Source organism: Phocoena phocoena, chromosome 16, assembly GCF_963924675.1.
Source record: "Phocoena phocoena chromosome 16, mPhoPho1.1, whole genome shotgun sequence".
Taxonomy (NCBI): Eukaryota; Metazoa; Chordata; class Mammalia; order Artiodactyla; family Phocoenidae; genus Phocoena; species Phocoena phocoena.
Window position 1 is genome coordinate 34,614,884 of NC_089234.1, and position 128,956 is coordinate 34,743,839.

The 128,956-nt window shown below is 38.0% G+C and overlaps 1 protein-coding gene across 1 annotated transcript; it reads right to left on the minus strand.

Annotated features, from left to right (window-relative positions):
* Positions 1-10,914: 10,914 nt before the first annotated feature.
* Positions 10,915-71,815, minus strand: TNKS2 (tankyrase 2). The gene is made up of 27 exons (XM_065893814.1): positions 71,331-71,815; positions 58,707-58,931; positions 56,201-56,296; positions 54,054-54,090; positions 53,800-53,875; positions 53,328-53,422; positions 51,269-51,335; positions 48,532-48,718; positions 47,335-47,456; positions 44,683-44,774; positions 44,517-44,595; positions 41,389-41,560; positions 39,034-39,113; positions 34,969-35,114; positions 33,787-33,952; positions 32,809-33,028; positions 29,742-29,851; positions 28,849-29,037; positions 26,489-26,741; positions 25,401-25,483; positions 24,200-24,320; positions 21,122-21,219; positions 20,198-20,272; positions 17,265-17,370; positions 15,021-15,207; positions 11,822-11,978; positions 10,915-10,977 (listed from the first exon to the last, which is right to left on the minus strand). The coding sequence occupies exons 1-27, from the start codon at positions 71,527-71,529 to the stop codon at positions 10,915-10,917; spliced, it is 3,501 nt and encodes a 1,166-aa protein (XP_065749886.1). The 5' UTR covers positions 71,530-71,815.
* Between the last annotated feature and the right edge of the window lie 57,141 nt (positions 71,816-128,956).

The following is a 128,956-nucleotide window of genomic DNA, read 5'->3' on the forward strand; positions in this document are numbered from 1 at the left end:
GCCTACATGAAAGACTCCTGTCTCCCCAGGGCTGATTTACTGCTCGGAGCACAGCACCACTTAGGAGGGCTGCGAAACACAGGCAAAAGGGAATCGGAAAAGACTTACCAGCCTTGGCTTTGGGGAAGTTTCTTTAACTCTGGAGCTCCAGTTCCCTTCATGTGGGATTATCTGGTTTATGATGCAGGCATTTAATACATGGTAATTATGATTACTGATCCAACTGATAGTGAATTGAGAACTGTGATTATTGATATTATTATTACCAGCAGTGAATTTAAAAAATGATAGCTATGATTATTGGTGTTACTGCTGGTAGCGGATTTGATAAACAACTTTTTACTGTTGCTGCTGGTAATGCCAGTACTAACCATTTCTCCATATAATGGTGAGTAGACTTTAAAAGGACAGAGTGAAGATCATATAAGCCCACTCACTCACTTAACAATTGTTTATCGAGCACCACCTATGTGCCAGACACTGTTCCAGGCACTGGGGCTACATCAGTGGAATCCACCCTTGTGAAGTTTACCTTTTAGTGTGGAGAGACCAAGAATAAATATGTTAATTATATGAATTTAGAACTTTTTAGTTTAATAGGGAAAAACAGAGCAGGGTAGGGAGGACTGGGAGTGAGTTAAGGGAGATGGGGAGTATGCAATGGCATTTAAAATAAGGTAGTTTTGGGGCTTCCCTGGTGGCGCAGTGGTTGACAGTCCGCCTGCCAATGAGGGGGACACGGGTTCGTGCCCCGGTCCGGGAAGATCCCACATGCCGCGGAGCGGCTGGGCCCGTGAGCCGTTGCCACTGAGCCTGCGCGTCCGGAGCCTGTGCTCCGCAACGGGACAGCCCACAACAGTGAGAGGCCCGCGTACCGCAAAAAAATAAAAAAAAAATAAAAAAAAAAATAAGGTAGTTCTGGAGAACCTTCCTGAGAAGGTGATACCTGAACAACCAGGAAGGAAGGTGGGGAACGAATTACAGAGAATGCTGGGGAAGAGCATTCTAGCTGCAGAAACAGCCCCTGCAAAGGCCCTGAGGGTGCAGGCATGCCCATGCTAAGAAGGCTGGAGTGGCCAGGGGTCGAGTGAGAAATGGCATCACAGGGGTGCAGTGGCAGATCGAGTAGGGTCAACCTGGGTATTTTAAGCTTTTTACTCTAAGTGAAATGGGGAGTCACTACAGGGTTTTGTGACATAGTTGACTTATGCTTCAAAAGGATCACTCTGGCCCCTGAGTTGAAAGTAGACTAAGGGACCTGGGCGTGGGGTTGGGGAGGGGTCGGTAGTGGACAAGGGTGAAAGCAGGAAGGCCAGGTGAGCTGATGTAGGCTGTGAGGGAAAGAGGACGCTGACTTTCAAGGTTTTTGTCTTGAACAACTGGACGGATGGAGAGGTCTTTCACTACGAAGAGGAAGACTGAAGGCACAGCAGCATTGGGGGATTTCTTTTTTTTAAAAAATTAATTTTTATTGGAATATAGTTGCTTTACAATGTTGTGTTTCTGCTGTACAGCAAAAGTGAATCAGCTATACGTATACATATATCCCCTCTCTTTTGGATTTCCTTCCCATTTAGGTCACCACAGAGCACTGAGTAGAGTTCCCTGTGCTATACAGTAGGTTCTCATTAGTTACGTATTTATACATCGTAGTGTATATATGTCAATCCCAATCTCCCAAATCATCCCACCCCCCAACCCCCCTTGGGGGATTTCTCAGTTCAGTTTTGGCCACACTTTTCCAGACTTACAGCTTAAAAAAACCTCTTAGATATTACCTAACTCAAATCTCATCTTTAGACAAATATTTTTAAATGAGTGCACAAAGTACAAAATTCTAAGTATAACAGATACAAAACAGAAAGTTGGCTTTCATTCCACCCCTATGTCTCCTGCCACCTGGATCTCTTCCTCAGCATAAGTTATGCCTGTGTGTTCGTATTTCCTCTCTATATTTTACAATGGTAACTGACTCTACACACAGTTCTGAACCTTGCTTTTGTCTTTTCCACTCAATAATCTATCTCGATCAGTACATGAACGACTGGCTCATTCTCTTCATGGTTCCAGACTTTCTGCTGTATAAATACGCTGTAATTTATTTAACCAGTCCCCTATTGATGGAGAGACGTGCTGCTTATAACTCTGTCTTTCCAAATAATGCTGTAATGTATTTCCTTACCACAGGTCCTCTTCCTCAGAGGGTATCCCCATTTAAAATTTGGACAAGTACTGCTCGGTTTTCCTTCTAGAGGCTGTTTCTCGATGAAGCAAGAGAGGTATTTTCCTCCACCAGTGGGACTGTACTTCTGTGCCCGCTGGTAACTACCTGCCGCCCCCAGTCCTGAGTGCTCCTCTCTGCTATCTAGAGCCTCCGAGACAGCCCAGAGGCCCTACTTCCCCCACAATCTCCCACCATTCCTCAACTAAAGGGTTAACACCAGGCAGAAGAGGCGGTCTTCAGTCTCTTCTGACTGGTCAGTGCCTGGGTGTTAAATATTCTGAATATCACTCCATCTTTTCTTTACTAGGAGGAGAAGCGGGAAATGGCACCACGGTACATAGTTAAGCTGCATTTCTCCTCTTTAAATGCCATTTAAAAAAATTTCCTTCTCTGTATACTGCTCATTTTCTATTGGGTTGTTGGTGTTTTGATTCCTGATTCTGAAGAGCTTTTAATGTTAAAAAAATAAATCCTTCGTTTACGTGCTGCAAATATTCCTTACAGTTTGCCATTTTTAACTTTGCAGACAAAATTTTTGTGAAGTTGGATTTATCAATCTCTGTTCAAAGTTTCTGGGTTTTGTTATAATCAGAAAGGTCTTTGCTATACCAATATTGGTAACATTGTTCTGTTTTTCTTCTTGTAATTTTGTAGTTTCACTTTCTATCATTACATACTTGACTCAACTGAAGTATTCTGATGTATGAAACAAGGGTCCAACTTTATTTTGTCCTGATGGCTCCTCAGTTGTTGCAAGACCATTATCTTCCCCACAGTTTCATAATATCCTACCTTTCCTACCGTAGATCTGAGACCATTTCTGGACTCCCTATTCCATTCCAGTAATTAGCTTATGTGCCAGTATTACTGTTTAATAGTTTAAAAATTTTTTTAATATGTGATATGGCTAGTAGCCCTTCAGTACTTTTTTCTCAGAAACGTTTTATAAGAATCCTTGTACATCTATTTTTCCACAGTAGCTTTAGAATCAGTTTGCATAGGTTCCCACCCCTTCCCTCAAAAGGGTTGGTATTTTTTGTTTAAATTAATTCTTATTGGAGTAGAGTTGATTTACAAAGTTGTGTTAGTTTCTGCAGTACAGCAAAGTGACTCAGTTATACATATACATATATCCACTCCTTTTTAGATTCTATTGCCATATAGGTCATTACAGAGCACTGAGTAGAGTTCCCTGTGCTGTACAGTAGGTTCTTATTAGTTACCTATTTTATGTACAGTAGTGTGTATATGTCAATCCCGTATGTTACTAGGTCATGGCAAATTTATATACTTAAGGAGAACCAAAATCATTATAATACTGAACTTTTCTATCCAAGAATAGCATATAGTATCCTATTTGTGCCAGTCTTATTTTGTTTCTACGTGACATTATTTTCATTGCTTTTATTGCTTCCTCTTTATACACCCAGAAGTAGGCTCTTACATTTTACTGGTAATGTCAAATTGTTTTCCAAAGCACTTAGACCCACAGCAATGTGTAAGAGATCCACATCCTCTAATAGTTTGCATTGTCTCAAGTTTTTTACTTTTGTCAATTCCAGCAGGTGTAAAATGGTATTACCATGTTACCTAATTTGAATTTCCCTGATTACCAATACGGCTGAGCATTTTTTGGAATGCTTAGTGGTCACTGGGGTCTCCCATTTTGAGAAATGCCTGTTTATTTTTTTACTCATTTTCCCCCTTAGTTTAATATATCCTGGGTATGAATCCTTTGCCCTTTAAATGTGTTGCGAATATTTTCTCCCACTTTGTGACCTGCCTCTTTACTTTCTTTACAAAGGTCGTTTGATGAACAGATGTTCTTAATTTTAATACAAATTTATCAATCTTTTCTTTTAGGGTTAAGTGTTCTTTGAAGCTCAGTTAAAAGCTCTTTCTTATCCCCAAATCAGAAAGTCTTCTTCTGTATTTTCTTAATATTTAAAATATTTTGATTTTCAAAAAAAATTTTTTTGATTTTCATATTAAGTCCCATATAAAATCCATCTGGAAGTGATTTTTGTGTATGCATCAGATATACAAATTTTTCCCATATGCATAACCAGTTGTTTCCTGACAATTTACTGAACAGCTCCTTCTTCCCACATGATCTGCAGTGCTACCTCTGGTGTATATAAAAATCCCATTTATACTCTGTTCAGTTGGTCAGATGAATCCATCCCTGCACCAATATTACTACTTAGTTACTGGCGCCTTAATGCTATTCTTGACGTCTGGTCCTCTCGTTGACGCCCCCGCCCCCACCATTCCAGGAATGTCCAGCCTGTTCTTACCCCTTTACAGATAATTTCTGACTTGTTTAGGATTCTTTCATACCTTTTGGGAGAAAAAAAGTACATGAGTCACCTCTGATCCCCACTTTTGCTGGAGTGTTCTTTTACCTTTTTTCATCTTTACAGTTCTATTTCTACTCTTTTAGTGATTATTCTTAAATTTTTAATATGCATACTTAAACTCTGAAGCTCATCAACACTTTTAAAGTTTCTCCTATCTCCCACATTATTGTCAAGTAGTACTTTAAATTCCACCTTGTTTTTATTTATTTATTTTTTTTAACATCTTTATTGGGGTATAATTGCTTTACAATGGTGTGTAAGTTTCTGCTTTATAACAAAGTGAATCAGCTATACATATACTCCACCTTGTTTTAAAAATCTCATATCTATTTATTACTCCGACGGTATTTTTATAGACAACGCTTATTTTATTATAGTTTAGTTTAAACAGATAAAATACTCCTGCTAGGGACTTCCCTGGTGGTGCAGTGGTTAAGAATCCAACTGCCAATGCAGGGGACACGGTTCGAGCCCTGGTCCGAGAAGATCCCACATGCCATGGAGCAACTAAGCCCATGCACCACAACTAATGAGCCTCTGCTCTAGAGCCCGTGAGCCACAACTACTGAAGCCTGCGCACCTAGAGCCCGTGCTCCGCAACAAGAGAAGCCACCACAATGAGAAGCCTGTGCACCACAACAAAGAGTAGCCCCTGCTCGCCGCAACTAGAGAAAGCCCGCGCACAGCAACGAAGACGCAATGCAGCCAAAAATAAATATAAAAAAATAGTCCTGCTATAAAATTCAAAAGGAATAAAAGACTATACAGTGAAAAGTCTCTTCAACACCTCTGTACCCTGGCACCTAGGTGTCCTCCCAATAGTTTGTGTGTATCCCGGAGGTGTCTTACGCATAAAGAAGCAAATGTATATTGTACTTTTTCCTGTTTTATACAAATAGAGTACCAAATCATACATAGTCATCAACCTCTTACTTTTTTCATTTATTGTATCTTGAAGATGATTCCTTATGAGTTAGTACTTATTCTTTTTTTTACACGAGTATAATTTCAGTCTGTTTACCAACATGTTTACCAATTCTTTTGTTCGCCACGCTTCTTGCAGTCCACTCCTTCCTTCTGGATTCAACTGTCTTCTTTCTGGAATAAATCCTATGAGTTCTTTCAGGAAAATCTGAAAATGTGTTTTTCATCCTCTCTTTTGAATGTTAATTTGTCTCTGTATAGATTTCAAGGCTAACATCCTTTTTTCTTTTTTTTTTAACATCAATTCTTTTCAACACTTACAACTTATTTTATTGTCTTCTGGCCTATACTGCTGCCATTGAAAAGCCTGCTACCAGCATAGTCATTCCTTTGCAGGTAACTTTTCTTCTTAGTCCCTTTTAGATTTTTCTCTTTTCTTTTGTAGTTGTACTATATGTCTAGAAACAGACTTGTTTTTATTCACTCTCCTAGATATTTGTTACACTTTCTTAACTTGAGGATCCATACCTCCTTTAAAATTCTGGAAAAATCTTCAAATATCTTCCTTCCCCTATTCTTTATGTTGGATCTTCTCATTCTATTCTCCATGTTTCTTAGCCTTTTCCTATTTCCCATCCCTTCCTCTGCTATAACCAGGGTATCTTCCTGATTTATCTTCTAGTTCACCAATTCTCTCCTCATATATGCCCAATCTGTGGTTTAATCTGTCTACGGGGCTCTTAATTTCATTAACTATACATTTTTTTAGTTCCCCAAAAGAGTTAGCTTCTCAAATCTACTTTGCCTTTTTCAGCGTCATCTTTTCTAATGGTTTTTATGCTTTCCTCCCCTAGCCAATCATTTTAAATATTCTTATTCCATAGTTATCATCCTACATTAAGTTTGTGAGGGTGCTAAAGCTCTAAGGTTGTGTCTACTGACATGCTCACAGTGGATTGTTTTGGACGTTTGATCATGAGTTCATTTGAGTGGAGTTTGTTTCTTCTGTACTGTAGGAATATGATGCAGGCTTGGGTTATGGGTATGTCTTCCTTCCCCAACCAGGTTGCCATAATGTCTATGTGCTTTTGTCAGTCTTTTTCAAACTGAGATCCTCAGCCTCCTAGGGACATACATACCTCATATTTGAGCTTATTAAGGTTTCATTGGAACAAAGGGAGCAGTCCAGTGGCAAATAAATTTTGCTGTTTTAAAATTCTATGTTCTATATCTCCATGACAAGTGAGAAAACACAACCACTCGTCCTGGGGATTCAGGGAAATAATAATATAATTACAATAACCAGTTTTTGCCAAGTACAGCACTTAGTGGCACATACAGAAGATCATTTAGTTCCCTCAACAAACCTATGAGATAAGTATTGTAAGGCTTATAAAGGTTATGTAATATCTTCAAGGCTGTAAAACTGGTGTGGGATAAGGTAAAATTCAAATCCAGATCCATCTAGAGCCCAATCACTTAATCACTATTCACTCAACAAAAATTTACTGAGGAATTACTATGTGTCAGCCTGTGCTAAGTGATGGGTCTAGTGGTAAAAAAAAAACAGATATCTTTCTTCTACCTTTCAAATTATCTGTGAGGGACTACTGTTTCTGTTTTCCTCTTAATTTCCAATTTGTTGCAGACCAATATTTTAGTTAAAGAAATTTAAGAGGACTTCCCTGCCAGGCCGGTGGTTAAAACTCCATGCTCCCAATGCAGGAGGCATGGGTTTGATCCCTGGTTGGGGAACTAAGATCCCACGTGCTGCACGGCACGGCCTTAAAAAAAAAAAGAAAAGAGAAATTTAAAACACTGCATCAATGTCAAACTGCTATAAAAGTTTCCTCTCAATTTTTGTTTTCATCTCTCCACGGGCTGGTAACAAATAGGCTGCAGACCAGCCCCATCTGCAGGCCACTTGTGCGTAGCACCGCTCCACAGTGTATTGGCAGGCCATCTGAGGGGCTTTGTGCAGATTTTTGTGATGATGATGACAACTGTGGGTGAATAACAAAGTGGAGAAGACACTTCTGACAATGGTGGCTTGTATATGGAGAGCAAGAACCTTCTAAGAAGGTATCATTAAGTATTTTATGTCAGTCTTCCTCAGCTAGTAAGCATGAAAAGGAGGAGGCGATAGAGATTCAGCAGATAGCGAAAAGGCCACATTACAGTCTAACTCTACACAAATCAGGCAGTTCTCCTGGTGAAGAATGTATATGACAACTTGCTTCCTCTGTTACTCTAGTCCTCTAATAGGACAGGACAGTAGGTAAAGGGCCAGTCAGGAATACTAATCACAAAAGCTTAGGGAAATTTATTTGCAAGTTTTCTTTCCTCATTACCCTGCAAACAACTGGATCACATCATACAATGGCATGCATGCTTAGGAACTAGCAAGCGAACACTTTAATATTATACCAAATCAAGCAGTAAGATAAAGCTGCTGAAAAATACTTCAAAGCCAGATGACTTACGGATTATTTGCACCATCATTCTCCTATTATGGAAAGCAGGGACCTGATCACACACACAGACACTTAGCATATTGAAACCTAAAATACATGTATCTTACTATACTTTCTTTTAAGAATACTAAATACTACTAACTTTAAGATTTGTAAAGTTATAAAGAAATTTTCTATGACATAGAATACAAAAATATATTCTTATTCCTCTTTATAAGTTAAGATAGATTTCCCAGGGGAATTCCCTGGCGGTCCAGCAGTCAGGACTCCAAGCTCTCATTGCCGAGGACCTGGGTTTGATCCCTGGTCGGGGAACTAAAACCCTGCAAACTGTGTGGTGTGGCCAAAAAAAAAAAAAAAAGATAGATTTCCCAGGAAACAGCTTTAAGGTTTGCCAAAACTTGTGTAGGACAGACTAAATGTCTAAAAGTGTCTGACAGCTACTTTCATCTTAAAGCATCTGAGCAGGTATGGTCACGACATTCAGTATTTCAAATTTTAAACTGCAGTCTTTATCACTATTAGACTCAGAACTACATTATTTTCCTGAAATTGTGGTTTATTGTAATCTTAATCCATTTTCTCAAAGACCATTCAACAACACATTTATGCTATTCCAGTAATTACCATGCTACCCAGAAAAACAAGTGAACAGTTTATTAAGAATTAAATGAGGGTATGGAATGTGATACAAGTAAGACACTCAAGATGGATATAATAGTACTACTCACACAAAAATTTAAATCTCTTAAAAAAATATCACAAGACAAAAGAAAAAGCAATTCCATCATCATAAAGTAAGGTATTTCATGCAAAAACTTCAAAGAAATCCCCAATCACCCCCAACCCCCCCCAAGCTCCTAACAAAAAACTATCTGAAATAGTGCCATGCTAACATATTAACCACAATATAATCATTCATAGAAAAGCAACACACTAATTAAGCAATGGATTAGATGAAACAACACAGGCTGCAATATCATAAACTCATAGACCATGATGATTTTACATGATAAGCAATTCCAGAGTCACTCATAGGGTGAGCAATATGGGCTAAATGTTGAGAGATAAGGTATGTAAATATAAACTCCATTAACTCATCTCATTATCTTCTAATTATAAAACCTAGAAGCTTCCAGAACCTGAAAAATTACATAAAATTTGGCATACTCCATTTGTGTTCCAAGAATGAAGTTAGGATATCTGCCATTATTAGAGAGCTGTATAAAGCACTTCATGGTCAGGAATTGACCTCTTAAATGATCACAATTTACATCATAGAAACACAACTCCAGATATGCAATACATTTACTGTGATTAACTCTTACTCAAGACAAGAAACATGATTTTCTAGCACTTTATGTACAAGTTACTGCAAAAGCCCAGTTAATTTAGAGACCGAATAAAATGTAAAACAAATGTGAACTGGTACAGAGTGAAGGGGAACAGCCTCAATAACAAAGATTTAATGGTTAACAATCTTGCGTTGACTTCTGAGAGAACTACAGTCAACAAACAGACTGCCAAGCTGTAACTCATGTCTCTGTACCAAGATGCTTTAGCATATTTCATGGAAAATATAGTTTTATGTTAAAAAATAGGAATGGCATTTTATGGGATAGCATTCCCCTCCACAGCTGCCCAACAAGCCTGGTCACCAGGTGGTGCATAAACAAAGCGTTATTTCCAAGTGGGTGTACCATGTCATGATGAGGCAACCCAGGAGCGGAAGCACCATTTCACGGCACCTGCCTATTCAGGAGGCCAGGAGAGAACTGGGACACCTACATTTCATGGTTTTGGGTTGAGCTTACCTATGGTGTACAGACTGGCTATAAGTAAAACAGTAAGGCCAAAGAAAAAGAACAGGAGAAAAATAACTTCGGAGAAAAAACTACCCACTCCCATCTGCTACATTTTTCCTTTTAGATTTAAGCTAATTAGAACAGGCTGGAAAAATTTCAGGATTACCCTTCCCACATCTGAAAATTCAACTTCCTATTTACATTCCATGAAAAGAACACTATAATTGTTCAGTGGCAGGATTTAGCCTCTCTAAAAAATAGAAGCTCTTGCTCTAATTTTCACAAAATGACATGAGAAAATTTTCCAATGTGAAACCCAGAGTTTGAGGCTAGTAAAGAAGTGTCTTTAATAATCAGGACCATCATAGTTAGAGCTCTTTGGAATGTGTGTTATACGTACAAAGTTATCACAAATTAAACTCCCAGAGTATTTATGAAACAAGCTCTTAAATGGGAAAGACTTCTAATGAGACATAAATGCTTCCATCAGCAAATTAAATCTGATGAATCAATCCTTCCCAAGTGACAAGGTCTCTGCTAACGACTCAACATAGCCTCTGGAATCAAAGGTAAAAGATCATTCAATCATGATGATGCAAGATGAAGTACAGATGAGCAGTACATATGAAAAAAACCTGTAAACCGCTGCAGTTCTAAAACAGTAGATTTATATTACAAAGCAATGTAAATAAATATGGGGCTAATACAAAAGCTCTTATTTACAGTTTTACAAATGAAACTGTATTCAGTGTAAATGCTGTGTTTTAAAGAACACAGTACTATATTAGTAAAATGAGTTCTGTTGAGGGGAATTACAGTTTCTGTTAGAATCAATGTATAACGTATAAAAGATTCAAGTTAACTCTGTTTATAATTTAGTACAGACAAACCCAGTTTAACCTGGAATGGCATCTGTTAAAGTGCTGAAAAACAGGAAATATTTAGAAAACACTGTACATTATTAAAGCTTTATCAAGTCAGAATGTTAAAATCCTTTCACATTTTTAACCTTTTGCCACAGGCTTGTGGACAAGATGATTTTTCTCAGCAAAGGAGTAAAACTTACGAGGCCACCAGCTGCTTAGATGATTTTAGGTTCAGTGTTGCTAGTTTCCTAAAACAACTATTTATCCATCAACCATACCTTCAGGCCTTACAATCTGGTAAGTAATTAAATATTCAGGATAAGCCTAGAAGAGAAAGATTAATTCAAATATTGGTAAACAAATTTTTTGAAAGGAGACTTATTATAAGGATTCCTAGGGAAGAGGTTCTAAATTAGTGCTGTGGATCAGAATCATCAAAGGGGATTTTCCCAAAACAGCCTTACCTTGACTCCAATCCCTTAGACTCTCAATCAGCAGGTCTAGGATGAGTATTAAGCATGTGTTTGTTTTTAATAACTGAGGTGATCCTGATATGTATCCCCAGTACACAACGCTCTAGAGATGCTTTTGACTGGATCTATGTCACTAAGAGCAAGAGGGAATTATACATTTCTTTGCTACAGAGAGGTTAACTATTAAATATAGGAGTCTAATTATATTTTACAGAAGCTAAAAAAAAAGTATGGTTGACAAAATCTGAATAAGGTCTGTAGGTTAGATATATTACATTAATGATATTTTCCTGATTTTGACAATTTTAAGGGACTGTCCTTGTTTTTAGGAAATACACACTGAAGAATTTAAGGGTAAAGAAAGATGCCTATTACCTACTTCCAAGCAGCTCAGAAAAAAAAAAAAGTATACACACATACAGTAGGGAGAGCATGATAAAGGAGAAAGAGAGAATGCTAAAATGTTAACATTTGGAAGATCTGGGTAAAGGTTATAAGGGAATTCTCTTTATTATTTTTGCAATTTTTCTTTAAGCCTGAAATAATTTCCAAATATGAGTTAAAAAGAAATCCAAAAAAAAAAAAAAAGAAATCCAGCTCTTAAGGCAATATGCCTTGTCAATTTAAAAGATTAGTAAGAGGTTAAAGTATGGCTCTAAAGCATTTTTGAAGATGAGCAAATAAAACTGAATTACCTGTTCTCCTCTGTAAATTACATATTCAGCTAATGCTAGTCCATTTACACTGGGTCGACCAGTGACTGAGTGATGTCCTGGAGGAGAATGTGCCATTTTCATTGCACTGAACTGCAGGAAAGACTTTCCCAAGGTTACCCGGCAAAAGAGCAGCTGCCTGTAACACGTGAAAAGGAAAAGATCTCCCTGAAGACAAGTCGTACATGACAATTTTATTTATGTACACTACATAAGCTTTTTAATGCATTTATACATGAACACTTATGGTTGTTTCTATCATTTTACCCTTTAAAGAACTTTGTAAGAATGTCTTCTACTACTCTCACTAATGAAAGAATTTGTCACTTTAATTAATCCTTATTTTAACTATAAAATGATATCTTATAGCGATTGTAATAATCTTAAAGTGATATAGACTCTGCCATCCTGTTTGTATCCCAGCAAAAGCACAAATCATAGCCCAAGTGGGAAGGAGGAGGAGGTTTTAAGGGGCTTCCATGAAGTGCCTTACAAAGTTGAACATTTACCCAGGTAAGTCCTGTGGATTCCACTTTCAAAATGTATTGAAATCCATTCTCTTCTCTTAACTCTACTGTCACTATTGAGTCCAAATCACCAAAATTTTCACCTGGACTGTAACAATGGCCTTTGAATTTTCACCTGGACTGTAACAATGGCCTTTGAACTAGTCTTTCTGTTTCTACTGTAATTCTTTTTTTTTTTGCGGTACGCGGGCCTCTCACTGCTGTGGCCTCTCCTGTTGCGGAGCACAGGCTCCGGATGCGCAGGCCCAGCGGCCACGGCTCACGGGCCCAGCCGCTCCGTGGCACGTGGGATCTTCCCGGACCGGGGCACGAACCCGTGTCTCCTGCATCGGCAGGCGGACCGTCAACCACTGCACCACCAGGGAAGTCCTCTACTCTAATTCTTGTCTAAATTATTTTCCATCCAAGCAACCAGTGATTTAGGGGAAAAAAACAACAAACAACAGAAACCATAAATCAGATTGCATCGCTTTTCTGCTTAAAACCTTTTAGAGGCTACTAACTGTGCCTAGAAGAAAATCCAAATTCCTTTTAATGGCTCTAAATTCTTGAATTTTACTCTGGTTCACTATGCCCAGGAGCATTAGTTTTTCTTCCCACAGGCCAAACTTTCTTGCCCTATGGCCATCAGACATACTGTTTCCTCTATCATCTAGAATGATATTATTCTACCACTCTTCTACTGGCTAATATTCATTTTTCAAGTTTCAGCTGAAATGTCACATCTCCAAATAGGTCTTCCCTCACCAGAAGTTTTAAGTATTACTTTCCCACTCCCCACAGGCATGATTGGCCTTCCTTAGATCCAATGAACTTTTTATTACTTCATTGTTTCTCTCTCTAATTTCCTTTTTTCTACATAGGAGAAGAGGAGATTTGATGGACTAATTGATGATTCTGTCTCCAAAGAAGACGGGCTATGTACTTTTTATTCTAAATATGCCCTATGGAAACCTTCTTAGAGCGGGGGTTACTCTTCGTTGCGGTGCGCAGGCCTCTCATTAAGGTGGCTTCTCTTATGGAGCACAGGCTCTAGGTGCATGGGCTTCGGTAGTTGTGGCTTGTGGGCTCTAGAGAGCAGGCTCAGTAGTTGTGGTGCACGGGCTTAGATGCTCCGTGGCATGTGGGATCTTCCCGGACCAGGGCTCAAACCCGTGTCCTTTGCATTGGCAGGCGGATTCTTAACCACTGTGCCACCAGGGAAGCCCTTCTTAGCGTTTCTAATAGATTTTCTATTATAGTCACAATCAGTCCCATGATAATCCAGCATACAGAAATCTTAAGTTAATAAATAAACTTATTTCCAGACATACAAGCATACTACTCCAAAGACAGCTGAGAAGAGGTACTCGAACAATGCTTACTACTAATATTAATAATCAGAACTATTTAGCCTCCAGATAATATATGACAAGTAAAAGTAGCAATGTTCAATTTACAGAATCTCAAGAAATTACAAGTCTCCTAACCATTCCAACTTATGATCTAAAATAGAAATGGGTGGGAGGTCATACCCAAGAGGACTGACTGTAGATACCTATGTGAGTCTAAATTTAGGGGGCAAACAACAAGAACAAAACATAAACAGTCTTTGTTTCCCTTCAGGACTACAGTCCTTTACCCTCGGTAACCTTTCAATGTCAGCTGGGAAGGTTTTAAAAATCCCATGCACAGACCAGACCCCAGACCAATTATGTGAAAATCTCTTGAGGGTGGGACACAGGCATTAGTTTTTAAAGCCCCTTAGGTAACTCCAATGTGCTGCCAAAGCTGAGAACTACTGCTCTAGGGTTTCTACATCAGTGATCAGAAGCTTCAGCATCAGCTAGGAACTTGGTAGAAACTGGCAGAAATTCAAGTTCTAGGGCTCCACCTACTAAATCAACAACTCAGGACGCGTGGCACCGGAATCTTTGTTTTTACTATAGCTGTCTAGGTGATTCTGAGCTTGCTCATGTTTGATAGTTACTGTTTTAGGTCTTCATAAGCAGTGTCCTAACTATAGAATAAACCTCAGTAATTAATCTTACTTGATTTTTCAAATGGTGAAAGATAATTTATTTACCTATAAGGATTTTATCAATTACCCAAGTCATTTGAATGATTTTAACAACTGAGTTAGACCAGGGTAACTGAAAGTAGGAAAAAAGTACAAAGTAGTTCTTTGATAATGTGCTTTCTAAAGGGGCTGATGTATTTTATTGTAACTTTTTGAGTAGTAACATCACAGATTGAGGATTAAGATCACTATCACACTGGAAGAGAGGCTCCCTCACACACTGTCATGAAATGATTAGGTGTTAACAAGTAATGCCATTTTAGCCTTTGAATACTAGATTTTAAAACAGTCCACAATAAAATCTCCTTCATGCCCAGTGATATCTTCTATTCCATATTCTAAAAGCACCATATGCTCTAATGATTGAATGAGTTGAAGAGGTCAAGTGTGTAGAACTGTGCTTGGTCCATACAGATCATTTAATAAATATTAACCATTACTAGAACTGGTGAAAGGACCAAAAGCAACCTGAAATATGACTAGCTTGGATTCCTAAAGTTGTCCGAGATAATGTTGTGCCCCCCAAATTTCTCAAATTTGAAACCAGTTCTTATCTGATTCTTATCAAAATAAAGAAGAACGAGTGATCTCTTACCTGTGGCAAATGTAACAAGATCTGTCTTTGTGTACTGGACACCCAGTACCTCCTCCGATTCCATACACATACTGATTGCTTTTGGAAGAGTTTTCAGCAAAATAGATCCCAGCTCCAAACATGCCACCTATGTAGGCATGCCTTTCGTCAAAGCCTTTATGAATAATTGCATTCACAAAGGGAGACCCTAAAATACATATAAATACATAACATTTTAAAATTATCTTAGAAGAAAAAGAACAAAGACTAAAGCCTCTTAGAAGTTAAATTCTTAAACATATATACACCACCACCACAATAAAGCAAATTCAAAACACAAGGGTTAACAAGTTAACTGTCAGCTAGCTCACCACTTTAGAATAAATAGTTATTTTTGAAGAATTGCTAATATGAATGAATGTTTCTAACAGGGTGGTGGTTCAGATGCCAAAGTAAGTACACATACAGATTCAACTAGAAAAACAAACAGATCACCTGAAATATCAATGCTAGAGTTATCAAATTCCAGGCCCCAAATTCATACATATCCAGAACCAAGAGTCTCATAATTCACCTCTTATGGCAAGGCTGAATGCAATTAGGTCATGCAATGATGCCCACATCTGTGTACTTTTTCTAGATATCAAAAGTGGCCAAAGTGATCTTTTCATGTTCATTTTCTTCTTTACACCTCTTCTCTCCTATCCTTCCACTTCTCTGCCTTTTATCACTTGCTAGTACCAGATTTCAACTGTAAATGTGGTGTGTTCCTTCATTCCCTACATATTGACTTCTTTCTCCTCCTTCCTTGCACGTGTGCCAAGAAGGAGCTTAGCCAAAGGAGAGGAGGTACTAAGCATGGGTACCAGGCCAGGGAGTGGAGTGAGGCTGGGGGTTGGGAAAAGCCAGTATAACACAACTAACTGATCCATCAAGATCAGTGTCCCTGTTCACAAAGGGACAGGAAAATACACTGAATTCCACTTTACAGAAATACTGAAGAATACAATAACTTATTTGAATTTGGAAAACCCAAAACCATTTCTATTATAAAACAGAAAAAATTATTCATTACAACCATCAAGTCAATACATAAATAAATATGCTCTGTGCCAAGAAATTATCATGATGATTTTTAGGGTTTTGGAATGAGAAGTACCATTTAGATATTATATACCAATTCAGTCTGCTATAGCCATTCTTCCAGGGGACTGTGAAATTTAAATGTTGTGTTTTATAGAACTTTACCAGTCTCTAAAAATTTTCTGCAATCAAAGCCAACTGAAGGAACAGACTGGACCAATCATGGATAATGTGCTTGAAGACTTGATAAACACTACATTAATATCTATATTAATCTTTGCTATAAACACGAAACACCAATCATCAACACCTACTAACTTGCAACATAAACAGGAAATTTCAAGAATGACAAGTAATGGTGCTTGCAATTCAACAAAAGTTCTCATTGAACTCCATAGGTTCAATGACAGTGGCTCTTTTCGCTGAAGTTAAATGTGGCCTTGACACTTAGAATCAGTCAGAACAGGATGCATATATTCTTCCGAGGCAATTTTCAGATCTTATTTTAATTTTAATTCACCCAACCAGTTAAAAGTAAAACACCATTTTTCAGAGTAATCATCACACAAAATCAACTATATTAAAATAAAAGGGAAAATATGAATAGTCAACATTCTCATTTCTATACTTTTTCTGTTATAGTAATCCTATTTATACATGACCCACTGTAAAACATACAAACTCAAAAGACGTTAAAAATACAGGGACTTCCCTGGTGGCGCAGTGGTTAAGAATCCGCCTGCAAATGCAAGGACACGGGTTGGATCCCTGGTCTGGAAGATCCCACATGCCACAGAGCAAAAAAGCCCGTGCACCACAACTACTGAGCCTGTGCTCTAGAGCCTGCGAGCCACAACTACTGAGCCCATGCGCCACAACTATTGAAGCTCACATGCCTAGAGCCTGTGCTTCTCAACAAGAGAAGCCACTGCAGTGAGAAGCCCGCGCACTGCAACGAAGAGTAGACCCTGCTCGCCGCAACTGGAGAAAAGCCCATGCACAGCAACGTAGACCCAACACAGCCAAAAAAAAAAATCACAAAAAAATATAAATTTAAAGATTTACAGAAATACTATTTATTTTTTAAAAATAACATGAGGAATATACAGATTCATTATTATTTCAAACCTGACAAAAAATGCGGAGGAGGATGGTGGTAGGGTTGGGGGAGAGGAATCTTACCATGAAATAGCATTCTTTCATTTGCATGGTTGTGGTTTTCTTCAGAAACTTCTTTCCTCCTGTGAGTATATCTTTCCCATAGTTTCTTGTTACAAACTTTCTGAATCTTTAAAAAGAAACCAGAAAAATAAAATCTCTAGATCATAATAATTAATCTTATCCAAAAATGGGCCACATAGGGCCAGAAGAGAGGCAAAACTTTTCTCTGAAATATAAATTATGTGTTATTTTTAGTCAGCTAAAAAACTTTAACCCAACCATAAAAATGGAAATATAGGTACATTTTGGAAATCAAAAAACTACAAAGGGGAAAAAAGCTACATGTAAAGGTCAAGAGTACTGTTAATTGATTAAAATACTTCCATTCTCATTACTTTAGAATTATTACTAAAACATCTCCAAATCAGACATGCTGAGTTCTGTATGGAAGTATAAGAAAGAGAATACTATCCTTTCCCCCCTGCTTTATCTGGCTCAAAGTACCATCTTTATCTGTTTTTAATTAAAAATATTTGAAATACACAAGTCAGAATGGTCATCATCAGAAAATCTACAAACAATAAATGCTGGAGAGGGTGTGGAGAAAAGGGAACCCTTTTGCACTGCTGGTGGGAATGTGAATTGGTACAGCCACTATGGAGAACAGTATGGAGGTTCCTTAAAAAACTAAAAATAGAACTACCATATGACCCAGCAATCCCAGTACTGGGCATATACCCTGAGAAAACCATAATTCAAAAAGAGTCATGTACCAAAATGTTCACTGCAGCTCTATTTACAATAGCCCAGAGATGGAAACAACCTAAGTGTCCATCATCGGATGAATGGATAAAGAAGATGTGACACATATATACAATGGAATATTACTCAGCCATAAAAAGAAACGCAATTGAGTTATTTGTAGTGAGGTGGATTGACCTGGAGTCTGTCATACAGAGTGAAGCAAGTCAGAAAGAGAAAGACAAATACCATATGCTAACACATATATATGGAATTAAAAAAAAAAGGTTATGAAGAACCTAGGGGCAGGACAGGAATAAAGATGCAGACGTAGAGAATGGACTGAGGACACGGGGAGGGGGAAGGGTAAGCTGGGACGAAGTGAGAGAGTGGCATGGACATATATACACTACCAAATGTAAAACAGATAGCTAGTGGGAAGCAGCTGCGTAGCACAGCAAGATCAGCTCAGGGCTTTGTGACCACCTAGAGGGGTGGGATAGGGAGGGTGGGAGGGAGACGCAAGAGGGAGGGGATATGGGGATATACGTATATGTATAGCTGATTCACTTTGTTATAAAGCAAAAACTAACACACCATTGTAAAGCAATTATACTCCAATAAAGATGTTAAAAAAAATTGAAATAGCCACACCAAACACACACACACACACACACACAAACACATACACCTACCTAGTACTCCCTCTATCCCTCCCTACCCCTCCAATTCCTAAAATTTGTCTGGAGAAGAGTTAAAGATGGATACTGGTTTCATTAGGAGTACTGTCAAAATTTACAATCCTAGTTCTGTTTCTTAGCTGTATTTAAGGGTGCTACAGCCCCCTGCTGGTCCTAGAACACATCTGGGAGCTGGTGGTTTTAGTCTTGGTTCAAATTAACTCAAAATACCATCACAGACATAATCAAGGCACACAACTGGCATAAACAGAGCTCATTAATGTTTAAAAATAAAAGGGAACAAAGTTTTATCAATGAAAAAACTTTTATTAGATATTACATTAAAATACCTTTATAGAGGAAGAAAACAGCATACCTCCCAAATTCAGTAACTTTGGAAATCAAACACATATTCTCTTCCCTGCCTGCACCCTTAACAAACCTCTACACATTCTGTTACTGCTTGCACACAAAAGGGACTTGACTGAAATTTGCCTGTAGTAGGAATAATTATTTGTCTTATTAAAAATTACTATATATATATCCATGAATAGAAATCTCAAGATGTCACTCAGGTCATACTATGATATGAACTAATAAAATACAGCTCCCAGAAGAATAACCGTTTCACCTGAATAATGTGTGCTTGTTTTATATCATCTTATTTCTAAATAGTATGAACAGAGCAATCTCAACGAATAATTTTAGTATTCACTAATTCTAAAATATGACATCTATTAGTATACTCATAATAGTATATTATTGTGAAACAGTAATACAACACAGCTGAAAGATTTGATACTGTTCACCTTTGAGTTTAAAATTTAGGTATTAGAAAGATACTTGCCACAGTTTAATTATAACTCTAACTCTTATAATGATTAAGAATATATCAATGTAGTTAATAGAAAATCACTATGCATCTCAAGTAGAGTATGCAGTTTGGTTGCTATATAGCTTAAACAACAACAACACAAACTAGCAAAGCTGAAAAAGGTCCTGAGAAGAAGAAATGATATCAATAACAGTCAGGACTCTCTTTAAAACACTTTTTTTAAAGACTATTTTTGGAAAGATGGAAGGTATAGAAGGAGTACTATTAAAATTACCAAAAATTGGTGTATGTGGGGACTCACAGAAACCTGGAGTAGTCACAGTTAGGACAAACAAACCATGGTGCAATTATAAAGATGGGAGTCCTTCCATGAGTCACAAAAAAATTCAACTTTGTTACAACAGAGTACCTTAATAGTAGTTTACATATTTAAAGTCCTAAACCTGCAGGATTTACCTTTACCCCAAGATAAAGCATAATCCCTAAACTTAAATATGTTCAACAGAGGCTGAACTAGTGTTTAGTACAGAGATTTGAGGATCTTAACCTTCCAAGGACATATTCTTTCCCAAAATATCCCCATATGCCCTGTGAAAGACTTATTGGGCTGGACAGATTACATTCTTGTGAAAGTTAATCATGGCTTCAGGCTTTGAAAACTATGGTCTCAGCAAACTTTATTTCCACTAACTTATTACCTTGAGAATATTGTATCTGTTGAAGATTCCACCTGCATGACCTCCATCTCTGTGCTCTCGGACTGTACTCTGCATCTGACAGAAAAATATTCCAAATATACGTGCATTAGCTTTTGTGTTTTTTTTTGATTTAGGGAACATGGTTCTTGACTCATAGGATTCTATTTTTGAGGATACAAAATGGGTTTTTAACATTTTTGTTGTTTAAGGAATGAATTCTATAAGTTCACACATACTATTTTTGAGGGATAGCAGATAGCTAATACAATCAATCTAAAAATACATATAGGTGAAAATTATATAATGCAAACTACAGGAAGAAAAAGAAACAAGCAGATGCATAGGTGAGCTAAACATACAAAGCCAACCACTTCACATACCAAAAAAAACCCCAATGATTTGTTCCCATTTGTTTTGCTCTAATAAAGCACAATTTGTATTTCATTGAGAGTTGGAGTTTCCTGAGCTTTAGAACTAAGTCTCACTCAACTTTGTATCTCTGTGCTCAGCTCACACATTTAGGGTATGATGTTCTTCAAAGTGCAAGGCCGTATTCTAAGATTTTGGTGGATCCAAGAGTTTTATGGAAAGAAAGCTAGAAAAAAATTTCCTAGATAAGTAGCATTCACATGTTCTGGGTCTTGTCTAAGATACTGGGCTTTGCAATTGCCTTCATGAAGGAGCAAAGTATTAGCAACCTCTTCTTCAACAGAATTCTGTGTATTAATTGTAGTGCTAAACCAAGTTATTAGAATTAAGGTTTACTGAGATAGTGTACTTCAAATGCTGATTTCAGAAGTTTTCCAGGTGGTAAAGAGTTAGGGACATTAAAAAACCCTGCTACATACATGTTCAAGTAGATCTGGAAACTTCTGGGAAATTTAGCCTACTGAACCAACATTTATTTAAGGTATATGAACATACCTCTTCCTCCACAGACTGAAACTCTTTATCATCAGGAGACAGATCTATGAGAATTGTTCCACTTCCAGAGGTGTTCAGAGTTAAGTATGGGTTAAGACCTATCAAATAAAATTTAAAGGTAAAAAAAAATTTGCCAAAAAAAAACCCCCAATAAACATCAACCCAAAACAACCACCTAATTTATCTGATGCTTACTACCAATTTTAAAAAACTTTTTATTTTAGGATAATTTAGATTTACAGGAAGGCTGAGAGCACTGAGAGTTCCTGTGTGCTCTCACTCCACTTCCTAATGTTACCATCAGGAACATTAATGTTTCCTTAATGTTACCATTTTACACAATCATAGTACACCTGTCAAAAATTAAGTAAAGTTCAGATTTTATTCGGATTTCACCAGTTTTCCCCACTAATGTCCTTTTACTTTACCAGGATCCAAACCAGAATATCACACTGCATTTAGATGACTGTTTTTTTTAATCTTACAAGTCACAAGGGTTTTGTTCAGAAAATCTTTCTATTCTTTATTTACTATTTGTCACATGTTTTCTTCTTCAAATTATTTCCTTTATTAACTAGGCAGCCCTTTCAGCATTTGGTCCCTTTATTTGTGAAACTGAGGAAGAAACTTGCGTGGCCTTAGGTAATTTTAAATCATCCAAAAATGAGAAGTCATAAAGTCTACTAACGATGGAATGCTTATTCTAACCCATGATAGATTCTTTAATTCAGCAATGAATTTGTCATATTTTCTGAATGTCAACAGTCAAGATAATCATATATATTTTTGTATCTTTACTCTCACAAAAGCTTTTTAAATGGAATCTTAAAACAGAATTTTCTAATTTCTTTGTTACAACTGTAACACAACTCTCCTTTAATCTCTACAAGATCTCCAGAGCTCCACTGTTTTCTGAGTTAGGGCTCAGATCCTTTACTGTTGGGTTAATGCATGATGGTTTGCCTCTGGAGACTAAGAGCACTGTTCTGGTCTGAGTAACAGCACTACCACCAACATGCCAAACTCTGATAAAGATGTATAGATATGGCTGAATTACAATGTCTACAGGAAGTATGGAAACTATACAGAGAAGGTATTTTATAGAAAAAAATACTTAATAAAGTCTGTGACAAACACTTGACTAGGCCATCTTCTAATGGCCTCAAGAAGACATTTATCAGTGCTGAAAGATGAGAACAAGTAATCTATTTAAAAAAAAAAAAAAATTTATTTATTTATTTTTGGCTGCATTGGGTCTTTGTTGCTGCGCGTAGGCTTTTGCTAGTTACAGCGAGCGGGGGTTGCTCTTTGTTGCGGTGTGTGGGCTTCTCACTGTGGTGGCTTCTCTTGTTGTGGAGCATGGACTCTAGATGCGTGGGCTTCAGCAGTTGCTGCGCATGGGCTCAGTAGTTGTGGCTCGCGGGCTCTAGAGTACAGGCTCGGCAGTTGTGGTGCAAGGGCTTAGCTGCTCCACGGCATGTGGGATCTTCCCGGACCAGGGCTCAAACCTGTGTCCCCTGTATTGGCAGGAGGATTATTAACCACTGCACCACCAGGTAAGTCCCAGAAAAAGTAATCTACTGACTTGATGCACTGAATGATAGCTAAGGCTGTTAAGTCAGCGAGATGAGAGAGTGTCAGAAGCTTGCCACTGGTTCCATGTTGCAAATTGGGTATAATATAGGTATAGAATCTTGGCTTCAAATGAAAATGAGGAAGGTGGTAACTTTATGTAGGAAAGTGACCCTGATGTGCTAGATCAGACAGAGTCATTCTGTGTCATGATGTTTCTCCTCCATGTAGGAATGAATGTTCCTACTAAATTGTAGCTGGATGCTATCAGAATAACCAGAGGCAGCATGGAGGTACGTACCTGACACTTGAAGGCGGTGGTGTATCTGTTTCCATCATTGTTTCCTGAGCCTTTCAACAATCTTAACTTCTATCCTACCAGATCCAGTGTTTTCTAGTAGAGTCATGATGCCAGTCCACAACTGAGGGTTCTAGCTCCTCTTCATACTAACATTCCAGGGAGCCATGAATCTTCCCTCTTCTTTATCTCATAAAATTTTGTCTTCTATACTAGAAATATCCAAGACTATCTCGCATTTTAAATATTTTGCCCCAGTTCCTATCAGGCAAGTAAAGTGCATCTACCTTTAATCAATTCTATTCCAGAATTCCAGTTTAAAACATTCTTTAGCTTGAATCACCTGATTTTCAAAGCTCTCTTTTTTCTTCTTCAAGAGATGGACCTATCCTGGCTAGCATACATCCTTCCCTAAAAATGCTCTCATTTTTGCTAATGGGGGTTTGTCTTTAACCACAGTTGTACAGCCAGGTCTTCAATTACAGGATGTTTCTGACCCTGGGGTACATCACTCCCTCAGTTTAACAATGAACTTAAAATGTGGTTCGGACACCTAAAATAATTCATCTTTTATACTCAAGACCTGATATACAGGAAGTGTGAATATCTACTGAACAAATGCAATTTGCATTTTCCTAACACATCAACATTCAAGAGAAATAAAATATTATTCAACTTTGTTTTGCTAAGTTTCTTTAGTTGCAACATTACTATTCCCCAATATTTTTTTTGTTTTTCTTTTGTTCCCCAATATTTTTACTGCAAGTATTTAGAATTTAACTACAACAAAAGAGATTCACAACATTATTTTATGGGCAGGCCTGAACACCTAGTCATTACCTATTATATTACCATAAGATATTAGATATCCAAGTTTCAGATCTTTTAGAACCATACAATTTTTGAGCTACAATAACTTCAGAAATAAGTGAATGGAAATAACGGGAAAAACTTCAGAGATAAAGCAACACCCACATTTCTCAATGGCCCAGACACTTCACTTAGGTTCACAGAGTTAAAGGCAGCAGCTCAGGAAGCTTAACAGTGGCAGATTTAAGATTTGATCCCAGGTTTCTGGAATCCTACTCAGTACGCTTCTTATTAAGTAGACTCTCTGTTACAGATTTTAAAATTATCATTTACTAAGTTGAGGGCTGCCTTTGTGCAAGCTGTTAAACTGATGATAGCAATGACTTAAAATGAAATACCTTGTTGCCCAGAGATAAGTCTCTCAACTCCTTTAATTAGTTTGTGTCTATGTCCATAAGCATTGATTCCAATCTCCTTCAGCTCCTTGTGCCCCATCTCAACTAATACATCCAAAGTGATCTTACAAAAGAGAATGAAACTGTTTAGAAGACTTGTTTGGAAGACAGTCATATATTGGTGTTCTCACAATGTATTAGATTTATCCATTTATTTCAAATTATTCTAAACAGATTAGAAATGAAAGCATACCAGCTGTTAAACTGAAACTGAAAAGTTGCAGATAATTAAATAGAAAGTTGAGTCATGAACTACCAAAAATATCATTATTTTCATTTAATGTAAGAACCTGAGCAGAACTAAACTGTAAAACAAAAATGCATTTTCAAATTAGCCACATTTAGGCACACTATTTTACCATCACTCTGCAGCCAACCTATTTACACAACGTCTTAATGTAATGTTCCTACAGACTCTGGACTATGCTAACTGATAACTTGAGCATCATTGTTCAAACTAAGCCTTTTACCTCAAATATATTATTCCCATTTTGTGAAACTGAAGACATTCTTTAAAATCCTGTATTTTTTTTTACAAATCTTCCATGAAGCTTTCCCTGAACAGTCCAGCTTGTAGTAACCCTTTTTTTCTTATAATTTCTATGCCAAAAACTTGACTCTTTATATGTTCTTGGTATAGCTCACTAACTAGATCGGCAGTTCCTTAGGGGTGCAAGTCTATAATAATTATATTTTCTGGACTCAAAAAATCAGTGACTGTATTCTGACAGAACACTTTAAATTAGGACTGTTCTAGAAACGCCCAGATATATAGTTTGTGTGTCTATGTGTCTCCCCATAGTGGCTAGCAAAGTGTCAGGCTTAGAGTGGGTAGTGACTGACACAACAGAATTGAACAAACTGAGCTCAAGGATAACTTACTTTTAAGAAATGAACACGCTAAACTTACTCAAGAAAGCTATTTTACTGCTACTACATAAGAAACAATTTTTATGTGCTAATAAACTAAATGGATATTCCAAGAACAAACCAAATTAGAAGACTGACTGATTTCCAGTCTCTTAAAAAAACACCCTTTTCACTCCTCAATAGGCTGAATGGTTCAGGGCATTTCAAGTATGTTCTATTTTTCCCTTGAGGTTCCCCCAAACACCAAACCAAGCAAAACAACTCATGTACTTACCTGTTCTCTCTCAAATATATCCATTAGGTGTTCAAGTCCAAGGTTCCTTACAAACTGAGTTATGCTAAAATCTACTCCTGGAACTAGAAAATAAAAAAAATCACAGTACACAAAATTTCATATCAGAATAACGTGTATCAACGTTATAACAGCAAAGTTTTGTGACATTATTACATGCATGAAGAATGTAAAGATGAAGCAAAATATTAATAGCCGTTTGGGATATAATATTAAACTTAACATCAAAAATTGCAAGGAGAAAGCTATAAAATTTCAACATTATTAGAAGAGAAGAGTTAACCAATGGGGAACTCTCATGTTACAAAGATATCTTTTATCTTTCCTTTTTAAGAAATTTTATTTTTAATTGTATCTTTAAAATACGTTTCCATACAGCTTAAACTAATAAAATGTTATATGTCAATTATATCTCAATTAAAAAAGCAAAGTCTCCCTATCTTTGAAGAGGTAAGCTATTTTACAAAAAAAGTTTATGAAAATAAGTTCCAGTGTTGCATAGGGTGAGATCAATTTTGACAGGTAAAAGGTAAAGAGACTGTAGGTATGTGTCTTTTTTTCTTTTCTTTTTTTTTTTTGGCTGTGCCACATGGCTTGTGGGATCTTAGGTACCCAACCAGGGACTGAACCTAGGCCCACAGCAGTGAGAGCGCTGAGTCCTACCCACTGGACCGCCAGGGAATTCCATTTCTTTTCTTTTTAAAAAATGATATTCAAAATTAGGTATTTTGATGTGGGGTTAAAAGTATTTCATAATTCTGTAATAGTACACTGGAAGAGATAAATAAAGGCATAAGTACTCAACCAAAAGGACTTCTATACCTTTCAAAAAGTATGTTTACATCTAAAGAGTAGGTTAGCAGCAGAACGCTCATCAAGTCTCATCGCAGAGGGAGAAAGTTTCATTAGGAATTCTAATACTAATGTAAAGAAAACAATAAAAGGCTAAAACTTTTAGGCTATGTTAATCTGATACTAACAGTTGTATCTAAGGTTAAAAAAATGGCTTTTTAGTAATCCAAATGACGATATGTGGCTACAAGACCAGTTATTTTGGCTGAATGTCTCACCTTCCTTTTTCTCCAAACTGGAAGCACCCTCTGTTCCACTTGAACTAACTACTGAAGACAGTTCAGAAAAACTGCCGGATAAGTTGTCAAGACTGCTGGCTGCAGAAAGGCTTGATGGGCTGGATGGACCTGAAGACAGAGCATCTGCAGTGGCTCCTGGGCTTCTCACGCCATTGAGCACTTGAGATTTATAACATGAAGGCAGAGCAGAAGGGGGCATGGCTGCTGTCAGGAGAGCACTGACATCATCTGCCTAGGGTATATGTCAGAGAGATGAAATCTGCAATAAGCAAGTTTTAAAATTCTATACTATACCCAATAGAATGCATTAAAAAATATGAAAAAAACCCAGCAGATTTGCACTAGAATTGCTTATTATATAAAAATTATTTAAAAAAGTGAACCAAATAAGTAATATTCAGCTAAATAAGTGATATTTAGCTATTAAACATAAAACATTAATACACAACACATCTTCTGAGACATACAAAATAAAACTGTTAAATGTGGCAAAGCAAGAAAAAAATCCTAAGATATCATGATTGAAAAGCACTGAATTTTAGAAATATAAAATTTAAAAAGATTTAAAACCTTTTAAAGGCATTCTGAAGACGTAATTCAACCTACATAGAACTTTAGCAAACAGAATGAGGTTTTTTAGTTTTTTTTTTTAAATATCCAGTAATATATTTGTTCCTCAAAATTGAACATTTGGAAGGGTAGGAAAAAAGATAATCATTTTAATCAAATCTGCTAGAATGGAAAAAAAATCCCAACTTTACTGGTATATTAATTTGTTTAATAAGTAACAAATAACTATTCTTTAACAACGCTCAATTAAGACACTAAGTAATTAACATTCAGCAAGAAGTAAACAGTACTTGTTTTCATGGCTTTTCATTTATACTGCCTTTTCAATCCTCACCTTTTTCTTCCCCTGAATCTGAGGACTCCCATGACACTCATAGTTGGTATCTAACACTTAAAAGTAACATTAGCACAATTTTTTGGGTGCTTTTTATGTACTTGATACCACGCCGAGGACTTTAAATACATCACCTCATTTAATTCTCATATTAACCAGATATATTTTACCTGCATTTGGAGATTAGGTAACTGAGGCTTTGAGGTTAGGCAACTTGCAACACTGTACAACTGTAAGTGGTACAGCTGGAATTCTAAGGCAGGTCTGTTTGACTCTAAAACCCATGCATGTTTAGTGCACCCTGTTTCAATGTCACTTAATTATATCTCGTGGACTAACATGTGCAGACTGAATTAGAAAAGGTCACTTCTAAGGTAGTTTGGAACTGGAAGGATATTTCCCTTAAGAAATAATGTTGCAAATATGGTTGGGTTGTCAGCCTGCTGAGAAAATTCAATTCAACCCCCAATGCAGCTGAACTAAATCAGCTTCTCAATGTAACTTGCAACAGTGGAATCTCAGTAGAAAGCAGTGCGCAGAAGAGACTCCCCCTCCTCTCCACCTCAAGAAGAATTTCTTCCCCATTTCCCTCCACTGCTCTGGGTCAATGTCTTCAGTGGCAGAGGCAAGAGAAGCACTTGCATCACAGTGGCCAAAGCAGAGGTTGGAGGCCACAGTGGAGACACCAACAGGAGTTTCCTTGGGAGAGGAAAGAAAAAAAGACTTCCCATGGAGAACTGGAGGAACAAACTTGTTTCATGAACAGTTTTGGTGGGGTAAGCAATAAAATCTTTGGGATGAGGCAGTGCTGGGAGGGAAGAAAATCTCTATAAAGGCAGGCTTTGCGGCTGCACCCGGAAGGCCATGTTCCCAGCTGGGGAAGTTCATAAAGACCCGTGGGCCTGTAGCATCTTGTGCCCTATGCACTGTAACAGCATCCACTGAGGGCCTTGCCTGCTTGTTTCCTAACTAACGTAAGCAGCTATACCTTATACTTCTTTTTCCCATTTCTAAAAGTACTCAGCTTACAGTAACTGATAATTCTATTATTTACTCATTATGTTTTAATACCAAAGAGGTCTAAAATTTAAATTGGGCTAAAAGCCAGATTTTGCCACATTCACCATAAAGACATTTTATATATACCAAATGAATTTTTTTTTTTTTTTTTTTTTTTTTTTGCGGTACGCGGGCCTCTCACTGTTGCGGCCTCTCCCGTAGCGGAGCACAGGCTCCGGACGCGCAGGCTCAGCGGCCATGGCCCATGGGCCCAGCCGCTCCGCGGCACGTGGGATCCTCCCGGACCGGGGCACGAACCCGTGTCCCCTCCATCGGCAGGCAGACTCTCAACCACTGCGCCACCAGGGAAGCCCCCCCAAATGAATTTTTAAAAGTCAGGAAAGCACTGAGATTTTTCAAAGAGCCCATCACTTACTGAAACTAAATCTAAAGGTGTTTGTCCTTCCTGATTTTTAAGAGTTGGATCAGCTCCATGGGCCAACAATAAAGCACAAAGCTGTGTTCGTCCCTTTTGGGCTGCTTCGTGCAAAGGTGTGAAAGCCCATTTGTCCGTAGCATTGACACATGCATTATACTTTATTAGTAAAGCTGCTACATCTACATGCTGTAAAAGAAAATACTCCTGTTACAGTCGGAAATATTATTTTATTGTACTTTAGTTCTTAAAAAGAAACCAGCTATATACCTATTTTTCCAGTTTCAAACTTACTCTAGAATGAAAAACTGTGTTTTCCCCCCATCATCATAATTTATGGGTAGCTGATTAAAAATTACAGTAGTAGACATTTACCTAACTTGAGAAAATATCTAGAAAATCATTAAGAATTCTACACAGGAACTAAATTAACAGGACTTTAACAGTTTCTAATTTATTTAAGTGTTATAACTGCTAAACATCAATTTATAAACCAGCAGCTTTCCTTAATTAATCAACTGAAGATGGTCAATACTGATTGTTAACATTCAAGGCTATTATAAGTCAGGAACAACGCATCTCATCTCTACAGATTCGTATGAATCCCAATGGAGTTTCTGGGCACCAACAAATAAACAAAATCACCAACATCTCACTGAAAATAAGATATATGTGCTAAGGAAGGCAATACAACAGAAGACAAAACGTGCTGCACGTCACATGGCAAGCTACAGTAGATTCGGAATTGAAACTTGGAAGTTATTTAACCTCTTTCGTTCTCATATTTACTTCTCTGTAAAATGAGAAGGTCAACTAAATTCCTTTTGAATTGTAATACTGATTTTCACTTTAAAAATTTCAGACATTTTTAAAGGTAACATGAAAGAACTTACCCCATAAGATGCTGCATTGTGTAAAGGAATAAGTCCTCCTTTGTCTTGAGCATTCACATCAGCTCCATGTTGTAGCAGATACTCTGCAACTTCTAAGTTATTATAACCAGCTAATTTAGAAAAAAAGTAAAATTACTTGTTAATATAAAAAATAGCTACATATATGTATATATACAAAGGATAGGATTTTTAAAATAAGAGATTTTTATAGAAATCTGAAATTCTCCAACGGAGTCTATTAAAGATTTATCTTATGAAAAAAAAAATTGCCCACCGGCCTCAAGTTGGAAGCTTTCAGTAATGATACCCATTTGTTCTGGAGACTCTAAAGTTCTATTGACTGTTATACTTAAATCTTTCCTTTTAAAACCTTCTTACCAAAGTCCCTGCCTTCATAGTTGTTGTATACACAACTTCCTGAACTCAGGTACATGGTCTCAAGGCTGCAAGCAAAAGACATCCAATCATATAAAAGCCAAGTTAGGAACACAAGTGGCTAGCAGAGCAGAAGACAACACACCAGTGTGGGTCTCAGGGCCCCATTTCCCCGTAAGGCCACAAGGACATGCTTTTTGCTAGAGAGAACGTAAGGGTGCATATCTCTACAAGCAGCAGAATCCATTGCTGCTAAAGCCATGAAGTAATAAAACCTAGTATTTTATAAATGTACCGTAACCTCCCAGCTGTCATTTTGGGAACTGTCAGCTATCTTAGTGAATGCATGCTCACGGTAAAGTATGTATATTTTATTTGACACATAATCAATAGTTTGAAAGCAAATCTGGAACTTAATTTTGTGAACATAAAATCAGGTATCACTTGAAACTTTAAAATAGTTCAAAGTATTTAACTCATTCATTTTTACTGTAGTTTTCAGCCTTTTGCTGAAAGATCTAAAGCAAAAAAAAAAAAAATTTAGTAAGATCAAGTAAAGAAAAATGAAACTACAAAACTACCATAAGCTAAATACTACACCAAATCCAAAAGTCCTTCCAGATCTCAAGGTATAATACCGCCTAAGTAAGAAACATTTTGTGTATACAATGTATTTGCCACTTACAAAGAACACAAACTTAAATAGTAATATTAAATGTTCTAGGTAAGCTACCATAAAGATACAAAGCTGATATATGCAATTATGCACAGCACAATTCAAATCAGAGGTCAGGCCACATTTTGTCTTCCATGGACTAGAAACTCCTGATTGCCAGTGGAAGAAGAAAAGCTTTACCTCGCTTTGTTAGCATTTGTGGCTTATCACTTTTAGTGCACTTTTAATGCTCTAAAAGACACATAGATGGAGTAATTCTTTTCCTTTGCCAGTGGGGTTCCAACTTACATGGGGTCATAATTTAAAGGTAAAACCCACATACACTAAAATTATCTCTTAAGGGACTTCCCTGGCAGTACAGTGGTTGCAAGGGGCCCGGGTTCAACACACCTGGTTGGGGAACTAAGATCCTACATGCTGCACAAGACGTGTCCAAAAAACACAATAAAACCCGCCCCAAAACAATAAAAACCTAGGAACATAGTTGCTCACACTGTGAGACTGAAAGGAACTGAGAGAAGAGTAAACTTACACCTCCTGCATTACACAAAGCGGCAGAAACACCTGCATTCTTTTTCTCTTTTCAAACCACGTGTATTTAGATAAAACCTGTATGAGTCAAATGTGCCTATGATGCAACTCCACTAAAGTATTAGTTGTAGCTCAGTGATTTTAATGGCCCATTCCCTAGCATCTTTTTTTTTTAAAGGAATATGCATTTGTAACTTTACTGTTTTTATTTTTTTATTTATTAAAAAAATTTTTTTTTGCTGTACACGGGCCTCTCACTGTTGTGGCCTCTCCCGTTGTGGAGCACAGGCTCCAGATGCGCAGGCTCAGCGGCCATGGCTCACAGGCCCAGCTGCTCCGCAGCATGTGGGATCTTCCCGGACCAGGGCACGAACCCGTGTCCCCTGCATCGGCAGGTGGACTCTCAACCACTGTGCCACCAGGGAAGCCCTATTGTTTTTATTAAAAAAATTTTTTTTGGCCAAGTGGCATGCAGGGTCTTAGTTCCCTGACCAGGGATTGAACCCATGCCTCCTGCAGTGGAAGCATGGAGTCCTAACCACTGGACCGCCAGGGAAGTGCCCCTAGCCATCTTCAATGCAGCTCAAAAAGCTGTGCTGAAATCACAATGCTGCATTACATGCAGTGAAGACAAAGATACACAGCGCCAATTTTATGAGTGAAAACTTAGAACAAATGTTTTGTACTCAACTGTATTCCCCAAATATCCTGTGTTGAAGCCCTAACCACTAGTACCGTAGAATGTGACTGTATTTGGAGATAAGGCCTTTTAAGAGATAATTAAGTTAAAACAAGGCCGTTAGGGTCAGCCCTAATTTAATGTGACTGTTGTCCTTATAAGAGGAGGCGATTAGGACATAGACACACCAGTGATGCACATACACAGAGAAAAGGCCATGTGAAGCCCCAGAGAGAAGGTGGCCATCTGCAAGCCAAGGAGCGAGGCCTCAGAAGAAACCAATCCTGCCAACATTTCCAGAACTGAGAAAAAACATTTCTGTTGTTTAAGCCACCTAGTCTGTGGTAATTTGTTAAGGCAGGCCTTACAAACTAATATAACAAGTAACAAGAAGTTTATGTAACTTCTGGAAGTCTTTAAAGATTTTTTCTGCTTATACTTAACAGCTATCATCAGAAGAATGGAAAGATTTAGCGTTCCATGAGGACGGCCAGCTCAGCAGGCCTATTTTTAAAGTTTCTGTAGCCAAAACACACTCACCAAAGATGATTCAAACAATATGATGACCTGGAATAAAGGTTCCAAAGCACATGGTGACTGGCAGAGCCTCTTTCGATTGTTCTTAATGAATGTAACATGCTAGTGCTAAAGTGAACATGGCCCTGTACAAATACACTAGAGTATAATTGCTGTATTAGAAGATACTTGATTTGAATCTTTCAAATTTACTTACAGGAAATATTTTACTCAGGTAAAACGAATCTTAGATGTCACCAGCCTCAATCTGTGACACTTCATTCACTTACCTGCTAAATGTAAAGGTGTTGAATGTCGGCCTTGGGTATCACGGCAATTCACATTATCTGGTGAAGACAACTTCTTTACTCTGGCTAAACAACCCTTCTTGGCAGCATCCAACAAAGCTGCATCTCCCCTAAGTAGATCTTGAATATCTGTATCTCCATCTTTAACAAGATCCAAGGGAGTATTTCCATCTCTATTTTTCTTTGTAGGGTCTGCACCATGCTGGGCATGTGAAAAACAGAAAAGGAGGAATTACCTTAAGTTTGCCCTTGGTCAATGAGAAAATATTCAATGTAACGATACCAAAGAAAACTTTTTTTTAAAAACATCTTTATTGGAGTATAATTGCTTTACAATGGTGTGTTAGTTTCTGCTTTATAACAAAGTAAATCAGCTGTACATATATCCCCATATCTCCTCCCTCTTGCATTTCCCTCCCTCCCACCCTCCCTATCCCACCCCTCTAGGTGGTCACAAAGCACTGAGCTAAAGAAAACTATTTTATACAGAGACTATACCTTAAAGGTTAACATGACTTACTAATGCTTAATTCAATAAATAAAAAATTACAATAAAAAATACAGAGGCACTTAAATATTACTGGACTTTAACAATGCAATAATATAGTCAAAATTTTAAACTACATTCAAAACAAGGTAGTATTTCACTAAAAATTACCTTTCACATATGCTATTTTTAGTTTTCACAAACATATTTCAATGTTCGTATAAATTTAACTATACTCTTGTTTTTACTGTAAAATATCTACACTGGTACCAGTATAGATAAACAAGTACTATCAATTTCATTAGTACTAGATAAACCTGGCTTATACTGTTCATGACATTTATTCTGAAATCTAGGTACAGAATTAGATTTTTGCTTCCTACCCCCTAACTAGTTTAAGTTTATATTAGAATTATTAGAAATATCATAAACATTCTACATAATATACCCTATCCATAAGTACTTAAATATACCTGGAGCAGAAGTTTGCAAATTTCATATTTTCCTTTTGCTGCAGCTTCATGTAAAGGTGTAAATTTCCATAAGTCTGCTACATTAACTACTGCTCCATGCTTAACAAGAAGTTCTGCAACTTCATAATGTCCATAAGAACATGCATTGTGCAAAGGTACAAGGCCTCTGAAAAGTTAAATAAGCAACACAACACAAAGATATATTTAATTTAAATAATTACATACAGCTGATAAATTTCTTGACCTGCATAAGAAATTTTACTGATTTAAATTTATAGAACCTAAATTTATTGAAAGCAGAAATGGAATTACTTTGGGGCGGGGGGGTGGGCAGAGAGGACATTTTAAAAATATTTAAAATTGCAGAGAACACAACAAACATCTATTTTGCAACATCTAGAATTAAGAATATTCTATTCTATTCTATAGCCATGCAGCACAGCTTATGGGATTTTAGTTCCCCGACCAGGGGTCAAACCTGGGGCCACGGCAGTGAGAGCACTGAGTCCTAACCACTCAACTGCCAGGGAATTCCCAAGAATTATATACATATACTTCTTTTTTTCTTCTCTTTTTTTATTTTACATCTTTATTGGAGTATAATTGCTTTACAATGGTGTGTTAGTTTCTGCTTTATAACAAAGTGAATCAGTTATACATATACATATATCCCCATATCTCTTCCCTCTTGTGTCTCCTTCCCTCCCACCCTCCCTATCCCACCCCTCTAGGTGGTCACAAAGCACGGAGCTGATCTCCCTGTGCTATGTGGCTGCTTCCCACCAGCTATCAGTTTTACATTTGGTAGTGTATATATGTCCATGCCACTCTCTCACTTTGTCCCAAGAATTACATATTTTTAAAGAAAAATAATTTTAAGATAAACTGGAAGAATTCAAGTATCCTCAATGCAAACTGAAAAATTTACCACATTGAAAATCAGCATCACACTATGGCTGTGGTCTCCTTGGCCATTACAAAAGGCATTATGCAACTAAGCCTTTATATAAATGCTACTCATCATAAAATCTTAACTGAAATTAAGAAGCTTTATTTAAGCCAGTTAGGAAGCAGACTTCTCTGAAAATAAAAGAACTACCATCTATCATAAAACTGTTTTCAGATTTTCCTAAAAAGGTCAGATAAAGGAACAGAGAGGCCATGGCAATTGTTGGTACTTGCCCTTTATCTTTAGCGTGCACGTCAGCTCCGTGTTGCAGCAGATATTCCACCACAGACACCCGATTATAGCCAGCTGCAAAATGGAGTGGCGTAGACTGACGCCCTTCAATGTCTCTGCAGTTGACACTCTGAACAGTACACAATTTCTATAGGACGCAACACAGTATACACATGATGTTATATATTTCGACTTCTTTTCATTCATTTAGTAGAAATTTCAAATGTCTGATTTATTTTCTTGTATCATCTTATCAGTATTCTCATACACATGATGCTACATATTCTGACTTGTTTTCATTCATTTAGTAGAAATTTCAAATGTCTGATTTATTTTCTTGTTTCATCATATCAGTATTTTCAGAAACTCTTTGCTATTTATTCTTATTTCATCTTGTCATTTACTGAGAATCCCTCTGGTTCTCTTATCTAAAATCATCTACCTTTGCTAAAGCTAGTAGGTAAATTTTATTACTACCATTACTGCTATATACATAAAGGTAACGCAAGTACCTGAAAGCAATCATAGCTTTCATTTTGTGAAAAATGTATGTAGAGATACACTGGATCATAGAAGCACGATGGCATCACCTGGGAACTTGTTAAAAACTCAGATTCTCAGACTCCCACCTACTGAATCAGAATCTGCACTCTGACACGATCTCTAGGTGATCTGTAAGCACATTAACGTTTGAGAAGTACTGTTCTAGAACAGTCGTTCTTAAATTTTCATGTGCAGTGGGTGCAACCTCCAGATTTCCTAATCCAGTATGTCTGAGATGGGGCCTGAGAAGTTGCATTTCTAACAAGCTCCCAGGTGATGCTGATGCTGGCAGTTGAGGAATTACACTTAGAGAATTATACTATACTATATGGAATGAATTAACTAATAGAATGCTATTGGTTAGGTACCATCCTTGGGAGAATTAAAAAAAAGTCACTCAAAGAATTTTTTGTGTGTTTTGTTGGTTCAGATGAGGAAGTCTAGCTGAGAAAGGCTGTCAGAGTAACACTCAAAATACTCAACAGTATTTTGCATGAAAAGTATGAACATTTGGGGAAGGAAAGCAACATAGATAATAAATCATGGTGTTCAAAAAAAGTCAAGAGTATTTTAGTAAAGAGTATTAGTAAAAACCCTTCCCTCCCCCGCTTTTTAAAACTACCTTATCCTAAAAGCAGGGATAATTTTAAGCCTAATAAACCAAAGGAGCCAGCTATCAGTGGATTTATCTCAACAGGTTTAGTAACAGGTCTGATAAAGCTCTTCAGTGCTTCCCAAACAAGATGTCCCACCACTGAGAAACAGTGTTTCATGGGTCTGAAGCCAGGCTCTAGGAATGAGTATTTTTAACACGTGTCAAGTGCTGCTAGGTTTGGTAGTTATCACTGGCCACTCTAACTCCCTAGCTCTCAAGTTTAATTTTGTCCACTCAGACAAGTTTTCTAATAGTAAGCTGTCCAAAAAGTATCTAGCCTGATAGCTCACCAGTAAACAAACACAACCAAGCACATAATTAAGTGTTCATTGGGTAATATGTCCCAGTGATTCATACCAAGCCACCTGTCTAGAGATATACAAGGAATAGAAAGGTTGTTGGAGATAAATTTCCTCTAAGTGACTTTATTATTTTTTTAATTAATTAATTAAATTTATTTATTTGGCTGTGTTGGGTTTTCATTGCTGCGCGTGGGCCTTCTCTAGCTGTGGTGAGCAGGGGCTACTCTTCATTGTGGTGCACGGATTTCTTACTGCGGTGGATTCTCTTGCTGCAGAGCATGGGCTCTCGGCACGTGGGCTTCAGTAGTTGGGGTACACAGGCTTCGCTGCTCCACGGCATGTGAGATCTTCCCGGACCAGGGCTCGTGTGTCCCCTGCGTTGGCAGGTGGATTCTTAACCACTGCGCCAGCAGGGAAGTCCCTCCTCTAAGTGACTTTAAAAGCAGAGGTAAGGGAAGACAGCCTAATGACTATCACAGGGATAGAGAAAGGTCTTCCTCAATTCAATGGCATTCTGTTATTCTCTAAGTCCAATTCCTGCCCCCAATCTCATCCTCTCTTCATCTATTTCTTCCTCTAGGCTTCTTCTAGCTCTGTGAGAACAAAGCCTGGTCTTTAATATTAGATGGACTGAATGTAGTTTTATGCTCTTTAACATATGTAAGTAGATGAGCATTACAATTTTTTATCACTACCTCCACCCCACGCACAAAAAAATCAGCTAGTTGACTCTAACTCCACCTGCCCAACTTATCACTCCTCCAGGAAAAAACTCAGCTCACTACCCTTAACTCAAGTGATTTGTTTTTCCACAAGTCATTAGTCAGTAAGAGAAACAAAATCCCCCGTTCAATATCATGTTAACCTTCTAATTAAGGGCATGAGAACGTAACTATGAAACAAGTCAAACAATAAAATTGCATAATAGCATTTTTCTTTCAAAAAATGAAATTATTAAAAAAAAAAACCCTTAAATTATTTGGAGATGACTGTACTACCTACACACATAAAGCAATACGAAAAGATCACATGGACTTTTAAATCAACTTCCAGAAATCTCTTTATTTAAAAGGACAGTGAATAAATGTCCTCAGAGCTCAAGTTCTGATGAGGCCAACATTCACATTTTGTTCTCAGGAAATGTAAAACTGACTTTGTGGGGTGGTTCTGTTCAGGATTAACACCATATAGAAATATAGTGAAATTGGTTGAAATAGAGACTTCTGCCATGAATCAAATCAATAATTTTAGCTTTTTATAAAATTTCTTATTACCTATCAATGCCCCCTCAAATAGGACCTAGCACTGTTTTGAAAGTCTGTGGGGGAGGTGTTGGTGGGGAGGGAGGGCACAACCGGGCTCCCCCCCGCCCCCCGCCCCAGCTTTGGAAATTAAATTTAACATTATTGCATGACTAAAGAATTATCTGGGCTTCCCTGGTGGTGCAGTGATTAAGAATTTGCCTGTCAATGCAGGGGACACGGGTTCGATCCCTGGTCTGGGAAGATCCCACATGCCACGGAGCAACTAAGCCCGTGCGCCACAACTACTGAGCCTGCGCTCTAGAGCCCACGAGCTACAACTACTGAGCCCGCGTGCCACAACTACTGAAGCCCGAGCGCCTAGAGCCCGTGTTCTGCAACGAGAAGCCAACACGCAATGAGAAGCCCGCACACCGCAACAAAGAGTAGCCCCCGCTCGCTGCAACTAGAGAAAGCCTGCGTGCAGCAATGAAGACCCAATGCAGCCAAAAATAAAATAAAAGATTGTTAAAAAAAAATTATTTAATCATGAAACATGCCGAGTTAATTTATATTAGCTGACCTGAAAAGCAGTCTTGCTCTTTCAAAATTTTAATGTTCTGAGTTATTTAGCTGGATATACAGTTTCTGTAGGTAACAGAAATATCTGGTATAGGCATTGAGACGTTACATATGATTCTACAGTAAAAGCAAAATTTGAGAAAAGGTTATTCTAGGGAAGACTGTTATAGGAGATGGGGGCCATAGACGGGCTCAAGTTGGCTCTTCTGAGAAAGAAAAAAAATATTTCAGTCCAGATAAATTGAAGATTATTAGGAGACAGTGTCTCTGAAAGGTGGTGACACTATATTATTACTGTATTTAAACACTGGGTCCTCACAGAGGTAGAGGGGGCAAAGAAATGAAGAAACCAGAAAAAACATATAGACAGAGGGATACATTTAGTTTTCTTCCTTTCCTGTTTTATGTGTCATATGTAAATAATAATGGACAATAATTTCATATACCTTATTCTTTTAAAGGGACAAATGAATAGGTTCTTTAAACAAAATGCATTCCCATAAACATGCAGCCACAAATTTAAATTTGTGACTATGATGCATTTATTGAGATGCATGTGAAACTAAAAAGTTTCTTTCATTACCCAATGATCCTTATTTGCAGAGCAGAACTAGATTAGCATTATTTACCTTTTAAAACAATGCACATATAAATAACTAGATTTTTCATTCTTACAGTATAGATTCATTAAACACTGTCAAAATAAAAACACAAAGTTAACAAAACTATAAGATTATGTCTTACTTTTACAGTTTCTACATCTCCAGCCTTTGCAGCCTCCAGCAATTGTCTGTCTGCCTCTGAATTACCTAATGGGATACCCTCTAAAAAGAAAGAGAAGTAAAGAGTGATTAACTCCCATTTGGAAGGTGGGACCAAGTTTTAAGGAAGGCATCTTATCTGAGAGTAAAGTTCTTTTTATAGTTTGGTGATAATTATGTAGGGAATCTCCATGGTAGTAGGCAAAAAGCAGTAAAAACTTTTGAAACATTACATATGTCAAATGTATGTAGATGTGAATAATAATTATAAAATGAGATTTAAGCAATATAAAGGAACATAATGTAATGAAAGATGGCTTGCTCTATAACCAAGTCAGTTGACTGGGGGTAAAGTATTAAATTAGGAGAGCAGGGCTTCCCTGGTGGCGCAGTGGTTGAGAGTCCGCCTGCTGATGCAGGGGACACGGGTTCGTGCCCTGGTCCGGGAAGATCCCACATGCCACAGAGCGGCTGGGCCTGTGAGCCATGGCCGCTGAGGTTGCGCGTCCGGAGCCTGTGCTCCGCAACGGGAGAGGCCACAACAGTGAGACGCCCACGTACCGCAAAAAAAAAAAAAAAAAAAAAAAAAAATTAGAGGAGAGCAACAGCTAGATATCTAACCATGGTTCTGCCATCGACTAGCTACCTGAATTGGAGCAAGTCACTTGAACTTTCTGGGCCTCTGATTTTTCCAGTTCTAAAAAGAGAGAAGTTGGACTAGAAACATCTGAAGTTATGTTCAGGTCTGAAACTCTATGATTTATAGCTCATTTAAAATCTCATAGGAAAGGAAGAAAACATGTACCTTGTTCTCAGAGCAAATAAACTTCAGATGGATTAAAGATGCTAAGTATAAAAAAATTAAACCTTAAAAATACTAAAAGAAAATACAGGTGAATATTTTTTGTCTTGGAGCAGAAAAGCATCTTAAAGCAGTATATCAAAGGCAGAAACAAAACTAATTTGGAAAAATATCTGTCAGGCAATAACACAGCATTAAACAAAATCATAGGCAAAGAACAAAATGGGAAAAATACTGCAACATAAATCTAAGAAATGCAAATTAAAATAATGAAATACTGGGTTTTTTTTTTCATCCATTAGTGGGCAAAGAGCAAATGGGGAGTTACACTGTCAATATTTCTATAATTTGCATTTTAAAAAGAGTCTATTACTTCTGTAATTCACATACACGCACACAGACACACATTCACTCAAGGAAATGATTAAGAATCATAATACCTGGGGCTGACAAGGAAAACAGGTCCTGTCACATACTACTGGTAGGAATGTAAAATTGTACATAACAGTTTTTCTAGAAATGATTTAACAATTATGTTAACCTTGACTTGGAAATTCCACTTTGATAACCGACTCTAAGAAACTGGTTGGAAAGGTAAGTAATAGCACTTAGTATAAAATAGGAAGACTGTAAATGTCCATCACTAGGTAACTAAATAGGACTAATGTTATTACCCCCAAAACTGACACTGAAACAAATGCATGGTATACGGGGAAGTAAAGGCAATTTTGAGAGCAGTCTTGTAGTTAGTTCACAATTTTAGAAGTTCACAGGAGATCTTATTAATCTGCCTTCATCTATTCAAGCAGTGTTTTTCTCAAAATGTAGTTTCCAGACCATAGGCATAAGGATCATCAAAGGTGACTACAAAAGGTATAAAAGGCTTGATCTGTTACATTTCTTCTCATTTGAGCTTTGAGATGTCAAAGACACTCCATTAAATTCTAGTAAAATACAGAGATATAGGCAAAGACACTAAAATTTATGGGACCAGATTTCTAGGCTGAAATGTTTAACCTATGCCAAATGTGTAGATATCTGATCTAAATTTATTTGATTTTAAAATGTAATAAGTATCAGTCCATTCAACAGTTACATGTAAGTCAAATAGTTGGTTACCTTGTACAAATTCTATATGCTTTATATGAAGGATCTAAACAAGAGTGAAGAGGCAGGGCCAGTCTTTAGAGTACCATTTATCACTATGGTTGCTCTCCTGAGAGACTTCATCTACCCTTTTCAGTTTTCCTTTCTTTAAAAAGAAATAGCAACTGTTGTGTCTCAATTTTAAAACCTTTCTAGATAAAAACTTAAGAGACAGCTATATACTCACAGAAGCTGGGCAGCAAATGCTACTGGAACAAACTCATAAAAGAATTACAACATTTGAGCATTGAGTACAATTGAGTTGATTAAGAATAAATAACAGCCAACAATTCTGAAAAATTTTCTTTTTACTACCAACTCCTACATGATATGTGAAAAAAACTTAAAGGTTAATTTAAACAATAATAATTTCATGGAAGTATTCAATACCTTGAAGAAGTTGCTGCACGTTTTCATTTCCCATCTGTAAGGCAGTAAAGCCCTGAAGGGATATAATGTTAGGATCACACCCATAGCTTAGGAGTAGGCGACAGGTTTGTAGATGACCACAATGCGCAGCTCTGTGCAGAGAAGTCTGACCGAGATTATCCAGAGCATTAACCTTAACAATCAGAAAAAGGTGAAATTAGCCTGCGGTACAAAATTTAAAATGATCTACTCATGTATCCAGCACTTGTTACTAATTTTAAAATCTCAATTAATTTCTTATGAAGCCCATTATCCAGTGCCAAAGAAAGTATTTTTGCTCAAACCTAGAGTATAAATTCACCAATTCATGAAGGTCCAATTTTTGATTAAAAATATTGAATAAAAGTTGTTTAGCAATGAAGTACTCAATAGATTCACCACATTTAGAGTGAGACACTGCCTAAGAAAGTCTAATGCATGTACTTTTATGGATCTCTGAGGTGCAGAAACGTTGAGAGACTAACCCCAAGATAACAGTCGGTAACAAAGCCAGACACTAAATTAGCATTAAAATACTTATTTCTATTGCCTTAATCTTCTATCTTATTTATCATGTAAAATATAATCTGTATGGATAAGGACACTATGGTATATTCACACAATGGAATACTTCTCAGCAATAAAAAGAACAAACTATTGATACGTGGTTCAATCTCCAAAACATTATCCTAAGTGGAAAAAGTCTTACATAAAAGAGTATATATTGTACGATCCCATGAAGGCCCAGAACAGGCAAGTCTAACCTATGTTAGAAAAATTCAAAATGATTGTTGCCTCTAGGCATGGAGACTGCCTTGGATGGGACATTGCCTCTGCCATGAGATAATGTTCTCTATCTTCAAGAGTTTTGGTTACACAGGTGTATGCATTAGGCAAAATTCAGTAAATGTACATTTAAGATTCGTACATTTCATTGCATGTAAATTTCACATCCAAACAAAGACTGTAAACAAATATTGATCTCTAGCTGATGCCTATTAAAAGAATTTAGGGAGAAGTGTGTAGTAACTTGCGAATTACTTTGAAGTGTGTCAAAAAATAAGATATTGATGGATAGAGAGAGAAATTGATGGATATGTAAGAAAACAATATGGTGAAATGCTAACGGTAGAATTTAGGTGGTAAGTATATAGTTATACTCTGTAAAATTCTTTCAGCTTGGTTGTATTTTTGAAATTTTTCATAATTAAAAAAAAAATCACCTGTAAGACTCCTCCTATCTCATCCCCACCCCCCGGCCCAGGAAAATAATTCTTCAAAACCTAACTGAGAAATCAAATTCCTCAGTAATCAATCATGTGACCACTAGTGTTTTGAGACACTGTCCAATTCATATTCATGGAATCGGAGAAGACCTGAACAGGATTACATAGTAAGACTTTCGCAATGAATCTAAAAGTATCCTATAAAGAGCTAGTCTCCATGCTTACAGAATCAGAAAAATCAACTTAAAATGCCCAGATCAATTAATCTGTTTATTCATGTACCAAAATTCACTGCGATGTGAACTATATATCCACTTGAAAACTTTATTTGGGTGCCACTCTGTGTTAGGGTTATTAGGGTGACGAACTCGTCCTGGTTTGCCTGGGACTTTTCCGGTTTTAGCACTAAAAGTCCTGTGTTAAATCCCTTAGTCTTGGGACAAACCTGGATGGTTGGTCACCCTAGACAAGATTGTTTCACTGAGCTTCACAACTCAAATTTAATATGCAACCAGATATTCCTCAAGTAACGCACCACATGTAAAAAAAAGTGCAATCAACGAAAAGTTATAGGACAGACAGACAAATGAGATATGCCAAGCAGTCAAGCAGAAATAAACTTTATTTTTTCAATAATTTACAATAGGAAAGATTGAGATTATACATTATCAAGAATTCCCCCAAATAAAAGAGAAATTAGGACACTGAGAGTCAACATAAAAAGAAACTGTAGAATTCTAAGTGGTTCCTTGAGTGGAAACACAAGGAAGGACAGATTAGAAAATCATTCTGCAAAGTTTATTTAGAGAAGAGCCTCAGGGGTCCCCAAGGGGTAAAGGGATCTCTATTTCTTTCTTCTCCCTTCATCACAGCAGCTCAATTCTATTATATAATGAATTTCTACCACAGATTTTGTTTGAAGAAAGCAACAATCAATGGCTATAAACTGAAAACTGTTGAATTAGGTGACTGTTATCTCTTCCAATCTGAGATGCTATGTGTATTGTTTACTGAGTAATTTTTTTTAAGTTCCTGGGTAAGAAATAATGACTTTTAGCCTTGATGAAAACCTGATTATTCCATGAATAAAATGCTTTGTTTTCTTTAAATCCACTTGACTTTTTTTTGAGGTATAGTTGACATATATTATATAAGCTTCAGGTGTCCAACACAGTGAAATCACCTTGACTTTTAAACTTAAGTATACCATTTCTACAAATAGGAAACCAATATTCTCCTAATAAAAATTATAACTCTTATAAAAATGTTCATTTGGGATATTCCCTAAAACCATCTTACACGCCACATTTTAGAATACATTTCTCTATTGAATGATCTGGAATGAATGACTTTTGTGATTGATTTTAAAAAAATGCTTTGTGTACAAATGCCAACTACAGAATTTCGCAATATGAGGAGCTACGTTTTTAGTCAAGTTACTTAATTTATTTCCTTCTGTTCCATGATCTCTGGCTTAGTTATGAAATAAGAGAGGGTAAGAGAGACTGTGGTTGGGGTAAATAACAGGAGTTATCATGGTAACCAAGCAACAGAAGATAACAGAAGAGAATCCCAGAAAAGATGATAGGTCAGAATAAATATATCTGGCTGGGGATATTCTTGAGTGTATTGTTAGAAAAAGAAGGATAACTTGACCAGTGGGGTGTGGTTAAAAGGAAGGGAGAAGGAAAGATATATAGGAATAATGTTTCTTGAGTAAATCCACAGACTTTCTAGCAGAAAGATATAGAAAAAGTATCTGCAAAACTAATCTGAGGGAAAAATACCTATGAAAGAGTAAATAGCTTGGGAAGTCAGGCATTTCACCTGCTAAATAGAAAACAACTCACTGGATTACCAAAGATTACCAAAAATGAAGTATACCTTTGCTTCATGTTTCACCACTACTTCGACAACATCGTTATGAGCTTTCTCAGATGCAACGTGTAGAGGAGTCAAGAATCTTAAAAAGAAAAAGTCAGCCGGACAATGAATGTATTTTCCAAAAATAAAAGTGTCAATAATTTTTAATTATCAAAAGCATACTTACTCTTTAGTCTTTTCATTGATGTTTGCTCCTTTTCTTAGCAACAGTTCACATATTTGCTTTCTTTTGGGATATGGAGATGCGGCAGCACAATGCTAGATAATTTAAATTGCAGCATTAATCAAGGACTATACATAACTGATTTTTAAGAACTTTCGTGTTTCCCATCAAGAACATTAAGAAGTTATTTCATGTCTTTGTTTCATTTTTGACTTAACTTTGCTCTTCAAAGACTTTCTTTTGGATAGAATGTGCAATGATCACCAAATTCTGACAGGGCCTGAAACCCCTATTTAGCAAGTGATATGTTATTAAATATTTTGATTAAGCTTCATAGTTGTCCTATGTCTCTGAAAAAGCTACTACTGCTGTAATGAAAAACTTAAATTGTGACCAACAGTCCTTTCAAAACTGTTCCCAAAAAGCATGGTGTTTATGTTATTTTTAAAGGTTAATAGAACACCCCAAAGGTTGGGATTTCTTTACATGAAGAAATAACACAGCACTTGTCAGCTCTGGATTCTGCTTAGAAAAACATTGATGGAATAGCCAACAAACTGGGTGGTATTTGTATCTTCCTCAATGAGTTGCTCCAGCAGGATAAGGACTTTGAATTACTTGTTTGGTAAAATCAGTGGTAGAAAATTATATACTCTGAGTTGGAGGCTGCAGGATCTATGTCTATGATGTATCAAGGAGAAAAGGAGATAGGAGATAGGGATTTGCCAGTCATAAACCCAATAAGTATCTCATGGTCATGTCCCAGATCTTCCATCTCTCCACCATCCAGGATTATACCCATACACAACAGGTGTTCAATAAATGTCAGAATGAGTGAACGACTAAATTAATGCATGAAAGTTAAGTTAAAACTGAAACCTGAGATTTCATGGAATAAAAGTTCTGGTAACTGTCAAGCTAACTTGCTCACACATCTAAACACAGTACATATGAAATGTGTCTGATTTTAACCTATTGTTAATTATAAAGCTTATCTGATCTTCATGACTTTGCTTCAGATTCATTCTCTGATGTTGTTGCTGTCACCAAAATCATTCCTTTGCCCTCAATAAAATCATTTCTAATTGGTGAACACAGCTCTTTTGGTATGTTTTGAATAATCATCCCAGGACATCTATCAGGATGGCACAAAGAATGGAAAATAGTTTATAACCAAGAATTCTTGAGTTCATCCATTTCAAATTGCACCCTTACTCTTCTGCCCCAACCTGTTACAGACAGGGCCTGTAATCTCTGGAAACCTGGAAGACAATGCCTCTGCAACACAACTATCTACCAACAGTTAATTCCCTGTATTTTAAGGTTAATAAAAAAAATGAGTCGTTTAATGGTAGAATACTCAGAGGAAAACAACACATAGAATTAACTTTTCAGACTGGAAGATTTTCCAAGTCAGTTTTTCCAAGTTTCCCTGTACCATCTTGATACTGTTATGATTTAAATTTTGCAGTGGTATTTCTTATTAGTCTGCAACTTTGCTATTTTTTTTTAACATGGTTTTTTTTTTAAAGTAGCAAAAAGTTCTACAATGTTTTATAGATAGGTTTCTACGTAAAACTTCAGAGTTTATATCATGGCATAAGGAAGAAAATTAACCATAAAAGATATTAGGTAAGTAAGGCTATTACAAGTTAAATCTTCCCCTAAAGACATTAATTAGTGTCATCTTCCCTCACCGAAAGCACATTCTGCAACTCATACAGCTTTGTTCCTTTAAATTTCTACTTCTAAGGCAGCCTTTGATCACAACATTCCCTTTCCTATCTTGCACCACTTACCTCTACTAGCTTCCGTTCTTTTCTTACTGCTTTTCCATAGACTGCCCAATTCTCATCTACTTTGTTATAGCACCACAGAGCTGACATTACCTCTATCAGGGAAGCTGCCTCTACTCACACAGATACTTTACTCACACAGTATAAAGGGGATATACACAGACTTTAGATCTAATTCTGAAAAAATTACAATACCAAAAGGAAAATCAAGTGGTTTTTATCTTTTTTTTTTTTGGCTTTTATCTTGATGGCAAGATTATTTTCTTTTTCAGTGGGTTCCAAATTTTCAATCACAAACATTTATGCTCTTTATAATTAAAAAAAAGCAAATGATATATACGATTTATGATAATAGAAAAGTCACATATAATACATGCCAGTATGTGAATAAAATAGAAAAGTCACATATAATACATGCCAGTATGTGAATAAAATAGAAAAGTCACATATAATACATGCCAGTATGTGAATACAATAGAAAAGTCACATATAATACATGCCAGTATGTGAATAAAATAGAAAAGTCACATATAATACATGCCAGTATGTGAATACAATAGAAAAGTCACATATAATACATGCCAGTATGTGAATACAATTTTTGTCTGGACGGATGTGCAAATGAACAACAGTACTGCATTTTGAGCAGATGTGGTTGTCTATTTTTCTGTATTGTTTGAAATTTTTTCTTTATATACCTACAGGCATTAATTCTTAAAAAGCACATATTTTTAAAACAATACTATTATTAAAAGTAGGACATTATGTTAGTCATCCTGCATCACCAAAAGAAGATATTATGATTAACTTAGCATGTTTTTGGTTATTTCATTTTAAAAACTTAAATCTGAAACATTACCAATGCTGTTTCATGTGTTTGAGGATGCTTAAAATTCACCATTTCCAGAGAGAGATGTTTTTTGATTCGTGTAACATCAGCTTCCCGTGCAGCCTGAAGCAACGAGTGACCTTTAAATTCATCTAGATGAAGAAAAAGCATTTAAATCTGCATGAGAATTATCAAATTTATGGGACTTGCCAGACGTAGTATTTTTCTTGAACTTATTTTCAAAATTATCTACCAAGTAGCCAGAATGAAGCTCTAAAGATAGTCTCCAAATATAACCCTTGGAAAGGGAGACAGTGGTATGCCAGCTCCCCTCAGTTATGACCCAATTCATTCCCATGTGTATACAACATGGTCTATTCAAGGTCTATTTTGGTCTGATATAAGGATTATTGCTATATATTCCCAGACCAGAGAGTTCTGAGAATTTTCCAAAGCACAGAACTTTTCTCAGTGAAGAAATAAAATAAAAGGTGATCATAGTCCCCATATTAACATTACAGCAGCAGCAGATGGTTCTGCTCACACATCAGAGAATTGGGGACTAGACTAGTGGGATATTTCTAAGAGCCACCTACTGATCAACAAATGAAAGAGGGCATTTTCTCAAGATTCCTAGCTATTATTCATCAGACTTGTGAAACCATCATTATATTTTACTATTCCAGAATAATACAAGCTTAACACAAGTTTCCTATTTATGTATAGTAATACTATATCTGAAATATGTGGCTATTTCTCACCACTGCATCTATTTCAGTTATAGACAGAAAAGCACAGAATTGCCCAGATACCAAAGAATATTAGATGGTAAGATCTGGGGACTATGTTTACAAGAGAGCAATCCTACAAATAACACTTCAAAACTTCACAGCAGCTAATAAGAAAGTCACATCAAAGACAGGAATAAAACTCAAATTCTTTCTTTCCAAAAGCATACCATCTATAAGAGTAACACACACAAAAAGCATTTAACTTGACTTGAAAAAAGCAAATACAAATATACTTTCTTTTCATAGCATCTTAAGAGCAAAATGAGTAGAAAACATTCAAATGATTAAATATTTTAGTGTGAACAATAATAGATACCCATGGCTAAGGAAAATACCTTATTATTCAAAAATTTCCAAAAAACAAACAAGAAAGAAAAACTGTTAGTTTACTGATATAACAGCTTAGCTGAATGAACATTCATCATTTTATACTTACATGCTAATCTTTCTTTTAACTGTGGTGTGGGAGCCAAGTCTATAGCACTTTTATTGTGACAATTCAGCAGTGTTGGATCTGCGCCGTAACTTAGGAGAAGAGAACACACTTCAACTCTGTTCTTGGAAGCTGCCTCATGAAGAGGAGTGAACTGCCACAAGTCCATTGCATTTACGCAGGCACCATGCTGGGGGTGGGGTAGGGTGGGTAAAGCATATACTTAGCGCTCAATTTTTAAGAGAATTTAGAATTATCAGTGGTGTGTAATTTAACAGCATGCAAGCTTAAAAAGGTTATGTTCCCAAAGGTCACTTTTCAAACCAATTACTTCAGAAAGAGTAATTTTTTTCCCCACAGAAAAACAGTCAGTGGTTGCCAGGCCTACCCACAAGTGCCTATTTAACTTTTATTGTTAAAAATAGTTAAAAATGAAGCTTTACATTTAACCTGCATCCTTTTCAAGAACTATTTTTTCCTTTCCTGAGATATAATGTACATATGGTAAAATGCACAGTTCTTAAGTATACAGTTTGATGAGTTTTGACAAATGTATATATCTGTGAGACCATCACCCAATTCAAGAAAGAGGATGCTTTCATCACCCCAGAATGTTCCCTCATGCTCCTTTTATAGACAATTCCTGCCCCCATTCTGACTGTTAGCACTATATATTAGAATTACCTGTTCCTGAATTTCATAAAAGTAGAATAGCACAGTATGTACTTTTGTGCCTAGCTTCTTTCACACAATGTTTCTGAGATTCATTCATTTTGTTGTATCAAGTTTATTTTTATTGGGGACTTCCCTGGTGGCACAGCAGTTAAGAATCCACCTGCTGGGGCTTCCCTGGTGGTGCAGTGGTTAAGAATCCGCCTGCCAATGCAGGGGACACGGGTTCGAGCCCTGGTCCGGGAAGATCCCACATGCTGCGGAGCAACTGAGCCCGTGTGCCGCAACTACTGAGCCTGTGCTCTAGAGCCCATGAGCCACAACTACTGAGCCCATGTGCCACAACTACTGAAGCCCGCGCACCTAGAGCCCATGCTCCGTAACAAGAAAAGCCTCCGCAATGAGCAGCCCGCACACCACAATGAAGAGTAGCCCCCGCTGGCCACAACTGGAGAAAGCCCCGCGCAGTAACGAAGACCCAGCCAAAAATAAATAAAAGTAAAAAAAAAAAAAGTTTGTTTTTATTGCTGAGTAGCATTCCACTGTGTAGATATACCACAATTCACTTATCCATCATCCTGTTGATGGGCATTTGGACTGTTTCTAGTTTTTGACTATTATGAATAAGTTGTTATGAACATTCACAACAACTATGAATGTTGGATACATGCTGTGATTTCTCTTGGATAAATCCCTTGGGGTGGAATTGTTGGGTCCTGTGGAATATGTATGTTTACTTTTAGTAGAACTGCCAAACAGTTTTCTAAAGTGGTTGTATTATTTTTGTATTGCCATCAGCAACGTTTTGAGTTCCAGGGCTCCACATCCTTGCTAATATTTGGTATTGTTAGTCTTTTTAATTTTAGACATTTCCAAGTATTGGATTTGAATAAACCACAGAGGTCATTCTAGCTCAACCTCTCATCAAACACAAAATCCCTTCCATAGCATTTCTGCAGAAGGCAAACCAGCTACTTACTCTTTTAATACTTTCAATGATGGGAAACTAATTCTCAACGAACACAGTGTTTTATAACTATTAGATAACTCCTGACTCTCCTGAGCTTGACTGCTCTGGTAACTGCACCCTCACCTCACTTAGCGTCCTCTCTATATATGACCTCCTCCCACTCTTATTTAGTGAACACTAGGTCTTAGGAAAACACCATTCAGTTGCCTGTAAGTCCCAATGCAATCTATCTCATATTTCACTCTCATCCACAATTAACATTCCAAATATTCTGTTAAATTCAAGATTCAGTTTTACAATAAGCAAAAGCATTACTGTTAAATGTGTAATATTATAGTCACCTTATACATTTTAAAAGGCTTATGGGCTACTCAGAGTATCTAATCATTATAGTAAAGTTATTTCTGTGGGAAAATATATTCGGTGGTAGCACATGCCCAAAAGGAAGCCGAGAGGCATTGGAAACAAATGCTCTCTTTCCCTTCTCGTGACAGCTGCTGACACAATGAGGAAGAGTTTCAAGGGCAGAATGAAAGCGGAGTGGGAGAAGCGTGAAGAATGTCAAATACATATGTAGAGACTGGGGGACAAAAAGAAATGGGTGTGGGTAACATCCTTGAATCCACTCTCAAAGAGAATATAGAGCTTCTATTCTCATCCAACAGGGAGCAAAACAAGAAGTTTCTTGCCAGTCCCTGGAACCTGCTTGTTAAACAACAGCTGCCCAGCATAACAGAGGAAGTGAAGCTTACCAAGTAAGCCTGTTCCAACCCAAAGTACAACTGGGCAGGTCTTGAAAATCTAACTGGTGGTTTTAATAACATATGGTCCACTAAAAATTACTTCTGATATTTTCAAGAGTTTTGAAACTTCAAAACTTTATTCTGATATTCACAAAATGGGACAGGTACTTTATATAAAAAATCTTACTGTATCTCAAAAATCTCAAAGCAGTCAGACGCTGATCTATCGATCATCCACATTTTGTAATGATTGTAAATACTCTTTCTATATCCACCAAGCACTAAAAACACAAAGAAGACATATATACTACATATTTCAAGTAATATTTTATAAGAAAAGTATACAAGAACTAACCTTGACCAGAAGTTCAGTTACTTCATAATGACCATAGGAACAGGCATTGTGCAGGGGCACCAGGTCACTACAATAGGAGAAGGGGGAAAACCCTGTGTTATTACAGATTCCCTAGGCTTTAATTTAATTTTAATTAAATTTACGCAAATTTAACTAGCAAATAGCTTATGTGACCTTCTAACGAAAGTGTATAAAACTTAATAATATGTATTTGAACCCTAAGTCCTAACAATTCTAATGCCCAAGTCTCTTTCAAATCTACCCCCCCACCCCTGCCCCCACTGTTACTGCCATCCCCTTAGTTTGGGCCTTGTTTATTTCTCCCTGTACCACTGAAATGGGCCCCACTTCAATTTATCCTCCAAGCTATAGTCAGAGTTTTCTAAAAGGTAAATCTGATATGGTTAGTCCTCATTTTCATGTCCTTCACTGCTACTTCCTTGCTTTCAAATGATGGCTCCAACTGTTTAGCCTGGCATACAATGATCTGACTCTCTAGCCTTACCCTTCGATAACAGTATGCTAAACCATTTAAAGTTCCCTGAACTCCATAGTATCCCCTGGGTGCAATGGGATAGATTTCCCTTCCTTCTGATTTCTACACATCTTTTCCAAACTCAGAGCTCAAACACTGGCTCTTCTTTGAAACTTTTTTTTTTAAAGATTCTGTAAGGTAAATTGCTATATTCCGTAATATAAAACCCAATTCCTTCATGACGGCAATGGAGGAAGAACTTTCTGTACAGGAAGGTACAGCAGAACCTTAAAATCCTGAATTATATCTCTAAGTTGCTCCTCCTTGGGAATCACTCACTAATCACCACAGACATCATCATGATGGCCGCTGCTGAGGGATGGCCGCTGAGTGATGGCTACCCATGGCTTAGTCTTTGGTTCTATCAGTCCTCTCTGTAGAGGCTCATGGCTTTCCTCACCATTTTGATTATGATTTCTTACTTACCTGAGCACCAATTTCATTCCCAACTATCTACTAGCTACCTCCACCCGAGTTCCCATCATCATCTCATAAAACCAAGACTTCTAAAAGTGAATGCAAGGTTTCTCCCCTCCAGGATAATTAATGTTCTCTACTGGATTTCAGTATGTGTATCATTGGGTCTCACTCATTCAGCTTCAGAATATGAAATGGAATAATCTCTACTATTCTCCCTCATCACATCCAGATATTTGACAAACCTTAACCATTCTTACACTGTAATATCTCTTGCATCTGTGCCTTCTTTTTATTTCCATTTCCTCTGCCACTACTATTGCAGACCTTAATACGCCTGAACCCCTACAATGCTCACTCTCCTAACTGCTCTTTTTGCCTCTAGTCTCCTTCTTCAATCTACCCTACACATTGCTGCCAGAGTGTGTTTCCTAAAACTCCTCTTTGCATAAAACTCCTCTTTTAGAAGAATCATTCCCCTTGCTTAAGATCCTTCAACAGCTATTGTGGCTCACAGAATCAAGCTTGAATTCCTTAGGCTAGAATATCAAGTTCTTTAAAAGCTGGTTCTTACCTACTTCTCCAACCCTAACCTTTACTTCTCCCCTATATTAATCATAGGCTTCAGCCACGTTGGTCTAGTCATTGTTTCTTAAGATATGCTGCAGTATCTGTTTTAGCACCTTCTCTCACATCAATTCTCTTGCACGGAGTGATGTTTCCTAAACTCTCTGCTTTCTTGAATTAAGTCCAGGTCAAGTATCATCTCCTCCTGAAGGATTTCTCAACCACTACAGCCAGCACTAAGCATTCCCTCCTGGGAACTCCTGTAAGTGCTATCCCTTTCTGTTTATCACCTCACACTTAGTAGAGAACTTATACTGTTAGGTATCTTTTCATGCCTCCTAGAGTACAGTGTAAGACCTATGGGTGGTGGCCTTAAGGTTTTATAATTCCCTGTGCTCTCAGAGCAATCTGCATATTATAAAAGCTCAATAAATGTTTTATGTTGTTTAGTAAAAAATATGATTTTTACAAGATTACAGAGATTATCACAAGTACAGTAACATTTAAGAAATCCTCATTTTTGTTTAAATGCTTATTTACCCTTTATCTTTAGCATGGACATCAGCTCCATGTTGCAACAACAGCTGTACAATCTTTACTCTGTTGTAACCTGCTGCCAAATGCAATGGAGTTGACTGAAATGTTAAACAACAAATTAATAAAATTCAATAGCTAAGAAATATGCATGAAAAGGTAAAAATCCAAATATAAAACCAGAAATTCAGAAAAACCTTTATAACTTAATTGTCTAAATAATAGTAATAGTATTAATCTGGTTTTACAAAATCCAACATATATACTGAAGGCACAGTATAATAGTTTATAAGTTCACTATTGCAAATAGGAAGCTACCTAAATGTTCATTAACAAAGTTTTACTAAGGTTAAGAATTAATCCAAATTATTGCTTAAAAGAAAATATCAGCATTTCTGTCAAATGTTTTAAGTTAAGAGATAAACACAATTTCATGTTACCAGGAGATGCACACAAACTTAGTTGCAAAAGGAAGTACCTTTCTGCCATCACTTGCATGGCAGTTGACATTTAATGGTGTAAGCAGAGCCATCATTTTTTCCTCATTGCCACTCCTAGCACACAAAAAAATGTATTAGCAATTTTTATTCTTTATCAGATCCTATCTGGAGACATGTATGTGACCATTAAAAAAAATTCATTTTTTAGAGAGTTTGTTTATTGTAAAAAAAATAAAATTAAAAATTAAATGGTGAAATATTTATGATACATATTTATAACACTAGTACACACCTGGCACTCTCCAAGAGTTCATCTTTCTTATATTCACCTGTGAATTAGGGAAAAAAAAAAAAAGCAGAAATTAAAACAAAAGTAATTACAGAAGTAATGTCAGTTTTATGCATAAAGATGCTCAGTGAACTATATTTAAAGTAGAAAAAATTGGAAATAAATGTCCAGTAAATGGAAAATAGTTAATCAACAGAATACTGAGCAGTTTAAAAATATTTCTATGAAGACAGACAGAACACCTCTGTTATGAAAGTGAAAAAAAGATTCACTGTTATATAATGAAACATTACCGCAACTATATGAAAACAATATGCACAGAAAGAGGAAAGCCGAGAAGGAAATAAATCAAAATTTTAACAAAGTTTGTCTTAGGGGGTAGGTTATGGGTAACCTTTTCCATTTCGTTTTTACTCCTCAAATTTCATAAAACCAATGTTATTTGTTTAACAGACAAAATGCATTCACAACTTCATTCAAAATCAGAACAAAACAAAATCCAATATAAAAATATAACAATATCACAGAAATTACAAAAGATACTCTATAGCATCACCAACGGAACATAATCATTAACATTTTTATGAATCCAGAAGATTTTTCTACACTAAAATTGTTTTATTACAATGCTGCTTTAAATATATACAAATAGGGCTTCCCTGGTAGCACAGTGCTTAAGAATCTGCCTGCCAATGCAGGGGACACGGGTTCGAGCCCTGGTCTGGGAAGATCCCACATGCCACGGAGCAACTAAGCCCATGCGTCACAACTACTGAGCTTGCTCTCTAGAGCCTGCGAGCCACAACTACTGAAGCCCGCAGGCCTAGAGCCCATGCTCCGCTACAAGAGAAGCCACCGCAATGAGAAGCCCACATACAGCAACGAAGAGTAGCCACTGCTAGCTGTAACCAAAGAAAAGCCCACGCGCAGCAATGAAGACCCAACACAGCCAAAAATGAATAAATAAATTAAAAAATATATATATATACACACACAAAAACAGGACTAAATAAACTTCTTATGCCTACAGCCTTTATATTTACAAATGAATACAAGCAAAAACTTTAAAATCGATACAATTTAAATTAACATAATAAAGTGTTTATTTATCTGCTTAAATGAAATCCTAACTGGTGTCCATAATATGAATTGTATATTGATTGCTGTGCAAGGCTTCTTTTGAGCCCCAAGATTTTTAACAAAGGTACAAGTAGGGAATAGCATGGAATAGGGAAGGAGGAAATGAACACTGAATTGTTGGTTACAATAGATTACTTTTCTAGAACTCTTTTAGGGGACTAGTCTAAATTTGCTCAGTAATACCAGGAGCAGTATCACAAAGCCCAAGCACAAAAGCTCACAGCAGAGCCCCTCAAGCTCCTGACTATTAGACATAATTCTAATGGTGATCACACAGTAGATAAGAACACAAAAAATAATATGGCAGAGAGTTGCTTCAGAGGAAATACTCTGGTAAGGGAGAAAATATGTGAAGTAGATACTACCACTCAAAAAAGCCTGACAGTCTAAAATAAACCTAAACCTAGGGACCACAGCCTTATATATCTGAATATGTTCCAAGCACATGAATATGTTCTAGTAGAACACAATAATTCTCACTCTTCATGGTACTGAAATTGATGTGCCCAGAATCCTGTTTAGAAAAGCAAGAGAATGATTACTAACACACAATTATCTACCACCCCTGCCCCCAATAAGGCAGGAATCATAAATTTAAAAGCTAATTAAAAAAAAAAACACAGAAAATTTTACCTTCCTTGGACAAGAATCAAATGTCAACTGTTCAGATGCAAAAAAGAATAGCAACTGAGGGCTTCCCTGGTGGCGCAGTGGTTGAGAGTCTGCCTGCCGATGCAGGGGACACGGGTTCGTGCCCCAGTCCGGGAAGATCCCACATACCGCGGAGTGGCTGGGCCCGTGAGCCATGGCCGCTGAGCCTGCACTCCACAACGGGAGAGGCCACAACAGTGAGAGGCCCGCGTACCGCAAAAAAAAAAAAAAAAGAGAATAGCAACTGAACTGATGCTATTTAAAAAATCTCATTGAGGTCATTAACTGACTGTCTACCTAGCAAGTTCATTCTTTATATTCTTCCCAGAATACCCAAAGAGAGTATGTAGTAGACTTACCAGTCAGCACTGCTTTGGCAGACGGGTCTGCTAAATCCAATGCTGTCCTTCCATCTGTATTTCGAATGGTTGGCTCAGCTCCATGCTGTAAGAGCACTGCAAAACAGCAACACTACCTTTCAAAATGGTAATTGTGACAATTTGATTTTAATAAATCATTTTCTCAAAAATTCTGGTCCAGGGGCTTCCCTGGTGGCGCAGTGGTCGAGAGTCTGCCTGCCGATGCAGGGGACATGGGTTCGTGCCCCCGTCTGGGAAGATCCCACATGCCATGGAGTGGCTGGGCCCATGAGCCATGGCCGCTGAGCCTGCGCATCCGGAGCCTGTGCTCCGCAACGGGAGAGGCCACAACAGTGAGAGGCCCACGTTCCGCAAAAAAAAAAAAAAAAAAAAAAAAAAGGAAAATTTCTGGTCCAGAAGTCTCAAAGTAATTTAAAGACTTTATATCCTGATAGTATGGTAAATGTTATAAAGATAAGAATATATAAAATATTCCATTATTTAATGTATTAGACACATTTAACTTATCTCCCCTAAGCTCAATGTCAGATTTTCCTTTGCTAAACAAGTGACTAAGGACAGATAAAGAACTAAAAGGCAAGTTTACTTGAAAGCTTGTTTTCTCACACCAAATGAACACTGTCTAGCAAGATTACTCTATAATAGCAAAAAAGAAATTTCTAAAGCTGTGAATAGCCCAGGAATAGGGATCTGAGGCATTAAAAAAAAAAAAAGAAAGAAAGAAAAAGAAAAAAGCACTCTGTAGAGTTAACAAACCCCCAATCAAAACTGCTACATTACAACCCAAAAAGCATAAAAAGACTTGTGCTATACTCTGTACATATTGCTATTTGGTTATATAAAGATATTTCATCACACTGTATAAATAAGGAGCTGGGGAAAGACAGGCAAATACATGCAAAAAGGGAAGCTCAGCTCCTGTTCCTTTATAGGGTTAATGTTCATTCCACTGTACTCCTATCTCTAACAGTGATGTCCAACAGAAACAAAATGTGAGCCACATATGTAATTTAAACTTTTCTAGCAGCCAGATTATAAAAATAAACAGGTTAATTTTAACATATTTTATTTAATCCAATATACCCCAAATATTGTCATTTCAATATTTACATTTATATTGTAAGCAATATAAAATTGAGATATTTTGCATTCCTTTTCTTCGTACTAATCTTTGAAATCTGGTATGTATTTTCCCCTTACAGTACATCTCAATTTGAACTAGCCACATTACAAGTCTTCAACTACCATACTGGACAGTGCAGATCTATAACTATATTTGGAAAACCCTACATTATTAAAGCTAATTATTTATATGCCTGAAACTCAGGTACCAGAAAAGGATTCTGAGCAGAGGGCAGATAACACAAAGGACAAAAACAACCAAAAAAAGAGAACACACAGGAAAGGAGAACTGGACAGAGGTTACTAGGTAATCCTTTTCTTATCTTTATAAATTACCTAACCTAATTTAAACTAAGCTCATGACTTCAGTATAAAGTGATTTGGGTTGGTGGGGGGCTGGGAGAGAGAGAAAGAACAATTTAAGTCTAGCATAGAGCCCCTAGACTTTTCCTAGTGCACAGAACTGGTTTTCTATCTGTCTCAAGGATTTGAAGTGTCCCTGTTTTGCATCAGGAAATAGAGGTAAGGTAGCAGTCCAAAATCTCTGACTCTGTTAAGCTCAGAAAAGTCAATACCGGGTTAATGACAATTCTCAAATAAGCAGCCTTCTCACATATAATTTTCTGTCAGTGACCAAACTGTTAAGCAAATCCTATTTCATTCATTAAAGTATTCCTAAATGACTGACAGTTTTTCCTTCAAATGCTTCTTGACTTATCCTGCCATTTCTACTCTCCTACAACCACCCTAGTTCATGCCTTCATCATTTCTCATCTGCATTATTCTATAGCTTCCTAGCTAGTCTACCTGATGCCATCCTTTCTACTCAGCCCTCTACCACATCACTCTTTCTAAAATATACTGCTCTCACCACACTGTCCCCTCCTTAAAAGTTATCAACGATTCCAAACTATCTACGTAACAATATCAAGCTCCTTACCCTGGAATCCAAAGCTCCTTATAAAGAAGTCACAACCTACCTTTTTGACCTTTCTCCCCAGTACTTCCTGGGAAGACTCAGGAAGGAGTGACTCAACTCCAGCCCAGTCACTGCACTCATTATCCTCTACCACTCTGTTCACTTCCACCACGCCTTCATCTGGTTCTTTGTGTGTGTTATTCCCAAGAGAATCCATATTTCTAGAGAAGAGAAATTCTGTACTACTCTATTCTCTAAAATACTTAAGCTCGGTACCACATACAAAAAGACACTCAGTAAACAGTGGTTGGATTAATCACGAAATGTTCTTAAATACTTAAATTCAGCCTGGCAGAATTTGATCACATTAACAAATGAATTCAATTAAGATCAAGAACAGTTACAAACTATTTCAGAAAAATTCTGGAATGTAAACAGTCTTACCAATGCAAACATCAATCTTTCCTTTAATTGCAGCTTCATGGAGAGGAGTATAATTCCAATTATCACGAGCATTTGGGTCTGCACCATGTCGCAAGAGGAGATTGACTACTTCAGCATGACCAAAAGAGCATGCGTTATGAAGAGGAATAAGCCCCCCATCATCACGTGCTTGGACATTTGCACCATTCTGAAGCAAATATTCAACTACATCTTTCCGTCCAAAACCTAGAAGAAAACAAATGGTCCACATTTAAGTTCTCCAAAGAAAATATATCAAATTAGAATAAATAAGTACAAGCCATGCTAAAATGTTTTTGGATGCAAAACAGTAACAGATTCATGAAATATATCATTAACTAATCTTAATTAGAAAGTCAAAGGGTCTCTCCAATACATTAGGTAGTACTACTACTAACTTCAGAGGAAGGTTATGAAATTAGTGACTGAAAGCCCAAAGTTCAAACATTTCCCACTCTACAATAGCATTCCTAATTGCAAATGATGAGTTCTGCATATTTTGTGTGCAGACATTTTCAGGTATTCAAAGTATATACTAACCAACTCTTGCTAGAATCCCTTTCCCACATGTATCTCATGAAATGTTTCTATTGAACTGGGGGACTATGAGACAGCAACAAAAATGTTTGTATTTGTCTATGTAGTGAAGATCGAGAGAGGTGATACTAGGCAGAAGCGTGATATGAGGTGTCTTCAAAGGAGCCCTTACTTTGCCACTTGCACAACACAAGCAACTTCTGCCTAGGCAGGAGGCCTTCTTTAGAAACCCATGTCCCACAGTTCTGCTGCAATTGCCCCCGTAAGGAAAAACACCAAAAGACAACTCATTTATACTGGTTAATAGATTTAGTACCGATGAGTTTCAATCTTTTACCATTCCCACGTAACAACACCTGAAATCTTTTTACACTTACTAGTAAAAAGAAAAGGATTTCAGGCATATGTTAAAGTAGTTGGGGAGACATACCTGTGTATTGGGAGAGAGACAAAAGACCTTTACATTCATCTGAAATTTTATCAGAATATTCTTAAAACCACCAAGCCTGAATATAGTCCTTCTAAGAAGACCAGAGTGGAGTTGAATGAGAAAGCAACAACATACAATGTTTCCAAGGTGTATGTCTGAGGCTGGCCTGGCTGCAACTGAGGGAAGAGTTACATGACTGAAGAGATTAACTGTCTTGTTTTGTTTTGTTTTGTCTAAACATTCTAAGCTCTATGTCACAGAGGTGGGCGTCTTTGATACTCCCTATTCTCGATCTTTGATTCTCCCTACTCTCAAAGAGTTTACAATTGAGGATGTGGAGAAACAGTAATCTCAATATACTATAACTGTCATAAAAGAGGTATATAGAAAATGCTACTAGAACTCAAAGAAGAGAATACCTAATTGGGGGAAAGCAGAGAACAGGAAGGACTATCCCAAAGGAGAGTCCAGTGATGCCATGTGAGCTGAAGGCTTACAGAAAAATGAAGGGATCATTAGGAAAATGAGAGGAGAGAAGTGAGGTGAGGAGAAAAGAGACAGGGAGTGGGAAAAAACTAAGCAAGGACAGAGCACTGCAGTTGAAGCAGAAGAAATAAAATGTACACAGGCATTGAAGTGTGAAAGAGCGAATCATTCATAGTAGCCAGGACATAGAAAGCCCAAGTAGGCAGAAGCCAGATGAGGAAGAACCTTACAAGCCACACTAAGGTAGTATATGGATTTTGTCCTATAGACTAGTGTTTTTCAAGCTGCTTTCAGGCAATAGATTTAATGTAATTTTTTTTTGCCTTAAAAAAATTGAGATATAATTGACATATAAGGTTATATTAGTTAACCTTAGTTATATTAGTTATATTAGGTGCACAACATAATGACTTGATACCTGTATATAGTGCAAAATGGACACCACAATAGTCTAGCTAACATTTATCACTATGCATAGTTAAAAATTTTTTCTTGTGATGAGAACTTTTAAGATCTATTCTCTTAGCAACTTTCAAATATATAATACAGTATTATTAACTACAATCATCATGCTGTACATTTCATCCCCAGGACTTAATTTCACGTAACATAATGCCCTCAAAGTCCATTCATGTTGTTGCAAATGGAAGATTTCATTCTTTTTTTTTTTTTTACAGCTGAATTATATTCCATTGTGTATATACACCTCAGTTTCTTTATCCATTCATCCCTTGATAGACACTTAAGTTTTTTCCCATGTCTTGGCTATTGTAAATAATGCTGCAGTGGCTCTATTTACAATAGCCAAGACATGGAAGCAACCTAAATGTCCATGGACAGATGAATGGATAAGACAAATATCATATGATATCGCTTATAGGTGGAATCTAAAATACGATACAAATGAACCTATTTATAAAACAGAAATAAACTCACAGACATAGAAAACAAGCTTATGGTTACCAAAGGGGAAATGGGGTGTGTGTGTGTGTGCGTGTGTGTGCGTGTGTGTGTGTGTGTGAGACAAATTAGGAGTTTGTGATTAGCAGATACAAACTACTACATATAAAACATAAGTAACAAGGTCCTACTGTATAGCACAGAGAACTTTATTCAATATGTTGTAATAATGGAAAAGAATATGAAAGAGAATATATATACATATATACACACACACATATATAATACCGAATCACTTTGCAGTAACCAGAAACTAACACATTATAAATTAACTATACTTCAATTTAAAAAAAAAAGAAAGAAAAATAATGCTGCAGTGAACATGGGGGCGCACAAGCTTTTTTGAGTTAGCATTTTCTAATGAAATCCTATATAAAATTCCAATACATGTCTCGTTCACTGCAAAAATACCCAATGCCTGGTACATAGCTGGCACTCACATAAAGTTGCAAATTAACTGAATTCAATTTAAAACAATACTATTCAGGTTGAATCTGCTGCCTTCTCCTTCACAAAGACCCAAAGGAAATTACCCCCCTATTCCAGAGGCATCTTGTAGAAACAGTATGAAAAATACTGCTACATAACACATCAATGGTCACTGAAGGACAAGCAAATACTTACTAATATATTGTATATTTTAAACCCCTGTTTTGCATCTTCCTTAAAAAAAAAAAACAAAAAACTAATAACGTGCTAGAAATCAACTCCTATTAGCACACATTTTATTGACTGCAAGTACCAAAATTTAACAAGTTCCTTTCTCATGAATAGTTAGGTTGTGTCTAATCTCTTGCTACTGCACACAATGTTGCCAGGAGTAACTAAAGACAGAAGAGAAAACTGACAGTATCTGGCAACTTCTTTAATTTGGGGAAAAGAGATGACTATCAGATATCTGAGACACAAAGTAAAACAGGATATTTTGTGAGATAAGATTATTTGTTTTTGGAAATGCTTAGCTTGAGGAACAAATGCCTAGTAAGTAGAAGGTTCTGTGGATTTTGATCTAAGGAAATTAGTATGAGCTAGCAACTGACATTTTGAAGTCCTGACCATAAAGATGGTGTTTGAAGCCATGCAAGAAAATGAATGAAGTTGACTAGAGAGCACTACTAGTTTTCTGTTTTGTTGAAAGAAGTGTATTTTCTATCAAGGATCAATCCCTTCTACACTGTAGCCCTTGCTCACCTTCTCAAGGTCTTCCCACTCACATCAGTCTCTCCCTCTCCACCAGATCATTCCTGGAAGTATGTAAACATGTTCTATATCTTCCATCTTATTAAAAACATTCTCCCTGAATTTACTTTTCCATTTCTCTGCTCCCCTGCATATTCAAACCTCTAAGGATTGTCACCAGTTCTCTCATTTACTCTTCTCCCAAATCCAGTCTGGCTTCTTCCTTACAACTGCTTTCATCAAGGCCACTTACAATCTCCATGTTGCCAAACCCAAAAGACACAGGTCTGTCCTCATCTGACTAGACCTCTCAGCAACATTCGACAACTGACTACTTCCTCCCTTGTGAAACATCTCTCCGAGTTTCCATGACATTACACACTCCTGGGTTTTCCTTGTTTCATCTGTTCATTTAACAAATGATCAGGCAATATCAACCATGTAATGGACACTTTTCTGGGTGCCTGGGACATACTAGTGTACAAAACAGCCCAAATCTCTGCCTTTGAGGAACTTCTACGGAGGTGGGGCAGATGAACAACAAATGCACAAAATGAGTACGTTAGAAGGTAATTAGAGGGAGACTTCCCTGGTGGTCCAGTGGTTAAGACGTTATGCTCTCAATGCAGGGGGCCCAGGTTCGACCCCTGGTCAGGGAACTAGATCCCACATACATGCTGCAACTAAGAGCCCGCATGCTGCAACCAAAGATACCGTGTGCTGCAATGAAGATCTGGCGTAGCCAAATACATAAATATTTTTTAAAAAAGGTAATCAGAGAAAGAGTAGAATAAGAAGTAATCAGGGTGTGTGTATGGAGTGGGTCATAAAATGGAACAGGGAGGTCATCATGGGCCTTACTGAGATGGTGATATTTGATGAAAGACCTAAAGAGAGAGTGTTAGCCCTACTGACCAAATGTTAGAAGGTCAGAGTAAATGGAGCCAAGTGAGAAAGGGGTAGCATAGCAGGAGATGAGGTTAGAAGTAACGAGGACCAGCTAGAGAGGCTTGAGGACCACTGTAAGAACTTTGGCTTTTTTACTCTGAGGAAAAAGGGAGTGTCACTGCAGGGTTTTGAGCTGGTAAATTACATGATATGACTTATATTTGAAAAGAACCCTCTGGCTGTTGTGTTGAGACTAGATTTAAGGGGGTTTAGGATAGAAGTAGATGAGAGATTATGGTGGTTTGGACCATACTGGGGTGGAACTTGTGAGAATATTAAGTAACAGATTCTGGGTACTCTGAAGGTAGAGCCTGCACAATTTGCTCACATATTGGATGTGGGGTGAGGGTAAGAGTGAGGAGGTTAAGAGAGGTTGGGGCCGAGAGAGGAGTCATGGATGACTCCAAGGTTTTTGGACTAAGAAATGGAGTGGTGGAGTTGGCATCAACTCAGATGGGGAAGGCTACAGCCAAAATAGGTTCATGGCAAAAGATGAGGAATTCAGGTTTTGGACATGTCCTACTTCCCTGGGGGCTTCTTGCTTATTCCACCCCATTTTTAATGCCAGGATTCCTCAAGACTCAGTTCTCTACCCTCTTTTCCCCTCTTAGATGATCTCATCTTCTCCTATGGCTTTAAGCACCACATAGATACACAACCCGCAAATTTAAATCTCCAGTCTAGACTTTTCACCTGAATTCCAGGCTGTTTACTGGACATATCTCCACCTGGGTATTTCAAAGGCATCTCAGACTCAAGATGTTCCCTAACTTCTCTTCATTCCACCGAAACTGCCCCAGCCCACTGTCTCCAGCCTGAACTACTGCAAAAGTCTCCTTAATTGGGCCTCTCATTTCTACTCTGTCCACAGAGATCTTTTAAAGACAATCATCATACCATACCCCTGTTTAAAATAATTCACTGGCTTCCCACTGCTGCTTAGAATAAAATTCAATCACACGCCCATGGCCTACAAGGTCTGCTGCATGAACTGGCCGTTACTGCCTTCTCAAACTTCATTTCATACCACTCTTCCCTTTCTGAGCTGTGATCCAGCTTTCTTTCAGTTCATCAAGTATGCCAACCTTACTTCAGTGGTACATGCTGCCTGTCTGCTTGGACTCCTCCCTTGCTCTTTGCATCCCTCCTTTCTACTCACTGTCTAACCTGTTTAAATGTCTCCACCTTAGAAGGCATCCCTGAGCATTCTATTTACAGCAGACCATTTGGCACACCCACACATTCAATTCAGTTGGTTTTCCCCTCTCCTTCACTAGAACGCAAACTTCAGGAAAAAAACACAGGAGTTTTTGTCTTTGTTGTTCACAGCAGTATCTTCTGGCACTTATTAAAACTTGTAATTACTGTTTAGTACTTATCTCCTGGACTCTCAAGTTCCATAAAAGGGGATCAATGTCTATCTTAGTTCATCATTACTTCCCCAGTGTCCTTCACACTGCATGGCACATAACAATTTGTTGATATTTGCTGAATTAGTATTATCACGGTACGAGAAAAGGAGACTGAGAAATAAAACTAAGACAAAATGGCGGGCTTCCATGGTGGCGCAGTGGTTGAGAATCTGCCTGCCAATGCAGGGGACATGGGTTCGAGCCCTGGTGCGGGAAGATCCCACATGCTGCAGAGCAACTAGGCCCATGAGCCACAACTACTGAGCCTGCGCGTCTGGAGCCTGTGCCCCGCAACAAGAGAGGCCGCGACAGTGAAAGGCCCGCGCATCGTGATGAAGAGTGGCCCCCGCTTGCCGCAACTAGAGAAAGCCCTCGCACAGAAACGAAGACCCAACACAGCCAAAAATAAATAAATAAAAAAGCAGTTTCTTTAAAAAAAAAAAGAAAGAAAGAAAGAAAGAAAATGGCAAAGCAGAAGCCACGAGGGAAAATTTCAAGGAGGGAAAGGCCAAATCTGCTGCCACTATGCTCTGACCTGAATCTTCCTTACCACAGCCTGGGTACTGTTGACCACACTGTCCTCCCAAGTGAGCCACCCACAGCTGCCCCAGTCAATGGCTCTGCTATCCCAGCCACGCAGCACCCACCTGGAAGAAAAGCTTTTAAAAAAGACTTAGGTTGGAGAGTAAGAGAAAAGGAATCAAAATAAAGAAAAATTAGTAAAGGTACCTCTTTCTTTGGAAAGTTACTTGATGTGCCCAAGCACTTTGAGAAGGATCACTATTTCTTCGGTGGTGATCAACACATGTGCAGTAGTCAAAATGGTGACTCACAGAGTAACTTCCCAAAAAAGGAGTGTGAGGTGGGCATAGAAATAGTTGTAGTAGAACATCTAGCTGTTACAACAGATAGTGTCAATTAGGAAGATATCTGTTCCAAAGGATCAGTGATCAAGCTGAAGAAAGGTCAAGTGTAGCCTTTTGTTAAAATACCATTGAGAAGAGAAGATGGCTGCCTCAAACCAGAGCTGAAGAGAGAGAATCGATACTGATGTGTCTGACTAAACACTGAAATTGAAGTTTTAGCTAGGGAGGAGACAGGGGAAGAAAGGGTTAGGTGATTTTATCTACATAGTTACCAACAGTCCAAGACACAGATGACTTCTACTTCAATAACTGTATCAACATGATTTCCTAGCCATTAAGAGGTCTGACACCCATCTGGAGACTGACTGACCAGCATGTTTTCCAAGTCACAGTGTAAGGACTATTTATGTGTGCAGAGGTCATGCTGCTATCCTGAGACAGTAGATAAGAGTCTGAGATTTGAATGTTTGAAGCCACTTCTTGACATGAAAGGAATTATTTAGTGGGGGTCAGCAGGTAGCTAGCTCAAATTTTAAAATCTTCTACTTTTGGAAGTTTGGTGAAACCTTAGCTTTAAATGGCTTCCCAAACTCTGAGGGTTAATTCCTGATAAAATCCCCATTCTTACAGTGTCAAGAATAGTTCAAAGCACTTCTGTTAAGTACTCATTTCTTGAAGAAAAAATAGTTTTGCAAGGTATATTCTGTTCATGCTCTCACTGGCCAGGTAAAACATGACTAGGCATATCCTCAGAGTCAATGCCAATCTTCATATCCTAAGGATCTCTTTATAAAGGAATCAGAAGCCTACAGTTAGCAGTCATGGCTGCTCAGGATACACTGTGGTTTATTTTATAACTATGGAATAGCACTCCTCTTCAAACATGAAAATCCTAATGAAATCATACACTGAGTTTGAATCCACTATAAAGCACTGACAATGAAACAAAACAGGCTTATTTGGAAAGTAAATCTGCTGATCAATAAACTGTGTTACTTAATGGCAGGCATTGTCCTCTGTTCATTTCTGTTTACTGGACAAGGCTAGTATCTGGTATATAGGAGGACTTGACAAACATTTGTTTGGTGCATAGCTAATACTTTGTTGGAACAGTAAGCAAACGACCTCCACAGAAAACATGAAGTTAATGATTTGTGATGACTAAGAAAAGTAGTCTATTCAATTTCTCTTTTGTCAAGTTTCCTTACAATCTAGATGCCATCAGTTTCAGCAGTCCCAGGAACTGTCTTGCCAACCATGACTATTGTTAACAGTATCATATTCTGCTGCTCTACTGGAAACATGCTTTCAGCTGCATGGCTTCCAGAAAGCTGTGAAGCACTGGAAGTCACTACAGAGAAACCAACTTAGACTCTTAGGAAGTTTCATTGAGAGCCACGACCTCCCCCTTTTTACAGTCCAAAGGTGGAATGGGCCATTGATGATGCAGCTGGTCCAATATGAAATGACAGTGATGTCTTGCCAACCTAAAGGTAGGCTGGTGTCATGTAGGGCTTTGTCAGAAGGAAACATTCAGAAACAGAAAATGTCAACCAATGCCATGAAACAGAGAAGGCTCCTGTGGCCTAGGAGATGGGAATGTATAATCAAGCAGCCTTCAGCTTGACTTACACAGCCAGGACTCTTGTCAGATTTTTTTTAAGGAATATCACTTTATACTTCTCATTTACTATTAACTTTAGTTTACTAAGATCTAGAAAAAGTACTTCCCATGTATATTTCTTGAGAATGAGGAACACAAGGGACAAGGTTTTGCCTAGCTCAACTTGGGACAAATAATCTGGTCAGAGTGGAAGAAACTTGGAAAAGGATGCCATGGCCTCTGGGGTGATGAAATTCTGACAACCTGTATGCGGAAATGCTGCAACAAGTACTCCAGACTGGTTGTTACTGAAGTCAACTGCCTACCTCTAAATCCATCAAGAGCTGAGGAAAAAGGTATAACTCAAGTCTTGATAATATACTGGGAGATCTGATAAGTCAAAAAAATTCTGAATTCTTAAATAGACTGGTTTTTATTTGATACTGGAGTTTTCTACTGATGCAGAACTTAATTATTCCCCACAGCAAAAACCAATCCTGGAAACAAAAGTCTATAATTCTAGCCCTAGGTAAGAAATGTGGGTACATTTTGTGCATGTATTGTGCATAATTATGACGGTGACCTACAGCCAAAAGAAGGAAATGCTTTTGAAACATTACTGGAGGTCTTCAATAGCACCATTTTGGGAAAGGATATCAGTGGCAATCACAAAAGCTATTATATCTTTGGTAGCTGAGTTGTTAAAATCTACAATTGGAGGAATCATTCCACTTTCTTATACCAGTCAGAACCTGACTTACTGGTCCAATTGCCTACCCTATACAGAAATTCTTTCTACAGCATCTCTGAAAGATGCCAATCCAACCACTGTTTGGAGACTTCCAGCCAATCCCACAGTTGAACAGATTGTTAGAGGCAGTCTGACTCCTTGTAACCTTTCACCTACTAGCCCCTAGTTTTGACTGCCAAGGCCAGAGGAGTCATATCCTCTCACTTTTCTACTTGACTATCTTACACATATGTGTAGATAGAAACATTGTTTAACCTTAGCCTTCTTTCATCTCTAGAATAAGTAACTCTAGTTTTCATATCAGTTGCTTGTATAATAAGTTCCAGTTGCTCTAGTTCAATTTCCCTCTTCCAGGGGAAGAAAACAAAAAAACAAACAAACAAAAAACCCCTCTTATACGCAATTCACTTAATTGAATATAATAAAGTTAAGTCTGACTAGTTCAATGTATATGGCTGAGTAGCATACTACAAATACAGAACAGTAACAACACGCTACAAATACAAAACAAAAGTTACCTTGTTTAACTAGAACCCTAACAATGCAAGTAAACCTGTCATTCTCTAGCTACACACATATGTATCACCTCCTTTCCACCATCTCTGTACCTGAATTCCTTGAACCTAATAAATTATTTTACATATTTTCCTACTGAATGATACCTCTCTGCACACTCCAAAGAATGTTTAAGATTCTCAAGCCAGGGAATTCTATTCCTCACAGCCCAGTCCCCCGAGTTCTAAGATTCTTGAGAATACTGTGTATTTCTTTCTTTGGCTATGATGGACAACAAGATGACTTTCTCCCAAAGATTCTGTCCCTCTTCATTTTTCAGAAATGAGCTCAGAGAAGCAATCTCCTTTACTGAGATTTGCTGTTTTCTAGGGGATTATACTGTCAAGAATTTCAGATGCAATTGCTTTTAGCAAAATTAGAGCTGTAGCCTTCCTACCACCAACCTGCCTCTACAAGTTTCATTCACATCCTCTGTGTGTGTGTGTGGGGGGGTGTAGGTAGGGGGCTGGTGGCAGAGTGATTGAAGAGGGAACAATTTTTCTCGTTAAGAAGTGACTTCTTAAAGCATGCTTATCTAAGAAATGTAATCTAGACCAATAATAGGAGAAAAGTTCCTATTTACGTTGATTACTTTTTTCATTTGATAGAAGAACTCCTTTAGGACTGGCAATTGATTATTCCTTTAATCGAACTAAATATTTTAGATGAAAAGACAGACCAAATTTTTTCTAATCTGTTCTATCGTGATTCACTTTATTTTTCGTTCCTGTTCCTTGGAAATCCAAACAAAAGACAAAATCATGTCTACCCTACCCCCCAATAAAACCTCCAAGCTTTGATCAGCTTAAAAAAAAATTTTCCCTCCCATAGCTTACCCTATAATGTACAAACACAAGAAACTGCTTGGTCAGGCAGTTACATAGTCCCACCTACACTGAGCTTCCAATAACCTGCTTACATGCATATTAACATAACGAATAACTCACCACCTACGAAGAGTTCATAAAATATATTCTCCATATATTAAGAAAAATGCAGCTGGATGCACTTACTTAAAAATTAAGAAAACAGGTTCTCTCTCATTAATCTAATAATAATTTAGATTGAATTTACCGAGCTAATTAAAAAAAGTTTCTAATACACCTGAGTTTAAATGCAGGGCTTTAAAGATCTGATTTAATGTAGACTATTAGTAATTTTTATTTTATTAGTTTCATTTATACCTTGACTTCTTAAGCTTATAACCTGTACCTGAGAATTTGGATAAATTGTGAGAGGTAAGTTGGTTCCTAAAATAAGTTTTCCATTTCAGTCTAAACAAACCACATGAAATCTATGTAAAAAGTACTTTGCAATGTTGGGACAGAACTCAGGGTGGGATGGTTGGGAGGAATAAGGTCAATAAGAAGCTAATCCATAATCTTAAGCCTCTAAATATTACTATTTTCAGATATGAACTCATTAATACAACAAATTCTTGAAAGGTAGCAACTAAGATCTTCTTTGGTTATTTTTATCCCACAGATCAAGTGAACAGAATATAAGTAACACTACCCCTTGGATTACATATCGTTGGTTATGACGGTTTGCCAAATCAGTTATTTAAATGCTTACTACACGGACAAGCAGGACAATCCAAATTAGCTGAGGACAGGCAGCACTGATCATCAAAATTTTAGGCAAAATGGCCAAACAGAAGATTAGACTTTGGTATTCTTCATCTTTCCCTTTCTGCTGCCCACAGGCTGTTTACAGTTCTCCCACCGACGGTCCCCCAAACCTTCTCCCTTAAAAAGCTCCTCAATGGAAACCCAACAAATTTGTAATTGATGGAGAAAGCATACCTCCCAGGAGTATTTACATTTTCAAACAGGTACAGGTTAAAACAAACAAATCTCCCATTGGTAGAAGTGTAAAAGCAATGCCTGTGAACAAGGAAATCTTTCTTATGCTCCTCTGCTCATCATTCCTACTCCAAAAAAACCAGAGTGCTTTAAAACATACCCTTCTGCTTTTTCAAAAAATCATTTTAAACAATCATGTAACGCATCAAGTGAAAAACCAGCATTATCGGAAGTATGAGACTCTATTCCCGCTTTCAACTGTGCATGGCTCACTTGAGGATAGAGGTAATCACGATCCTTCCTCAAAGTGAAAAGTATAAATGCTTCATAGAAATAAGATGTAAATTTTAAAAAAACGTAATTCAAACGATCTAAATCTCAGAATGAGGCGAGATTAGTCCCAATTTAAATTGTAGATCCAAGCTAGAGTACCTGCACCATCTTTCCTCGCATTCTACTACTTTCCACCCCAACTTGTACGTGTCTGGCAGAGATTACCCGCCCGCACACAACCTAAGTCAGGTATCAATTCTCCCAAACTTGACTCTTTCCAGCTCTAGTCTCCAGAAACTTGCTAATGACGGCTACCCAGGTAAACCTATTAACGCTAATGTGTCAATGATCAATTAAGCTGCTGCTCTTAAATCACATCCCTGCATTTTACAAAAGCATTAAGAACGTAACCCAAAGGCTTTTTAAGAGTTACAGTGGAACGTGCAAGAACGATAGATTTTGGAGGTAATTGGCCTTTAAATCACAAGGTCTACTACGTCCCTACTCTTTCTAGTATGTAGAGGCCTTTTAGGGTAGTAAGACCGGAAGTTGGTACAGGTATTGTCGACACAAAACAAAGCAGAAAGCCCAAACAAACAAACGAACAAAAAAACCCACAGCTTCCAGTGAGTGCGGCACACTCGCCCCCTAGTCCCCACTCGACGACATCGAGATGACCAGGACCGGAGCCCCGGGGGGGAGGGCGGGGGCAGAGGTGCACTGTGTCTGGTTTCGGGCCTGCGAGCCGGGGTGCGCAGGTGGAGTCTGGGGGCGAGGCGAGGCGGCGCTGGCCCCGGTTACCTGCGGCGAAGTGGAGCGGGGTGGACTTCCTCCCCGCCGTGTCGCGGCTGTTCACCTTCTCTGGCGTCACCAGCCTCTTGACTCGCTCCACGTCCCCGTTGCGGCACGCCTCGAACAGCTCCCGGGCGGCCGGTTCCACGCCCTCGGCCGCCGCGCCCGCGCAGGCCGCGCCCCCGCCAGCACAGCGGCGGCCCGACATGATCCTGGCCGCCGCCGCCGCCAGCAGCAGCGCCAGCAACGGCAGCAGGAGCCCCGGCCCCGCGAGCAGGAGGGCGAGGCCCCCCTCAGGAGACGCGCTCAGGGCCCGGGCCGCTCGGATCCCTGCTGTCACCGGGCTTGGCGCAGTTCCATGGCCGCGCCGCCGCGCGCCTCTCGCTTGGCCTCGCGACTCCGGCTGCCCCGCGGCGGCAGCGGAGGCACCGCGAACGCGCCGTTCGACCTCCGAAGCGACGCGGAGGCGGAAGCTGGCAAGGCCCCTCCTGCCAGCTCCTCTGAGCCCTGGGAGCGCACGTGACGTCGCGCTGCGCGTGCGCACTGGTCGTAGACGGCCGGGCAGGTTTCGGCGAGCTGGGCGGCGCGGAGGGGTTTGTGGGAAATGTGAGGCGAGAGCCTCCGGCTTTGGGAGGAGAGGGGGCTTCGTCCCACCGCCATCTTTGTGGTGGGTTTTGCTGAAGTCGAGCGCCTCTGCTTATCGTCTTTTTTAAAGAATGGATTTCGTGATCTGAATTTCATTATTAAACTGAAAAGAACTCTTGAAAGTTTTCCCCCGATCTTGCATATTATTTTGGACTTCTTTTGTGGAAAATTTCCATTTTTTCAGCTTCCACAATCCCTTTTTCCTGGGGGTTTCTTTTCTGTTTCGCTTGTTTGTACACCCCCTCCCCCATCCCCACTGTCTCTTCCCTTCCCCCCGCAACTGCTAATTTGCTGTTTCTTGTGGGCCACTTCTCGGAAATGAATGAGTTGCTTGATGGGAAGTTTGGATGAGCTGCCCCAAGGTCATTTGAAGAAAATTAGGAAAGCAATGAAAGTTTGTTCCAATTTTAAATTAATAATTGAGAGGCATGGCTTAGATTAATTACTGTTTCCGTAGTTATTAGTTTAGGACTAAATGAGTGACCACTCGTAACTCCATATTATGCTGCTTTGGCTGAGGTGTGGATATACTGGTGACAAAGTTCAATGAGTTGCGATTTATTTATTTTTTTGCTATGAAACAAGAAAAGCACATAATTCTCACGCTTAAGGTAGTGATCAGCTGGGTTTCTTTAAATAAAGATTTTTTTGGTGTGGACCATTTTTAAAGTCTTTTATTGAACTTGTTACAATATTGCTTCTGTTTTATGTTTTGGGGGTTTTTTGGCCAGAAGGCATGTGGGATCTTAGCTCCCCAACCTGGGATCGAACCCACACCCCCTGCATTGGAAGGTGAAGTCTTTTTTTTTTAATTAATTAATTTATTTATGTATTTATTTTTGGCTGAGTTGGGTCTTTGTTGTTGTGCCCGGGCTTTCTCTAGTTGCAGAGAGCGGGAGCTACTCTTCATTGCAGTGTGCAGCCTTCTCCTTGCGGAGCATGAGCTTCAGGCGCCTGGGCTTCAGTAGTTGTGCTTGTGGACTCTAGAGTGCAGGCTCAGTAGTCGTGGCACACGGTCTTAGTTGCTCCACGGCACGTGGGATCTTCTCGGATCAGGGCTCGAACCCGTGTCGCCTGCATTGGCAGGCGGATTCTTAACCACTGCGCCACCAGGGAAGCCCTGGAAGGTGAAGTCTTAACCACTGGACTGCAAGGGAAGTCACTCTAGACAGTCTAATCATCTGTGAATGTGAATGTTGGAAAAAGTTTCTCCTTTTCCCACCCTAGGCCTTAGGCCTTACTGGGTTGGCTAAGACCGCTAATGTAATATTGAGTAAAAGTATTAATATTGGATATGCTTGCCTTGTTCTAGTTTTTAAAAGGACATCTAACATTTTACTGTTAAGAATGATGTTTGGGGGATTTCCCTGGTAGCCCAGTGGTAAGAATCCGCCTTCCAATGCAGGGGACGCTGGTTTGATTCCTGGTTGAGGAACTAAGATTCCACATGCCGTTGGGCAACTAAGCCCACGCACCACAACTACTGAGTTCTCGCGCCTCAACGAAAGAGCCTGTGTGCCGCAAACTACAGAGCCCACGCGCCCTGGAGTCTGCGCGCTGCAACTAGAGAGAGAAAACCCACATGCCACAACTAGAGAGAAGCCTGCGTGCTGCAACAAAAGATCCTGCACACCTCAACGAAGAACCCACGTGCTGCAACTAAGACCTGATGCAGCCAAATAATAATAAAAAAAAGCCACCACTAAAAAAAAAAAAAAAATTCTTTTCACCTAGAAGAGAACATAGGCAAGACATTCTCTGACATAAACCGTAGCAATATTTTCTTAGTCTCCCAAGGCAAAGGAAATAAAAGCAAAAATAAACAAATGGAATCTAATCAAAGTTATAAGCTTTTGCATAGCAAAGGAAACAATAAACAAAATGAAAAGACAACCCACAGACGGGGAGAAAGTATTTGTGAATGATACGACTGAAAAGGGCTTAATTTCCAAAATATACAAACAGCTCAGACAATTCAATATCAAAAAAACAACCCAATCAAAAAATGGGCAGAACTAAATAGACATTTCTCCAAAGAAGACATACAGATGGCCAACAGGCACATGAAAAGATGCTCAACTTTGCTAATTATTAGAAAAATGCAAATCAAAACTACAATGAGGTGTCATCTCACATCGGTCAGAATGGCCATCATCAAAAAGTCTATAAATAATAAATGTTGGAGAGGATGTGGAGAAAAGGGAACCCTCCCACACTGTTGGTGGGAATAGAAATTGGTGGAGCTACTGTGGAAAATAGTACGGAGGTTCCTCTGATAATAGAGTTACAATGTGATCCTGCAGTCCCACTTCTGGGCATATATCTGGAAAAGATGAAAACTCTAATTTGAAAAGATACATGCACCTCAATATTCATAGCAGCACTATTTACAACAGCCAAGACATGGAAGCAACCTACGTATCCCTCTACAGATGAATGGATAAAGAGGATGTGGCATATATATATATATATATATATACACACACACACACACACACAAAATGGAATATTACTTAGCCATAAAAAGACTGAAATTTTGCCATTTGCAGCAACATGGATGGACCTAGAGATTATCATACTAAGTGAAGTAAGCCAGATAAAGACAAATATTATATGATATCACTTATATATATGGAATCTAAAAAATGAACTTATTTACAAAACAGAAACAGACTCACAGACATAGAAAACAAAATTATGGTTACCAAAAGGGAAAGGAGAGGGGGTGACAAATAAGGAGTTTGTGATTAGCAGATACAAACTACTATGTATAAAACAGATAAACAAAAAGGATTTACTGTAATACAAGGAACTATATTCAATATCTTGTAATAACCTATAATGGAAGAGTTATAGATATCTGAATCACTGCTGTACACCCGAAACTAATATTGTAAATCAACTATACTTCGATTAAAAAAAAAAGAATGATGTTTTCTAAGATGTTGTTTTCCATAGTGTTTTGGTAGTTACACTTTTTTCAGGTGAAAGAGGTTTCCTTCTGTTTGCACTTTGCTAATGATTGTTGTCATGAATGGATGTTGAATCTTTATAAAATGCTTCCTTTTCTGTTAAATTTTTATCATAATTGGATGTTGAATTTTATCAAATGATTTTTTCCTACACCTATTGAGGTATATTTTCTTCTTTTATCCGTCCATGTAGTTAATCTTATTTATGGATTTTCTAATGTCAAACCAATCAATAATTTAAAATTTTCCCACAAAGTAAACATCAAGTCCAGAGAGTTGTTTAGGCAAATTCTACTGAACTTTCACAGAATAATTCCAGTCTTGTTCAAACTCTTTCCAGATACTAGAGGAAGACAAAATACTCACTAACTCATTCTATGACACTGTTATAACCTTGAAACCAAAGCAGGTAAGGACAAGAAAGGAAAATTACAGACCACTTTCAATCATGAACATAGATGTAAAACTTCTAAATAGACAATAAGCTAACAGAATCCAAAAAGGTGATGTAGAACCAGCTGGTGCTTGAAAAAAAAAATACTCAAAACAAATACAACACACAAAAAATAACTCCAGAGGTGTTTATATGTATAACTAAAGCAACTGTGGGACTGAATCTGACAGTCATTTTCTTAATTGGAAACAAGATACTTTCCCTTACCTATCTTTATTTTTCCCTTCATTAGAAGGGAAGTGATGGACTTCCCTGGTGGCGCAGTGGTTAAGAATCTGCCTGCCAGTGCAGGGAACACGGGTTCGATCCCTGGTCTGGGAAGATCCCACATGCCACAGAGCAACTAAGCCCGTGTGCCATGACTACTGAGCCTCCGCTCTAGAGCCCGCAAGCCACAACTACTGAGCCCACATGCCACAACTACTGAAGCCTGTGCGCCTAGAGCCCGTGCTCCACAACAAGAGAAGCCACCACAACCAGAAGCCCACGCACCACAACGAAGAGTAGCCCCCGCTCACCGCAACTAGAAAAAGCCCTCATGCAGCAGCAAAGACCCAATGCAGCCAAAAATAAATAAATAAATAAATAAATAAGTTAATTAAAAAAAGGGAAGTGAACAGCTTGGACGTAGAGATAGTGAGTTAAAACAGAAATAAGGAGCTGCAGAAAAAGACTATACCAGGTTGAATTGTGTCCCCCCCAAATTCATATCCACCCAGAATCTCAGAAAGTGACCATGTGAGGATGGAGGCGGAGATTGGTTTGATGCATACACAAGCCAAGGAATGCCAGGGATTGCAGGCAACCATCAGAAGCTAGAAAAGGCAAGAAAGGATCTTACCCTAGAGAGCCTTCAGAGACAGCACAGCCCTGCTAATTCCTTAATTTCAGACAGCTAGCCTCCAGAATTGTGAGAGAATAAATTTCTATTATTACAAGACACCCAGTTTGAGGTACTTTGTTATCATAGTCCTAGGGAACTAATAACAGATTATGATGCTATAAAGTGGGGTGCTGCTGTGACAAATACCTAAAAATATGGAAGTGGCTTTGGAATTGGATAGTGGGTAGAGGCTGGAAGAATTTTTAAGTGCATAATAGAAAAAAGCCTAGATTGCCTTGAAGAGATGGTTGGTAGAAAAAGAAATTAAACATAATTCTGGTGAGGGTCTAGAAGGAAGAGAAAACTGTAGAGAAAGCTTCTGTATCTGAGGGCATACAAATATCACTAACAGAATGTTACCAGAAATATGAATGATAAAATGCTTCTGATGAGGTGCCAGATAGAAATGAGGAACATATTAATGAACACTATAGGAAAGGTAATCCTTGTTATAAAGCAGCAGCAAACTTGGCTGAATTATGTTCTACTATTGGGTAAAAATAGAATTTATAAGAGATGAATTTGGATAGATTTCCAAGCAACAGGTGGAAGGTGCAGACTGGTTTCTCCTTGTCACTTACAGTAAAATAAGAGAAGAGATCAATTGAGAAATAAACGGTTAAGGAAAACGGAACCTGCAAATGATGAATTGGAAAATTCTTAGCCTACCCAGATAGCATACTCTGGAAACAGGGCCAAGGGTGTGAGTGGACAACTCTTTGCTATAGAGATCAGGTGTGTGTCATTTATGGCTCCAATTAACCATCTCAGCAGCAGCCAGCAATAGACAAGTTTACCCAGGAACGCTTGCGTCTGATGGTGTGGTTTCTCTTGACATCCACAGAAGATTGACAAGGTTTTGGAGAATTTTACACCAACAGAAACACTGCCAGCCCGGATGGAAGGGGACAGAGACAGGATGAAATGAATACCCTTGAGGGCAGAGCCATGAAGGCAGAGGCCAGAGAGGGTGGGGCTTCCACCTAGGAGGGCTGAGAGGATGGAGCATCAAGCCACACAGGATTACTCTTAAGCCTTGAAGCCTAATAGAATTTGTCTTTCTGGGTGGTGAACTGTTTTAGAAAGGTAATCTCTTTACTCCTTTTTTTTTCTTTTTCCAGTTTAGGAATGGCAATGTCTATCCCATGGCTGTCCTGTATTTTGGAAGCAGACAGTTTGTTTTCTAGTTTCACAGGTCTGTGGACAGAGAAGAATTTTGCCCCATGATGAACCATACCCAGAGTTTCACCCATACCTTATTTAGATGATTTAGATGACAAGATTTGGAATTTTTTTTAAGTTGACAATACTTTGGAATTAGATTTAATGCTGCAATGGGTTAAGACTTCAGGGGACTTTGGGATGGGGTGAATGTATTTTGCACATGGGATGGATGCGAGTTTTGGGGGAGGCGGATGGCAGACTGTACTGAGTTGATAGTGTCCCCTCTAAAATCATGTCCAGTTTGAACCTCAGAATGTGACCTTATTTGGAAATAGGGTCTTTTCTAATGTAATTAAGTTGAGGTCGTATTGGATTAGGATGGGATCTAAATACAATCACTGGAGTCCTTACAAGAAAAGCCAAAGACACACAGACACAGAAACATATGGAAAAAGGTAATTTGAGGATTACTGGCAACCACTAGTAGCTAGAGGAGGCAAGAAGTATCCTCCATAGAGTGTTTCAGAGAAAGCATGGCCCTGCCAACACCTTGATTTCAGACTTTCAGCTTGCAAATTTTGAGGGAATAAATTTCTGTTATTATAGGCCACTCAGTTTGCAGCACTCAGTTCAGCAGCTGTAGGAAATGAATACACAGGGCCACTGACACTTGTGAGAAATGCTTGTCAAATATAAGTGCTCAAAGAACTGAAAGCTCACAAGAGCATGGCAAAGTGGGCAAATGGACTAAATGTACAACTTGTGAGGGAATGAAAAGGGTTACCAACTGACCTCTGCTCAAGGGTTATGTTGTAGGAGCTTGGGAAGGAGACAGAAACAGCAAAATGATTTAGTGGAAAAGCTTTGCCTTGGTGTTTAACTTGCTGCCTAATGGAAACAGATTATATGCCTATTTACTATTCATCTTTCATAGCCCTTTGCATTTCCCTAGATAAATAGTGAAAGTATTTTGGCTGTTCAGTTTCTATGGTACTTTCAGCTATTTTATGTTCATGACAGAAAATTTGGCATGTTTTGTTATGACTAAAGCTGACAGAAATGCATTCTCATTTTTAAAAAAAAATTTGTTTTTTCTTTTCACAAAATGTTTGTTGTTGAAAGTTTGAAAAATAGAGGTCAGCAAAAGGAAAAATATGCTAACAAAAGTCAACACACACACACACACACACACACACATTAACGTTCGTGTCACAGCTTGCGTTCTTTGGGAAGCTGACTCTGAGATGGAGACTAGTGTGCAGGATGTTTATTAAGGAATGGTCTTGGGATCAATACTTGTGGAAGGGAGGAGAAGGAAGCAGGATTGGGTAGAGGGAGAAGTTGAACTGAGATACAGTTCCAATCAACTAACCTGATGACAAACTCTGGATCTCAGATGGTCCTTAAAATTGTCCCAAATTTGGGCATGAGGAACAGACACTTACACCTCCTACGTTGATCAGTCATTGAATAGGAACTACCCTTCTAGGGAGGTATGATCTTGGGCCAGTCTTATTTAGGCAAAGTAATCCCCAAAGAGGGCTGAGAACAGAGGGCTGTCTTCCTGAAGTACTTCCAGTGGCTGGGGGAATGAGTCCACCCATTTCTGGGTGGCACATTGCAGCATCTACCACATATAGGTATAGAAAACTGAGTTAATCATATTCTGTAATTCATGGCTGCTATGGACTGAATGTTCGTGTCCCCCCTAAATTCACAGGTTGAAACCCTAATCTCCAGTCTGTTGGATTTTTGGATGTGGGGGCCTTTGGGAGGTAATTAGTTCTTGAGAGTGGGGTCCTCATAATGGGATTAGTGCCCTTAGAAGAGACATAAGAGACATGATCTCTCTCTCTACCACGTGAGGATACGGCAGCAGGTTCTCCAGAACTGTGAGAAATAAAAGTTTGCTGTTAAAGCCACACCTTCTATGGTGTTATAGTAGTCCAAGCTAAGATGATGGCACTTTATCATCATCTGTTTTGGCAGCAATCTCTTTTATTTTATTTTTTTCCCTTTCAACTGATCCCTAGATCCATTCTTCTACCCTGATACGTTTGGTGTATATTCCTTGATTATGAACTATTATTGAAAAATATATAATACTGTTTTGTGTATTTATGTGTTTTTCATTTATATCAGTGGCACTAAGCTGTAGTTCTTTTCAGTTTTCCATCAGTTACATTGATGATACTATGCTATTGCCGTCTATAGTTGTGCTCCTTGCTGTTTTTCCCAATATTATCTTCTTCAGATTTATATATCTTACTGTATGTTTATCTAGTACATTGCTTCCAGATGCTTCATTTTACCTCCCCATCTTTTTTAGTGATGAAAACCCAAGGTAATTCCAACTCTCACTACCATAAGCAATTTTGGTACATATTTCCTTCAGGTAAAAAAGTTTTAAAAAAAGGTATTTATGGGTTAAGGTGGATTCATATATCAATTAAAATAAAGCTAACTGCTGTAATAGATAAGCCTTAAAATCTCAGTGGCTTTACATAATGGAAATTTCTCACACATATGAAGTCCAGCTGGTGGTGGGGCATGCTCCATAGAATCATTCAGCGCCTAGACTGGTGGAGGCTCTGCCATCTTTTGCCGTGGTTCTATATGTTGATAGCCAACCAACATATGCAGAAAGAAAGAGAGAGAGTAGAGGACTGCATGGGAGATTTTTATAGGCCAAGACTGGAAATGGCATATATCACTCTACTCACGTTCCACAGGCTTAAAGTCGCACAGTTGCTCCTAACCAAAAGGGAGGCTGGAAAATATGGTGTAGTTGAGGGTCCAGGAGAAAAAGGAATTAGGTCTGTTGAGTGGGTGGCCAGTCTCTGCCATAGTTCACTCTTCTGGCAACCGATATCTGCTTCATGCTTCTTCCCACATAGTTTACACCACATCTTAAGAGAGACTACCCAAACTCTCCTTCAGTCACTGCATGCAACTCAAGTTCCAGAATTTCCTGGTGATACGCAATTCTTTCCATCATAGGTGGTCAAGGCACCTATGAACTAAAGAGATAAGTTATTTGTACCTCTTCTCATCCCTACTCCCACACATCCAATATATTAATGGGACAGGGCTAGAATAGCTACAATTAAAAATTCTTATTTGGAAAAGGAAACGATGGGAGACAGCAGTCAGGGGTTCATAATAATTATGAAATCCTCTGGGACTTGCATTGTGAATACCTCCTACCCTTGGATGTGGGGTAATTTTTGATTAGATACTGATCCTGTTCCTGTTGAGGAGTTCCCTTGTCCACTGTTTCTCATGGTCCTTGAGTTAACCCTCCTGGATATTCTTCCTTGTCCATTTTCCTTCCTGGCCACAGCTGAAGAGGTAGTTGGGGAGTAAACCCTTCTTGGGGACAGCAGAGTTTTCTTAGTCTGCTTGCAGCTATGCAGATTTGAAGACCTGAATTTTGAAGACCAGGAGAGTCAATGCTTCTTTAGTAGACTCTGTTTTTGACTCTGTTTTTGGTTTTGGCCAGATAATTCCTTCAAAAACTTATTAGGTTTCTGATCAGTTTGCATCTAGTCAATTCCTGGTGCCTGTAACCACAGTTAAATTCTTTCACAAACACAATCCTCAATCCTAATTTAATTTTTGCTTCCTTGATGCCACGCTTCTTTCTCTTACTATAATGATAGCTACATTAAGTCCATAAGGCTTGAGAAGGAGGGCCAACCTCTTAATTTATTCTTTGCTACCTGGCTAAGTCTTAATGCTCCTTGATTGCACAAGAGTTTTTCTCAATGCTATTTCCTTCTGTTTAGCTTTTGTGACCCTCCTAGGCCTCACGTTCTGGATTCTCTTTATTCCCTTTCATTTCTGCTTGAAATTAGCTAATTCTTACCTGAGATTATCTTGTTTTCTAATATCTTGCTAAATACAATCAGTAACAACCATAACACACAGTTAACTTTTTGTTTTCACAATGTCTTCCTCTAAGCTATGGACCTGGTAAATACCTGGTCTGTCTTTCAAGTTATCTCTGATAACAGTTTACCATATATTTTGCCATTGCATATATGGGTCTCTATATCCATTTCCAACACTACCCCACAAATCATAATATTTTCCTCACTGCCTATCCACCATTAAGCCAATGCCACACAATTTAGATTTTCTTTTACAACATTCAACTTCAAGGTTCTAATTTCTGTATTAATTAAGGTAATACAAAACTACCAAAATTTTGGTGGCTTAATACAACAGAAATTTATTTCTTATACCATAAAGTCTATGTGATTGGGCTGTGGGGAGGGAAGGTTTTTTTCCACATGGTCATTCAGGGATCCAGGGTAACAGAAGTTCTGACTTTCCAATGAATTTCTTCTAAGGTTGCCCTAGCTAGTTCTGTGCCATGAGCCTAAAATACACATACATAAATATATCTCATTAGTATTACATGTTAAATGAAAATATTTTGGATATATTAGGTTAAATAACATGTATTATTAAAATTAATTCCCTCTGTTTCTTTTAACTTTTTAAATGTGGTTACTAGAAAATTTAAAACAACAAAGACTTACCACTTTATATCCATCAGAATGACAAAAATAGGAAGTCAGATGTGGGGATGATATGGAGAAACCAGAACCCTCTTGCACTGTTGATAACATATGGGACTTGTTCAGTTTTTACTGGGGCACAGTCATGCCCACTCATTTACATCTTGTCCATGGTTGCTTTTGTGCTATAACAGCAGAATTGAGTAGTTGCAACAGACATTCTGGTTCCCAAAGCCTAAAATATTGAGTATCTGGATTTTCACAGGAAAGGCTTGCTGACCACTGGCCTAGTTGATTAAAACCTGTTGTTGTCGACATTACAAATGTCTTCTGCAAATGCAATCCCTGGCTGTTTAACTTTCTCTATGGTTTTCTTTGTTGAAAAAAAAATCCTTTAATTTAACGTAGTCAGATCCTTTAATTTTTACCTTAAGATTTGTGCTTTTTGGTCTTTTTAAACAAGTTTTTCCATTCTCAAAGATCATAGAGATATACTCCTTCATTCTCTTAGCATTTCACACTTAGGCCTTTGATCCATATCAAATTTACCTTTTTAAAAGTTGACGTGGGGGTTTCCCTGGTGGCACAGTGGTTAAGAGTCCGCCTGCCAATGCAGGAGACATGGGTTCGAGCTCTGGTCCGGGAAGATCCCACATGCCACGAAGCAACTAAACCCGTCCACCACAACTACTGAGCCTGTGCTCTAGAGCCCACGAGCCACAGCTACTGAGCCCGCAGGCCACAACTAATGAAGCCCGCACGTCCTGGAGCCTGCGTGCTGCAACAAGAGAAGCCACCACAATGAGAAGCCCACGCGCCTAGAGCCCATGCTCCACAACAAGAGAAGCCACCGCAATGAGAAGTCTGTGCACCGCAATGAAGAGTAGCCCCCACTCGTTGCAACTAGAGAAAGCCTGCACGCAGCAACGAAGACCCAATGCAGCCAAACCCCCCCCCCAAAATGATGTGAAATTATTATAAAAATTAGTAGGATAAACTATTTTCCTTACAGCATCCATTAAATAATCCATTTTCCCCATTGTATTATGGTATTACCTAGAATTCCTATTTCATTCTATAATCTTGTGCAAGTTCTATGTTTCAGTTGCCTCATCTGTAAAATGATGATAATAACATTACTTACCCCATGACGTGACTGGGCAGATTAATTGTGTTATTACAACTAAAGTACTTAGGATAGTACCTGAGATAAAAAGTCTACAGTAAGTATTGGCGATTGCTATTTGTATTACCTCTTTCTGTGATATGTGTATTGTGTGTGTGTGTGTGTGTGTTTCATGGCAGGTGGCAGATATGCAAGAGAAGACAAGCCACGAAACACATGTAAAGCCTCTGCTCATGTCACATTCACTCACATTCCATTGACCAAAGTAAGTTCTATGGCCAAGCCCCAAAACAGTGGGGTAAGGATATCTGTCCATAGTGAAACTATGGCAGGGGCCAAAAAGAAAGGAAGAATTGTGACAATATTGTCTTCCACATTATTATTGTTGCTGTTCTTATTATTTAAAAAATTCCCATATATCCGTGTTCTGTTTTTGAATTTCAATTCTGTTTCAATGGTCTATTTGCCTGTTCCTGCAATAGAAGCATATGTTTTTATTATTATAACTCTGTAATATACTTTCATATCTTGTAGGTTAGGTTTCCTCCTCTTTGCTCTTCTTCTATAAAATTGACTTTTCTATTTGTGGAATTTATTTTTCTACATAAATATTAGAAAAAGTTTGAGTACCTCAAAAATTCTGGAATTCTAATTAGAATTGCTTTTATTGATTAATTGGGGGAAAGACTGACATATTTCCAATGTGAATTAAGATGAGAGACTACCTTATACTCATTAGATCATTAGATAATATTAGGAGAGGGTGGGGAAACTGGGAAACCATTTATGGTTGAATGATATAGTGCTGCCATTCTGGAGAGCAGTCTCTCAACGTTTAATAAAATTTATGTGTACATGCTATGATGTAGCAATTCCTCTCAAGAGTTTTTACCTGATGCACAAGTAGACATGCACAGGATGCTCACTGCAGTTGCTTATGGTAGTCAAGAGTTGGAGACAACTTACATGTCCTTAATAAAGGAATGGATAAGGAAAATATATAAGCATATGCTTGAATATGATGCAATGATCAGAAGAAATGAACTGGATTTTCATACAGCAACATAAATAAGACCTCATAAACAAGATTGTACAAAAATTGAAAAAGAATGCAATTGATAGAATAGTTTCATGTATGTAAATTAAGAAATACACAAAATAATACCACATATTTTCAAGGACAAATACATGTATTGAAAGGTAGATTGGAAGGACATACATTATATAATACATAAGAAAGAGACCTTATGATGGGATGTAGGAAGAACATGGAATTGGAGACTGGGGACAGAAATAAAGGAAAAAGATAATAAATACTACATTTTTAAAAATGTTAATGGGTCTTAACTTGAATGGATAATGATAGCTTGCCTGCCATGAAATTAATATTATCAATTCAATTCTATACATCTGAGGTAAAAAAGAAGGCTCTGCTAATAGTTTACTAAGGTATAACACTTTTTGAAAGGATTCTATTTTTATTTTGTAAATATTTTAGTTTACCTATACCAATATGAAATAAATGAAATAAAATTAACATTTTGCTTCCATCTTTTAAAATTGCAAATTACTTTATTAGGTTAGCGCAGCATATGTTTACTTAATAAGAGCATTCCTATTCCTATGAAAACCTTACCACATTCTCTTTTTGCTTCAATCTTGAACAAAATTTATTTTCAATGTCCTTTATTAATTGCATGTTTGTTTTTATTGTGTATATTTATTTTTCTCATTTGTTTCTTGACCAAATAGTCAAATGGCAAGTTCTCTTAATTAATTTAAATCCACATTTTGTCAAAAGGCGCACTAATTACTATACAGTTAGTATTTAGAGATCATAATATACCTGATTAAAAAAGAGAGAGAGAAATTCTCTTATTCAGCATTCTAACTTCCTTAAGCAAAATCAATAGCTTCACTGAAGGGGAAGCTCTAAAACTCTGTGGTTGCAACTTCTACTTTTAGCATGATGGAGTAACTTATGTCAGAAAAATGCATCCTTTCAGAATAACTAGAGAGAAGTTGGATAAAACAACAACAAAAACAAATAAAATCTCTTTATGGGTATTGGAAAGCTGATAAACAACTTAGAACTTGAGAGGTCAAGATTCTGGAGGGGAGAAAACCACGGAGAGCTGAACTAATATTCTGCAGGCGTTTTTCCAAAGGGTATTTCACAATTCTGGGCTCAAGGAATGTGGCTGAACATGCAATAAAAGTCTTGGGCAAAGGACAGCTGCTGGAAGGCAGAAAAACTATCAGAGCATCTGGTAATCCTGTGGGTCTAAAGCAACATAAATTAGAGCCTGGAGGGGTAGAAAAATGAACTCAACTGGTCAGGTTTTTTTTTTTTAAAAGCATTTTGCTGAATTCTGAAGCTGTATAATATAGGAGGCAGAAAGTTTCTGAAAAGCAGAGTGGGGTTTCTGGCTGTCCCAGGCTACTTAGAAGTCAAGTATTAGAGTTCAAGACAAGCCATGGGAGAAAGGCCCTGGGGAACTAGTCAGGCTTTTAGTTGGAACTTTGCAGGCTATGCTCTAGGGTGGGAGTGATGAAGAGGTAGAAAAAGCTTTAGTAAAACTGCAGCATAACCTCGAGTTAGCTCAGTCTGTGACTGGATTAAGGTGACCAGCCCTAACTCTACCTACCTAGCAGATGAAATGGTGAATCCTCTCTAGAGATTCCCTCCTCATCCAGAATTTCTACAACTTTTCAACACAATATCTGACTGTCAACTAAAGAGTACTAGGCGTGCCAAGAAATAGGACACAATAACCAAAAACATAAGGGAAAAACCAGACAGGTGATTCAGAATTATAGATATCTGTAAAATTTTTAATATAATTATGGTAAATATATTCAAGAAAATAGAGAAAAAGAAGGAAGAACTAGATTAAGAAAAAGAGAATTTCACCAGTGACAGATAGGACATAGCAAACAGGTCTAACATATACGTAACTGGAGTCCCAGCAGACTAGGAGAAAAAGAGAAAGAAAATGCTCCAAGATAGAAAAAGAAAATGTGGAAAAAAAGTGAAGGGTAGTGAAAAAGCTAAATATATGAATAAATACATAGATAAACATGAATGGATTCTGAGTGTATAAAACAACAGTAATGTTCTTTGCAATTTTAAAATATGTGGAATTAAATCCACGATAACAATAACACAGCAGGCAGGAAATGGTACACGGAATTAAAGTGTTCTAAAGTCTTAGCATTGTCAGGGAAGTAATAAAAGTAATCATTAATTTTAGACTGTGTGGTGGGTTAAATTGTGTTCCTCCAAAAAGATATGTGAAATGCTGACCCCAGATACTCAGAATGATCTTATTTGAAAACAGGGTCACTGGAGAATTATTAGTGAAGTAGAGATAAGGTCATACTCCAGTATGGTGTTCTTATAAGAAAACAGCCACGTGACAACACAGAGACATAGGAAGAATGTCATACGAAGATGTAGGCAGAGATTGTAACAATGCATCTACAAACCAAGGAATGCCAAGGATTGCTGGCTATCACCAGAATCTAGAAGAGAGGCATGGAATAGTTCTCTCTCAGAGCCCTCAGAAAGAACCAACTCTTCTGACACCTTGAGTTTTGGACTTCTAGCCTCCAGAACTATGACAGAATACATTTCTGTTGTTTTAAGCCATCTAGCTTGTAGTACTTAGTTATGGCAGCCTTAGGAAATTAGTACATGTGGTAATAAATTATAGTATTTAGGCTAACCACTAAAAGAATAGCTTAAAAAGTATAAATAAATAATAGATGGAAAATATAGCATTATTTAATAATAATAATGTAGCATTATTTAACTAAACCAAAAGAAGATAAGAAATGAAAGATAAAAACCATCTGGGTGAGATGTAAAACAAGTAATAAGATAGTAAACATATTATAATATTATGCATTAATCATTACATTACATTAAGTGTACATTTAGTTACATTAAATGTAAATGAACTAAATATTTCAATGAAAAGATTGTCATATTGGTTAGAAAACAGAATCCTATTATATGCTGCTTAGAAGAAACATACCTTGATATAAGAACACAGAAAATGTGAATCTAAAAGAATTAATGAAATAAAAACTGATGTAGCTATATCAATATTAGACAAGAACACGTTACAGCAAGAAATATTACTAGGAGTAAAGGGAAATATTTAATAATTTTAAAGACATGACTCCTTCAGGAAGATATAACAATTTTAGATTTACATACACTCAATAAGATAGCTTCAAAGTACATGAAGCAAAAATTTGACAGAACTAAAAGGCGAAATAGGGAAAGCCACAGTCACAGTGAAACACTTTAATGTGGATCTCTCAACACCTGTTAGAACAAGCAGACAAAATATCATTAAGTATAAAGATTTGAACAACGTGATTAACAAAACAACTGACCTACATAGAACACTACACACAACAACATAATACACATTCATTTCAAATGCATGTGGAACATTTATCAAAATTGACCATATGCTGGATCATAAAGCATGTGTCATAAAAATTTCAAAGGTTTGCAATAATACAGAATGTGTTCTTTAACCATAGTGAATTCAGTTAGAAATCAAAAACTGGTAACTAGGGGCTTCCCTGGTGGCGCAGTGGTTGAGAGTTCACCTGCCAATGCAGAGGACACGGGTTCGTGCCCTAGTCCAGGAAGATCCCACATGCCGTGGAGCGGCTGGGCCCGTGAGCCATGGCCGTTGAGCCTGCATGTCTGGAGCCTGTGCTCTGCAATGGGAGAGGCCACAACAGTGAGAGGCCCGCGTACCACAAAAAAAAAAAAAAAAAAAGGACTCAAAGAATGTGCTAACCATAAAGAAAAAAAATGATAGGGACTTCCTTGGTGGCACAGTGGTTAAGAATCCGCCTGCCAGTGCAGGGGACACGGGTTCAATCCTTGGTCTGGGAAGATCCCGCATGCTGCTGAACAACAAAGCCCATGCGCCACAACTACTAAGCCTGTGCTCTAGAGCCCGTGAGCCACAACTACTGAGACTGCGTGCTGCAACTACTGAAGCCCATGTGCCTAGAGCCCGTGCTCCGCAACAAGGAAAGCCACCACAATGAGAAGCCTGCATGTCACAACAAAGACCCAACGCAGCCAAAAATAAATAAATAAATAAATATAAATCTTTTTAAAAAATGATAAATTGGATTTTGTTCATCAAAGATACCACTATAGAGTAAAAATCAAGCCCCAGAGTGGGAAGAGATGGTTACAATATATTTATATCTGACCACCGATTTGACAAACCTCAGATATATAAACAACTCCTACACATTAATTATAAAAAGGATATAAAAAACTATAGAAAAATGAACAAAAGATTGTAATGTTCTTAACCCGTAAGCTTATAAACAATTTCAGTAGGAAATGCAATTTAAAACCACAATGAGATATCACGCTTACTTATCAGAATGGCTACAATATAAAAAGACTGGCTACCAAATGCTGGGGAAGAACTAGAGCATTGGAACTCTTATACCCTGCTGGTGAGATTGTAGATGGTTACAACCATTTCAGAAAACTGGCAATGTCTACCAAAGCTGAACATATGCAAATCCCATGACCCAGCAATCTCACTTCTAGGTATATCCCCACCCCAAGAAATGCATATGCATTTTGGTTCCAGAACTTCATAGAAGCACTATTCATGATAGTTCCAAACTAGAAAACACATGTGTCCATTAATAATAGAATGAATAAAAAGTTATATTCCACAGCAGTGAAAACAACACGGATGAGACCCACAAACACAATGGAAAGCGAAAGAATTGAGAAGATTCATATAAGTTTCAAAAACAGGCAAAAGTCTAATAGCATTAGAAGCCAGGGTTATGGTCACCATCTTGGGCAGGTAACCAGGGGGGAGAATAATGGGCTTCTGGGTGGCTGTAGTACTCTTAGTACTCTAAGTCTTGATCTAGGCGCTGATTACTTGGGTGTAACCAAACAAACAGAAAATAGAATCTAAAAAGATAAAATCTACAATTGCACAAAAACATTTATATTCATTTCACTTTGTGAAGATTTATCGAACTGTACGCTTACAATTTGTGCACTTTTCTTTAGTTATGTTATACTTCAATAAGAAGTTTTCAAGGTGCTCAATTTTTCTACTAATCAAATAACAAATTATCAAATACTAATAAATAACAAAGCATGTGAGGGGGAAGAAACAATCTCATTGATGATCAGAGTAGAAATTGCAGCATATGATAAATTCTACTCAATGGATTATGTTTTAACTTAAAGGTATCTTTATCACCTGGGGAAAAAACGCAACACTAATGTCAACTATAAATATCAGTAGCCAATGTTTTCTCCCAAATATCAAACACTTAATTTTTATAATCAGCAAGTACTTAAAAAAATTTTTTTTTACATCTTTATTGGAGCATAATTGCTTTACAATGGTGTGCTAGCTTCTGCTTTATAACAAAGTGAATCAGTTATACGTATATATATGTTCCCATATCTCTTCCCTCTTGCGTCTCCCTCCCTCCCACCCTCCCAACAAGTACTTTTTGATCTGAGAATATGAACAACAATTACAAAGAGATAATTTTTATATATGTCTTTCAGTCTTTCTTTTGGGTAAAATTCCTTATTTCTTTAAGAAAAATTTCAGTTGTTGTTTAAGGCTACAAACTTGCAATGAGTAGTAAATAAGTCCTAGAAATTTGTGCATTAGCATAGTCTAGTGAATATAGACAACAATATTGTATTATAATCAACAAACTTGATAAGAGACTAGAACTTAATTGATCCAACCACTAAAAAGAAATGATAATTACGTAATGTGATAGAGGTGTTAATTATTGCTACAATGCCAATCATATTACAATATATAAATATAACAAATTAACATGTTGTACACCTTAAATTTATACAATACTATGAGTTCAATTAAAAGGAGAAAAAATTTAACCAGAAACAAAAATAATTTCTCTATTTTTTAAAAACACATTACGTTTTTAACATTTATTGACTTTTTTCAAAGTGGTGTCTAAAAAAAATGGAATCATAGATAAAAGCTTTGTATTAGTAAGTCTACTAAATGGCTGCATATATATATACTTTTCTGTAAAAGGTAGGCTTTAAAATTTGCAAATTGCTACAAGCTGGCATGGCTCTTACAGTTCTTGGTAAAGACAGCCATCTAGTGGAAATGGCTTTACTCATTTTTAGAGACTGGCAAATAGCATGAATATGAACCTTCAGCCCAACTACAAAGTGCAATGTTGGTTTAAGGCTTAAAAAGAAGTATAAAAAAAGCGTTCAGTTGCTTCCTTATGTCCAGGTCTGAAAGTGAAGTGGGGGAGGGGAGGCAAGTTGTGGGGTAGGGAGAGAAATTGGTGCTTTGCACATAGTCTGGGGAATAGTGTGCTATTAGAGTAGAGAGAGCTCTGGACCCAAACATGCACTGCTTTGAGCTGCATCGAATGCTCTTTCAAGGAAGTAGGAAGAAGAAAATTTTGCAGGATAGCAGGAAGTTTCGCAATGAAAGCTGAACAACTAGCACCTAGTTGTGATGTCAGAAGTTCAGTTAGTTAGTAGTCATCAATCCAATTAGAGTTCCAGGAGAGTATTCCTTTAAGTTGATGGTTTAAATAACGAAAGCATTGTACTATACCAAATGTACCCTAAAGGCTCCAATTCTGAGAAGGAATGGTGTAAAGCAGAGTCTGAATTAGGGGTGAGGAAACCTGAGTTAGGTCTGCTTCTCGTGTGTACAATCTATATGACTCTGCTCATTTTACTTACCCAAATTACAGTTTTCTTGTTTAAAAAAATAGACAGTACAGTATAGTAATAATACCCGTTTCCGTGACTCATACCTAGGGAGAGAAAGAGTCTCTCCTTTTGATTCCTGTCTGAAACCTTGGATGCTAGTTGTAAATCAGTGCTACCCAGAGGCACAGAGTAAAACACTCTCTCATCATAGCTTACCATCAAACTGTGTTTTTCTAACTTTTGATGTCCACAGACCATTTAATGGATTTTTAGAGCATATGCAAATCACCAAATTTAGCCTTAAAATCTATTAGCATTAAAAAATAAAGCATAGGGACTTCCCTGGTGGTGCAGTGGTTAAGAATCCGCCTGCCAATGGAGGAGACACAGGTTTGTTCCCTGGTCCGGGAAGATCCCACATGCCATGGAGCAACTAAGCCCGTGTACCACAACTACTGAGCCTGCGCTCTAGAACCCGCTAGCCACAACTACTGAAGCCCACGTGCTTAGAGCCCACGCTCCACAGCAAGAGAACCCATAGCAATGAGAAGCCCGCGCACCGCAAGAGTAGCCCCCGCTCGCCGCCAACTAGAGAAAGCCTGCATGCAGCAATGAAGACCCAGCGCAACCAAAAATAAATAAGTAAAATTAATTTAAAAAATAAAGCATATTAAAATTATTAATAATAATCTCTGACCGGTTTGATCATGGATAACTTGAACTGACTACTGAGCACGTGCTCTAGAGCCCGTGAGTCACAGCTACTGAGTCCTCGTGCCACAACTACTGAAGCCTGTGCGCCTAGAGCCTGTGCTCCGCAACAAGAGAAGCCACCGCAATGAGAAGCCCGCACACCACAACGAAGAGTAACCCCCACTCGCCGCAACTAGAGAAAGCCTGCGCGCAGCAACGAAGGCCCAACGCAGTCAAAAAAAAAGGTCATGAAAAACATAGGGGCAGGACGGGAATAAAGATGCAGACTTACTAGAGAGTGGACTTGAAGATACGGGGAGGGGGAAGGGTAAGCTGGGACAAAGTGAGAGAGTGGCATGGACATATATACACTACCAAATGTAAAAATCGATAGCTAGTGGGAAGCAGCCACATAGCACAGGGAAAACAGCTCGGTGCTTTGTCACCACCTAGAGGGCTGGGGGAGGGAGGGAGACGCAAGACGGAAGAGATGTGGGGATATATGTATAGTTGATTCACTTTGTTATAAAGCAGAAATTAACACACCATTGTAAAGCAATTATACTCCAATAAAGATGTTAAAAATAAATAAATGAAATATTTCTTCTCATTGCAAACTTAAAGTATTTATTAGCTGTCCTTAATCATTGGCATAATTCACTATTTTCTTCAATGCTGAGTGAAGACCCAGAGGTATATGTAGATTACCCGCTGAGCTATGGATCTGTGTTTAGACACCGGTTCTTTTATTTGCATAGCAGCACATCCCTTGCTCTAACATAGCTGGTACTCCATCATTACTAAATCCACCACACCTTTTCCATTTCACATCACAGGTTCACAAAATAATTATCAATCATAAACTCTCCCCCTGTAGCATGAGGTTTCAGTGTTAAATACATAAAGCCATCAAGTGCGTATCTACTGCCTGTATAAAATATATAGAGTTACGAGGTGACTCATAATTTCAGTGCTTTTAAGCAACCGTAGAGTGAAGTAACTTCTAAACTGGGTATGTGATAGTAATTGCCTTCCACAGCTATATTCCAGATATTCAAAATTCAATAGTGTTATTTGATAAATAAATTTTGCTAAATGCTTTCTAAGAGGAAAGTATCAATTTTACTGATATGGCTCTTAGTACAATCATCGTACTAATACCATAACTTACAGCTGTTTTTACCATGAGGAATGAAATTTTGAATGATGTTTCTTTAATTTTGTCCTCTTTTTCGCCTCTAGCAACTCAAATTCCTCAATTTAAAGCTGGGAGCATTATTTTGTGCGTATTTGGCTTACTAGAGGGATCATGGTATTTTAATTAAAAATGACCCTTATGTTTCCATGGCATGAACCATTTGACAAGTTTCCATAACAGATAATGCTCTGGAGACTAGGACAACAATTCTAATAAGAAAATGTGCAAAGGATATGAACATGAATTTGCCTAACTTACAATGCAGGGAACTCCAATAAGCAAATTAAGAAATGCTTAAATGCATCAATAATCAGAGAAATTCAAATTAAAACGACGAGATATCAGTTTCTATTTCTTAGAAAGCTATATCATGCCAAATTTGGAGTTACAGGAACTCTCAGGGACAGCTGGTACCAGTAGACAGGTGTAATCTAGCAGTACTTGATAAAATTAACGTTTTATCAAGTATAATATATAAAATTATATATTATATACATTAATATATAACTCTGCTCCCAGATATGTGTGCCAAGGAAATTTCACATAGGTAAATGTGGGAACTCATTTAAGAATTTTAATTTCAGCATTATTTGTAGCGGTAGGTGGTGGGATGCTCCCTCAAGTGTCCATTACTGGGACAGGGGCTAGGTGTGGTGGTTCCACACCACAGAACAAGGCAATAATCAGAAATAGCTAAGCAGATTTACACATGGCAGTATAGATGAACTTAAAAGCATAGTGTAGAGTGAAAAAAAGAAATAAAATATATAGCAAAATACTATTTAAGTAAATTACAATTATCTTTACACAAAACAATATATTTTGTAAGTACACTTAACAGCCAAAAAGATATCTGTTCAACTCATTGCCATGGTTGCCTATGAGGGATGAAGGAGAAAGGCATGAGGAATAGGGGTTAAAGGAAATAAATAAAATAAGGCCGAGGCCGTGCACAAACCAATGATGATAATGGGCCATGAAGTGGAGAATATGATTAACTCAACCCTGTGCACCTGGGGCATCCACCCCACCTTCCCACCTCCACCAAAAAACCCAAAAAAGACCTATGATTAAAAAAAGTCTGCACCCTTACAATCATGTCTTTGTCTTGCATGTATATCTCATCTCTTCAGATAAAGTTGTTCCAAGCAAGTTTGGACATACCTGACTTAGAAAATCTTGCTTTTGAATTTGCCTTTGAAAAGGAGCTGTGAAGGACTAATATTTAACAGATTTTATGCTTTTCCCAAATCACAGTAACAAGAATTAAAGAGCTCCTCCAAGCTGAAGCCAAAATGGAAATAGAATAAAACCAGAATGAGATATATAATACTATTTATAGAAATGAAAATTACCTTCACACAAAACAATATATTTTGCAAGAACACTTATAAACAGAAAGATACTCATTCAACTCATTGCTGTTAAGGAATGAAAGGGATGCTCCCATATACATCCCTACTGGCTTGCAATAGTAAGAATGTTTAGAGATGGGGAGAGGTTCAAAGGAAATTCACTAGATTCTAGGCACTGAAATAGATATTTCATACAGGTTCTCTCATTTAATTCCTACAACAGCCCTGTGAAGTAGGTTATTATCTCTATTTTGTAGGAAATAGGAAAACTGAGACTGAAAAGCATTCTAAATATCATGTAGCTCTTGAGTGGTAGAACTGGGCCTCAAATCTTGATTAATTCTGAGGAAGAGCATAATAAAAATCATGGATATGCTTGAATCTGTTTGGTTTTGTCCTCACACTAGACAATCATGGCTTAAATGATATAGATACTGGGCTTCTCTGGTGGCGCAGTGGTTGAGAGTCCGCCTGCCGATGCAAGGGACACGGGTTCGTGCCCTGGTCCGGGAAGATCCCACATGCCGCGGAGCGACTGGGCCCGTGAGCCATGGCCGCTGAGCCTGTGCGTCCGGAGCCTGTGCTCCACAACGGGAGAGGCCACAACAGTGAGAGGCCCGCGTACCGCAAAAAAAAAAAAAAAAAAAAAAAAAAAAAATATATATATATATAGATAGATAGATAGATAGATAGATAGATATAGATAGATAGATAGATAGATAACTGGTAGAGAGATCCTAAGGAAAAATCAGGCCCAGACCCTTGAGAGTAACTTAACCTGTAATTAGAAGCGTTTAGTTTTTCAATTCTCCTAGCTATGTGGTATTTTTCCATGGACTTTTAAAACATATTTGTTACTCTTTAACTGTGTTAAAAGTAGAAAATGCAGTGGTCTGGTTTGTACATATCATGCTGCATCAAGCTGACATCTTACCCTCTAGCTAGTTACTCATTAAGTAGAGCATATGATAATCAGACATTTGATACTGGAATTGATTGAAGCTGGAGCTCTGGATTTCCTGTTAGACTCATGTCAATGAATCCAGTAGAAAAGAGTTTATAGTAGCTCATATTTATTGTCATATCATAATGTGATATTGGCATAAAACAAGTATGCAGCCTTCCAAAATAAGTTTCCTGAGAAAAAATTTTACATTTCTCCTTAAAACACTTTATAATGAATACTAAATACATCTGTATTCAGATTTATAAAGAAATAAATGATCTATTGGATCTATTCATATCCAGTTTTAATATACTGACCTTAAAACTTCAATTATAGATTACCCACAGTTCACTTTTTAAAATTTCTGTTGTTCAGGAAGAGGACAGGAAAAACGAGCCAGCGGACAGAAAAGGGAAAGTGGGCACTGTAGTAATGACTGGTGACAAAAAAAGTTGTTTTTGTTTTGTTTTGTTTTTGTAAATTGAGAAGAGAAAGAAAATAGGCCAAAAGGAGAGGTAGAAATCTAAATGATTTGCTATTGGTAACGGGACAGAAGGGAGTATGAATTTGACTTGCTTGGTTAAAAAAATATTTGAAAAAATGAAGTGTGTTGGTGGATGTGTGGGTACAAACAGAAACAGTTAGAAGTTGGACTTTTTGTTTTGGAAGATTTATTTCCAAGTCTACAGGCTCATCCTGGAAAAGCTTACTTGGTATGTTCACTGCCAACGACATCAGCTAATGACTACAATAAAGGAAATAGGCAGGGTCCACATTTGGAAGAGAATATATAGTCTTCCCTTTACATCATGGACTGGCACACTTTTATTTATTTATTTTATTTTTGGGCCCTGCTGAGCCACATGTGGGATCTTAGTTCTCCCACCAGGGATCGAACCCCTGCCACCTGTAGTGGAAGTGTGGAGTCCTAACCACTGGACTGCCAGGGAATTCCCACTTCTTCCTTTCTGATTTGGATTCCTTTTATTTCTTTTTCTTGCCTGATTACTCTGAGTAGGACTTCCAGTACTATGTTGAACATGAGTGGTGAGACTGGTGAGTGGACACCCTTGTCTTGTTCCTGATCTTAGAGGAGAAGCTTTCAATCTGTCACCACTGAGTATGATGTTAGCTGTGGGCTTGTCATAGATGGCTTTTATTATGTTGATGGATGACCCACATCCATTAAATCAGAATTATTTTAGATTGGGATCAGCCACTGGCTCGGCTCTGCAGATGGGCAGAACTGCTGGCTGAGATCTCTGCTCTGGCACTGCTGCAAGCAGGAACATGGTCTGCCAAGATTGGAGACTGGTTGCTGGCAGCCCTGCTCTCCTTCGCCATCTCTATCTGATCCCCAGTGGTTGAGCCCTGAAGATCCCCCCAGTGGTCCCTGCGAGATGAGAACTGAGTGAACCTCCTGGGAAGAATCCTGCAATGCTGGGGGAGCTGGATATCCACCTTGGGCTCTCTTTTCCCACTGGAAAAATTGTAGTCCTAGGGGAGTCCTCTTGGTGCAGTGCTATGCTGGCCTAGGGGAGGGGTGACGTGGTCAGAGTGCCCCCTGACACTTTGAAAGGGGTCCTTCTCAGTCTCTGTGGTCCGGGAGTATGCTTTAGCCTCAACCCCAGTTTCTGGGATTTTCACAGTGGTGCCATGTCTATGGATGGTTGCTGATGGTGTTTTGTGAGAAGGACTGAAGTTGGGAATGATTATGTGGCCATCTTGATGGCGTCACTTTTAGCCAGGCTTCTGATATAAGAGAAGGTGCATTTAGATATCAGAGAAGTACATTCTCTGGCATGAACTTAAAAAGCAAATCTTTTGTGTTGGTTCTTTGAAGGGAGAGTTGTATTCTTGTATAAAACATGCAAGACTCATAGTTGACAAGTTAGGAGCCTGGTCTGAGAGCCTCTTTACTCTGTACTTAGATCAGCTACTGATGAATGATGAAATTTGGGGAAGTATGACTCTTCAAAGGACCTTTTATTTTCATTATTTAAAGAGCAGAGGCTAGAAAATAAGATCTACCAGTGGAGTGACAGGGAGCTGGATCTCACTGGTCAGGTGATCTAAGGCAGAGCCGGAAGTCCTTAGTCAGTTGGTTGCAACCCTGACTGCTCACTTAAATTATCAGGGAAGATTTAAGAAAGTGAGTAAGGGAGAGTGTGCATGTGTGTGTGTCTGTGTGTGTCTGTATGTGTGTATGTGTGTGTGTGTGTATCTGTATGTGTGTGTGTGTGTGTGTGTGTGTGTGTGATCCCACCACCCTAAAATAGTTCTGATTTAATTGCTTTGGGGTAACGTGGACTGGCACCCTTTTAAAAGTAGGGTGCCAAAGTTCCTACTCCCTTTCCTTTGACATGTTGGAGGCGGCTGGCCATGATTTCCAAACAGGGAGGAAGCAGGAGAGCTCACTGACACTGAAGTGGAGGAATAAGCATGCTGGCTGCCAATTTTTGTCACTGAGGCAGGTAGCAGACTGTCGTAGGCAGCGGGGAGGTAGGCATGTGATGGCAATCAACTTTGGTATGGCATAAGTGCTATTCGTTGCCGTTCTGTATTCTGATTTAAAGCATATGCATTTTTGATTTGGCGATGGGAATAGCAGTGATGCGGGGTGAAAGGGGAGGAGTGGGACTGGGTGGCGATGGCTAGTGGCTGACCTAGTAAGTTCTTGTGTTAGGAAGAAGGAGTTCTTGTGTTATCTTCCCTTGCCTGTTAGGAAAGACTTTGCAAGGAGCATATGGTTAAAATTGATAGAGTCCTGCAGAACTTCTCGAAGGAGGATTTGGGTCTTCATTTATTGATGCTGATTATAGTATCCTACTTTCTAGCTTAATCCAGGATTTATCTTTGACCCAATAAATTGCTGATAACTCTTGAAACATAAAGAATTTATATTCAAAGAGTCATCTGCACCTCGGTCACATAAACTGGTAAGTCAAGGGTTTGTACTCTTCCCATTCAACAAGTGTTCATTGCATTCTTGCTGTTCTAGCTGTGATGTGGGAGACTGAAAAAAAGTACAGTGTATTCTAAGGATTTACTCGTGAGTAGGAAACTCTGAGTCTAATAAGAGAGGTAAGCTATAACTTAGATCAGTTTGCAGTATAAACAAATATATATTTAAGAGAAAACTTGGATCTAAAAACTGCAAAAATTCATCAAAAAAAAGGAGCCAACTGTGGTCTGGAAAGGTTACTTGGTGAAGGTTAGATTTTGACTTGGTTTCAAGGGATGGAGCCAGATTTAGATGGGAGGAGAGAAGATGTGTTCTAAATGGTCAGGGCCTGATTTAACTTTCAGAAGCAAATTTATGATGTGTGTATACCATATGCAATTCAAAATAAAACAATTCTAAAACTGTAAGCACAAAACATGCATGCATGATGAAATTAAACAGTTTATTTTAGTTTTCTGGTTGCAAAATTCTGGATAAATGCACTATAGTTGAATCTCTCTTTCTCTCTCTGCCCTCTGTTTTGCTAGTGTTTTAAATACCTACTTACTTTCTCTATTAGATTATCCAGCAACTTGGAATGGGGAGATCAAGGCTTAGATATAATAAAGAATAAGAGAACAGTAAGGACAGTTTGTTCTTATTTATTTGTTTTTATTTGAGTGGTAAGATTTAGATTAGGAAAGAGTAGGAGATAAATTCAATGGATTGGTGTGACTGGATTTTAGAATCTTTGAATGCTAACTAGATGAACATTACCTGGTAGATTATGAGAAGTCATTAAAGGTTTTAGAGTGTGATGGTATGAAATCACTGTAACAGATTTATCAAAGAAGTGGCTTACTTTATGATCTTTACGTACTAGTGGAAGGTTCAGATAAAGATAGACTGGAGGAAGTTGAGACTAGGTAAGATATTGGAAAAAAAAATATATATTTGCTTCTTTATCCTTCCTGTAATTTACTCCATTTCCAGGATTATTTCATCCATAAGTTAGCTGAGTTTGTTTCTCTCTTCCTTCTCTCCGTCTTTCCTTCTCTTTTCTTATCCAGAATGTTCTTCTACATAAAAGAAAAACATGTTTGTCCTCACAAACATTCATAAATAAAATAATTGAAAGAGTTATGATTTCAGTTGGCTGTTAATAAAGGAAAACCTAACTAACAATAGCCTAAACCATAAGAATATCTATTGTTTACTTAATAAGAGCATCAGAAGTGGGCAGTTCCAGGCTTATTCACTGGCTCAATGATGTCATCAGGATTTACGTCTTCCTGTCTTTCCATTGTACTATTCTCATTGAGTTGACTTTTAGTCTTCATGAATGTCACCTCATTGTTGCAAGACAGCTGCCACAGCTCTGAGCATTATATCTTCAAAGCCATGTTCCAAGAAGGAAGGAAGAGACAGGTACAAAACATTAGTTACTTCTAAGACTTGGTCTTTTTATTTGAGATGTGAAATATTTTAGTTAATTTTCCCTTCCTTTGAAAAAAAATCAGATGACATGTTTACTGTATAACAGTCTATGCCAAAGTAGAATAGGATTACCATGACTGGTTTAGGTGAATCATGATTCATTGTTGGGGACTGGGATAGATCAATGGCTCTATGGTTACTTGAAAAAAATCAGCCTTTTATTGTCATGGAAGTGGGGTATGAGGCTTAAGTGATGGGTGGAAAATGAACCATGTGTGTCATAATTATTAATTTAGAAAAAGTAGAAGAAATGGTAAAGAATGGTAATATAGGATAACTCAAATTTGGGCAGAGGTATATGGGAAGCTTATTAATTCTACAAATACAATAACTGAGCGCCTACTACATGTCAGGCACTTTTTTAGATGCTAAGGATACAGTTGTAAATAAAATAGCGTCTGTGTGCCTGTGCATGTGTCAGTGTTGGAGGGACAATATAGAAATAAACCAATACATATTAATGGTAAAGTCGAGTTGTAATATGCGCAATGAAGTAAGAAGTATGTGCATAATGCGATTTTAGATACAATATTTGGAGAAGGTGTCTCTGATAGGGTGATGATTTAGTAAAGACCCGAATAAATGAAGGGGAGACGTATCTGGTGGAAGAGTGTTCCAGGAAGAGAGAACAACAAATAGAAAGACCCTGATGAGGAACATGCTTGGCATGTTTGAGTAACAGCAAGGAGGCCAGCAATGCTGACGCAGAGTGAGCAGGCAGGAGAGTGGTGGATGTGGATGTTGATGAGGTGGCTGGAAATCAGATCATACAAGGCCTTGTCGATTATGGTAAGGAGTTCTGCTTTATTCTGTTTAAAGATGTTGGAAGGCTTTGAGCAAAGAAGTAATATGATGAGGTTTGCATTTTAAAAGAGATAACTTCAGAGCTGTTCTTTGGGAAATAGATTGTAGGGGGTAAGAATGGCGGCAGAGAGACTATGGCAATGGCCCAGGCAATAGATCATGCTGACTTAGATGAAGATAGTAGTGATGGAGATGGTGAGAAATATTTAGATTTGGAATACATTGTGGAGGTGGAGCAAGCAGAATTTGCTAACAGATCAGATGTGGGGTGTGGGAGAAATAGAGGAGTCAAGCTTGACTCCAAGTTTTTTTTCTTAAATGATAAAAGTGTCAATTCATTAAGAAGATAAAACAACAATAATATGTATGCACCCAACAACAGAGCTTCAAAACACATGAAGAAAAACTGACAGAACTGAAGGGAGAAATAGACAATTCAACAATAATTTTTGGACACTTCAATATCCCACTTTCAATAATGGACATAACAACTAGACAGATCAACATGGAAATAGAAACTTGATCAAATTATAAACATAGTAACAGACACAGAACATCTATAAAACACTCCCTCAACATCAGAATATATATTCTTCTCAAATGTGCATGGGACCTTCTCCAGGAGAGATCATATGTTAGGGCTCAGATTTAAAAGAATTGAAATCATACAACGTGTGCTCTCCAACTCCAATGAAACAAAGTTAGAAAATCACAATAACAGAAGGAAATTTGAGAAATTCACAAACATATAGAAGTTAAACAACACACTCCTAAATAATCAATGGATCTACCTGGCTGGACAGCTGGATTGGGAGATGTTAATCCTGTAGATGATTGATGGTGATAAGCCTTAAGGCTAGAGGCAGTGTTAGGTAAGGCCTAAGAAATGCTGCTGTGTTCAACTCTCAAATATTTCTTGGATCTGTCTTTGTCTGCAAACAAACATACATTTAATGGCTTCTGAGATAAGCTCCCAATCCCATTATAATCAAACTTTGTGAATCTATTAGACTATTACTCATTACTGCCAGTCCAACTGCCCAGCAACTCCAAGTTTTTGACTTAGGCAATTGAGGGAATGCAGAAGGCTTCTTCAGCCCAAACTGTTCATTTAGTTATCCCTAGTTTCAAAAGAGGCCGAGAAAGTAATAATTTCGCTTTCCTAACTTCTATACTAGAGGAAACAAAGAAAGAAAAGTAGGGATGAATGCCAAGTGAGCCAACCTGTGATGCCCGCAACATAGTTATTATAAAAAATGGCACATGTTGGGACTTCCCTGGCGGTACAGTGGTTAAGACTCCATGTTCCCAAAGTGGAGTGCCTGGGTTCAATCTTTGGTCAGGGAACTAGATCCCACATGCATCCCACAACTAAGAGCTCACATGCTGCAACTAAGGAGCTTATGAACTGCAACTAAGGAGCCTACCTCCTGCAACTAAGGAGCCCGCGAGCTGTAACTAAGACTTGGCGCAACCAAATAAATAAATAATTTTTAAAAATGGCACATGTGATACCACTGATGACTGAGTTTGTTTTGGCACAGGCCAGTCACCCCTTTCTCACGTACTCTCTGTTCTCGGGGTACATCTTTACTTGGTCAGTGCCTATTAAGGCCTCCCTGGTTTCCACTTGGTGATTTAAGCCGTATGTCAACTTTGAGGTTGCTGAGTGTACATTACCAAAGCAATTGATTTCTGGATACTTTCAAGACTGTTCTTCTGAAAAAGCCAATTGACTATGTGGAAAATTAGGCGTTCTTGCCTTATGTAACCATTGTTTTTTTTTTTTTTTTTTTTTTGCCTGAAATTTTGTTAACACAGATGGCATTGACACCGTCCTTGAAGCCATTTCAGAGAAACTGGTTTATTTATTTCTACTCCATTGGTGGGAGATGGAGTTAAATCTGTAGTATTTTCAGTGGCAAAGTGTGATTCTGGGGCCAGTAGTAGGTCATTTTAGAACTTCCTCTTCCTAATGTGTTTTTCACATTGAAAGGTGTTGGTTTAAGAAGGTAGAAGCAGGTCTCCTCTCACCTTCCTAGGGAGGGAGGGAATGGTTGGAGCAGGTTCTTAATTCACTCTGTAACATTAACTGACCCTAATCATGTGAGCTGGATCATTTGGCTAAGTGAGGAAAGCAGTGTTCCAGTTGGAGTGATTAGCATGTGTGAAGGCCTAGAAGCGATATGGAGTGTTGGCTCATTTAAGAACCAAAAAGAAGTTCAGTGAGACTGTTTGTCATGTTTGATTACAGGTACTCAGTGGGGAACAAGGAAGCACGTGCTGAAATCTACCAGTGTTGGGGAGCAGGGAGGGTGGTTGAGAAAGGAGTTATAGAAGAAGTGAGGCTTGAGCCAAAGCTTCATGTATTCATTAATCTGATTGTTGGAAAAAAAACCCAAGATCATGTGCCAGGTGCTGGCAGAGTGCTGGGTATAAAAGTGATGAGCCAAACAAATATTCCCTGGCACCCTTTCTCATGCAGTGTATGATCTAGTTCTAGTGGGAAAACACACTAGAAATAATCAAATAAATAGGTATATAGCACAAACCAAGTAAATTATACAAAGGCCAAGTACAAGACGGTATACTAGAGAGACCTAATTTAAAGGGAGATTAGTCTGCATAGTTGTGTGGTATTCCAAGCTACACCAGTTACTTGGGGGCAGGCCCAAAGATGCAGGGTCCTGGCTGGGGTTTTCCAGGTGAGATGTTTGCCTGTGCAGGTGAGTGGATAGGGTGAGAGTTGGTGAAGATGTGGGGGTCTGGGATAACGTCGGGGTGGGAACGGATGAGAATTCTAAGCCAAAGGAACAGGCATAGGGTCGAGGAGGTGCTGCAAGAGATGAGGCTTGGAAGTTTTAAATGGAGGTATAAAAAGTCACCTTCTCTTTCATGGACTTTCCATGCATGCCCTTTTCTCACTGGTTATTATCCTTTATACATTAATAATATAAACCTTTTGCTTGTCTTGTAATTATGTACATATTTTTGTTTTTCATATACATTTTCATTTAGTTTTGTTTGTGGTCAGTAGAAATCATATTTTTAAATGTTAAATTGATTCATCTTTTTCAGACTTTCCCCTCCTAAACTTCCTATGGAATTTATAAATTGCTTTCCCTCAGAGATTGTATAAATTTTAATTTATATTTTCTTTCTTTAAAGTTTTAATTTTTTTACATGCAGTTTTTATATAGTCTGTATAGTGAAGGTCTAATTGAAGTTTTTGTATAAAAACTAAGCAAAGGCATTTTTTTTTTTTTTTTTTGGTGGTACTCGGGCCTCTCACTGTTGTGGCCTCTCCCGTTGCGGAGCACAGGCTCCGGACGCGCAGGCTCAGCAGCCATGGCTCATGGGCCCAGCCGCTCCGCGGCATGTGGGATCTTCCCGGACCGGGGCACGAACCCGTGTCCCCTGCATCGGCAGGCGGACTCCCAACCACCGCGCCACCAGGGAAGCCCGCAAAGGCATTTTTTAAAATAAATCTTTCCTACATTCTTTATTATTTATTGAATTTATATACGTAGAAATGTATGTGTATATACATGTGTGTGTTTCTAAGGACACATTTTGGTATATATACATTCTGATATTTTTCTGAGTGTCTCTACCTATGTCTAAGTCTACATTTGTATCTGCGCGCGCGCACACACACACACACACACACACACACACACGGAAACTTAAACAATACATTCATACTGTAGGGTTGTGTATCAGTCAGGGTCCTGCTAGGAAACCGCACACAAGTTGGTTATTATAGGGTTTCAAGAGTTTAACAGAGGGAGCATTTACAGAGGTATGAGGCCAGGGTTAGAGGAACTAGCAGGTAGAGCGCATCTAGAAACTAGATATCTCAGGAAACCTTTTCCACCCTAGGCCTCTGGGGTTTGAAAGAGTCTGGGGAGGGAGCTGTTATTGGAACCTGGTGGGAGCTGTAGCTGAGGGAAGGACCATTTAACAGGTACTGTGGACTCAGGTATGGAAACACAGCATGGCACACCACAGCCCAAATGCAGGAAATAAAAATTCCAATCTCTCTCCTGCTTCCTGTCTCTTGCTGGTGACTCCCATTGGTCAAATGCAACAAAAAGTCACTTTTGCAAATATTTACTATTGTTATGCTTTGATACTATCTTTAATCATTTGACAGGTGGAAATATCTTTATATCATTATTTTAATATGCATTTCTCAGATTAATAGTAATGTTATGTTTGTTCTTTGTCTATACAACATTTGTATTTCTTAAAAATACAGTTTGAAATGGGCTCACAGACATAGAAAACAAACTTATGGTTATCAAAGGGGAAAGAGGGGAAGCAATAAATTAGGAGTTTGGGATTAATAGATACAAGCTACTATATATAAAATAGCTAATCAACAAGGACCTGCTTGCTATATAGCACAGGGAACTCTACTCAATGTTCTGTAATAACCTATATGGGAAAAGAATCTGAAAAAGAATGGATATATGTATATGCATAACTGGATCACTTAACTGTACACCTGAAACTAACATAACATTATAAATCAACTATACTCCAATATAAAATAAAAATTAAAAAAAGAATATATGTACGTATAATGGAATCACTTCGCTGTACACCTAAAACTAACACAACATTGTAAATCAACTCTCCTTCAATAAAAAATGCACTGTTTATGATTTTGCATGTATTTCTAATGAAACATTAGTTTGTTAGAGATTCTTTTATATTTGAGCAACTCTTTCTCTGTCATAACATATTACATTTTTCTCCCCACAATTTGCCTTTTCTTTTTTGTTTGTGTTGTTTTTTCTTGTTAGAAAGAAATTTAAGGCTGTGTGGGGTTTTTGCCAGTTTTTATATTTTGACTTCTTTTGATTTGTGCTTAGAATACCATTTGATTTGATTTGAGACGTTACTGCTATATTTGGGTCTTTTGGGGATTTTATATTCTGTTCCACTGACCTGTCTATGATTGCCCAAAGTTCAGCCTAACGTTTACGTTATTGTGGCTTCTTAGCACATTTTGTTAGCTTGTTGGACGGGTTTCCCTGTGCTGATATTCTTTCTATATTGTTCTGTGTTTTTTTCTTGTATGCTTATTCTTGCAGATGAAATTTTGAATCATGTCAAATTGGAGGAAAATCCTGTTGGCATTTTTATTTTCATTGTGTTGCCTTGGATTAATTTCTACAGAATTGACATCTTACCACTGAGCCTTCCTAGTCCAGAAACACCTCTTACAGTTTTCCAAGACTACTTTATGCCCCTCAGTAAAGACCTGTAGTTTTCTTTACATTAGATCTGCATATTTATTTTAAATGTATTTTGAAATACTTTGTATTGTTGTTATTACAATATATAAAAACCATTATTTTGGTATGTTTTACAACCAACCACCAACTTATTGGAATTTCTTCCACTAGTCTTTCATTTGATTTATTTTTGTAAATTCTGTTGGAAAACCAGTTCATCTACAAATAATGACATTTCTATCGCCTCCTTTTCAATATTTATATTTCTTATTCATTTTACTTACTTAATTCTACTAGCTAGAAATGTCAGATTAATTAAAGAAACAATGAAGGTAGTAATAGTGGACATTCTTGGCTTTATGGGAACCCATCTAGTATTTTATCATTAATAGCATTTTGGATATCAGCTTGAGAGACTTTTTAAAAATCATTTTATGAAACATTTACGAAATTCTCTTAGAATGAAAAATATCAGGCTTTAAAAATGTTAGCTGAAAATTTAAATTTTAACTAATTAATATAATTTATCATATTAATACTTTTTCAATATTATGTAATCTTTGCATTCATTGCATTAAGCTTACATGATTAAAATATTCTAAAATATACTGCTGGGTTAAAATTTTCAATATTTTCTTTAGGATTTTAAAAAGAGCGTTTTAAAGGTACAATTGAAATATACTAAACTGAACCTATTTAAAGTTTAAAATCTGATAGGTTTTGACATATGCACACGACTGTGAAACTATCATCACAGTCAAGCCCCGAAGTTTCCTCATTCCCATGTGTAATCCTCCCCTCTCTCCCCATCCCCACCCCTTTCCACGCTCCTCCCCACACCCTATCCCCAGGCAATTCTGTTCTGCTTTCTGTCACCATAGATTATTTCCATCCTCTAGAATTTTATATAAATGAAATCATACAGCAGGAATTTTATCGGCAGGGGTTGACTTCTTTCACATAGCAAAATTATTTTGAGTTGCACATATTGATAGTGTATTCCTTTTTACTGCTTAATAGTAGTCTATTGTGCGGATATACCACCTTTTGTTTATCCATTTACCTTAGTGGACATTTGGGTTGTTTCCAGTTTTTTGTCATTACAAATAAAGTTGCTTTGAATATTTGCGTGTGGGTCTTTGTGTGGACACATACTTTCATTTCTCTTGGGTTGATACCTAGGAGTGGAGTAGGATAGCTGGCTCCTATGGTAGATTTATGTTTTATCTTTTGCTCAGTTTTAGCATTTTGGTTTGAAATATTTTAAACACACAGTGAAGTTGAAAAGACTTTTAAGTGACCACCTTTCTACACACTATAAAATTGTATCATTAACATTTTATGCTCTTGCTTTATCAGATGTCGATCAATGCAATGAATTCTCTATCCACCCATCAATCTACCTTTTTTCTGATGCATCACAAAGTAAATTGCAGACATCAGAACAATTCACCCTAAATATTTCAGTAAGCATTCATTAGCTATTCAAATCATTAGTATTCAATACTTGTTTACAGCTTTTTCTTATGATATGAAGTTTACATACAATGAAATGTATACAGAATTGTTCCTTTGCTGAGTTTTTGACAAATGAATGCATGTGTGGAACCCAAACCCATACAAAGATATAGAACGTTTCTAGCACCCCAGAAAGTTGCTCACGACTGTGCATAGTCAGTCCCCAGCTCTGCTTCACCCCAAACGAGAGCGTCTATACAATGCTGGTGAGAATCTAAAATAGTACAACCACTTTGGGAAAATTTCTGGCCATACCTTATGAAAGGAAACATATGCCTACTTTATGAGCCAGATATTGAATTCCTAGGTATTTACCCAAGAGAAATGAAAGCGTGGTTCACAGAAAGACTTGTATGAGAGCATTCATAGCTTTACTCATAATAGCCCCAAGCTGGAAACAGCTCAGGTGCTCATCCGTAAGAGGCTGGATAAACAAACTATGGTTTATTCATACAACTGAGTACTTCTCAGCTATAAAAAGGAAAAAACTACTCATGTATACAATAATACAGGTAAATTTCAAAGTCATTGTGATGAGTGAAAGAAGATTTACACAAAATGGTAAATACCGTGTGATTCCATTTAGATGAAGTTCAAGGACAGACAAAGCAATCTATGGTGGAAAAACTGAGAATTGAATTTTTTTTTTTTCAAGAAGCAGCCAAACAATTTTCCAAAATGGTGGTACCACTTAACATTTCCTTCAGCGTTATATGAGAGTTCCAGTTGCTTCACACCCTTGCCAACACTTGGTACAGACTTTAAAATTTTAGTTATTCTAATAGGTATATAGTGGTTTTAATTTACATTTCCATAATGACTAATGATATTGAGCATCTTTTTATGTGTTTATTTGCCATCCATGTATCTTTTTTGGTGATGTATCTGTTTAAATATTTTTGCCCATTAAAAAAAAACTGGGTTCTTTGTTTTTGTACTCTTGAATTTTGCGAGTTCTTTTTATATTCTTGATATAAATCTTTTATCAGGTACATGCTTTACAAATATTTTCTCCCTGTCTTGGCTTGTCTTTTTCATTTCTTAACAATGTATTTTGAAGAATAAAAGTTTTTAATTTTGATGAAGTCCAATTTATTAATTTTTTCTTTTGTGGATTGTGCTTTTATGGCATATTTAAGAAATCTTTGCCCAGACTAAGGTCACAAAGATATTCTCCTATGTTTTCTTCTAAAAGTTTTTTTTTTTTTTTTTTTTTCTTTTTTTGCGGTACGCGGGCCTCTCACCGTTGTGGCCTACTCCCGCTGCAGAGCACGGGCTCCGGACGCGCAGGCCCAGCGGCCATGGCCCACAGGCCCAGCCGCTCCGCGGCACGCGGGATCCTCCCGGACCGGGGCACGAACCCGCGCCCCCTGCATCGGCAGGCGGACCCCCAACCACTGCGCCACCAGGGAAGCCCCTAAAAGTTTCATACTTTTAGGTTTTACAGCTAGGTCTATGATTCATTTTGAATTAATCTTTGTATATGGTGCAAGGTATGGATCAGTTGTTTTCGCTGTTTTTTACATATAGGTATTCAAGTTTTCCAGCACCATTTGTTGAAAAGACAATTCTTTGAAGAATTTTTTTTCATCCCTTTGTACCTTTGGCAAAAACAGGTTGTTCATGTATTTATTTTTCCCTGGATTCTCTGTTCTGTTCCATAGATCAATTTATCTCTTTTTAAGCTAATACCATGCTGTCCACACTGTACCACAATAATAAAGTAGTGCTTTAATAAATCGTAAAGTCAGTTAGTGTTAGTCCTTCAACTTTTTTCTTTTTCAGAGTTGTTTTGCCTTTCTAGGTCCTTTGCATTTCCATGTGAATTTTAGAATTAGCTTGTAAAGTTCTTAAAAAACTGCTGAGATTTTGATTGGGATTGCATTGAATCTATAGACCAATCTCTCCATGTATTTAGTTCTTTGTTAATTTTTTTTCTCATTATATTTGAACTTTCAATTTTAATTGTTCACTGCTAGTATGTATAAAAATACAATTGCTTTTTATGTATTAATCTTAAGTCTGCAATATTGCTAGGCTTATTTATTATTTCTAACAGCTTTATTTTTTGCAGATTTCATCATATTTTTACATAGACAAACATGCCATCTCTGAATAATACAGTTTTACTTCTTCCTTTCCAATCTGGATGCTTTTTATTTCTTTTTCATGGCTATTGCACTGGCTAGAATCTCCAGAACAATGGTGACTAGAAGTGGTGAGAGCGGATATTCTCATTTTGTTCCTGATCTTAGGTGGCAAACATTTAGACTTTCACCACTGAGTTTGATATTATTTGTAGATTTTTCATAGATATTTTTTATTATGTTGAGAAAATTTCCTTCTATTCCTAGTTTGCTGAGATTTAGATGTCAAATGCTTTTTCTGTGTGTGTTGAGATGATCACACAGCTTTTACATTTTTAGTTTGTTAACAGGTGAACTACATTAACTGAATTATAAATTAAGATATTCTAAAAATATACTTCTGGATTATAATTTTCAGTATTTTTAGGATTTTAAATCTCTATATGTTAGATAACTATTTTTTTGCATATTTTCAGGTTTAAATATCAAGGTTATATCATCTGGTAAAATGAAATGGGAAACATTCCTTTTTTTCCCCTATATTCTTTAGCATATAAATTATGGATTCCTCTTTGTGATTTGTAAGAACTAATCTGTGAAACCACATGGGACTATAACCTGGTATCTTTTGGGGGGATATTTTTAGACATGTTGAAAAGTTTTCCCCTTTGGTTATTATCCTACTAGGTTTATCACCTTTTCATCAAAGATTTTGTCATATATATACATAATATGTATTCAGAAAATAGAGATTAAATAAATTTATTTGTGTTTGTGCCTCCTTTCTCATTCCTTATGTTGTACATTGGTGTTTTTTCTCCTTAACCTTGATAATGATTGCCAGAGCTAAGTTTTCTTAGTCTGTAAAAGTGAACCATTTCTTAAAAATAATTGATACTTTGAACTGATTATGCTGTGAGCTGCTGCATTCTGTCTTTCCTCATATTTTCCTTAAATTTATTTTTTGGTGCTTTTTAGAGCTTCTTGACTGAGCTATATTTAAGTTATTTTGATTTTTTTTTGTTTAATATAAATGCTTGAGGCTTCATGTTTTCCTCTGAGTACTTTTCTCCACAAGTTTAGATATGTAGTGTTTTCTAAAAACACTAGACTTTAGTCTTTTAGACTTTTCTAAAAAGTCTGTAATTGCAATTTAATATTCTTTTGTGGCCCAAACTATTTAATATAGTGTTTAATAATTCCCAATGGTCTACTTTTTTGTTTGTTTTCCCTTTTATTAATTGCATTGTGGTTAGGAAATGTAGCCTGTACAACTTTTTAGTTTTTGGAATGTATGGAGATTTTCTTGTTGGCTAGGATGTGAAACAATTTAAAACTTATGGGATACAAAGTATGATATATATTATTAACTCAAGCTTTCCATTATATTTTTATACATTAACTGTGTTTGCTTTTAATTAGATCTATTAAGAAGGGAGAGTATGTTAAAGTCTCCTATTATGGTTACAACTTTGGACTTTTCCCTGTGCTTCTAGCAGCTTTGGTTTTATCTATTTTGATGCTATCTTATTTGGTGCATAATCATTCGTGACTGTATTCCTGGTTGAATTTTCCCTTTTATACATCTAACATTACCCCTTTTCCTGTTTAAAAAAATATTTTCCATTGAATTCTATTTTGTCTAAGTTTAGTGTGTGTGCACACACACTGAGCTGCAAATTTGTTTCAGACATTTAAAAAAAAATAAATTTATTCATTTATTTATTTTTGGCTGTGTTGAGTCTTAATTGCTGTGCACCGGCTTTCTCTAGCTGCGGTGAGCGGGGGGCCTACTCTTCGTTGCGGTGTGCGGGATTCTCATTGTGGTGGCTTCTCTTATTGTGGAGCATGGGCTCTAGGTGCGTGGGCTTCAGTAGATGCAGCACGCCAGCTTAGTAGTTGTGGCTCACGGGCTCTAGAGCACAGGCTCATTAGTTGTGGTGCACAGGCTTAGTTGCTCTGCGGCATGTGGGATCTTCCCATACCAGGGCTCGAACCCATGTCCCATGCACTGGCAGGCGGATTCTTAACCACTGTGCCACTGGGGAAGCCCCTGTTTCAGACATTTTTAGATGAGTCTACCAGTCAGTGAGATCAAGCATCTCTTCTGCCACAATGCCTTCTGAGATGTGGATGACATCCTTCTCTGATTTCCAACAGTAATACAAAGTATTTTCTTTGGTACTTGCTTCATTATTCCAATGGAAATTGGTAAGTGAGTGGTGTTCTGATTACCACCTTGAACTTGAAGGCTCTGCCTCCAGGTTTGACTTCTTTTTGTACACTCCATCCTTCACGTGGATCCTCAGGCATCTTTCTAAAATGCAAATCTGATTCTGGCTCTCCCCAAAGACTTTAATCATTTGATGTCCTTATTTGTGTACAGTATACTACTCCTGACCACCAAACCTCATTGGCACTCCAGCCATCGTAAAAAAATAGCCCTTTTTTGATGCTTCACTTTTGCACAGGTTCTTCTCTCCCTCTGGAGTGCCTTTTGACTTTTTCTTCACCTTAAAAAAGCCCTCCTAACTCTCATTCAGTTTTGATCCAGCTTAAATGTATTTCTGGGATGAAGCCTCCTCACTTCCTTCAGACACAGTAAGTTTCTTCTTTTCTGTGTTCTCATAGTATGTAGTTTATGCCTCTGTAGTAGTGGTTAGGACAGAGTTCTCAGGAATTAGACTCTTCTTAAACTAGCCATACGACCTTTAGGGAGTTAATCTTGCTAAAACCTCACTGCTTAGAGCTGTTGTGAGAATTAAATAACTCATGTAAAGAGTTATACAGTGTTTGGCACATAGGAGACACCTGGTAAATGTTAGCGTCACTATTACTCTGAACTTTAATCTATCTGCTTAAATTTCTATGTCCTTCACTGTCCTGTGAGTCCCTCCAAGGTAGAGGCTCTGTCTTTTTCACCTTTCTATCCTCCAATGCTTAGCACAGTTCCTTAACAATCATTAGTTAAATGAATGATTACTTCCCTACGTACTACACTTCTGTGTGCGGGGAGGCAGTCTTTAATAATGTAAAACTCCCACTCTCCCCTACTTACATATCAGTGAATGTTAAAGTTTTGAATAAGAAAGAGTTGACATCGGTTTTTAAAAATTATGGCTTACTTAAAAGATCTGTAGTTCTTCCAGAATTCAGCAGTTTGAATTTAGATTTGCTGTCCTCAAAACAGCTGGAACTGTTTATTTTCCATTTTAAACATGTAATTTATGGTAAAATTCACAATTAAATGCTTGGAAAAATGCAACATGGCTTATTTAATTATTGGCATGAATAGATCCGGCACTTCATAATAATATAGCAACAGTATAGAAGACAGCGTTTTGATGAAAGGCAGTATTTTGATAAAAACTATAAATAAATATACGGCTCTTCCCATACAAAGATGATATACTGAGTATTTGGTTTGACTAATTTTTTTTTTACATCTTTATTGGAGTATAATTGCTTTACAATGGTGTGTTAGTTTCTGCTTTATAACAAAGTGAATCATTTATACATATACATATGTTGCCATCTCTCTTCCCTCTTGCATCTCCGTTCCTTCCACCCTCCCTATCCCACCCCTCTAGGTGGTCACAAAGCACTGAGCTGATCTCCCTGTGCTATGCAGCTGCTTCTCACTAGCTATTTTACATTTGGTAGTGTATATGTGTCCATGCTACTCTCTCACTTTGTCACAGCTTACCCTTCCCCCTCCCCATATCCTCAAGTCCATTCTCTAGTAGGTCTGTGTCTTTATTCCTGGGTTTGACTAATTTTTAAAACAGCAGTGTCGGGTTTAGGGTAAGCTGCCTATACTCTTTTACTCATATTAAAAAATAATGAAGATAATTATAATAGAAACAATAGCTGCTATGTACTGTATACCTACTGTATGCCAGAGATTGAGGTAGTATTTTCAATTTGTTAATTTTTGTTATCAAAACAGCCTAGCAAGGTATATGTTATTTCTGTTTAATAGATGAAGACACTGAGGCTTAGCGGGTATATTAGTTTTTCACGGCTGCTGTAACAAATTACCACAAAGTACGTTACTTGAAACAACAGAGATTTATTCTCTCACAGTTCTGGAGGCTAGAGGCCTGCAGTCAAGATGTTAGCAGGGCTGGTTCCTTTTGGAAGCTCCAGGGGAGCATCCGTTCCTTGTCTCTTCCAGCTTCTAACTGCCGTTGCATCCTTTGGCTTGTGGCCACATCACTCCAATCTCCACCGCCACCTTCACATCACTTTTTTGTCTATGTGTGGCATCTACTCTCCCTCTTTCTCTTTAAGGACACTTGTGATGGCATTTGGGGCCTACTTGGATAGTCAGGGTAATCTCCTCATTTCAAGATCCTTAGTTAATCACACCTGCAAAAACTTGACCATATAAGTAAGGTAAGATTCACAGGTTCCAGGTATCAGGGTGCAGACATATCCTAGGAGCCATTTTCAGCCCAGCACAGCAGGGTTAAGTAACCTGATCAAAATCTGTACCTAGTAAGTGGCAGTTATGAGAGTTGAACTCTGATATACTTGACTTCAGAGTTTATACTCTGCACTATTTCAAAAAGGAGGCATTTGCAAGATAGCTACTTTGTCAGGAAATGGTGGTGATGGGACAGAAACAGAAGAGTTCAGAACTGGGGATTCATCCCAGTAGGAGGGAAGGGTGTAGGTAGGCATCTAACTTCTCTCAGAGTCAGTTTCTTCATTTAAAATGGTGACTCTCTAGAACAAGGTGGGTGACTGTGGGCGCTTAGTGCAGGTGACTGCAGCACAGGAGAGGGCCAGGTCCTCTGGGGGGATCCACTGGGTCTTACACCAGGGGTCTCCATAAAAGAGCCAAGTGGCGAGAAGGCTGGGGGGGGATCCTCAGTTTTGGGAGGCAGGCAGTGTGTGCACCCAGGAGGTCTGGGCTCCTCAGAAGCTCTTGGGATTGTGGTGGCTGAAATGATTCTATGACAGAGACTGTTTTCCTCCCTGCTCCCATTTTTTGTCTTCTATGGAGAATGGTTGTCTCTAAGGCCAGAATTGCTTTATAGGCCTAAAGAAAAATTCTGTCAGGGAAAAAGACACTATGATTGCCTCCTAACGCTGGTTTGGATTATGAATTAAGCCAGTGACTATGACGCAGAATTTTTTCACACAGGGAACTTCCCTGGCGGCACAGTGTTAAGAATCCGCCTGCCAATGCAGGGGACACGGGTTCGAGCCCTGGTCTGGGAAGATCCCACATGCCACAGAGCAACTAGGCCCGTGAACCACAACTACTGAGCCTGCGCGTCTGGAGCCTGTGCTCTGCAACAAAAGAGGCCGCGATAGTGAGAGGCCCGCGCATCGTGATGAAGAGTGGCCCCCGCTTGCCACAACTAGAGAAAGCCCTCGCACAGAAACGAAGACCCAACACAGCCAAAAATAAATAATAAATAAATTAAAAAAAAAAAGAATCCGCCTGCCAATGCAGGCAACACGGGTTCATGCCCTGGTCCAGGAAGATATCACATGCTACAGAACAACTAAGCCCCTGCGCCACAACTACTGAGCCCACACAGCACAATTACTGAAGCCCACGCACCTAGAGCCCGTGCTCTGCAACAAGAAAAGCCACCGCAATGAGAAGCCTGCGCACCGCAATGAAGAGTAGTCCCCGCTCACCGCAACTAGAGAAAAACCCACCCACAGCAACAAAGACCCAACGCAGCCCAAAATAAATTAAAAAAAAAAAAGGCTACACAGATCCTAAAGGGTGTCTTATGACCTGATTGTCATCTTGTTCTGTCTAGCAGAGCTAATACTATAAACACCTCAAATTTAGACTCCATTTAATGTTTTAAATAACCAGTGTCACAACTGTCAGGAAAAGTAGTTTAAAAAATCCACATTGTGAAGAAAATGAAAATATGTCAGATTATATTAAGTACCATGTAGATGGAAAGAGTCAAAGGGAAATAATATAATGTGAAAAGTCACTGCTGTCAACTTTAGATAATGTCAACTTTAAATAATAGAACGTCTTTAAAAGGTTGGAAAAAGGCATATACACTGTATACAAAATAATAGTGCCACGAAAACATCCACCTCCCCTTCCCTGACAGGAAAGGAAAGGTCACGATTAAGTGGAAAGTCATTGCTACACAGAAAGTCACTGGGGCGGGGTGGGGGGGCGGAGAAAAGCAGGGAGGCAGTTTTTCTTCTTCTTATTACCAAGGACCAATCATTTTGGATCAATCATTCCTGTTCAGGGTGATTTTAATGCCCGAATCTAAGGATATTTCAGAAAATTTGGTATTAAATTGTTTACCATCTGAAGGCTGTATCAAAGAACATGTATAAAAACAAAAACATGGGGACAATATATAAGCTTTTAATCTTTAAATATTTGCATAGTAGTTAAAACCTTTGGATAATCCATAGATATATTTCCCCCCCAACATTTTATTATAAAATCTTTAAAAGATACAGAAAAGTTGAAAGAATTATATAGTGAATATCCATATATGCATCATTTTGATCAGGGGTTGGCAAACTACAGTCCATGGGTCAAATCCAGTTGCTTGCCTGTTTTTGTAAATAAAGTTTTATCAGAACACAGCTATGCCTATTAGTTCATGTATTGTTTCTGGCTGCTTTTGTATTATAACAGCAGAGTTGAGTCGTTGCAATGGGGATTGCAAAGCCTAAATACTTACTATCTGACCCTTTACAGAAAAAGTTTATCAAGCTCTGATTTAAATAATATAGTTGTTAACATGTTGCTGTATTTGCTTATCATCTATCTATCTATACATCCATCTATCTATCCATCCACTATAAGCTTACTGTTAACAGGAAAAAAAAGTACGAAATGGTCATTTGGTGGTCAGGTTCATTTCTCAAATAGTTAAAGATTATTACTAAAATTTCAAAAGAAAAAAGTATTCAAAAAGGAAAAAAAATCACTTAACTTTGCTATTTGTATTATAATTAGGCTTATTCTCAGCCATCATGTAGATAAAATTAGTTACAATGTTAGACGCAAAAAATCATATTAACTGAACTTTTTTAACTGAATTTTTGAATGTTACATTATTTTTGCTTGAATCATACTGATTTATTTAAGCTTTGATGTCTCCAAATCTATTACTAGGTAGTTTTTATCAAGGCGGTATTTATATTCTGAGAGGAAAACTTCCTCAAGATAGTTGAGTAAAAATGAATTTTTCACTCTTTAATAGTAGAACTATATATTGTTGCTAAGTTGTTAATGAAATTGTATATAGTTAGGATTATTACCATTTGTGCATTAAAATCTACAAGCATTATTTATTGACTTTTTCCTATGCCTTAGACAGAGTTAGAGTTCTAGGTACTTTGGGGGGTGTGAAGATTAATCAAAGATTCTGTCCTCCAAATACCATATGATATCACTTATATGTGGAATCTAAAATATGACACAAATGAACATATCTATGAAACAGAAACAGACTCACAGACATAGAGAACAGAGTTGTAGTTGCCAAGGGGGAGGAGGGTGGGGGTGGATTGGGAGTTTGGGATTAGCAAATGCAAACTATTATATATAGGATGGATAAACAACAAGGTCCTACTGTATAGCACAGAGAACTATACTCAATATCCTGATAAACATAATGGAAAAGAATATGAAAAAGAATGTATTGGGTGGGCCAAAAAGTGCCTTCAGTTTTTTAAGTAAAAATAAAAGACACATTTTTCATTTTCACCAAGAACTTTATTGAACAACATATTCACCCTTTTGTTCCACTACCTTCTGCCATATTTCAGGCAATTTCATAATTCCATCTTCCCCAAACTTTTTATCTTTTTGAGCAAAGAACCATCCTAGGTGCCTTTTACAGTCTTTCAGAGAATTGAAATTTTTTCTATTGGGAGAATTTTGTAAAGACTGAAATAAACAGAAATCTGAAGGTGCAATGTTTGGTGAATGTGGCGGATGAATCAGAACTTCCCAGCCAAGCTGTAACAGTTTTGCCTGGTCATCAAAGAAACATGCGGTCTTGTGTTATCCTGATGGAAGATTATGCATTTCTGTTGACTGATTCTGGATGCTTTTCGTCGAGTGACGCTTTCAGTTGGTCTAATTGGGAGCAATACTTGTTGGAATTAATCGTTTGGCTTTCCGGAAGGAGCTCATAATAGAGGACTCCCTTCCAATCCCACCATATACACAACATCAACTTCTTTGGTGAAGACCGGCCTTTGGTGTGGCTGGTGGTGGTTCATTTCACTTGCCCCATGATCTCTTCTGTTCAACATTGTTGTACGGTATCCCCTTTTCATCGCCTGTCAAAATTTGTTTTAAAAATGGAAAGTTTTTGTTACATTTAAGTTGAGAATCACAAACAGAAATATGGTCAAGAAGGTTTCTTTTCACTTAACTTATGTGGAACCCAAACATCAAAGCAATTCACATAACCAAGCTGGTGCAAATGATTTGGATATTTTGAGTATGTCAGCTAACTCCCAAGTGGTATAACGTTGATCGTTCTCAATTATTGTTTTAATTAGATCGCTATCAACCTCAACTGGTCTACCCAACAGTAGAGCATTGTCCTGTGAGAAATCTCCAGCATGAAACTTGGCAAACCACTTTTTTTTTTTTTTTTGGCAAACCACTTTTGACTTGTTTGACCAGTCACAGCAACCTTCTCCATACACTGCACAAATCTCTTTGTGTGTTTCAGTTGTTTTTACCTTTCTTGAAATAATAAAACGTAATATGTCGAAAATGTTGCTTTTTTCTTCCATCGTCAATATTAAAATGGCTACACGAAAATTCACCAATTTTGATGTCTTTTTAAAAATGCATGCTGATATGACAGCTGTCACATACAATCTAACAAAATTGTTTCGAATGAAGTCAGAGAAAACTAAGTGCTACTAGAGCCACCTTACAGAAAAAAATTGAACGAACATTTTGGCCCACCCAATATATATATGTATAACTGAATCACTTTGCTGTACAGTAGAAATTAACACAATCTTGTAAACCAACTATACTTCAATAAAATAAATTATAAAAAAGATTCTGTCCTCAACGAAAACACTAACTCAAAAAGACAACTGCACCCCCATACTCATAGCAGCATTATTTAAAATAGCCAAGACATGGAAACATTTCGTGTCCATTGATTGGTAGAGTGGATAAAGAAGTTGTGAGTGGAATAGTGGAATATTATTTATCCACAAAAAACGAGGAAATCCTACCATTTGCGACAACATGGATGGACCTTGAAGGCATTATACTAAGTGAAATAAGTCAGACAGAGAAAGACAAATACTGTGTGATCTCACTTACATGTGAAATCTAAACAAAACAAAACAAAACAAAAGTTACCAAACTCATAGAAAAGGAGGTCAGATTTGTGATTATCAGAGGTGGGGTGGGGGAGAGGGGGGATTGGAGGAGGGTGGTCAAAAAGGACAAACTTAGAGTTACAAGATAAACAAGTCCTTGTGATGTCATGTACAACATGATGACTATACACTGCTGTATGATATATAGGAAAGTTGTTAAAAGAGTAGATCCTAAGTGTTCTCATTACAAGGAGAATTTTTTTTCCTTTCTTTTTATTGTTATCTCTATGGGATGATGGATATTAACTAAACCTTTTGTGGCAATCATTTCACAGTATATGTAAATCATATCATCGTGCTGTATACCTTAAACTTACACACTGATATATGTCAATTATTTTTCAATAAAACGGGGAAAAACAGATCCTGTTCTTAAGGCATATATAGCTGAGTATGGGAGATGGGCACAACGACTGTAAGACAGAGTGGACAGTGTTTGATGTTGTGAGAATATAGTAAGTGCTGGGGGAGAGCAGAGGAGGGTGACATTAGGCATCTTTTTCTCCTGATAAGGTGGGATCCTGAAGGTAATGGCATTCGATTTGGATCCTTATAGACGGATGACATTTGGAAACGTGGAGCAGGAAATGAAGGGCTGTCTTTGAAAAGGAAGTTGGGAGATTGCATGAAAGCAGCAAACTGCATTTGGCTTTCTGGTGGTATAGGCAAAGCTTGTGAAATTTAAACACACTTGTGAAACCCATCTAGGGTTTTCTTTATCATTGGTTCCTAACGACTTGCAATCAAGAGACAACTTTTCGTAAAACAAACAATAATCTTATGAAATTGCGGTTTACTGGAGGGTAGTTGCTAATCATTCTCTTCCTGCTGGCACATTAGCCAGTTCGGTTCTTGGCAGTGATACAATTTAAACAATCATTTCCCATGTAGTACACAGACTTGAATGAGTTAATGCAACTCCCCAGTAAAGACATTTCTATGAATATATCTTAAGGAAATAATAAAAACATGTGAACAAATATTTAAATAGGATGATAATCATCATAGTATCATTTATATAAAACATTGGAAAATATGTCCAAGTTCAATATAGAGTAATTGTTAAACAACTTATGATATGCAGTGAAATAATACACAGGTCCTAAAAATCAGGGGTTTTTGAATGAATTTTTAATGATACAGGAAATGGTAATTATCTAATGTTTTAAGATAAAAACAATACATCAAGAAGGCAGTTTATAAAATTTTATATACAACATATGGCCAATTTTGGCTCCACTACTTACTTTCAAAAAAGAAATTTCAGCTGGGGAAATGAACCAAAGTTATTTGGGAAATGGAAACAACATTTTCTGATAAGAATTTTGCCAAGATAATGTATGCTTTCCATTTAATAGAAAACTTTATAAAAATATATTTTCTGGGTTCTGGGGATATGGCTTACTGAGATAGCCCATATTATCTTCTTTCCTCATTCCAAGCACGTGTAAATGCAGGACAAAATATTGAAACAAAAAATTTAAATGCAATACCCGAGCTCAAAATGAAGAAAGAGAATTCCCTGGGAGCCAAAACCAATGAGGAAATGTGAAGCCAGATGTGTGACTTTGAGATCTGGTGCTACTATGGCTCAGAAAGATATTAGTCTGGAAATAGACCAAAGGGACTAGTCACTGGGGGCTTAATATTTATGTTCATTTGAGGACAGAGGTGTGGCCTTGGGCTTTCGTAAGAGATGAAACTAAATCTGAGAGCTCTCCTTAGAGACAGAACGCTTCCAGGGCTGCACCTTTAGTAAAATAGGACTAGAAACAGTTTGCTCACTTAGGGAAGTGATCTAAAGCATTTCTATGCCTTTGAGAAATCAGAGACCCAGGCATGCGAGTTGTGTAGGTGGCGTTCAAATTTATATTTACCCAAGTAGTCCCAGAATCTTCGATCCAAGAGAGAACATTAAAAAGGCAACTCAGGGCTTCCCTGGTGGCGCAGCGGTTGAGAGTCCGCCTGCTGATGCAGGGGACACGGGTTCCAGCCCTGGTTCGGGAAGATACCACATGCCGCGGAGCGGCTGGACCCGTGAGCCATGGCCGCTGAGCCTGCGCGTCCAGAGCTTGTGCTCCACAACGGATACGTAACTCAGTGTAATTTGTAGAAGAAAATACCAAATTTCCCTGTAGCAACACTTCTGTAACAGGATACATGGGATTTCCATAGGCATCTCTCCACCCCCGCAAAAAAGTCCCTGCTGAAAATGTGCTCACAGGAGAAAACACAAACACATAAGGAAGAAATACTCCATGAGGGAGAGTCGACAGACCAAGCAAGAGAATTGGTGTTATATTTGAGATCAACAAGCTGAAAGATACTATGAAAAGTATGTTTAAAGTTATAAAATAGGCAATAGAAGAATTAAAACCATAATGAAAGCATAGGACAATATGAAAACATTTTTTTAGATCTGAAAATGGTTCATTGGAGCAGTTTAAATATTTTAAAACTTTATGACCTTTAGGGTAACAACTTAGATGACTTCAGGATAATCAAAGATCATACTCTGGGTTGGCTCTCCAGGAATTAGGATGGATTTATGTTGCACCAGCTATGTGTGTGTGTGTGTGTGTGTGTATATATATATTTTTTTCCCCCCCCTTTCTTGGCTTGATGTAACCAATGCCATGAGTAGGTGGGAGGACTGGTCAAGACTGAGAGTGAAATGTGTTATTATAAAAATAGGATGGTTGCTCTTTTGTCCTTAATCGCTTCAACACTATTTTAAAACCAATTGAACTAAATAGCCACAAAAGTGGTGTGATGCCTTCAAGTTACTTATTTAGTACAGCAGCAACTTCAATCAAAATAGTTTATGAACTTATTGGCAACTCTGCAGAAAATTTGAGTTACAAAGTCCAGAGATGTGAACCAAGGGCTGGGGGCCAAATTCAGCCTGCAAGTGTGTTTTATTTGGCCATAAAATATTAATAAAACAATTTTTGAATTATTTGTCTTTAATTAAAAACTGGGAGATTTCACATAAACGCGTGGATCTCCGGCTTCATTTGAAAAGCTGGATGATCTGGCCATGCTGAGAATGGGTACTTTTGGTTGGCAACAATGACTTGGAACTAAGCAGCATTGGCCCCTTCTCCAGTTCTATCTGGACCCTTCTATTCCCTATTGAGTGTTTAGCACTGTGGACCAGTATCAGTGCTGTTTATTATCACCCTTGAAGTGTATGGGTTGTACAGTTCAGATCACCTGGCTTTATTTGTCTTGTCTATAGGGATGCTGGGAATCAGGACAAGTTAACATGATTAGAAGCTGGGGTCAAGCAGCTGCTGGGCTCAGGGCAGCAGCACTGGTGTTGCCATCTGACAGTCTGACCCTTGCTCAGTCCTCAAAGACTTGATCCATCATCCCTCCCTTCCCTCCTACCTTCCTTCCTTCCTGACACACTCATTAAACAACTATGCTGTGCTAGGCGCAAGGACCAAAGCACGCAGGGCCCACTTCAAGCAACTCAAAATTTAGTAGGGAAGTTAACTCCATGATGGAGGGGTGTGAGGTCAGTGGTTATCTCTGTGCTCTGGGTAGGTTGCGAGATTTGGCAAATAAAAATATAGGATGCCTATTAAATTTGAGTTTCAGATAGTGATGTAATATTTGGGACATATTTGTACTGAAAATTGTTTATCTGAAATTCAGATTTAATTGGGCATTCTTATTTTATCTGGAAACTCTAATTCTAGGGCACCTGGGCCTTTGTCTAGTCAGGGACTTGGTTGGTAAACTGAACTGTTCACATTTCCCCTGGAAAAAGAAAGCGAGAGGTAGTAGTCTTTTCCTTTTAGAAATTTCTGGTCAAGTCAAACTTCTGAGTAATGTTCGGCCAGCCTGATGAAATCCAAACCTAGATGTTGGTCACTTTAAAATCTAACCACTACCCAGAGAATACTAGTCAATAGATAGAGATCTGTTAATCATCCTAAAGTATAAAATTTTAGTGAGCACAGCATAAGAATTAGCAGCAAAGCATATGCGACTATAACACATGTTTTACCAACAAAACACAAGCCTACCACTACAGGGCAAAATTTTTGTGTGTCAAAGGTAAGGGTATATCTTCTCTTCTGGAAGAGTCATGTAATTAAAGCTTAAACATGTATATTTAAAGGGTCATAAGGACTGGCAATTGTGAGGAATGTATTGGTAAGGTGATGGGTATGAAATCGCATTTAGAATCCAACATTTTATTTTATTTTATTTTATTTTTTTGTGGTACGTGGGCCTCTCACTGTCGTGGCCTCTCCCGTTGCGGAGCACAGGCTCTGGGACATGCAGGCTCAGCGGCCATGGCTCACGCGCCCAGCCGCTCCACGGCATGTGGGATCCTCCCGGACCGGGGCACGAACCCGTGTCCCCTGCATCGGCAGGCAGACCCTCAACCACTGCGCCACCAGGGAAGCCCTATTTGTTTTTTGAGAGACATGTTCTAACTTCACAAATGACTGTAGCTACCCCCAAAATGATAACAATCATAAAAATACCCGCTTCTTATTGACACTTACTCTGCTGTATGCACTGTGGCAAGCATTTTACGCCCCTTACCCCATCTAACCCTTACAACCCTGTGAAGTAGGTTCCATTACACCTGCCACAGAGATGAGGAGCTTGGGGCCAGTCCTCAGAGCAGGGAGATCTTTCCACAGTTACACCACAGTATGTGGTGAGCTTGGTCTTGAACCCAGACCGGGGTCTCTAACTCTGCATTCTGAATCTTATTTACTTGACTGTGCCAGTGATTCAGTCGAACCAGTGAGAGGACTCAGCAGCAAACTTGCAGGTGAAGTCCTTCGAGGGACCGAAGAGAGTGGGTGTTTTTGCTGTTAATACCTGTGGATTCCTTTGTGAGGAGCTACTTGTCTTTTCAGAAGAAACTGGGTAAGAGTACACTGGTTACAGCGAATTTAACGTCCTCAAAATGTGTAGTTTTTAGACTCTCTAAAAGACCTGTACTTTAACAAGATTGTCTAACCTTTCATTCTTTAGCTTTTTAGATTTATTTTAAAAAATTTATTTATTTTTATTCACTTATTTTTGGCTGCGTTGGGTCTTCATTGCTACGCGTGGGCTTCTCATTGCGGTGGCTTCTCTTGCTGCCGAGAATAGGCTCTAGGCTTCAGTAGTTGTGGCGTGCGGGCTTAGTTGCTCTGTGGCATGTGAGATCTTCCCGGACCAGGGTTCAAACCCGCATTCCCTGCATTGGCAGGTGGATTATTAACCCCTGCGCCACCAGGGAAGACCTAGGTTTAAATAACTGAAAAATTTGAGAAAACAAACGAAACCCACCACCCATTAAGACAGTATGTTCTTTTGGTTATATTCTTTCTTAATGGAGTTTGCCCTCATTTCAAAGGTTCTTTTCTTGGGTAGCACCCTGGGGAATCTTCATCTTCATGGGTAAGGAAGTGTTCTGCCAGCGAATCTCCTTTACTTTTTCCCAATGATGTCAGTTCCCTGTTCTTGGACCACCCTGTTGCTTCATTAGGTTGAACTCAGAGGAACTTTTGAAGGACAAGTGTACAAAAGAGTAACCCACTTGGAAAATTTCAGGCATAGTTAATCCTCCAAGAACTATCTCAATGTGAAACATAACAAAGTAAAAACAAACAGGCAAAAAAAAAAAAGTGAGGATTTTTCTAAAAGACTTATTGGTCATTAACTTTTTTTCATGTAGTCACACACATGCAGACACACACACACACAATTTGTTCATATAGTCAATTAACAGTACCAGCCACTGTTCTAGGTGATGGTATTTATCAGTGAACAGAACAAGGCCCCTGCTCTTAGGAAGATTACATTGTAATTGGGGCAGACAGAAAAGAAGCAAAATGAATAAGAAAATTATATAGAATGTTCAATGGTGATAAGTGGTATGGAAAGAAAACACAGAATGGGGAGATGGACGTCACTATTTTCAATAGTGTGCTCAGGGAAAGCCCGAAGGAACTGAGGGAGCCAACCATGTGGATATGTGGGGGAAGAGTATTCCAGCAAGTGCAAAATCTGAGTACAGAAACTATTATGGTTAAAAAAAATCAAAGAATACAGAAATATTTATAATGAAAAGCAAAACCCTTGTTTTACACCTTCCTCTACAGCCCCACTGCCCAAAGACGACCATCCTATTTCTTTTTTAGTTGTTTGTGTTCTAAATTATGTTGGTTACTTCCAGCTGTCTAATTTATATGCTCATATAATTCCATCTCCATTTATCACCTTTAAATGTTACATATTAACCTCTGCATCAGATGAAGATTTAGCTCACCCTGTCCCATATTCCCTCCTTGCTCCTCCAATATTTGACAGATACAGATGATTTTTTACTCATGACATTAGTTACCATTATGATTTTAATATACTTGAACCTCTATTTATGGCTCCATTGATTTTGGGAAAGAACAACTGGAATTGGGAAGTGCAGACAGATCCATGGGATTGGACAAAGGTCACAAGTCCGGATATTGGCTCAAAGTCCACAGCCTTTGCAGAGGCACACGGAGTTCAAAGCTGGTCAGGGTCTAGATCAACCTCTATGGACAAAGATGATGAAACGTGACATCGGTCAAGGTGCAAACAGAGATTAAGAGTGGGAAGTACAAGTGGGTCTGGGGCTGGTGTGGGGGACCTATTCATGGGGAAGCTAGAGTTGAAAGAGCAATAAATGTGAATATCTGGAGAGACTGAGGCACTGGGCAGTCTTTCATGAGCAGAGAAGTAACCTCTTCATGGCAAAATACTAGCTCATTGCTGGTGCCCTGGGCCATCACTGCTTATTTGATCTGAGATCTCATATCTATTTCCTCTGCTCTGCTCTAAATCCCAGCAGGGCTGCCCTTGTAGATTGCATTTCCCCAAGCTTCCTTGCCAATTGGTTTCTGTCTGCATTTCACAGATGGAGAGTCCAGGAGGGAGACTGTAGAAAAAAAGAAAAGGAGAAGCCAGGGTATTTCATCAGGGGGTGTCTTGAGTTTCCAGTTTCTGCTTTGTAGCTCTGGCTTCTGGGTTTTGATAATATGGTATAACAACTCCCTGCTGTTGTGAATTGCTGGGTTATCTCATTGTCCTTTGTTTAGCTGCTCAATTTTTCCAATACCTCTATAACTGGTTCCCTGTATTAACTTATCTCTATTGAACCATCTGGCAGGAGCTCCATTCTCCTGAGAGAAGTCTGATTAATATATGCTCTAAGCATTGAAGAGACTTTCCTATTACTGAATTAAATCCATTGACTCCAGATTAGTAAATGAAGACAGTATTGGATTTTAGGAAGGTTCCATATTATGATTACTCATTTTTTTAACCTTAAATTTGACTTCCATTCCCTTTGGTGGCATTTTTTTCCACACGTGATTTTGTCTAGTGTCTCTGAGGCACTCCAGCAATGGCATCTCGGACAAGATGCTGGACACTTAATTCCAGTAGCTGCCAAGCCAAGCCAGATGGCGCATGTCAAATGATGATGCATGCACAAAATGTTCTAGAACAAAATGATAATTCAGATGTAAATAAATCACTTGAGCATATGGCATCCACCCAGGTGTTTCTGGAGGTAAAACTGTGGGACCATTGGCTAAAATATAAACCTTAACATTACTAAAGGTTACCAGCTAGCTGGTGGATTAGTGACATAACACATCTATTAGGAAGTTCCAGAGGTTACCATAGGAATTATGGGCTAGTAAGTTATTCTCACTGTAATTCTCAGCAATATGGTAGAATGACAGATAAAGTATAGGGTCAGTAGCATAAAATAAATATAACCTACTGTGAAAAGGTACGTAGTAAAGAACTTTGCATGTAATAGACACTAAACAGACAAGTATAGAACATTGGAGAAATATGCTTTTTGTTTTGTTTTGGTTTTTTTGTGGTACGCAGGCCTCTCACTGATGTGGCCTCTCCCGTTGCGGAGCACGGGCTCCAGACGCGCAGGCTCAGCGGCCATGGCTCACGGGCCCAGCCCCTCCGCGGCATGTGGGATCTTCCCGGACCGGGGCACGAACCCGCATCCCCTGCATCGGCAGGCGGACTCTCAACCACTGTGCCACCAGGGAAGCCCGAAATATGCTTTTTGAGGGGATAAATAAGTGAATGTACATAGGCAAACCAATGAACAAAATTTATCTAGACATTCAAAGAGTATTTTACATAAAGTAATAACATGTCATTTTGCCCCTATTGAAATTGGAAAAGATTTTTAAAAATTATGATATTCAATACTGGTGAGAAAAATAGGCACCTGAGAGGGTAAATGAGTACCTTTCTGGAGGGTAATTAGACAATATATATCCTAAGTCTCAAATGAGTTTGATTCAGCATTCTTACTGCTAGGAATTTATTCTATGGATATAATCATGGGCATATGCTTTATCATTACAGTCTAATTTGTGACTGAAAGAAAAAAATAACCCACCTACATTTCCGTCAAAGGTGACTTGGTTAACTAAAGTAAGATGTAGCTATGCAATGGTATAGTAGGCAGTCATAAAAATGATGTGTAGGAATAATGGATGTATGGAGCAATGTCTATAATTTATTGATAAGTAAAAAAGCAAGTTATAAAGTAGTTTGCTCCCATTAAACAGTTTTACATAGAAAAGTAAGTCACCAAAATGTTTGTGGAGCCAGATTAGGTGATTTTCTTTTACCTAGGTGCTTGTCTCTATTTTTCAAATTTTCTAGAATAAGTGTACTTTGTAAATAGGTGAACACAAAGAAATATTATAACACTTGCCTTGAATTCCATTTTAAAAACTCAGAAACTGATTTCTTGGAAACTGTTATGGAAGAGAGGACATGTTTTGTCTTGGTAGTGAACTTCATTAGAAACTTAAAGCACCCAGAGTATTTTGTAACACTGTACTAGGAAACAAAGGGCATATGCAAAAGTGACTATTGTGGATAGAAGTTTAAGACTTTGTTAAATGTATTTTTCACATAAATTTATAGAAAATTTGTAAAACTAGATATGTCAGTCTCATTATTCTCAGAGACCACTGTTATGGGTAACTTCTTGAAATGTCTTCCAGTCTTTTTTTTTTTTTAACAGTATGAAAGTTATAACGCAACTTTGTATCATGTCTCTTCACTTAATACTATATTGTGAGCCTTACCCTGTTGTCATTGGGATTAGCACAATATAATGACAGCATAGTAGTCCACCATGGGGACAGTTGCAGAGTATTAATTTGGTGTTGGGATTCTTTTATGGATCAGTGCGAAGATGATGAGACAACACATTCCTCAGTGATCTGGAAGAGGCCCTCACCTCTGGTCTCCACCAATGTGTAGGCTCTACATATAATAAACTAGAGGTGACCCACTGAAGAGATGTCTGGCCGACTGGTGCTGTGCGCTTGGGTGGGAGCGGGATGAATGATCATCAGCATGGATGTGACACTGCTCGTGACGTGGGTTCTATGACTCAAGGGACTTTGTCATGATGGACATTCCAGGATGAATGCTGCTCTTTTATTCACTCTGCTTGGATTTCCCTTTCTCCCAATTTCTGCCATGAATTCATCCTTTAACACCAAGATGCCTGTCATAACATCCATCCCCTGTGCATCTAGGAATACAATTTCTTGTTACTCATTGTTAGGGCTGATCTGAGTCCCTTCCCCTCCCTTTGTACATTGAAGCCCTAACCCCCAGAGCCTCAGAACGTGACTGTGTTTGGAGATGGGGCATTTTTTTTTTTTTTTTTTTTTGTGGTACGCGGGCCTCTCACTGTTGTGGCCTCTCCCATTGCAGAGCACAGGCTCCGGACACGCAGGCTCAGCGGCCATGGATCACGGGCCCAGCCGTTCCATGACATGCGGGATCTTCCCGGACAGGGGCACGAACCCTTGTCCCCTGCATCGGCAGGCGGACTCTCAACCACTGCACCCTCAGGGAAGCCCTAACATCTATTTTTTTAAATTAAAATTTTTTAACCATTAAAAAAATTGAAGTATAGTTAATTTACAATGTTGTGTTAGTTTCAGGTATACAGCAAAATGATTCAGTTGCTTTTATCGGATTCTTTTCCACTATAGGTTATTACAAGATATTGAATATAGTTCCCTGTGCTATACAGTAGGTCCTTGTTGTTTATCTATTTTATTTATATATAATAGTGTGTATATGTTAATCCCAAACTCCTAATTTGTCTCCACCCCCTGTGCTATCCCCTTTGGTAACCATAAGTTTGTTTTCTATCTGATATCTATTTTCAATTCTCTTCATTAAAGAACTGAGTAGAGAAGCGATGAAAAACGTTTTTTCTTGCTAAGTGGACTTCTGTGCAATGCTCAGTGCATCTGTAACCACTAGTGCACTGTCTCCAATTCCTGCTCTGTCCTCTGTGAGGACAGGAATAGGTCGTCTCATTCCCGCTGTACCCCAGTACCTGGCGCAGGTCCCAGCATGCACTGGTGCTTC

Coding starts and splice junctions, on each gene's coding strand:
- TNKS2 (XM_065893814.1), bottom strand. CDS start 71,529: ATGTCGGGCCGCCGCTGTGCTGGCGGGGGCGCGGCCTGCGCGGGCGCG. Junction 44,775..47,334: donor AAACACATGAAACAGCATTG/GTAATGTTTCAG, acceptor TAAATTATCTAG/CATTGTGCTGCCGCATCTCC. Junction 10,978..11,821: donor TAATTTACAGAGGAGAACAG/GTAATTCAGTTT, acceptor TTTCTCTTCTAG/GCTTATCCTGAATATTTAAT.